This window comes from Mytilus galloprovincialis, chromosome 11 (assembly GCF_965363235.1).
Source record: "Mytilus galloprovincialis chromosome 11, xbMytGall1.hap1.1, whole genome shotgun sequence".
Taxonomy (NCBI): Eukaryota; Metazoa; Mollusca; class Bivalvia; order Mytilida; family Mytilidae; genus Mytilus; species Mytilus galloprovincialis.
Window position 1 is genome coordinate 82612184 of NC_134848.1, and position 144179 is coordinate 82756362.

The window sequence follows — 144179 nt, forward strand, 5'->3', positions numbered from 1 at the left end:
CAAGGAAACACGATTTAGACAATTTTAAATCAAACATTCAAGTTCGAACTAAACGACATCTAATGGACCCAGACCTTATTCTTATTTTAAAGAGAACATTTAAAAACCCTTATCTTATTATCCTGAAAAATATAGCAAATAGTTGCAAGGAAACACGATTTAGACAATTTTAAATCAAACATTCAAGTTTGAACTAAACGACATCTAATGGACTCAGACCTTATTCTTATTTTAGAGAGAACATTTAAAAACCCTTATTTTATTATCCTGAAAAATATAGCAAGTAGTTGCAAGGAAACACTATTTAGACAATTTTAAATCAAACATTCAAGTTTTATTTAATTTAAAAAAAAGACACCTGTTATGATCATTTTAAAAAGATTTATTATATGACGAATAATTTTCTTTTTTTCCAATTAGATATTTGCTTTATTGGCCTAAAGCTATTACAATAACCTTGTTGCTACAGCTTTAACAAACAAGGTACCCCGATATATTAAGGTAGCACTACAGTCAGAATTTTCTGACTCCAACCAACAGTCTTTAAAGATTCATTTCTCCAAAACTACTAAATGGATTTTTAAAATCTTTAACTTTTCTTAATCTGTAGATAAATTTATTTCTGGTATGATGAATCTCAAATTATAGCTCCTTAATTACCAAAAAAGTGGTCTTCCAACTTGGTTGAAAATGGCACATTCAGGTCAAATGGTAGTAAAAATTTGTTTTCATCAAGAAGTATTTTTAACTCAAATTTTGTCGTAAATTCTTATAATGTATTGCTTTTGAAAAGGTTTCTATATATAAAGATCTTCATATCTTAATATAAAGAGTAGAATTCTTTTAAACTGAATTTAATTGTGTGTATGGCTGTGTGTTTGTTTATCCAACATTAGCTAGAGATATAAGGATAAATTTGACATCACTTAAAACATGGTTAACCCCGACGCATTAGATGCGCCTGTCCCAAGTCAGGAGCCTATGGCATATGTTTTAGTCCTGTATGTATTATTTTTTTTAAATTTTAGTTCATTCATATAGATGTTTTGGAGTTAAGTATGACGTCCATTTTGACTGAACTTGTACACATTTATGTTTAGGGACCAGCATAATCCCGCCACCCCATGCACCCATTGCTTGCCTTGTGCTGTTTTCTGACGTTTGGTCGGGTTGCTGTTTCTTTGATACATACCCCATTTCCAGTCTCCATTCTAGATATAAAAAGTAGATGTGGTATGATTGCCAATAGCTCACTTTTCTAACGGAAACAAAAAAATTATGATGTGAACAGTTAGTCACCTTATGGCCTTTAATAATAAGAAAACCGATACCGAAAAGTAAAATATAGAAAACCCTAGCAATTATCACTAGCTGTTTAATATTTCAAAGAGAAACTTACGGCAGGACTAATATCTTAAAAATAAACGAACTTCAATTATGTCAGACGGGAAGGAACGACAACCATTACAATTTTAAAAGGGATCCCATGGAAACAAAAAAAAGTGTTAAAGCTCCTTTTATTTGTATAAAAAGATTAAAGGTTGTTTTGGAATAGACAATTTAAAAGTTGCTCTAATATGCCACACAACAACAGTAGTTTGGTCCACAATGATCTGGTGAGCCAGTGCACCCTCTTGGACCGAACCCATAAGTATGGAAGCCCACTAAACCAGTGGTTTGCATGACATCAGTGGAGTTATATTCGTGTGTGTAAACTTTGTAAGCATCAAAGCAGGCAACTCTGAAATTGAAAAACAACGGTTAAAATATACATGCAATAAAAAAATGAAAAAGTTCATTTGGCTCCGAATAAAAAAAATGGTAATATAATGAAAATCAATTGACCAGTGATGACTGCATAGCATGCAAGAGCTTCTGACCATAACCACAACACTCTAGAATGTAACTGATTATGTGTCTCGATCACTTGTCGTAGCCCCAATCACGTCCACATTTTTCATTTAAGACATGTCTGACCCTTCTTTATCAACATTTCTTACTTGATAGCAACACAAGAGACAAAAACAAGTATCAATACATGTTCAAATATTGTTCAACCCTCCAGAGCTCATGAGTACATATTTATTGTATGCGTTGGTATACCTTAATTCTGTATATTTCCTCTCCTTATATTTTGGGGTCATGTTGATGTCATTTGTAGTTCATCGACTTATTGCCTTTGATTGCACAACAACCCGTTTCAGAATTTAATACATTCACGGTATTTTTTTTTCAAAAGCGTACTCAAAAACGTTTTGATTGGCTAAACACGTTCTTAATATTGTTCATTCAACCAACGATAGAACGTTATTTTCATTTTGGGGTAAGGACATGAAATTACCCACAACCATTTGGATTCTTCATTTCCAAGGTTACATAAAACATGATAGATTGCTTACGTATCTTTCTTATGGTAAATTGTGCCAACTATTGCATCTTTTGCTCCTGTACACATTGCCTTGCAGTCCTTTGTAGTTTTCTCACAATCCCTTCTCAAAACAAACACGTGACCATTTGAATGACTTGCGCAGTAGGCATGGGCTGTTTTGTCAAAGGATGCAAAGTCCAGTCCATTGACACAGCTTACAATGAAGATCACTACAAATGGAAACATATGTCTTCTATTGGACGAATTTATCAAACTATGGATAAAATATGTATGAGAGATTGTGTGAACAGTTTAATAAATAAGTTCATAAAAAGTTAATGTCTCAAGAGGTGTGATAACTTTCATTGCCACATGCCAAGCTTTATAAAACAAATTCCGAGTTCCTTTTTAATAAGATTGCAAGCTTTAAGGTGTCCTGAATCTGTGACACTGTTAAGACATTGCATTGTACAGAGTCCACCAAACTTAATATATTATTAGCCTAGAAACGAATTTTACCAATTAATTTGTCCGCTTATCAATTTTGAAATCATACATTCTTGGCTTTGATGTACCGGTATTCGTCTGTGAGCGTTCCATGTGAAGGTAAATCTAGAGAAGTGCTTCGGACGCATGACATATATAAAGTATTGTTTTTATTTTGTATTAAAATCTAAACGTATTTGAAAAAAAAAAAACAGGTTGCTGCCTTGTTAACTTTTATCACATAGTCCCTTTTATAATTGGGACTTTTTTGATTGATTGATTGTTTACTGCTAATGATGTAATATTTTATCTAAAGTTATGAATAGTCTCTCCAAGTAAGGCTTCTTCTCCAAGTAAGGCTTGTTGTCTAATTGACACTCATATTGCATCTTATAACTATCTTAGTACTTCTTAATTATTAATGTACTCACTCGGAGAAAGCAGATTCGTCGAGTAGTTTAGCTTAATTTTGTGTATGGTGAAATACCATACATCTATAACTAAGATTATGTAATGTTGTGTATGGTGAAATACCGTACATCTATAACTAAGATTATGTTAATTCACATGCTTATTAATTACTTAAAATCCATTTCGTTTCATTTGAACTTTAGTGGATAGTTTGTCTCATTGGCAATCATACCCAATTCAGTGGCGGATCCAAGGGGGGGGGGGGGGGAGGGTCCGGGGGTTGGACCCTTTTTTTATGGCCGATCAATGCATTTGAATGGGAGCATATAGTTGGAACCCCCCTTTACTCTGTGTTGGGAACCCCCCCACCCCCTTTTAAAATGGCTGGATCCGCCACCGCAATTTCCTTGTTTTTATATTACTACGTTTGTATATATATATATATATATATGTTATCATTTAGAAAACCCACAATAACCACAATGTCATTCTGTGCCCTGTAGATCCTTAAAAACAGGTTATGTATTTCACATATTTTACGTTGATTTATTTCACGTGGAAAAGGTCAAGCTTTGATCTTCAACTTTGGCGAACAAGATGTGAAAGTTACGTTTGAAATTTGAAATTGATTTATCTTGTTTACTCATTTAGTTTCTCATGCATTTATGATTTATTTAATTTTTATTGCATATGCAATCAAAATAAAGTAATGAGTTGATTTTTTGTTGAACGAGCGAATGTTATAAGTAAGCACGAAGGAGATAATGTTTGTTTCTTGTTTTTCTTGAGGTCTTGGATTTGTGGGGAGGTGGCTTCTTAGTTCACCGATGAAGGCCCTATTATGACTACTTTGAAGATAAAAAAACAAGTTTATATTTTTTGATGTACATTCAGTGGTTATTTCCTACAATATATTTGTTTATCAATATTGACAAATATACTGAGATACATGAGGGTTTGGATGGGGTTAATGATTAAAGAATAATGCCCTTAAAAAATGAAGATTGGAGAATAAAGGGCAAAAAAATGAAGATTAGAGAAAAAAGGGGTTATTTTTTTAAAGATTAGAGAAAAAAGGGGTGAAAATTAAATGTTTACAGAATAACAGACCCCCCCCATCCAGACCCTCATACATGCAGTTAGGAGCCTTTTCAGTGTTCAGTGGTTGTGGTGTGTTGCTGTGTTCATAGGTGTTTTCGTTTCTCATTTTTATATATACACATGGAAAAAAGTATTGCAACACCAAATTGAAATTCAAATTAGAAAAACACTTTTTATTTTTTTGTTAAATATTTTTTTGAAATAGATTTAGTTAAACATTATTTAAATATCACCTGAGTTTAATCAATAAATATCGACTCTATCAGTTCTTATCTGCACATGCAGCTACTGTACTCGTAAACACTAAAGCAGATGTTTTTATCCTCATTGTTTTCAACGCCTTAAATAACCAAGTTTATTAATATTATGTTATTGACACCTTGTAATTGGTCATCCACAACTCATAACTGCAGCAAGATGGCAGATATCCAGCATGAGGGAAGCAGGTATGTCGCTGTGATAATTGCACGTATTGTTGGTCATCACCATTCCACTATAAGTCGTTTTGAGAATAAAAATCAGGCAAGAGACGATGTTAAAGACCTTCCGAGGTCAAGAAGACCCCCTATAACATCTGCTAGGGAAAATAAAGCATAATAAAGGTTGGTCAGAAGGAAACCCATTGCAAACAATACAATCCTAAAAAGAGAATGATGAACATACAGGAGCCTTTAAACAAGAACTGTTCGAGATCGGCTAATCGCTACTGGTTATCGTGCGATAATACCATTTCGGGGGCCTTTGCCTACGAACAGACACACAGATGCTCATATCCAATATAGTGCAGAGCTCGCCAAAGTTGGAAATTAGCGTCGTGGAGGAAGATCCATTGTTCCAATAGAATTCGGTTTATTCTTCTTGGTCCAATCGTAGCCCGAATTTGAACCATATCGAGCATATATGGGACACTATTGGGCGTAAAGTGCATGAAAGGACACCCCAGTTCAAACAAGTCACGAAATAAACAATACCCTTCGTCAAGAATGGTTGCTGCTAGCTTAGCAACAAATTAGTCGACTTATGGCAGGAATCAGAAGACGTTAAGATGCGGGTATCCGTTTGAATGGAGGCTGCGCATAAAGTACTAATTCTTTGGCGTATAACGATCAACCATGATGTGAACAATCATCTAAAGATTAATTTTGAAATGTCTGACAATGTAAAGTTCGACTACAGTAAAAGTTGTAAAATGCATTTTTTTGTACAAAAAACACTTCATTTTGTTATAAAAATTTTGGTTAGAAAAAACTTTTTTTTTCATACATTTTTAATTCGTTTTAAAGCCAATGTTATCATTAACTACGTTTCAATATTATTTTACAATTTTTTTTATCATATTACATCCAAAATAAGAGACTGAATTTTCAAGTTTTAAAAAATCAAGGTGTTGCAATACTTTTTTCCATGTGTATAGATTATACCGTTGGTTTTCTTGTTTGAAATGTTTTGCATTCGAGTCCTTTTTTTAGCTTGCTGCTCGATGTGAGCCAAGGCTCCGTGATTAAGGCCGTACTTTCATCTATAATTGTTACTTATATGGGGAGTTGTCTCATTGGCACTCATACCACATCTTCTTATTTATAGTACATACATATTTTATTTGTTTCCCTTCTTTGTAAAAAATAATTGAACTTACCCAAAACAAATATGTTCAACAATGTCACAACGAAATTCATTTCAAAATATCACTGTCAAAGTACGCATAAAAGTACGCCTAACTGTGTCGAGGAATTATTTTCTTAAACTGCGCATATACATGTTGTATAGGTTTATTGTAGTTTGATTGGTTAATAGTGCGGCAGTCGCACGCACATGCAGGTAATAAACTGATTCGCTTTAAAAAGGTTATTTAACATTTGTCATGTATTTTGTATTTCTAGTATAGAAGAAATAACTTTCTTATGACAATATACTACAAAAACTTTTATACAATAACATGATTTGGTATAAATCGAAATAGGTAAGTATATAGCGTCATATTGTTTTTAAAACCCTACACGTGTATCATAGACTTTTACTGTCGTAGATTTCCTGCACCTAGGCTACGCATTTAATAGATAAGAGAACTAATGTATCCATCACTTAGGGACTTTCAATTTAGAATTTTCCTCAGAGTTTGTATTTTTGTTGTTTTACTTTTTACATTTGGTAATATTTTGATGTTTGTTTTATTTTGTACTCTAACTGTGTATAACATAAAGAATCCTAACCACATTGTCTTATTTTTACATTTACCATCTCATTAAATCTTCAATTTTTAAATGTTTTTGTATAAAAGTGATGTAGATTTTACTGCACCGTAAAGTATGTTATATAACATATCCTGTTTAAGTGTGTTTGGTAATACATGACATGTGATCTGAGCATCATGACAACTACGCCCTCCTATTATTATTTTATATACTTAATTATTATCTTTCAAATGAAATTTTTAACAGTGTTTCTATAGTGATCCACGGAATCCAAGAAAATTGGTATCCAACTAGACTTGCTACATGTCCCTTCCTAATTATGTTTTTTCTTTTTTTTCAATGTTGCCCCTTTGATAATTTTACTGCTATAACTAGGAGATTACAATTATACTGACATCTGCAGGAAGAAGCCTTTCTCCAAAGGCAATCCGTAGGCTGGCACCTATCAGTAAACATATAAATTAGTAAGAGAGAAATGATAGATAGGGAATTGTAGCAAGTCTAGTATCCAACGAATAATATGATTAATCCACAGTATTTTATTTTACGTCAGATTAGAACACAAAGCAGATTAAAGTCACTATGCGAAAGAAAGTAACACTTTAATTATGACAAAGACAAGACTATATGATAACTTGTATTTTCGTCTGATTTGAGTTCGTAGTTTGAATGAAATCCTATCTATACAAAATTTGTAATTCGTCGGAGATTTGGTGGTAACCACGAAATTCAAGGAAATTGGTATCCAACGAATTATAATCTAATTTTGGATGTAACGCGTCTTCTGATTGACTGACGTTATTTAGTTATCAGACCATAGACATAATTTAGTCATGTGACCGTGACGTCATCAACGTTTTTTCAAGGTTTTCTACGGTTTAAAATGGAATTTAGAATTAAATTATAAGAAATGACTGTAATATTTTTTCTGTCTATTCGAAATAACATAAAAAATGTTGTGCACACTGTTAAATAACCCGCTACGCGCGTTATTCACTGTGCACCAAATTTTTTATGTTATTTCTTCATAGACAGAAAAAATATTACAGTCATTCCTTAAATATGATTAATCCACAATATTTTATTTTACGTCAGATTAGAACACAAAGCAGATTAAAGTCACTATGCGAAAGAACGTAACACTTTAATTATGATAAAGACAGAATATACGATAACTTGTATTTTCGTCTGATTTGAGTTCGTAGTTTGAATGAAATCCTATCTATACAAAATTTGTAATTCGTCGGACATTTGGTGGTAACCACGAAATTCAAGGAAATTGGTATCCAACGAATTATAATCTAATTTTGGATGTAACGCGTCTTCTGATTGACTGACGTTATTTTGTTATCAGACCATAGACATAATTTAGTCATGTGACCGTGACGTCATCAACGTTTTTTCAAGGTTTTCTACGGTTTGAAATGGAATTTAGAATTAAATTATAAGAAATGACTGTAATATTTTTTCTGTCTATTCGAAATAACATAAAAAATGTTGTGCACACTGTTAAATAACCCGCTACGCGCGTTATTCACTGTGCACCAAATTTTTTATGTTATTTCTTCATAGACAGAAAAAATATTACAGTCATTCCTTAAATATGATTAATCCACAATATTTTATTTTACGTCAGATTAGAACACAAAGCAGATTAAAGTCACTATGCGAAAGAACGTAACACTTTAATTATGATAAAGACAGAATATACGATAACTTGTATTTTCGTCTGATTTGAGTTCGTAGTTTGAATGAAATCCTATCTATACAAAATTTGTAATTCGTCGGACATTTGGTGGTAACCACGAAATTCAAGGAAATTGGTATCCAACGAATTATAGTTTAATTTTGGATGTAACGCGTCTTCTGAATGGCTGACGTTATTTTGTTATGAGCCCATAGATATAATTTAGTCATGTGACCGTGACGTCATCAAAGTTTTTTCAAGGTTTTCTACGGTTTAAAATGGAATTTAGAATTAAATTATAAGAAATGACTGTAATATTTTTTTTCTGTCTATTTGAAATAACATAAAAAATGTGGTGCACACTGTTAAATAACCCGCTACGCGCGTTATTCAGTGTGCACCAAATTTTTTATGTTATTTCTTCATAGACAGAAAAAATATTACGGTCATTCCTTAAATAGAATGAATCCACAGTACTTTATTTTATTTTACATCAGGTTAGAACACATAGCAGATTAAAGTCATTATGGGAAGGAAAGTAACAATATATGATTAAGGCAAGAATATATGATAACTTTAATGCATTTGTAATTGAGATTGCCCTTTTCAGACTTTTCAGAAAGCCCAACAGCAGCAGTAGTTTGGTCCACATCTTCTTCCTGGGTAGTCACACCCTGTTCCACCATAGCCATAAATCCTCAAGTTTAATTTCCCTGCATCAGGCTGTGAATTCGATGGATTGTCCCGGAGCTTGCTATGACCTTTAACAATGAGGTACGCATCAAAGCAACTGACACTGAAATTTAAAAATATTTATTTGAATATTTTGAAAAATGTGTTGTTGGAGTTAAAACAGTTGGTGACATTATAAGCAAAAACCCTGCACAGACATGGTCAATCGAATTGAATACAGTGTAATTATATATTGGTGTGCGATTTATAGCATGCACTAACCGATATGTGAATCCACTGAGCGAGTTAGTTTTCCTCATATCGAATTGATGTATTTACCTCGGTTGTTGTGTGTGACCCGGATCTGTGTTCGCTGTATCGATTGATGACTATTGAACATCAGTATTCTACCGTTACCTTTATTGACATAATTGAAAGGAATTCATGAGCGCAATCGGAAAGGTGACCCAAGTATTATTATAAGAAAAATATATATTCCACTTTCAATTGGGAAAGTTCGTTTCATTGATGCATTACAATTCTTTAGTAGTTCACTACCAACTTTCACACAAAGAAGAAGAAAAAAACAACATTTTCAGGTTAAATTATCTTTACTTAATGTTTAAAAAGGAGTTTTGACATAAGACTTTCTGGATTGGATAACGTGTCTGCCTTCTTACACTTAAATATAAATGACAAATAAAGATACTCACCGTCTCTTCTGTTTTCTGATTGAAGCCAGAATTTTATTTTTTGAACCAGCACATATAGCTTTGCAACTTTTTCCTACTTTCGGGCAGTTTCTTGGAACCGCAAACACCCAGCCTTTTCTGCCACTCGCACAGTAAGATTGCGCCATCTCATCAAAGTAGTTGTATGTGAGTTTTCCATCATACTCCTTTAGTAGAATCCTTGAAATTGTAAATGCAATACACCCTTTAAAATATCATGATCAGGTTTTACTGTTATCATTCAAAAACCTCTTTCAATCGAATGAGATTTTCATGTACACTATTATACATCAATGTTGATAGAAGTAAGAATTTGAATTATCTTATATAAATAAAGAAAATGTTTCTATACTATTCCGTGTACCAGATTTATTTTCACAGATATTTTAATTTAAAAATCATACTGAAGTAACAGACACTCTGTAAAAATGCATGAAAATATATATATACTATTGGTGGCCTTATGCTGTTTTCTGATCTTTGGTCAGGTTGGTGTGTCTTTGACTGATGTACCCCTGTTTTAACATTTTGACATATTGTGTATGTTTGTTTTGTTCACGCATCGTTGTCAATATAATGGAATTTGAAGCGTCTGTCACACAGGTGAGAGGTTAAGCTAGCTATAAAACCAGACTCAATCCAGCATTTTCTACATAGGAAAATGCCTGTACAAAGTCAGGAATATGACAGTTGTTGTCCATTCGCTTGATGTGTTTGAGCTTCTGATTTTGCCATTATAAAAGGAACTTTCCTTTTCGAATTTTCCTCGGAGTTCAGTATTTTTGTGATATCAATTAAGAGATAACTGTATTGTATTTGAAGCTTTAAGGACGTCCATCGCTTGTTTTACTGTCGCAAATTTAGTTTGCCTGGCGACGCGTAGCGGAGACAGATAAACGGGTATTCGACAGTAAAACTACCGATGGACGTCCGAAAAGCTTCAAATACAATACAATTATCTCTATTCTAATGCAAAACAAGTTCATAATTAAATTTCAATCATTATTTCAGTGTAAAATCTTCATTAAAGAAAATTCCGCGAAAAGATGTTATCTTCTTTGGTCCCTACACTAGGTGACGCCATAGGTATGCTTCCGGCGTCAAACATAAACACCGGGCGTTTTCTGGCTTCTGTGTCGCTTCAAAATGAATTAAAATTTGATAAAAAGAAGATATTTAGGTGCAACATGTGAGTTTTTTGGCTTATTATTGTAGAAATTACATGTCAATACATCCAGCAATTCAAAATGTCGTCTTCCTTCGTTACAGACAAGGAGATAGAGAATTTTACGCTAGCTGTCATCCAATCAGAACCATTGATACAAAATAATTGCATTAGAATTATTATTTTTTGACACATTCCCATTTCCATTCTCTATTTATACATTAAATATGTCTGAAAATATTCAAAACGAAGAATACAAATATAGAAGGTCATTAAAACAGGAAAGATGTAATGAATATTTATATTGACTACAAATTAGGTTTAAAAACGATACGCAGAATATTACAATTTTACAACATATGAATGTCATCTTTAAAATGCATAAAACATTTACAGCTGAATGTTTGCAAGAAATATTCAATAAATTAATCAATTAGATAAAAAAAATAAAAGGAAAGTGCCACTTAACTAAGGAAATTAGTCTTAAGATGTAAACTTAGGCACCAAAAATTTGACGTACCATATTTTGCTTTTTATTTTTGTCAACTATAAAACATTTTGTCAATTAATCATTATAATTGCCAAACTTCTTCTGCAATACTCTTATACAATAGGTTCGTTTTAATATCTAAAATAAGTCATTCCGCCGCACAAATTATGCTATTGAATAGTATTCACTTATTTTTTGTTGTCATTCAGTCAGATTTTGTTAGATTGGTGAAATGCAAAAAAATAGAATTCAACACAAGTTAGATTGTTTAAATTGTTTCTTAAAATAGTCGTTTTGATCAGGCAATATTCTCAACTTCTTCATTTGTAAGTGAAAAATAGTAAAGCTAATTAGTTATTAAAGGTGTCAGAATTATAATTTGATAAGACAGACGCGCGTTTAGCCAACAAGTATAAAGTTGAAGAGCATAAGAGACCCAAAATTCTAACTGTTGTGCCAAATACGGTTCAACGTAATATATACCTGGGATAAGACAGTCCTTAGTTTTTCGAAAAATCAAAGATTAGTAAACAGGAAATTTATAAATGACCATATAATTGATATTCATGACAACACCGAAGTGCTGATTACTTGGGTGGTGTTACTCTCGGTGACGAAACGTCCATTAGCAGAGGCATCGACCCAGTGTAGTAAATAGTTATCATAGGTAATAGAATTATAATTTAATACGCCAGACGCGCGTTTCGTCTATATAAGACTCATCAGTGACGATCAGATCAAAATAGTTATAAAGCCAAACAAGAACAAAGTTGAAGTACATTAATAGCGACCCGAAATTCCAAAACAGTTGTGCCAAATACGGCTAGAGTCATCTATAACTGGGATAGAAAATCCTTAGTTCTTCAAAAAATCCAAGTTTTGTAAACAGGAAATTTATAAAAATTACCATATAATTGATATTCGTGTCAAGACCGAAGTGCTGACTACTGAGCTGGTGATACCCTCGGGGACTAAACGTCCACCGTGCAGCAGTGGCATCGACCCAGTGGTGTTAATAAGTATCCAAGGTACAAGAATTGAAATGTAGTACGCCAGACGCGCGTTTCGTCCAGAAAAGACTTATTAGTGACGCTCAGATCAAAAAAGTAATAAATCCAAACAAGTGAAAAGTATTTTTGTGGTTTTACTCTTTTATGAAGGGCATTATAGGGACCAAAAATTCAAAACTAATTGTGCCAATTACGGCTCAAGGAAATCTATGTCTGGGATAAGAAAACTCTTAGTTCTTCGAAAAAATCAATATTTGTAAACAGGAAATTTATAAAAATGACCATATAATTGATATTCATGACAACACCGAAGTGCTGACTACTGTGCTGGTGATACCCTAGTGTAATAAACGTCCACCAGCAGTGTCATCGACCCAGTGGTGTTAATAGTTATCAAAGGTACCAGAATTATAATTTAATACGCCAGACGAGTGTTTTCTCTATATAAGACTCATCAGTGACGCTCAGATCAAATTAATTATATAGCCAACCAGGTACAAAGTTGAAGAGCACAGAGGAAAGAGAATATGAATTTTGTTTACATTCAAGTCTCGGTGATTAGCACAGTAAAATCTAGACCAAATTCTTCAGAAATCTATGCGAGAATTGTGTTACATTGCTATACTTACATGAATTTGAATTACGAACTATTTTATATTTAGCCAGGTTTGCGAATAAATTGGCTGAAGATATATCTAATTGGCAATTATCAGTCTGTTGTGAGATACCTTTCGAATATGTTTTATAATGAGGTTTCGGCAAAAATGAATATAATGTAGAATTCAGGTTTTTTTTAGCCTAGTAATAGGATAGGCTTTGCATATATTCATAAAAGCTGCATTATATTCGGTCACGTGAAAAAAAAACCACCTAGGTTTTAAATGTAATATAAAAATCTATAAACTCGTTTATATAAATAATTCACCACCCCAACCACCAACCTACTAGTTGTTTTCTTTTTTAAAATGCCATGAACCAAGTCAGCAATATTGCAGTTGTTATATTCGGTCCGTTTCTATGTATGTTGGCGTTTGTTTTTGTTGCAAATCAGTGTTTCTGTTGTTCTGCTGTTTGTTTGTAACCAACACATTTAGATGATTATATCGTGACTAAATCAACCGATGGATAAAAAAGAAAACACCATAGATCATTAACTAAATATTCATAAAATATCAAATTGCGTCGTTACACATTGCGACGCAACATCGTCTGTGCGCCTATGCATTCATAACCAAATTAAACCATATTATTTAGCATTCAGGTACAGTATTCAACTTACCACCAAAGAATGCACTTAGTAAAGCTATTTGTAAGTAAATTTCTGAATTCAAAACAAATAAATTACAGCCTCACTATCGAAACAACTAGAAATGATGTCGATATGGGCACTGTATTAATTTTTTGGGATAACCTCATCATAGATACAAGGATTGAAATTTTGTTGTATTTACGCCAGACGAGCGTTTCGTCTACTAAAGACTTATCAGTAACGCTCGAATTAAAAAAAGTTAAAAATGCCAAATAAAGTATTATTTGGATATTTAGATGTTAGAAAAATGTTTAAGAACAAAAATATTGAACTTCGAGGAAAGTTCAAAGCGGAAAGTCCCTAATCAAATGGCAAAATCGAAAGCTCAAACACACCAACCAAATGGGCAAAAACTGTCATACTCCTGAATTGTTCTTAATTTGTTTTCTCGCGATCATTTCAATCGAAAATAATTAAATAAAAAATAATGTGATACATTTCGTCAAAACACAGATAACATAAGGTGTTTAAAACAGTGAATGAGTGGAGTATTAGAAGTACAATATTAGAAACATGTAGCAGATAGTCTCTGCTTTTTGTAAGTTCATGAGGTCTTGGTCTTGTCTTCTCATTGCCTGTACCTAGTCAGGAATATGACTGTCATAGAATTATATAATTAACTATAGTTTAAACCAATAAAATTGAGAATGGAAATGGGGAATGTGTCAAAGAGACAACAACCGGACCATAGAAAAAAACAACAGCAAAAGGTCACCAACAGGTCTTCAATGTAGCGAGAAATTCCCGCACCCGGAGGCGTCCCTCAGCTGGCCCCTAAACAAATATATACTAGTTCAGTGATAATGAACGCCATACTAATTTCCAAAATGTACACAAGAAACTAAAATTTAAATAATACAAGACTAACAAAGGCCAGAGGCTCCTGACTTGGGACAGGCGCAAAAATGCGGCGGGGTTAAACATGTTTTTGAGATATCAACCCTCCCCCTATACATCTAGCCCATGTAGAAAAGTAAACGCATAACAATACGTACATTTAAAATGCAGTTCAAGAGAAGTCCGAGTCTGATGTCAGAAGATGTAACCAAAGAAAATAAACAAAATGACAATAATACATAAATAACAACAGACTACTAGCAGTTAACTGACATGCCAGTTCCAGACTTCAATTAAACTGATTGAAAGATTATGATTTCATCATATGAATATCAGGTACAATCCTTCCCGTTAGGGGTTTAGTATCATACCATCATAACATATATGAGAAGAGCATAACCCGTGTTATGCCAATAATTGTTTTTTGAATAAATGTGTTTAGTTTCGATGCAAAGGCCCTATAAGTGAATCAATACTAACGCCAAAATATGCAATCTTTAATGACCTGACTACAGTATCGTAACTATATCCCTTCTTAATTAGTCTATTTAAAGGTTTTGTTAATTTATGAGGTGAATACTGACATTTGTGTGCATTATACAGAATATTTCCATAAAAAATTGGGTGTGAAATACCTGAACGTATAAGAAGTCTGCATGTTGAGCTGTATTTACGAATGATGTCCTTATACCGATGATAAAATTTAGTAAATGTTTTGACTAGTTTGTGATATCGAAAACCCTGGTGTAATAATTTTTCAGTAATACATAAATTTCTCTCGTTAAAATCTAAAACATTGTTACATACACGAGCGAATCGTACAAGTTGAGATATATAAACACCGTAAGATGGTGACAAGGGAACGTCACCATCTAAAAATGGATAATTAACGATAGGAAACTAAAAATCATCTCTTTTATCATAAATTTTAGTATTAAGTTTTCCGTTAGTGATATAGATATCAAGATTGAGGAAAGGGCAGTGGCCATTGTTAGTATTAGCTTTATTTAAAGTAAGTTCAACAGGATAAATGTCTTTAGTATACACACTGAAGTTGTCATTATTGAGAGCCAAAATATCATCTAAATATCTAAAAGTATTATTAAATTTGTTTATGAGATGTTGTTTCGATGGGTCTTTGCTGATTTTTGTCATAAATTGAACCATACACATTTGCATGCCCTAAATGTAATGAAAAAAACCGCTATAATAGTAAAGTTTGACAATATAAGAAAAACAGAAAAACTTAAGAAAAGGGGACAACAGAGAGAAAACAGGTATTCGAAACATCTCTAGTTTTAACCTGACTCAATCTTGACAACTCAAGTAAATGAATAGTTATCAAAGGTACCAGGGTTATAATTTAGTACGCCAGACGCGCGTTTCGTCTACAATAAGACTCATCAGTGACGCTCAAATCAAAAATATTTATAAGCCCAAACAAGTACAAAGTTGAAGAGCATTGAGGATCCAAAATTCCAAAAAGTTGTGCCAAATACGGCTAAGGTAATCTATGCCTGGGATAAGAAAATCCTTAGTTTTTCAAAACGTTTAAAGTTTTGTATACAAGAAATTTATAAAAATGACCACATTGTTGATATTCATGTCAGCACCGAAGTGTTGACTACTGAGCTGGTGATACCCTCGGGGACGAAACGTCCACCAGCAGTGGCATCGACCCAGTGGTGTAAATAGTTATCAAAGGTACCAGGGTTATAATTTAGTATGTGGTTACTAACTTATCACTGGTGTTAAAATGATAACCGTAACTGGAATTACGACGATTCAAATATGGGGACTGCAGAAATTGGTAAAAATTTGTAGTCATTTTTCTCAAACAACCTGGGTGATCTCAGGTGCTCCTGGTCATCAGATTCTGTGAAACAAATATCCCATAACCAGTGTATGTAAAGTGCGGATCCTAAAATGTCATTTTCACTGTATATGCCAGAAATTTCTGATGTAGAATGATAAATAAACAGACGATTTTTTTTTTATTTTTGAAGAAAATGAAGAAAATAAGTTAAAATGTATATGTTAAGAAACACATAATACTAATAAAACAAAGTAAGAGATGCGAACGGGTTTTTTTTCGCGTCTAAAGCCAATTAGCTGTGAAATATATACTAAAATAGGTGAATATTTAGGAAATTTCACGAACAGATCGTGCAGGTGTTTTATAACTAACAGGTAAGATGTTGTTGCAGAAAAAATATTCATTTCAACACAATTATTAAAGTTGTATAACGTAGAATAGGTTTTGTCATTCAGTTTCTTCATATTGAACTGAATTCCACTATGATGCTTTCTTTATGCGAGTCATGTTTACTGTCGAATAATGATACTATTCTTTCATTTTCACTGTAGAGCGAGTCATTAGTATTGTATATGCGGAGTATTTTCACTGTATGATTTTTTTAAGCATGTAAAGCAAGACTTTAGTTAGCGTGCTTGCTTTGTTTTTTTTTTTTTTATTGTACAATCATTATGATAACACCTAATTCAATTCAAATATAATAATTATATAAATACAGGGTAAACTATGCCGATACATATTGTTTAAAGATGTCAATCTTATTTACAAAGTTTGTATAAACAATTATACAAACAAAGCAAGCAAGTAAACCAAAGTTTTGCTTTACATGCATTAGGAAATTAGCTGTAAAGCCTTAATTTAGCCGACTTGCTCAAACAATAGATAAAGTAAGAGACGGATTTGATAAAATTTAACTTACGGAGGAAAGTTTTGGTTTAAAACACTCTAAATAAATTCAATAGAAATATCATTTATTTCAAATGTATTCCATTTAATTTCTTATAAATCGTATAGGGATCTTTATCCTTGTTTTTTTTTATCCATTTCCATATCCTTGGTTTTTTTTCATCCATTACAATGACACTTCACCACTAATTACGTACATCTTGATATAGATTGAATCGTTGGTTTTCCCGTTTAAAAGGTTTTAAAAGGTTTTAAACGGGGGCCCTTTATAACTTGCTGTTCGGTGTCAGCCAAGACTCCATGTTGAAGACCGTATTTTGACGTATAACGGTATACTATTATAAATTGTGACTCGGATGGAGAGTTGTCTCATTGTCACATATGACATCTTATCTATCTATGGCTCAAACCGAAACGAGACGGGACAAAAAAGGATAAAAACACACTTTTTTAATATATTTATAATGGGCTTAATATGGGTCTGAAAAGAGTAGAATAGTGGGTCGCGTTGGGGTATAAGCGTGACGCTGAATTGCCGATTTTTTTGTAAGCGTGACACGTGATAGTCAAATGATTGTGTCGTGAAAACGAGAAATAAAGTATAGCGGGACACGGAAAATTTCAAAAAATGAGAACTGCATAGTATAAGCGGGATACGGGAATCTGACAAAGCAGTAAGCGGGATCAGGTATCAGACCCCCCCCCCCCCCATCCCCAATCTGACCCCAGAATAAGATATTTATTTATCTTCATCATATTGTTACAGTCATGCATTCAATAACACATGTATTCCATGCATGCATTTTTATAAGTTACCGAATTAGCCCACATAGAGGTCCAAAGGGTCTAAGATCATCTGTTCTGTTCAGGTAGATTCCTCCGTTATATATCGGAGCACTCCCATTGGGGATATATGGTTTTAAAATATTTACAGATATTTACAGTGTGGTGTGGTGCTCAAGTTTAAAAAAAACCTTATATACAGGTAAAACTGTGAATTTTAAGAACAATTGTTTAAAATTATGTGCTATTTACATCATTTATGAATTGATTCTACCTAGGTTGGAGTTTATGATTTTAAAAACAGTTTTGATCCCTTTTTATGAGACGTTACTATCATATGTTTATAGATTTAAAAAAAAAAAGGATTTAAATGTGAAAGAGAAATGATAAAATCAAAGGGTAAAAGGTAAAAATAAGTACGGTAGATCAAACAAAACAATAAGAATGGGATTAAATATATGGCAGTATGGTAATAGCTTTTAAGAGATAATGTAACCAATTAAAAATAATCATTATCATCAAACATGAATTGAAGCATGCATGTCGTGTACAATAACCCAAATGTGCATTGTTTGACCTCTGTGGTAGTATCCACTCGCGGATCTAGAAATTTTCATAAGGAGGGACCAATAACTGCCTAAGAGGGGGCCCGCTCCAGTGATTCCATATGAAAGTAACCAAATGTTTTCCCAAAAAGGGGGCAACCCCCTGTCCCCTCTAAATCATCCTCTGGTATCGAGCTGTGCATTACGGATCATTTTTTTTGTATCAAGAGTGCTCTACGTCACGTACCAATGCAAACAAAAAAGTTCGCCCACACACCTTACATTTCATGTTTTAATGACTGTGGATAATTTATGTCACATACCGTTTCACCTTATACAGTTAAAATCATGCAAGCAACAATCGAGTCAAAAACATTTATTCTACCAAAAACTGTCTTTTTCAGAATATGGAAATTGAAGCAGTTGAGGGTACAACTGGGAAAGTTAATCTTTTATAAGCTTTTCTGTCACCATTGCGTTTCAAGATGCATATTTCTCTGTTCGCAAGTGTATGTATTGCGTGGAAGATAACGTCCTCAAATGTACTCGTCTCTATTTTACATAGTCTGCACTTAAACTCCGCCATATTAATCTTTGACTTAAAACAAATACAGAAATATCTTTTAATTTTTTTTTTAAATCAAGGAAAAACGTAATTTGAAGAATACAATATGACATTTTGAGAAGCGTCTTTGTAAAAAGTGTGAAAAGCTATATATTTGCAGTCAGGATCCTACTTCGTCAAAATTATCTCCCCATTACGCCAGTTCATTTTCACAATCGTAAAAATGGAAGCCATTGTAGCGATGACGCGCTACCAATTTTGCTCTTGGAAACCGATAAATTTATCCACATTGCACCAATACGATCCTTATATGTCAGTTATATTTTAAAAGACAAATGACTAATGAGCATCAGTTAATGATATTGTCTGCATTGATTCAACTTAAAACTATTGTCTGATCGGTTGTTAGGTGGAATTTTCGAAAAATCATAAACATTTAAAAAAAAAACTAATTAAATATTTCGTGGAAGGGCAGACTAGATTTTTTTAGTGGTTGAAGACTATAAACCCTAGTTATCACACACAAAAAAATTAGAATTTTTCGAAGATATGCATTTTCATCATCCAACTTGTAAGACTGTCGTCAAGTACTTTCAGTAAAAAAATAGCTATTCGAACACACCTTCCCTGTTTTTGTGACTCATTAGATAGGTATTTCACTTGACCCATATATTTCATCTTTTAGTACTGTTATTTTTTTGTGTTATAAAGTCAACCTGTAGCTTTAATATATAAAAATGATAGAATCTGAAGCGAGACGATGTATGAAATATTCTTACTTTGAACGATATCAAGACAAAATACTCAACTCAAACACGCCCTAACATAAAAAGGTGCACTCGATTTTCTCTTTTCGATACAATTGTTACCTATTTTTTGGAATTTTTTCTTCAGTCACATAATGGAAGGGCAGACACGAAACTTACTGAACTAATAGATTGATATCTTTTCCGTCCGTGGTAATTTTTTCAAAAAAATCGGAGGTTATGCATTTTTGTCATCCAACTTGAAAGATACCCATGTCGTCGACTTGATATCTAATTGTTCTGCTTAACTATGTACTAGATAAATTGAAAACTTATGCAAATGGTGTTTTTGAAATAAAACATCTCGTAATTGAGAAGAAAATTGCAGTTTTGTTTGTTTCTATTAACTTTTTAAAAATTTGTCACTATAGTAAACAATACAGTAAACATTTATCGCCTTCTCTAATAGAGAGCTTCGATTCTTTTGTTCTATTTTAACCTGGTTTCCGACTGTTTGATAAAGAATGAATGAGGAGTTTGTATTTCAATTTGAAAATACATTTATCATAAATTCTAAAGTCATCAACTAAGTTTTTTCATTTGTTTCAAGTGCATTTATCACATAATTCTACAATAAAAATTCCTCGCATCTTCGAAAATTCCACATCAGAAATGACTGCACTAACAGTGATAATTCATCGCATCTATAGTTAAAATGGATCGCTTTCAAAAATCGATATGCTATATTATGTTGCTTTTATAACACTTATTTGAACTTTAATGCTATGTTTGTACATAATATAGACATATCACAATGAAAATATGTAAAAACTTTCCTTCAAATCAATTAATTTGGTATTTTTAAAACGTAAACAAACACAGTTTTCCCATGATCCTTTATTCTACAATAGACATACCCGCATATAACAGTGAAAATGAACTAGCTGGATTCGCACTTTATATACACTGATAACGGTCAACTAACTCGCAATCGCGGCCGTAAATTCGACGGAATGAGTTTACTCTTGCTTTAAGGCTTAATTTTCATATTTAAACATAAAATGTCTAAACAGGCCACTGACGGAGGAAATAACTTAAGACACAAAGTTCGGGTCTGGAGGAATTCAAAGTTACTAAAAGCACTCAAGCATCATTCCTATATATAAACCAATGTTTAACTATGTTAATAATATATGGCTATTTTTGTGGGTACTCCGTTCGCATGAATCCGCGTTATAAAGGGGTATAGTTCATAAATAAATATCATAGGCGGATTCAGGGGGGGGGGGGGGGCTGGAGAAAAAATGGTTGATTATATAGGGAATCACAGAAGCATGACTAGAGCGCGCCCCCTTTTAGGTCAGTCAGCGGACCCCCTTATGAAAAGTGCTGAATCCGCCATTGAGTATAGTAAAAAAAAATATTATTAAATAAAATGAAACTTACTTTTTACTGACTTAGGACGGCTGAATTTTCAAGAAAAGGATAAAAGTCAATATTGTTTTATTTTTTCGTTATTGATTAACATTCGAATCAATGTGTATTTCAGAGAATTTATGACAGGTTTCATTTTCTATTCTTGCAATTCTACATAAAAATATTGGCTACAAGCCCTACCACAAGTGCCAAAAACGCTGTCAAATACAATTATATGGTCATTTTTTAAATTTCTTGTTACAAAGCTTTGATTTTTTCGAAAAACGAAGGATTTTCTTATCCCAGAAATAGATTACCTTAGCCGTATTTGGCACAACGTTTTGGAATTTTGGGTTCTCAATGCTCGTTAACTTTGTACTTGTTTGACTTTATAACTATTTTGACCTGAGCGTCATTGATGAGTCTTATTGCCATTGATATATTATAGTTCGTTTCTGTGTGTATTACATTTAAATGTTGTGTTTCTGTTGTGTCGTTGTTCTCCTCTTATATTTGATGCGTTTTAGTTTTAGTTTGTAATCCGGATTTGTTTTTTTCTCAATCGATTTATGAGTTTCGAACAGCGGTATACTACTATTGCCTTTATTTATGTAGTCTGTCGTATTAAATTATAATCCTGGTACTTTTGATAACTATTCATCTCAGCTTAGTGTACTTAGTGATCTACAATAAATCTTTCTGTCACTTTGAATAGTCCCTTATTATCTATTTAGTTGTGAAAATGAAAGGGCAAAAACCTCTTTAAATATTTAAAATGATAAATGTGTTTGCAATGGTTCTAACCATTTTGGAATCTAATGCCTTCTGCATGTTCTTGGCAATATTCTTAATTCTTATTGTTACTTTTTTTAGCGGATGACTGTAGCGAGCTAGTGCAAGTTTTGTATGTATAGATGGAAAAAATGATTGCTGGTGGTTTTATTAATTTATTTTCTCGAGTAAGGTAGTAGGAATCTGATGTCATGTCCACTTGTTGTTAATGTTACACCCTCGGTATTAAGTATTGCTCTGGTGGTATTGTAACAAGATGGTGTATATATTATGTGGTAGAGCATGATGGTTTTCTTTCTACGTTCTTGTTATTTGACCCATTTCAGGGTCTTCAGCATCTAGCTGGGTTTTCCTTCTGGTGGTTCTGTAGTCACCTGTTACAAAACGTGCTACTCTTTTCTGTACCAGTTCTCACTCTCTGATGTTTTTCTGTGTTATTGGGTCCCAAATGATGCAAACATACTCCATAATTGGTCTTACTAGAGTGGTATAACATTGTGCCTTGATCTTATTAGGACAGGAGCTGATATTTCTTCTCAAGAAAAAATTGATGTTGTTCGCTTTCTTGGTTAGTGTACCTATATGGTAGGTCCATGGTAAGTTGTGGCTGATATTAAGGCTTGGTTACTATACCCATATGGTAGTTCTACGATAAGTTGTGGCTGATATTAAGGCTTGGTTACTGTACCTATATGGTAGGTCCATGGTAAGTTGTGGCTGATATTAAGGTCTAGGTATTTAGCATTATGCACTACTTCTAATGTCTTTCCATGTATAGTGTAGTTTATGGTAATTGGTAATTGGTTTTCTTTTGTTAAGTACCTCGCATTTGTCAGGGTTGAATTGCATAAGCCATGGGTCCTCCCATTTCTATAGATTGTCTAGGTCTTTCTGGAGTAAGAAAACTGAAAAATAAAAATATTTCTTTTAATTTAGCATGTTTAGATGGCAATATCATACATTCTGAAACATAAGTGAAGTTACTTGCATGGTGTAACTATAAGTTTAATATTTGTAGGATCCTTTACTATAGATAATTTAGTTGATCTGTATAAATAGCATCTTCATGCCTAATATATCATGTACTGTAGTACGACGCTAGATTAAAACTGACGTGGAAAGGTAACACCCGGCCACCGAAAGCTTCATTTTTATGAAGATCAGGTGGTCGTGTGGGCTAGTGGGACGGCTACAGTGCAGGCGATTTGGTGTCACAATATCTCAGTAGCATGGGTTCGAATCCCGGCGAGGGAAGATATATATATATATGTACTTTTAATATGCTTTTAATGTGCAAACCATTTTATTTTTATTTATATGTTGATATGAACTCTGGCTGTATATGTTTAATTTATGTGTGCATGACTTAACTATGTATCACGTTTTTTTTTAACCTGTTGCTCTGTCGGTTTTAAAAGCTATTCAGAGCTTATGCCTGTACTTGTAATGCAGATACCGACTCTAAATAAAGCTTATATGTCTTACGCTTAACTACCATGATGAGTGGCTTAATACCAGTATTCAAGCATGCTTTCTGTTTTATGTCTTGTGTTTATCACTTGTAAAATATTACATGCATGACACTGTTATTGTTTATTTATATGTGCTGTATTTTACATAAGTTGGGGAAAAAACCTTTGTATTCTTTATAATTTTAAAATTAAGGTAAAACTCCGTATCATCGGGAGGACGGATGTTTCTAATTAAAGGAGGCTCATATATATCATGATAAAGAAGAAGTTTATCACTTATATATTTTTATATATGTCGGTTAATAAGCTCTATAGAGCTTATGTTTTATTGTGATATGTTTACCCAGGAACATATATATTAATGTTATATTATAGTAGATACATATATACTGTTCCCAGGCTTAGTATAAAGTTATCAAAGGTACCAGGATTATAATTTAGTACGTCAAACGAGCATTTCGTCTACATAAGACTCATCGGTGACGCTCATATCAAAATATTAATAAAGCCAAACAAGTACAAAGTTGAAGAGCATTGAGGATCCAAAAGTTGTGCCAAATACGGCTAAGGTAATCTATGCCTCGGTTAAGAAAATCCTTAGTTTTTCAAAAAATTCAATGTTTTGCAAACAGGAAATTTATAAAAATGACAACGTTATTGATATTCATGTCAACACCGACGTGTAGACCTTTGGGCTTGTGATACCCTCGGGGACGAAACGTCCACCTACCTCCTTCTTCTTCTTCTGTATGTATTATACTTCCATTAAGAAACACCAAGAATATCTTGTAGCACTTTAAACATATATGGGAAGCTTTGTAGCTATAGCACTTTTAAGACTCATTTTGGTCTTGAAAGATATCTTACTATATTACAATCGCCTGAGCAGAGGAGAAATTTCACTCGATTGCGTATTTCTTCTCACAGACTAAGAATTGAACAAGGTCGCTATCAGGGTACTCTCCGACAAGACAGGATATGTCTCAGGTGCACCCCAAATGAAGTTTGATGATGAAAAACATTTTTTATTCTCGTGCACATCTTCTCAAGATAAGAGAAATTGTTTAAATTCCACTATTAACTCACTATTCCCTAACTTTATGCATTTGATTCCTAGCCAAAAACTGATATGGCTTCTTAATGTAGAGAATCTTGATATCTTAATATCTGTCTGAGAGTTAGTTGATGAAGACAAAATATAACTTGAAAGATAAATATTTAAATCAGGCTTTCTGCACTAGGCACGAGGTTGGCATGGTGGGGTATAGGACACATCGTATAAGTTCTATTACCTTTCTGTTTGTGATATTTTTTATCAAACTGCTAATATTTTATCCTTTTCGTAATAAGTGCACTTTGGAATGTCAATTAGCATTGTCCCTTGGTGCCTCTTGAAGTTGTGTCACTTTAAAAAGTACTGACTCCTCTGCACCAGGCACGAGCATGACATACCAGTTATGTGCAACTTCTTACACTATTTTACCATATCATTAGTGTCCTGATACACAGTTTAATATGCACCCACCATGCCATATAGCACCGTCCCTTGGTGCCTCCTGCAGTTCGGCTAGATGTATTCGGCCTACTCACAGTGTTCTTTTTTGTTACTTTCTAGAGGTGTGCCTGAGACGAAGGTCAGTTTTATGTATACTCCTAATAATAATACATGAAGACTGTTGTCTCTTATTTGTGTTTGTGACTATGTATACTGTATTGTTTATTATATTTGTAAAATAATAATATTGTAATGATATTATATCATGCTCCTTGTGCGCCCATTTTATGGAAATAAAGCATCTTCTCTCTTCTATATATGTAAATGCTCTTTTGTTCCGACGTTGGAAAGTTCCGGGCGGAAAGAACTAACTAGCCGAAAAGTTCCGGAGGAACTTATCAACTAGTTTCTTTGTTCCTTCCTCTGGTTTAAAAGTTCCACCGGAACAAACTGACTAGTTGAAAAGTTCCAACGGAACATATTAACTAGTTAGAAAGTACCTTTTTGCCAAATTCGTCAAAACCGGAACTTACAAACTAGCCCAAAAGTTCCAACGGAACTTATCAACCAGTCACAAAGTTCCATTTGGAGATTTGATGCAAAGTAAAAGCGTAACATATTATCTTTGAAAGTTTTCAAAGGGGAAAAAAGATACTAGCCACAAAAGTCAAACGGAACTTATCAACTAGTCACAAAGTTCCTCTTTGTCAAATAAGTCTACAAAGGAACTAACAAACAAGTCAAAATTACCAACAGAACTTATCATCAAGTTAAATAGTCAGACAGCTACATTCAGAGAGTTGGCTAAAAAATGGAAGAACATATCAGAAATGAATTTTTAAAAAACGGAACGCAGAGACTAAAAGACCCTAGCCACAAATGCCTAACGGGACTTATCAAATAGCTACAAAGTTCCTCCTTCATCGACGAATTAGCCCAAATTGGAAATAACAAACTAGCTTAAAAGTTTAAACAGAACTTATCAACTAGTCACAAAGTTCCTCTTTGTCAAATAAGTCTATAAAAGAACTAACATATTTCCATTGTATTTATTCAATATCTTTTTAAATACAATGAGTTATTAAAGCATGGTGGGCACACGTTCACTTTTCAGTAACACATTTTAGTTTTCTTTTGATATACTATGATGTACATATTGTCCAACTAGTTGTTTGTTACGGTGGAACTTTCCAACGAGTTGGTTTTATACCGAGTGTAATGAATAGTTATTATGATATGCTGGAATAAATTGACTATCTGATTTGTTCCGGAACGATGTTACTAGTTGTTTTGTTCCGGCCAGAATTTTTCAACTAGCTACATTGTTCCGGGAATTTTCAACTAGCTACTTTTTTCCGGAACTTTTCAACTGCACTCGGAATAAAACAACTACTAGTCGTTGGAAAGTTCCATCGGAACGAAATAACTAGTTGAAAAGTTCCGCCGGAACAAAGTAACTGGCGGAACATAGTGGCTGTTATATATACACTATATACACCAGGGCCGTAACTAGCCTCTTTTAATAGTGAGGCAAAAAATTATATCCCCGAAAAAAATATTTGGGGAGGAGTCTGGGGACCGCTCAAGGCCCCCAGAAGCTCTGAGAAAAATAACGCAAAATCGCGCATTCTGAGCGTTTCCCGGACTCATTCTTACATAGAAACGCAAACAATTTTTAGCTCTTTTTTCGACAATATTCTGATCTCAAAGGAAAAACATAGATTCTTTGTTATTTAAGACTTTAAGGTTTTGGGGAGAACATTAAAAGACCGATTTGTAGGATAAAGCAAAAAAAAAGTAATTTTCATAATCATTAATACCGGATCTGTCTATCTGTTCTTGTCTTGTATTGTGCTGACGTGATTTTTTTTTAGGACTAGACTTAGATATAGTGACAGTGCAGTCTGAGTAATATACTTTAAGTACTAGTACTGCCTAAGTCTACCCTATAGGGACCATATTGACTTTGTTTTACGGTATTTATGATTTTTCATTATTGAAGTCCCTCCAGCAACTATCAAGATGAAGAACAGGAATAAAAACTTTTACCATTGATCATTTGTTTTTTTCTTCTATACATTGACATTGTATGCGATTAGCTCCCGTGCACGTGTACTTCATATTCCTTTATTGTCTGTCGAAAGGTTTGAACTTCAAACTTCAAGCTATAATTTCGGATATTGCAAGTCACAGACTTTTCAAGCCAGTTCGCATTGGAAAAGATGAAAAAGAGAAAAGATATTTTCTAAATCTTTCCTTTGCCAACAAAGGTCTCGATGGCGTCAACCTTGGCAATATCCTTCATCATAAATTAGTTCAATCGAAAATACCTCCTTATTTTAAAGACCAGTCTGTACCAATAATTTCTTATACCTATACCAAACCTATTGCAACTAAAATTTTTAATTACAAACGCGTTTTGCAGGATCTCGATATTGACGACTTCAAGTCTAAACCTCCTGATTGCACTTGTGCTAGTTCCCAATTCACATATAATCCCGCTGGCCACGTTATTACCGGTGACCTTAACATTGTTAATAACACTTCTCTACGAAACGTGTTATCGAAAGGTCCGAAATATCGTGAGCCTAAATCCATCAATTGGAAATACAACTTTAAAATTTTGATGGATTCAGTCGAGGATTATGCCAGGCAATGGGCTAAGCGCGAGAAGGAAGACGTAGACACTCTATCCGAATGGATAAAGGCAGTGAGGTCCTTAATACAAATCAGAATTAAGAAACTGAATGGGTCCATCAATGCCCATGCTACGTCAATTTTTAAAGACCCAAATGTTGCTAAACACCTATCCGACCTCCATGATAAATATGTTGTTGTCCCCGCAGACAAAGCCCCAAATAACATCGTTTTTGTCTGTAAAAGTCATTACATTAATTGCTTGATAAACGAATTAGGTATAGACAATTCACTTGGAAACTCAACATATACCCTCACGACACTTACCAAAGAGGAAATCCTGGATAATCATAGGTCTGTTCTTTGTTCCTTTGGTATTTCAACCAAAGATGAAGAACTGGATCTTCCATCACTGTATTGGATACCTAAACTACATAAGTGTCCTTACAAACAGCGGTATATTGCTGGGTCTTCCAAGTGCTCCACAAAACCTCTTTCTAAATTATTAACATCCATTTTATCAGCAATCAAAGACGGGCTTCAAAGTTATTGTGAAACTGCCTATTCTAGAGGTGGCGTGAATCAGATGTGGATACTTAAAAATTCCAAAGATCTTTTAGAGTACATACAATCTAACTCTCTTTCATCTTGTAACAGTATTAAAACATTTGACTTCTCTACTCTTTACACAAGTATTCCACATTCCAAACTTAAAGACAAATTAAAAGAGTTGGTATTACTTTGCTTCATAAAAAAGAATGGCCAACGTAGATACAAGTATCTTGTCTTAGGGAGGGATAAATCCTACTTTGTAAAGAATCATTCTGATTCAAACAAAAAATTCTCTGAAACCGATATTATCAAGATGCTTGATTTCTTGATTGACAACATATTTGTTACGTTCGGAGGACGTGTTTTTCAACAGACTGTCGGCATACCAATGGGAACAAACTGTGCCCCTCTACTTGCTGACTTGTTTCTTTATTATTATGAGGCTGACTTCATGCAGGAACTTCTTAGGAAGAAAGATAAGAAGTTAGCAATATCCTTTAACTCTACTTTCCGCTATATAGATGACGTTCTTTCACTAAACAATTCAAAATTTGGTGACTATGTGGAACGCATCTATCCCATCGAATTGGAGATAAAGGATACTACAGATACAGTTAAGTCAGCTTCATATCTTGACTTACATCTAGAAATTGACAATGAGGGTCGGTTGAAGACAAAACTTTACGACAAAAGAGATGATTTCAGCTTTCCAATTGTGAACTTTCCATTTCTAAGTAGCAACATTCCAGCAGCACCTGCATACGGGGTATATATCTCTCAATTGATACGATATTCCCGTGCTTGCATTTCCTATCATGATTTTCTTGATAGAGGGTTACTGCTCACAAGGAAGCTATTAAATCAAGAGTTCCAAATGGTGAAGTTGAAATCATCCCTTCGTAAATTTTACGGACGCCATCACGAGTTGGTTGACCGTTATGGAATAACCATTTCACAAATGATATCGGATATGTTCCTCACGTCGTAACTACAATCCCCTTCCCTTTCATGAATTTGACCTACCGAATTAGACTATTTACCGGATTTGTAATCACATAAGCAACACGACGGGTGCCGCATGTGGAGCAGGATCTGCTTACCCTTCCGGAGCACCTGAGATCACCCCTAGTTTTTGGTGGGGTTCGTGTTGTTTATTCTTTAGTTTTCTATGTTGTGTCATGTGTACTATTGTTTTTCTGTTTGTCTTTTTCATTTTTAGCCATGGCGTTGTCAGTTTGTTTTAGATTTATGAGTTTGACTGTCCCTTTGGTATCTTTCGTCCCTCTTTTTTTGAACACGACTTAATGCAAATTTAAGCCTTGAATGTAAAAGGTTAGGCCAATTAAAATTAATTGATAGATTTTCATCCCCGCCCGCCCCTCTGAAATCGTCCCGCCCCGAATTTTTTTATTTTATAAAATTTACGATTTCCGGATTTCGTTCATTCCCGTTACCGGTAACCGTTAAAATTTCGTTTCATCCTCAAAGCTTCCTGTTTCAAATTTCGGTTTTGTACCTCAAGTAAATCTAACGAAAATGATTAAGTTGACCTTTCCGCTGCTCTATGATGACAACATCATCTTCCGAGAGTAAAGATTGATAACGAGAATGACGTGAAATATTGGTGTTAAGAGAAACACGCTGTTTCCAAGACTGCAAATCGCGGTATGTCACAAATTTCTGTGATTAGAAAACTGCGGACTTTTTTATTTATGCAATGACTTTGTCTCAGGAAATTTAAACTGTAAATGATACCCAAAGTGCAAGATTCGTGGAAACCATTGATACAGAAAACATGACTGGATTATAGATATTGAAATACCAGTACGAACTTGTCAGATTTATGACCGTTTATTGAATTTAAAAAGTCGACTAACATATGCATTTTATTTATGCAAGCCCTTTGATTTTACCCATGGCTGTCTTTTTATGTTGACAAACAGCAAATGTTCCAATACACCCAAAAAGAGTCATTAAACAACAACTTTTTTTTATTATTAAGTTCATGTTTTACATGATAATTATATTTTCATCTTGCATATAAAGTACCAACCCTATTATTTTCAACACTCTCTGAGTTTTCATTTTATTCTGTACTCATAATAATTGTGTTGCATACTAATGCATTTGCTTTATTTTATGGGAATACAAACCATTGTTTAGAAACCCAAATATACTTGGTGTAGGTAGTCTAACTGAAGAGAGTATTTCTCACACGTTTTTGTTGTTAAATTTTTTAAAGCCACAATTAGATATATTTATTTAAGGATTTGAAAAATTATGTAAGATTCCTCATACTTGTGTATATAAAAAGGAAGATGTGGTATGATTGCCAATGAGACAACTCTCCACAAAAGACCAAAATGACACAGACATTAACAACTATAGGTCGCTGTACGGCCTTAACAATACATAATATAAGCTTATTATTACACTTGCATATATGAAAAACTCGTCACAAAACATGCAAAAGGGTTTCATATGAAATAAAATTTAAAAAATAAAATCCTCCCACCCGCCCCATTATTTTCAAAAATTTGGATGAAAATCTACTAATTAATTTTAGTTGGCCTTATATGGCAATACTTTGATGTTTTTTTTAAATTTAAACCATGTCAGCTATCTAGTTTTATCCACAGGCGCTTATGGGTATATGATACAGATACTATTTTTTTAATTTTTTGTGTTGATTAAGATCAGGGCCGTAACTAGCCTCTTTAAATAATGAGGCAAAATATATTCGCTGAGCGTAACGAGTTGAAAATTTTTTGGCGAAGTGTCTTGGGGGCCGCTCAAGGCCCCCAGAAGCTTTGAGTAAAATAACGCAAAATCGTGCATTCTGAGCGTTCCACGGACTCTTTCTTAAATTGAAACGCAAATAATCTTTAGCTATTTTTTCGACAATATTCTGGTCTCAATGGAAAAACATAGATTCATTATAATTTAAGACTTTTAGGTTTTAGGGGCAATATTAAAAGACCGATATGTAGGATAAAGTAAAATTCGTATTTCTCATAATCATTAATACCGGGTCTGTCTGTCTGCTCTTGTCTTGTATTGTGCTGACTTTGATGATTTTTTTTATGACTAGATTTAAATATAGTGACAGTGCAGTATTATACTTTAAGTACTAGTACTGCTTAGTTCGACACTAAGGACCATCTTGACCTTCTTTTACAGTATTAATGATTCTTTTATTATTGAGTACCCTACAGCAACTATCAAGATGAAGAACAGGAATAAAAATTTTGACCATTGATCATTTGTATTTTTTCTCTGCATTTACTTCGTGTGCAATAAGTTCCCCTGTATGTTTATCCCATATTCCTTTATTTTCTGTCTGAACACGACTTAATGCAAGTTTAACCCTTCAATGTAAAAGGTCATATGGCAATACATTGTTGTTGTTTTTTTCAAATGATTTGGTACCGGGAAATCGGTGGTCTTATACTTAATTTAAACCATGTCAGCTATGTATTTTTGTCCACAGGCGCTTGGGTATATGATACATATATATTTTTATTTGTTGTTGTTGATCAAAATAGTCAATTTTCTACATTTATAATACATATGTATCACTTTTGTGCATGTCTCAGAGAAAATACCCAATTTTACAATCCATACTAAGAAAAATTGGGTATTTTCTCTGAGTCGTATAGATCACTCGAAACTAGGTGAGACATGCACAAAAGTGATATATATGCATTATTAATATAGAAAATTGAATATCTTAATCAACGAGAAAAAATATATCTGTATCATATGCCCAAGGCCTGTGGTTTAATATACAAAAAAAGGCAGTTTTGTATTCTTTGATATCAAGTTCAATTATCGATGCAGAAAAGACAATTTTTTTTTGAAATTTCGAGCATGAGGCATTTGCCTCATTTGCCTCAATGTAGTTACGGCCCTGAAGATATTCAATTTTCTATATTTATAATACATATATATCACTTCTGACAGTGCATATCTCACCAAGTTTCGAGTGATTTATACTACTCAGAGAAAATACCCAATTTATCAATCTAAGATTCATACTAAGAAAAATTGGCTATTTTCTCTGAGTCGTGTAAATCACTCGGAACTAGGTGAGACATGCACAGAAGTGATAGATATGTATTATAAATATAGAAAATTGAATATTTTAATCAGCAACAAGAAATACAAAAAAAATATCTGTATCATATACCAAAGCGCCTGTGGTTTCATGTACAAAAAAGGCAGTTTTGTATTCTTTGATATCAAGTTCAATTCTCCATGTAGAAACGACCATTTTTTTCTGTGTCCAGTAGCATCGTATATTAAAATATTTTCTCGCATAATGCCTGGACATCGTTGGACATGCAATATTACACAGTGTGACACGTTTACAAATGAAAATCAACAATCAGACTAGTAATTATGTAGGACAATAAATGAACAAAAGACAAACCCGGGACACAGAAGTAAAAACAATAGACCATCAACTCTAAAAACCAAAAGTAAAATAGAATCATGGATTACGAAAAACATGCAGGGTCGACACCAGAGACTGAAGATAACTTGCTTCTTGCATTTATTTTCCGTGGAAACAATTTGATATGAAAACAATCTTTTGTTTTAGTTTTTTTTTTTTTGAAATTTAAAACATGAGGCCTCATTTGCCTCAATGTAGTTACGGCCCTGTACACAGATTCTCCATAGGTTCTCTCAAGGAAATATGTACATGTATACACGACCTATACTACTCTTTAAAGTCTAAAGCTGTCTTAACACTATAAGTAAAGTTTATAGAAAAAAAGGAGCAGATTACCTGACTTTAAATAAATCTTTTGTGCTTTCAGAAGGTGCTCCGTTAAAGGAGAAAGATGTATAGGAAAATGTGTTACGCATGCTCCAATTAATCTAAACTTCCGGTAAATTTTAGCGTAGTGTCATTTTGTTATGAATCTCAATTTTATAGTCTAAAAGCCTCAGTCAAGATTGAAATCACCTATTTAAGGCCCAGAAAATGACAACACTGTCTCCTTTTACACCACCTATCGTCAAGCGTTTGTTAGGGTGGAAAAAAGGAGACAGTTCTGAAAGGGATGACAAATGGAGTGAAAAGGCCGTCAAAAGTTTGGTGAAAAAACTAAAGAAAACGGGAGGTCTTGATGAATTGGAAAAGGCAATCACCAGACAGGACGAATCAACAAAATGTATAACGATACCAAGGTAAATCAATTCAACATCCTGAATAGTATTCTTTAAATTCGACATTAAAGCCTATAAAACAAATAGTGTATCAAAAGAGACAAATTATCTTGCATAATCTGCTTGACATTTTAAAGCTTTATTTTTTTTGTAACCAAAGTGAACGATTCTTACTAGAAAAATCCATCATCTCCTGTAGTACTTGACAACTTCCCAAGCTTTACCTCGACCAAGGGAGGCAAATCCACCTTATCGCTAATCATTGTCCACTATTACCATGATTACTGCACAGTACAAATGTTGTAGACCTGGAGATATAAAGGTAGTCTAACTAGTTGCATGAGTTGAGTTAAAAGAGCTGTCTTCTTTGGCTCAATTGGTTAGAGTGCTGCCTTTAGATTTCGAGATTAAAGGTACCATCCATGATTTTTCACATCATTGGCACTGTGAGCAATTACTACTTGAACAAACAAGTGTATATAATATACATGCACGTGCCTGGTAGTTTGATATGGTCATAGGATCACTGTGCAATATCTAGGTGGAGCTGGTCAGAAGATTTCTGAGTAGATGTCTAGGGGTTGTACAGTAGTGGGCATGCGAGTTGCTCAGATAGATGGTACTGCAACCTGAGCTATAGAAGAAAAGGGGGAAGACTGTAGAGTGTTATAGATCTGGAGATGTGAAGGTTGAGTTGGGAAGATTTTTGGCTAAAATCGGTTAGAGGAGCCTTTAGATCACAAGATTAAAGGTTCGATTCCCACTGGTACTGGTCATCCATGGATTTTCACATTACAAAGCTTCCCGTAACATTTTGATGACAATAAAATATGTCTCATTTGACATCGGAAAAGTTATTGTTTTATGTCGTCAATAGTTCAATTGTCGCAGAATCTCAAATAACTATGAGGTCTATAGTATTACTCAGTAGCAGGTGTCAGACCATGTTACATGTTCCTTGAAAAAAAGTGATGAAATTTGTATAAGTTGAGCTATCTAAGATAGCAATACACCTGCATGAACATGATGAACAGGGTCAACAGTATAAAATACTGCACACTGCACATTGCAATCAAAATAATTCATTCACCATTTTGTTGTAAGAATTTTATTTTATAGTGATATTAACTGGCTGTTTCTGTATTGCTCCTATTATAGATTCAAGATTACCTGTAATGGACAAGATGCGTGAAGAGTCCAGGGTCAATATAACTGATTGAGAGTCTATAACATGGCCAATACAGAAACAGCCAGTTCATAACACTTTTATTAAACATGTTAAATGATTTAAAAACATTTAATCAAAATAAACTAAGAATCTCATATTACAGTGGAGAAGATACAGAAATTCATATCTGAACTTGGGTTTTTCTGAATTTCACATTCACACCTATGATTTTTTTGTCAACATTGTCAGATGTAATTTCTGATTTCTCGTCCAAGTTCTCAAAGTAATGCTTTTACAATTCATTTTATCTACAACAAATATAAAGTTGCTGGAAAAAATAAATCAGACAGTTGAACTATTCTTGCTCATGAAGTTGCTGCCGTCTATGTTTCTGATGATTGATCAACGGAAATGAAACATTAAAAATAATCAGAAGTTGAAAAGACTGAGAAATATTTCTGTTTGCAGACGTTACAAAATGCTGAATCATCATTTAAACTTTTTTATGATATATTTAGTTCAAAAATATTTTATGCATAACGATATTTCCAATGTTAACTTTTAACTCAGGCAAAGAATGAATTGGGTTTTTCACTCCAATATTCCTGAATGTATTATTTGTTTTCCCCTGCCTACATGTAAGTGATTAAGGGCATTATGATTAAGTTTTACTCTTGTCCGTCTGTACTTATGTTAGTACGTTTACCTCAAAGAAATGTTATGAAACTTATACACAATGTTTTCTTAGGTTTACCACACAATACATATCAAGATTGGAATTGATTAATGTCACTTCTATTGTTCTTGATGCCCCTTTATAAACATAAAAAATTATCGTTTCTGTTCTCTTTCTTTAGTTAACCATAGTTAGATGTTATGGTACTTATACACCAAGCTTATTGCAACATAATACAGATCAAGTTTGCAATTTTTGCCGTTCTTGGGTTATGCCCCTTTATAAACATAAAAGTTGCTGAATTTTTTGTTTCCGTTCTCTTACTTATTAATTAAGTTTGCCTCACTAAAATATTATGAGACTTATAAATACAAAATACTTATTTCCACATACATATATGTAAGTCAGATCAAGTATGAATTTGGGCAAACTCATTTTTCTCTATTCTTCAGTTATGTCCCTTTACAACTTTATATGCTTTGCATTTAGCGGGGGCATCATTTACTCTGGGAACAAATTTATTCATTGTCATTTGTATGATGCAACAATATTATAAACAATTAACATTGATACATAGACATTTTTATTTGTACCCAATTTAAGCAACCAAATTTTTTCCCTGGGCCCCCCTAAATCCGCCTCTGATAATAAGTAAAATCTAACATTTAATCGGTGTAATTTGCGGGGAAATTTTACTTTTTTCTGATATTTTGTCGGGTAAAGAAAATATGAGGCAGTATATTTTCCCAAAGAATTGTAATTAAAAGCTGGACTTTACTTCTTTACGTTGCTCTAACTTGACTTGAATGGTACCAGGATGTCGTAGGTAACCTATCAAAAACATAAAAACTTTGGAGTCAAATGGCAGTAATATGAAAATACATTTGTAGTCTAAAGAGGGGATAAAAATTTTCTATAAAAAATAACCTATTTTTTAACAAGTGAAAATTACAGTTGTCTCCCTTCCATTGTTTGTGGATTATTTTTTTTATTTCATACTTCATCAGTCATGTCACAGTGAGACTTCCATTGAAAGTAAATATGTTTACCATTGTAAACAGTAAGCACACCTTCTATTGTACGATGTCTGTGGTTCATTTGTTCTGGACACGGGGAATAAAAAACATTTGTTCTGGACACAGGGAATAAAAAACGTTTGTTCTGGACACGGGGAATAAAAAACATTTGTTCTGGACACGGGGAATAAAAAACATTTGTTCTGGACATGGGGAATAAAAAACATTTGTTCTGGACACAGGGAATAAAAAACATTTGTTCTGGACACAGGGAATAAAAAACATTTGTTCTGGACACAGGGAATAAAAAATGTATGTAAATTTCAGGTCTGAATGTCTGTGAAAATATACCATTGATTAATTTGATTGAATTTTGACAACACTGTCTAAATGATATACATGTAGGACCATGATCATGATTATGGTTTTTTGAGTTGTAAGTGGGTGTACATGTATGCATGTTTCATACAGAAATGAGAATAATGGCATTTTTGTTTTTGATACAGACTTTAGTAATAAAATTACAAATATGATGAGCACTAACAAAATCACTGCAGAATAAAGGCATTTTTGTTTTTATACGACTGCAAAAATTTTAATTTTTCGTCGTATATTGCTATCACGTTGGCGTCGTCGTCGTTTTGATCCCAACATTTTAGGAATTAGGGGCCAAAAAGGGCCCAAATAAGCATTTTCTTGGTTTTCACACTATAACTTTAGTTTAAGTAAATGGAAATTTATGAAATTTTGACACAAGGTTTATGACCACAAAAGGAAGGTTGGGATTGATTTTGGGAGTTTTGGTTCCAACAGTTTAGGAATTAGGGGCCAAAAAAGTGCCCAAATAAGCATTATTCTTGGTTTTCGCACAATAACTTTAGTATTAGTAAATAGAAATCAATGAAATTTATACACAAGGTTTATGACCACTAAAGGAAGGTTGGGATTGATTTTGGGAGTTGAGGTCCGAACAGTTTAGGAATTAGGGGCCAAAAAGGGGACCAAATAAGCCTTTTTTTTTGGTTTTTGCACCATAACTTTAGTATAAGTAAATAGAAATCTATGAAATTTAAACACAAGGTTTATGACCATAAAAGGAAGGTTGGGATTGATTTTGGGAGTTTTGGTCCCAACAGTTTAGGAATAAGGGGCCCAAAGGTTTCAAAATTAAACTTTGTTTGATTTCATCAAAAATTGAATAATTGGGGTTCTTTGATATGCCGAATCTAACTGTGTATGTAGATTCCTAATTTTTGGTCCCGTTTACAAATTGGTTTACATTAAGGTCCAAAGGGTCCAAAATTAAACTTTGTTTGATTTTGACAAAAATTGAATCCTTGGGGTTCTTTGATATTCTGAATCTAAAAATGTACTTAGATTTTTGATTATTGGCCCAGTTTTCAAGTTGGTCCAAATGGGGGTCCAAAATTAAACTTTGTTTGATTTCATCAAATATTGAATAATTGGGTTTCTTTGATATGCCGATTCTAACTGTGTATGTAGATTCTTAATTTTTGGTCTCGTTTTCAAATTGGTCAACATAAAGGTCCAAAGGGTCCAAAATTAAACTTAGCTTGATTTTAACAAAAATTGAATTCTTGGGCTTCTTTGATATGCTGAATCTAAACATGTACTTAGATTTTTTATTATGGGCCCTGTTTTCAAGTTGGTCCATTAAATCAGGATCCAAAATTATTATATTAAGTATTGTGCAATAGCAAGAAATTTTCAATTGCACAGTATTCAGCAATAGCAAGAAATCTTCAATTGCACAGTATTGTGGAATAGCAAGAAATTTTCAATTACACAGTATTGAGCAATAGCAAGAAATCTTCAATTGCACAGTATTGTGCAATAGCAAATATTTTCAATTGCACAGTATTGCGCAATAGCAAGAAATATCTAATTGCACAATATTGTGCAATAGCAAGAAATTTTCAATTGATTGGAGTTATCTTTCTTTGTCCAGAATAGTAGTTGAATCAACTTAAATCATTGTTTTATACAATATACAATGTATATTTTTACTTTTACTACCAACTGATAAATTAAAACAATCTTTACCATTCAGTGATAACAAGCACTTTTTTTACATTTTAATATTTTATGATGTATTTAAATGAGTAGATATTGCTATTTCTTCAATTTTTTTGAGAGGATTAATATTCAACAGCATAGTGAATTGCTCAAAGGCAAAAAAAATATTTTAAGTTCATTAGACCACATTCATTCTGTGTCAGAAACCTATGCTGTGTCAACTATTTAATCAAAGTCCAAATTTAGAGCTGAATCCAGCTTGAAAGTTGTGTCCATACTTGCCCCAACCGTTCAGGTTTCAACCTCTGCGGTCATATAAAGCTGCGCCCTGCGGAGCATCTGGTTTAAAATGACTTAATCAGCAATATTACGGAATGTTTTCGAGTATAAATGATCTTAAAATATAAGGTAGTAAGATCGAAGGGAAAATGTACAAATTGCTGATAAAGTCTTTTATTAAGATTCTAGAGGAACAATAGAGAATTCAGTCAGCTAGCTACATTGAATGTATATATGTATAGTATGCAAACATAACATGTTTAACCCCGCCACATTTTTGCGCCTGTCCAAAGTCAGGAGCCTCTGGCCTTTGTTAGTCTTGTATTATTTTTAATTTTAGTTTCTTGTGTACAATTTGGAGTTTAGCATGGCGTTCATTATCACTGAACTAGTATATATCTTTGTATATATAAAATACTCCGCCTCTTTTTATAAGCTTTGATTGAATGATTGAGTGGGAGAAATCTCAGCCTCTTTTTATAAGCTTTAATTGAATGATTGAGTAGGGAAAATACTCAGCCTCTTTTTATAAGCTTTAATTGAATGATTGAGTAGGAGAAATACTCCGCCTCTTTTTATACGACCGCAAAAATTGAACATTTTTTTGGTCTTATATAGGTATCACGTTGGCGTCGTCGTCCGAATACTTTTAGTTTTTCGCACTCTAACTTTAGTAAAAATGAATAGAAATCTATGAAATTTTGACACAAGGTTTATGACCACAAAAGAAAGGTTGCAATTGATTTTGGGAGTTTTGGTTCCAACAGTTTAGGAATTAGAGGCCAAAAAAAGGGCCCAAATAAGCATTATTCTTGGTTTTCGCACAATAACTTTAGTATAAGTAAATAGAAATCAATGAAATTTAAACACAAGGTTTATGACCACAAAAGGAAGGTTGGGATTGATTTTGGGAGTTAAGGTCCCAACAGTTTAGGAATTAGGGGCCAAAAAGGGGACCAAATAAGCGTTATTCTTGGTTTTCGCACCATAACTTTAGTATAAGTAAATAGAAATCTATGAAATTTAAACACAAGGTTTATGACCATAAAAGGAAGGGTGGGTTTGATTTTGGGAGTTATCGGTTCCAACAGTTTAGGAATAAGGGGCCCAAAGGGTCCAAAATTGAACTTTGTTTGATTTCATCAAAAATTGAATAATTGGGGTTCTTTGATATGCCGAATCTAACTGTGTATGTAGATTCTTAATTTTTGGTCCCGTTTTCAAATTGGTTTACATTAAGGTCCAAAGGGTCCAAAATTAAACTTAGTTTGATTTTAACAAAAATTGAATCCTTGGGGTTCTTTGATATGCTGAATCTAAATATGTACTTAGATTTTTGATTATTGGCCCAGTTTTCAAGTTGGTCCAAATCGGGGTCCAAAATTAAACTTTGTTTGATTTCATTAAAAATTGAATAATTGGGGTTCTTTGATATGCCAAATCTAACTGTGTATGTAGATTCTTAATTTTTGGTCCTGTTTTCAAATTGGTCTACATTAAAGTCCAAAGGGTCCAAAATTAAACTAAGTTTGATTTTAACAAAAATTGAATTCTTGGGCTTCTTTGATATGCTGAATCTAAACATATACTTAGATTTTTGATTATGGGCCAAGTTTTCAAGTTGGTTCAAATCAGGATCCAAAATTATTATATTAAGTATTGTGCAATAGCAAGAAATTTTCAATTGCACAGTATTCAGCAATAGCAAGAAATCTTCAATTGCACAGTATTGTGCACTAGCAAGAAACTTTCAATTGCACAGTATTGCGCAATAGCAAGAAATCTTCAATTTCACAGTATTGTGCAATAGCAAATATTTTCAATTGCACAGTATTGTGCAATAGCAAGACATTTTAAATTGGAGTTATCTTTCTTTGTCCAGAATAGTAGTTGATTCAACTTAATCATTGTTTTATACAATATACAATGTATATTCACTTTTACTACCAACTGATAAATTAAAACAATCTTTACCATTCAGTGATAACAAGCACTTTATTTTACATTTTAATATTTTATGATGTATTTAAATGAGTAGTTATTGTTGCAAACTCCATTAGAAATTTGTATTAAGATCAGTTTAGGGAAAAGGGAAAGGGGGAAGTGAAATAAAAATGGGGGGGGGGAGGTTAAATTTTTCTCATTTCAGATTTCATAAATAAAAAGAAAATTTCTTCAATTTTTTTGAGAGGATTAATATTCAACAACATAGTGAATTGCTCAAAGGCAAAAAAAATATTTTAAGTTCATTAGACCACATTCATTCTGTGTCAGAAACCTATGCAGTGTCAACTATTTAATCACAATCCAAATTTAGAGCTGAATCCAGCTTGAATGTTGTGTACATACTTGCCCCAACTGTTCAGGGTTCAATCTCTGCAGTTGTATAAAGCTGCGCCCTGCGGAGCATCTGGTTATAGGCTTTAATTGAATGATTGAGTAGGAGAAATCTCCACCTCTTTTTATAAGCTTTAATTGAATGGTTGAGTAGAAGTAAACTGGGTATAATTTTTCCTAATTAATTGTTTGTAGCATATTTCTTGTGCATTTTGTATTTTCTCATCAGCTAGAAATTAAATTTGATTGATATTTGGTACCAACCCTCATACTGGTAATCCATACAATATATATATATAAAACACGTTTTCAGATTGGTCACTAATCTATTTTTGTTTGCATTTTTGATGCATATTGTTTTAAAATGATAATGGTGAATGGGGGTGGTAATTGTGTGCTTTTTCTTAAGGATTCATGAGTATTTAATGATATAAATGAATGATTGGTTAGGGTCTTAAAATTAGCCTGCAGCTGTCTCCCCATGTGTTAAATTATGAAAAATCTCTCTAAATTTTTGCAGCATTTTATCAAACTTTAACGTATTCTGAATCTGAGTGTCTATTTAATCAAATATAACTTCCCAAAAATTAATAAACATGTAATCAGAATCTATTCAAAAATGACTGTTGCTTGGTTTGTAAACTTTACAATGTACAGTATTAAAGTGAAAAAAGATTGCTCAATTTTATTTGTGAATGTGACAGGGTTTTATGAAATGTGACATTTCTAAGCCTATACAAATATCCTCAAACTAATGTTTGTCACTTAAATGTTCAGTCCCTCAAGCTCTATTTAGTGAAAAGGCAATTTTTTATTCTTATGTCTGTTCCTTTTGTTTTAATGTGTTAACTGCTCCATCCATGTTTTCTTTTCTTGACTTGATCCAGCAATCTTACTTCTTTACTTGATCCAACTTTTTGTGTACTATACATATGTGGATATCTATTTTTCTTTTTTTTTTTTTTTTTTCTTTTTGGGCTGCTTGTTTGTTATCTATATCAACCACACTTGTAATAAAATGCATTAGTATTAAAAAAAAACAACATACTATAGATTCTTTATCTACGTATTCTTTAAGAACTTAAATAGTTCTCGTTTAACTTTTTTTTTTTTTATCTCATTGTTTGTATTGTATTATAAAAAAATTATTGATGTTGTAATGTTTATGCCCTTTGGGGCCCATAATTGGAAATAAAAATATCTTGTCTTATCTTATCTTATCTTTTCTAATCCCAAATTAGTAATGTTGGAATATCATCTAGTAATACATCAATGGCATTAAATGACTGTGACTAGTAACATTTAATTCTATCTATGATCTCTCCTCCTATCCAATCCTTTAAACAAGGGAAGGCCCCCTATCAAAGAAAGTATATATAAAATCTATATCTCTCAGTATTTAATTTTGATCCAAATTATTCAATAACTGTTGCAATGCTGTCTGTTAAATGCCTTTGCACAGTAACATTCATATGTATCATGTTATATCTATTTATACCAAATAAAGATTGAAACAAAAAAAAATAACACATTGCCATAAATAAATCGTATGTCACTGATTATATATACACAAAAACTCTTCTGTATAGAGATAAAAAAGTAATCAATAATACATTGTGTTCAGGAGGGCACCTGCTGTAGTGTGAGGTAAATTAAGGTCATTCTCAAAGGTAGGTCAAACTGTCTGGGTCATCTTTGTTATGGGGCCACACACAGGATAACTGTAAACCCCATTTCACATTTTAAGTGGTATAAACATGTTATAATTTTAGACAAATGAAGAAAAAATTAATGTCTGTACAGACAAGTCAATTTGGCTTCAAAATAAAATGTTATGTAGATTTTTGGCAATTGAAGGAAATGTTGATAAGATTTTTGAGATATTTGTTGGATTTGCTCTTCAAGGGAGGCCTCAATATCAAGGTCACAGTGGAGAATATTTCATCAGGTAAAAAGCAGGTAAGTTTTTAGTGCAAGCGTACCTGCTCTAACAAAAAGTCTTTATGTGTATATCAAGGCAGAAGATACAATCAAATCCCCCCTAAAAAAAGTTGTTATTTATATCTACCTATATATTTGCCATTAAAAACTTAAGGACCATACTTGTACAGTAAATGATCTATGATTCTTAAAATAAATATATACATTGTATAAGATATCAATTATCTCTTTACCAATTAATGACCATATCAAGTTATATTAAAGAATGAGACTTGATTGTCAATGTGTTGTAGGTTAACCTTGAAGTCAATTATTAATGATGTATTGATATTTCAATAGTTATCTCCCCTCTATAAAACTAGACTTATTTTTCTACTTTCGGTTTTATTTTTTAACTCCACGATCAACAAAGCAATAGAAATTGTAAAGTTTAGATAATGTTTTGGTCCAGTGGTTTTGTGATGGATTTACTATCAGATTATAGTCTGGCTGAATACATTTTTTTTAATATTTATATAAGTTTGAATTAATTTGTTGACAATTCTTGTCATATTAAGATTTAAGTGTAAAAAATAGATTTGAAACAAAATACCTGTTGGTCAGCAGTCCTATTAAGGGTTTAATGTCACTTAACGTTGTCACAAGGATTAAAATAAAGATAACAGATATTTAATTGGTTCCTTAAGTTAAAAGACAGTATAATGCTGAACATTTCACAATATACATTAGATAAACTTTAAAAAAAATACACACATATATATAACACTGTATATAATATAATCTTGGTGTTGTTTTGTACACTTTTTAGGGTATTCAATATTATATATATATATCCCGCATGACTAAAAAATAAAATATTGTTACATTGATTACTAGTTTAATATGTGTATGATCTGGTCGCACTCTGAGGAGGTGCTATCACAAAGTTACTCATTACTCAATAAAGCATTTCTATAATTTTACATGTCACTTTACTTATATAATAATTCTAGATATCCTAGTGATGTCATTCTCTTGACTGTCTACATGCATTTAAATCTAGCTTATGAGTATATTGATAAATGAAGGAACTTTTCCAGTAATTTAAGTAAGGCTAGAGACTGGCCAGTAGAGTTCGTGGTTAGCCAGTAGGTCTAGAGGCTAACCGGTAGGTCTAGAGGCTGGTCAGTAGGACTGGAGGCTGGTTAGTAGGGCTAGGGACTGGGCAATAGTGACTTAAGGTTGGCCAGCAGAGCTAGAGATTGGCCAATAGGGCTTGAGGCTAGAGACTGGGTAATAGTGGCTTAAGGCTTACTGGTAGCAGAGCTAGAGACTGGACAGTACTAGAGGCTGGTCAGTAGGGCTGGAGGCTGGTCAGTAGGATCAGGGACTGGGCTATACTGTGAAAGTACTTTTATTCGTGGGGTACCAATTTTCGTGGTTTTCGTGGATGACTTTATCCACGAATTTAAGTGTCCAACGAAATAAAACAACCATTGTCCAAATGAAGACATGGAAAGATCCCCATGAAGGTTTGACTACTGATATGGTCTAGAGAATATATTGCATAACCTCGAATCAGAGAATACTTTAATATAACTTTTGATCTTTTAATTCTCATAAAAATATTTTTTTCCGAAGAAAGTCAGATTTTCGATATTGATATGTTAGTATGATAAAGTGTTCATTTTATATCCTCATAATTCTCGTACATATGAGAAATAATAGTTTAATGCTGGGCTTGATTTTGATCAGAATTATTTGACAATTCAAGATACGTTTATAGCATGTGTTTATGATACTGATTTATTTAGGTGACATGTTTATGGCCTAATTAACACCTTTGATGGTCCTTAATCTGTTGATCACTTTATCTTTGGTTAATTAGTGTTTTCACTACGATTTACGGGTCAATGTTTTCTTTGCAATTTCCTTCAATCCAGACTATTTGTAACCTTCGTTCATAAGGCTTTAATTAATTTTTTTTTAGAAAACTGAAATCCACGAATTTAAAAACCCACGAACATGTAAAAATTGCTTAAACCACGAAAATTAATATCCACGAATTAAAGTACTTTCACAGTACTGGCTAAAGTCTTGATAAGCCAGCGGATCTAGAGACTGGCCAATGGGACTACAGACTGGACAGTAGGATAAGAGGCTGGACATTAGGACTAGGGAATGGGCATAGTGGCTAAAGGCTGCCCAGTAGATCTTGAGACTGGCAAATAGGGCTAGAGACTAGGCTGATCATTAGGACTGAGCGATTGTGTCTAAAGGCTGGCCAACAGAGCTAGAGAATTGATTTTAGACAGTAGGACTAGAAACTGGACAGTAGGACTAGGGAATGGGGCTTTGCTCATTATTGAAGGCTGTACGGTGACCTATAGTTGTTCATTTCTATGTCATTTTGGTCTCTTATGGACGGTTGTCTCATTGGCAATCATACCATATCTTCTTTTTATACGACCGCAAAAATTTTAATTTTTTGGTCGCATATTGCTATCACGTTGGCGTCTTCGTCGTCTTGCATCGTCGTCGTCCGAATACTTTTAGTTTTCGCACTCTAACTTTAGTAAAAGTGAATAGAAATCAATGAAATTTTAACACAATTAGGTTTATGACCACAAAAGGAAGGTTGTGATTGATTTTGGGAGTTTTGGTCCCAACATTTTAGGAATTAAGGGCCAAAAAGGGCCCAAATAAGCATTTTCTTGGTTTTCGCACTATAACTTTAGTTTAAGTGAATAGAAATCTATGAAATTTTGACACAAGGTTTATGACCACAAAAGGAAGGTTGGGATTGATTTTGGGAGTTTTGGTTCCAACAGTTTAGGAATTAAGGGCCAAAAAAGGGCCCAAATAAGCATTATTCTTGGTTTTCGCACAATAACTTTAGTATAAGTAAATAGAAATCAATGAAATTTAAACACAAGGTTTATGACCACAAAAGGAAGGTTGGGATTGATTTTGGGAGTTGAGGTCACAACAGTTTAGGAATTGGGGGCCAAAAAGGGCCCAAATAAGCATTATTTTTGGTTTTCGCACCATAACTTTAGTATAAGTAAATAGAAATCTATGAAATTTAAACACAAGGTTTATGACCATAAAAGGAAGGTTGGGTTTGATTTTGGGAGTTTTGGTCCAAACAGTTTAGGAATAAGGGGCCCAAAGGGTCCAAAATTGAACTTTGTTTGATTTCATCAAAAATTGAATAATTGGGGTTCTTTGATATGCCGATTCTAACTATGTATGTAGCTTCCTAATTTTTGGTCCCGTTTTCAAATTGGTCTACATTAAGGTCCAAAGGGTCCAAAATTAAACTTAGTTTGATTTTAACAAAAATTGAATCCTTGGGGTTCTTTGATATGCTGAATCTAAAAATGTACTTAGATTTTTAATTATTGGCCCAGTTTTCAAGTTGGTCCAAATGGGGGTCCAAAATTAAACTTTGTTTGATTTCATCAAAAATTGAATAAATGGGGTTCTTTGATATGCCAAATCTAACTGTGTATGTAGATTCTTAATTTTTGGTCCCGATTTCAAATTGGTCTACATTAAGGTCCAAAGGGTTCAAAATTAAACTAAGTTTGATTTTAACAAAAATTAAATTCTTGGGCTTCTTTGATATGCTTTATCTAAACATGTACTTTGATTTTTGATTATGGCCCAGTTTTCAAGTTCAAGTCCAAATCAGGATTCAATATTATCATATCAAGTATTGTGCAATAGCAAGAAATTTTCAATTGCACAGTATTGCACAATAGCAAGAAATATCTAATTGCACAATATTGTGCAATAGCAATTAATTTTCAATTGGAGTTATCTTTCTTTGTATAGAATAGTAGTTGAATCAACTTTAATCATTGTTTTATACAATATACAATGTATTTTCATTTTTACTACCAACTGATAAATTAAAACAATCTTTACCATTCAGTGATAACAAGCACTTTTTATTACATTTTAATATTGTATGATGTATTTAAATGAGCAGTTATTGTTGCAAACTTCATTAGAAATTTGAATTGAGATCAGTTTTAAATATTTGATTCACTAATAAAATTGGTCCACATTGAGGCCTACAAAGTTTAAAATTAAACATTACTTGATTTCATCAAAAAATTAATTTTTAGAATTCTATAATATCCTGAATATAATCATGTATCTATATTTTGGATATTGAACCATAATAGTTTAATATCCAATTTAAAAATTTTAAATTCTAATTTTCATTCCTTAAACCAAATTCATAATGTGACATAAACCTATGTTGTGTCAACTATTTAATCACAATCCACATTTATAGCTGTATCAAACTTAAAAGTTGTGTCCATACTTGTCCCATCTGTTCAGGGTTCTACATCTGCGGTCGTATAATGCTGCGCCCTGCGAAGCAACTGGTTTATATAGTGGCTAAAGGCTGATCAGTAGAGCTAGAGACTGGTTAATAGGGCTGGAGACTAGACAGTATGGCAAGAGACTGGTCACGGAAACTGGAGACTGGCCAGTATAGGGCTTGAATCTGGTCAGTAGGGCATGTCAGGGTGGTCAGCAGAGGTAGAATCTGGTCAGTTTGGCTAAAGGCTGACCAGTAGGATTAGTTTGAATGAAATAGCTTGCTTAAAACTTTGTTCATTTATTTCTTTGAAAAATATCAAATAGTTTGTCTGTAGAATTTCCATTGTTTATTAAGGAGCTTTAATTCTCTTGGTATGCAGTTTGTCTATAGAATCTTTAATGTTCATGATGTTTAAAGGGAGCTAACTGACTCTTGGTGTACCATATATAATATAATATACAACATATTTAATTACAGATCATTGGACGGCCGATTACAAGTGTCTCATCGTAAAGGTTTACCACACGTGATATATTGTCGTTTATGGCGATGGCCTGATCTTCAGAATCATCAAGAGTTAAGAGCAGTGGATGTATGTGAATATGCCTTCCATTTAAAGAAGGACGAAGTGTGTGTTAATCCATATCATTACACACGTGTAGAAGCTCCAGGTAATTACACATATTATTACACACGTGTAGAAGCTTCAGGTAATTACACATATCATTAAAATTGAGAATGGAAATGGGGAATATGTCAAAGAGACAACAACCCGACTAAAAATCAAACAACAGCCGAAGGCCACCAATGGGTCTTCAACAAACCGAGAAAATCCCACACCTGAAGGTTGTCCTCACATGGCCCCCAAATTAGTTAGGTACTTGATTAGTGAAAATGCATGTCACACATAACTCGAAAACATATAAAGGAACTAAAATAAGAAAAACATACAAGACTAACATACACATAAAATTAAAATTGAGAATGGAAATGGGGAATGTGCCAAAGAGACAACAACCCAACCATAGAAAAAAAACAACAGCAGAAGGTCACCAACAGGTCTTCAATGTAGCGAGAAACTCCCGCACCCGGAGGCGTCCCTCAGCTGGCCCCCAAACAAATATATACTAGTCCAGTGATAATGAACGCCATACTAATTTCCAAATTGTACACAAGAAACTAAAATTAAAATAATGCAAGACTAACAAAGGCCAGAGGCTCCTGACTTGGGACAGGCGAAAAAATGCGGCGGGGTTAAACATGTTTGTGAGATCTCAACCCTCCCCCCATGTATGTATTGTAGACGCTCCAGACAATTACACATGTGACTTTGTCATTACACATGTGACTTTGTCATTACACACATGTAGATGCTTCTGGTAGTTATAAATAAACATATAACAGTAAAAAAAAACATTTACATGAACACTTCATTCACATGTTTGGTGTTTCTAACCTTTATGAGCCTCAATCTGACAAATAAATTCTGTAATAGTTATCCCATGAGGATGCGATGTGCCAGTGAAAGATCACTAGATGGTCGGAGGCCAGAGACACACCAAGTCCAAATGAGATAACTATTTTACATCCCAGCTGTTGTAGATAAGGAAAAAAATTAGCCCTGAATACAATATTTAAATATGATTAAAATTAATAGCAAGTTTGTTTCCTGATAATCTAGTCCTCCTGGTGTGGGGGTACGACCAAAAGCATTAGAATTTTTTCCACAAATTTGATAGTCTTTTTTTGTATAATGATTTCTAAGTTTAATTGCGGAGCTGGGATGTATAATCAATGAAGGCTGTACGGTGACCGTGAATCTATATGCTGAAGGTGTTGGATTCCCACCAAAAGCATTAGAATTTTTTCCACAAATTTGATAGTCTTTTTTGTATAAAGATTTCTAAGTTTAATTGCGGAGCTGGGATGTATAATCAATGAAGGCCGTACGGTGACCTGTAGTTGTTAATGTCTGTGTCATTTTGGTCTCTTGTGGACAGTTGTCTCATTTGCAATCATACTTCTTCTTTTTTTATACTAGTATACAAAGGCTATTATAAACAAAATTGTCTCTCTTTTTATTCACCCTATCTACTAATAAAAATTGCAAAAAAGTTTTAAAATGTATATCATTGTATATCAGCACCATTGGTTTAAAATTTGTAACTAGGGTGAGGTAACTACTAACTTATTAAACCCTGTCACATTCTGTATGTGACTGTCCCATGTCAGTAGGGTGAGGTAACTACTAACATATTAAACCCAGGTCATTGGTTGTATGAATTGTGAGGCATTGATGTACTGCATTATATGGACATATTAAGCTTCTTGTTTTAAACATTGGTTAAAGCAACAGATAGACTTATTCATTTCCGCCATAGAAGTAAGTAATGGACCAATTAATTCATAATCAAAACAGTGAAGACCCATAGTTCCATATCACATTAACAGACCACATTTTACCTGTTGCCTTTGATTGTTTTTTTTTTCAGTCCTGCCACCAGTATTGGTCCCACGTCACAATGATATACCTGACAACTTACCACAACTAGAAAACTATGCCATGACAGTGCCTGAAAATACAGACTTTCCAAGTGGTAACAGTGAAGTCTTTAATATACCTGGTAAGTACACAATACAGCCAATTCTCAAGCCACACCTCTTTTGGGCAGATAATATATAATATTCATAATATTTCATTGTGTTTATGTACTGGTTCCCAGATATGATCTCTGTTTCATCTCCCAACTTAAACATTACTTGGTAATGTTACCAGTATAAAAACCAATGGTAGTGGTGAAAACAGACATCCAGGTTGCACTTTGTAAATACAGCGGTGTCTCAAGCCACACATCTTTTGGGGAGATAATATATGATATTCATAGATATTTTGTTGTGTTTGTGTACCGGTTCCAAGATATGATCTCTATGTTTCATCTCATTGAGACATAGGGTGCAATCAACAGTTTTTTTCTATGATGTCATATTTTGAAGGACCATGCATAAGTGACCCTTAGTGGTGGACTGATTAATAAAGATACTTGTATAAAACTAGATATCACTGGAATCAGAATGCTCTCTTGTTTATAATGAAATAAATTTAAAGTGTACTTTTATCATATTAAAAAAATTCCATCCAAAGAACATGGGGGGAAAAATGCCTAATTTGAACATAAAAAACCTGAAATCAGGTCCTTCATACCCATAAAAACATGATACGTGCACATTTTTCATAATCAAAACTGTATGAAATTTATAGGTTTTTACCAGGCTTTTTAAAAAAATCTTGTTTCAGGGTACGGTCTCCTGCTCCCAAAAGAGCTACAGTGGCTGCAAATAAGTTTTCATTTTTCACTGTCTAAAAAACAGGAGTGTTGTCTCCCCTCAAAACATGTATATTTAATATAATTTTAAAAATTATTTCAATCTTTCAACCTGTTTTAATTGAAAGCTAATTAACTATGTTTTACCATCAAATTACAAATACAAAACACATGATTCTTTTTTACCAATTAAGTAAATATAGGGCAGTTTCCCTCCATGGTTATTTTTAGTCTGGGAATAAACCCTAGTTTTTTATACCAAACTGTTTATAGCACCCACAACTTTGGAATGTTACCAGTATGAAAACAAAATTAGCCTTGCATTCTGAATAGGACTAAAAGTGAAGTTAGGGGTAGTACAGAATTTAGTATATATGTTTAAACTCTTAGAAGTTAAGCATTATATAAATGTTGATAATATTCTGACCACCGCTATATTTTGACATTTGAAAAAAAATAGTAGTGCATGCTAGGATATAATTTTTTTAAAAATTTTATTACAAAAGTGGTATACATTTAGCATATAGCCGTAAAAGAAGGTCATAATTGCATCTTCTATATTTAGTATATGGTCTAAAGACAACAGATAATTTGTAGCTAGGTCAGTTAAATATCCACCTTAGATATTTAATGTTTGAACATCCATTCAACATTTATATAGAGAAGAATACCTTTATACTTAAGCTGTTAAATTGTAAAATTAATATCCTGTATGGAACCCCATTGTAAAAATGTTTTCTCCAATAAATAGGTCTTTATTGACTATAGATTGCAATGGTCAAGTTCAATATGGTCACTTATTTATAAAGAATTATATTCCAAGTTTTACCCTCTATTGAACCCCACAATGTATTATATATATATCTATTTGAAATGTTCTCTAAGGAATAAATCTGTGTTGACTATAGATTGCAATGGTCAAGTTCAGTATGGTCACTTATTTATAAAGAATTATATTCCATGTTTTACCCTCTATTAAACCCCACAATGTATATATAGATCTCTACTGGAAATGTTCTCTAAGGAATAAATCTGTGTTGACCAGATTACAATTGTCTAGTTACATATGGTCAGTAAAAGTAGGACAATCGATTGTCCTGACTGACCTCTAACTTGATAAGGTCATGATATTTATCAATATATATCTCAAGTTAGAAGATGAGAGAAAACAGTAATAGTGTCCACCCACCTGTCTGGTAGTGGTCTGTTATAGTTTTTAGTAATAAAATCATAGTTTTGTGGGGGAGAGGTCAACTAATAGGTTTAACTGATATATTGACATACTCAATAGGTGTTCTGGAATTAATGTTTAAATTTTCAAATGTACTGTAAATTCAGAAATTATTGCTTGCATTTATTATTGTGATTTTGTCATTATAGACTAAAATGCGATTTTAATTTTTACGATTTTCAGAAAAATCCTGTTTAATTCATAAAAAATATTTCAAACTGTGAGTTTAATTATTGCGTTTACAACTCTGTTGCAATTTTCGCAATAATTAAAACCACACATTAGTTTCTAAATATTTGTTCACCCTTGAGGACATATCTAATCAACTTAACAGGTGAACTAATCATGCTCCTTGGAGCCTCAAGTTTCTTGTCTTATTTTCGAAAATGTGATTTTGTCCTTTAAAAAACACGTGACATATGTTTTCCTTTGAGGAAAGAAAGTAAAGCATATAAGTCATGAAAACATAGAAATTTCTTGTCTTATAGAGCTCCTATTTGACAGTTCCCTCGTATAAATCATTGATACACAGCTCTATAAATTAACAGTGATGGTAAATAAATTAAATTGGCTTTTATTTTCAATATCAACATCTTTTGAATATTAGAAGATTTTTATAGGTGATTTGGTTATTCCATTGACCTATGGGTTAGATGAAGTTCAGTTAAAGAAGATTATCTTTTTTCAATATCAATTTTTTTTTAATTTAGAAGATGTTTATGAGTGATTTGTTTATAAACTAGATTGAAACAATGGGTCAATTGACCTATGGATTAGGTGAAGGTCAGTTGAATCAGAATGTTGTTTTTTTTTAATATGAAGATCTGGTTTAAAAAAACGTTGTATCGTCTTGTTTGACCATTACAGATGAACGTAAGATCTTGGTTGTTATTTCATGTATTTATAAAGAATATGGCTGTTGTACATATCACAAAAGTATTTCTACGTTTGAAACAAGTTATTTTTATTTTCTCATTTAACAAGACTTTAGAATTCCATTAGTAAATATGATCATGTTAATACCAGTAATCATTCTTGGTTTATTATTATTAACCCACTGAGATTTTCTAATTAATTGAAAATTCAAATAAGAAATAAAACATGTCCAATAAATTCCAAAAATATTGCTTCCTTGTCAGTAGTGGAAAAAACTTCTCATTAAGACAAAACTCTTTATTGATTTTATCTGATAAAAAGTCAATGGCTTTAAAGATATAAAAACATAGCCAGTCTGTTAAGTTGATTTTATCAGAAAGGGGGTCTACAGTATACTTTCTGGTCATCTTGTCCACTACATGGATAAAAACATTGCGGGTCTTTACGCTGATTTTATCAGAAAGGGGTCCACATTATCTTGTCCACTTTATGGATAAAAACATTGCCTAGATTTAGGAAGATGTGGTTTGAGTGCCAATGAGACAACTCTCCATCCAAGTAACAATTTATAAAAGTAAACCATTATAGGTCAAGGTATGGCCTTCAACATGGAACTTTGGCTCACACCAAACAGCAAGCTATAAAGTGCCCACAAAATTACTAGTGTAAAACCATTCAAATAGGAAAACCAGTGGTCTAGCTATTATCTATTTAAAAACAAGAAACGAGAAACATGTATGAACTACATTACAGACAACCACTACTGTACATCAGATTCCTGACTTAGGACAGGTGCAAACATTTGCCTGTCTGTTTAGTTGATTTTTATCAGAAAGGGGGTCTATATGTACACTATTCATACTGGTCGTCTTGTCAACTCCATTCATAAAAATCATTGGCTGTCTTTTCAGTTGATTTTATCAGAAAGGGGGTCTACACTTTTCATACTGGTTATCTTGTCCACGCCATTGCAGGGGTCTACATTATCCTTACTGCATGGTCATCTTGTCTACTCCATATCAAAGGGTCTATATGATCTCTGCTGGCCATCTTGTCTAGTCCATGGCAGGAGATATACATTATCCCTACTGGTCATCTTGTCCACTCCACAGGGTGTCTACATTATCCCTACTGGTCATTTGTACTCTGTCAAATTCTCCGTTTGTAAACTAATTTTACCTTTAACAAATTTGTTTAACTGCTTTCTGTATACCAATCACCTCATAAGATCAAATTCTCCTTACTTGTATCTCTTTCCAGAATGAGTAGCTTCTACCTGTTTTTACTACTGTGTCAAACTCTCCTTACTTGTATCTCTTCCAGAATTAGTAGCTTCTACCTGTTTTTACTACTGTGTCAAACTCTCCTTACTTGTATCTCTTTCCAGAATGAGTAGCTTCTACATGTTTTTACTACTGTGTCAAACTCTCCTTACTTGTATCTCTTCCAGAATTAGTAGCTTCTACCTGTTTTTACTACTGTGTCAAACTCTCCTTACTTGTATCTCTTTCCAGAATGAGTAGCTTCTACATGTTTTTACTACTGTGTCAAACTCTCCTTACTTGTATCTCTTCCAGAATTAGTAGCTTCTACCTGTTTTTACTACTGTGTCAAACTCTCCTTACTTGTATCTCTTTCCAGAATGAGTAGCTTCTACATGTTTTTACTACTGTGTCAAACTCTCCTTACTTGTATCTCTTTCCAGAATGAGTAGCTTCTACATGTTTTTACTACTGTGTCAAACTCTCCTTACTTGTATCTCTTCCAGAATGAGTAGCTTCTACATGTTTTTACTACTGTGTCAAACTCTCCTTACTTGTATCTCTTCCAGAATGAGTAGCTTCTACATGTTTTTACTACTGTGTCAAACTCTCCTTACTTGTATCTCTTCCAGAATGAGTAGCTTCTACATGTTTTTACTACTGTGTCAAACTCTCCTTACTTGTATCTCTTTCCAGAATGAGTAGCTTCTACATGTTTTTACTACTGTGTCAAACTCTCCTAAACTACTTTATCTTGATCTGTTCAATAGTCCAAACAATGTAATGAAAGTGTTGTAAGTACACTGGCAGGTAACATTTGCTTCAGTCTTAATACAGTGAAACCTGTCTTATCCGACACCTGAGTATTCCACCATCTGGCTATAACCTACACATTTTCATGGTCCAAAATATGCCTATCCTTGTGGAAATAACCTGAGTAATCTGTCACCCTGCTTAATCCGACATTTTGTTCTAGTCCCCCAGTGTGTAGGATTACACAGGTTACACTGTATATATGTCAACATTAAAATGCCTCTGTATCTTTCCGGGTGCAAAATTCTTCCAAAACAAAAACTAATCAAGTAGTGCCAAATTCTCCCAACTACAATATACACATGGACATATATTGATCTGTATATATATAAACAATAGACAAACAAGCTGTCTGCTAGCTGTCACTGTCAGTGTGTACAGTTCAGATGTCTTTTAAAGCACAAATCTGTATAATACTCCGGTAATAAGATTAGTTTATCTGGCTGTGTTTAAAAAAAGTCAAAATTATTCCATTAGCAGATGAAAGTCTGTATTATTCAAGATTCAGTTTAGAGAAAATAACCATAGGCACTTACTAACTGTGAATAAAATTTATATTCTTTGATATCAAAGTATGCGTAATTATAAAGTTTACTCTGGGTATCTATGATGAATTTATTTGGAAATTTTGTGTCTGTGAAGATATCTCCCTAAAATATGCATTTAGTATGGAATTCATTATCACTGAACTAGTATATATATTTGTTAATTTTTAATTTTTACTAACATTTTCCACTGAAACTACTGAGCCAAGTTTATTATAGATAGAAATCATTGTAAGCAGCAAGAATGTTCAGTAAAGTAAGATGTACAAACACATCACCATCACCAAAACACAATTTTGTCATGAATCCATCTGCTTCCTTTGTTAAATATTCACATAGACCAAGGTGAGCGACACAGGCTCTATTGAACCTCTAGTTTTATATAACAATGAAAAGTTGTCTATGACATCATCACCTTGTGAATAGACAATTGGACTTATTGTGAATATTTCAGGCATTGAATTCACGGCAATTCTACGGGAAACATGAGCAAAACATTTATGCGTGTTTATGATGAAAAAGGGAGACCATACTTAAGTGGGAATAAAGTAAACAAAACGTTTGTCATTTTAACTGTTGAACTTATGCATGATTCTATGTCATTCAAAAAGTGCTTGGGGTTTGGGAGTTGAGGCGGCATGTATTCTGCATAAAAGCATAAAGAAAATTTGATCCTTGTTGAATTGTTAAATTAGTGTTTCATTCATAACTACGAAACCTACAATTAACTATAAATCTTCTGTAAGTGTAATCTCTGGCTAAACACAAATCACGGCTTTCTTGGAAAACATTCTTTAGAAGTTCTTAGAAGCTGAGTACAGTGTAACCTGTCTCATCCGACATCTGAGTATTCCAACATCAAGCCAAGTACAGTATGTGTAACCTGTCTAATTCGACACCTGAGTAATCCAACATTCTGCTTTAACAGACACATTTTCATGGTCCCAAAATATGCTAATTTTTGCAAAAAAAATTTTTGAGTATTCTCAGACACCCTGCTTAATATGACATTTTTTTTTCAGGCTCCTCAGTGTGTCAGATATAACACAGGTTACACTGTATTTGTTTTCTTGACAATTTCCATCATATTAAAAAATTTCGCAATATTTCATCCAGACTAAATAAAACCTGTTTTTTTTTCTCTCCCACTTCAATTAATAACATTGAATTCAATTTACATGAGCCCTTGGCAGTCATTTTTTTTTGTCATAACTTGATAATCCATTTAATTGTTAGTTAGTTCTATACAGAAGGTTTTTATAAATTAAATTTTTTTCTGGTCTTGAATCTTGAGAGACGATATTGATTTTTCTTTGTGACTGGAAGTATATAAAAATAATTGTCAACTTCTTATAAAATATATGTCTTTGGTGATTTTTTCATTAAAAGCTTTTGTATAAAGAAATAAGATTTATCTCACATTTAGAATTAGGCCAAGATTTGTTTTTCTTCTCTCTTTTGGCATCAGCTTGTGAGTATTTGCTGATGGTTTTAAATTAAAAAAAAGTAATTTAGAAAATCTCAGAAAATGAAGAAATTTGAATTATTAAAGCAACATCACAAATTTTGCTTTGTTTGCAAAAATGTCTGATATGTAAATCAAAACATGACAAAAAAAAAATCATGATTCTATTTATTAATTATTAGTCTTCTAAAAATAGCATTTTAAAATGTTAATATAAAATATGACTTAGGTTTTATCGAATAACTATGAACAGTCAAACCTGTATATAAAACATTAAATGCAAAATGTCTATGTTGTATTTTTAAGAATAACTATGAACAGTCAAACCTGTATATAAAACATTAAATGCAAAATGTCTATGTTGTATTTTTAAGAATAACTATGAACAGTCAAACCTGTATATAAAACATTAAATTCAAAATGTCTATGTTGTATTTTTAAGAATAACTATGAACAGTCAAACCTGTATATAAAACATTAAATGCAAAATGTCTATGTTGTATTTTTAAGAATAACTATGAACAGTCAAACCTGTATATAAAACATTAAATGCAAAATGTCTATGTTGTATTTTTAAGAATAACTATGAACAGTCAAACCTGCATATACAAGTTTATATAATAAAATATGTCGTAGTTTTAATTATATTTAATAGCTTCAGTCAAACCTGCATATAAAGATTATATAAAAGATGTCTCAGTTTTATGGAATAACTACAGTCAAACCTACATTGTACATATGTGAAACTTTTATATGAAAAAGTGTTGTATTTATTTAATAACTACAGTCAAATCTGTGGATTAAAGTTTATATACGATGTCTCTGATTTATTGAATAAAAACAGTTGACCCTGAATATAAAACTTTATATAAAGATGAAAATGTTTTAAGAAAAAACCCATCAAAACCTGTATATTAAAGTGTATATAAAAGATGACTAAAGTTTCATCATGGAAAAACTACAGTTAAACATGCCTAGGTAATTAATTACCATTTAATTAAAGTGATTTTTAAATGTAATTAATTACATCACAAAGTAATTGAAAAGTAATTCATAATTACATTGGAAAAAGGCAATGTAATTCATTTCTTTCAATTACATGTAAATGAAAATATGCTCAATTGCACATTACATTGAATTACTTTCAAAATTGTTATTAATTACAGCTAATAACAGTCTTCACGCTGAACTGCTAAATCTACATGCCCGCAGCTCAATTTTTGATTTAATTTGTGTTAGATTCTGTTGGCCTGTAGGTCTGATTTTTACAGGCCCGGGAGTAATTTTAACAGCCTGGGCTGCCTGGGCTGCCACTCGGCGTGAAGACTGTAATAACAATTACATTTTTAGCTCACCTGGCCCAAAGGGCCAAGTGAGCTTTTCTCATCACTTGGTGTCTGTTGTTGTCGTCCATTGTCAGTAACTTTAAAAAAATCTTATCCTCTGAAACTCCTTGACCAAATTTAACCATACTTGGCCACAATCATCATTGGGGTATCTAGTTTAATAAATGATGAAAACTATAATTAAATGATAATTAACCAACCAAGATGGTTGACATGGTTAAAAATAGAACATAGTTGTAAAATGTGTATTTTGGCTTCTATTACTGAAACCAAAGCATTTAGAGCAAATCTGTCAAGAACAAAATTGTTCATTAGATCAAAATCTATATATCTGCCCTAGAGTTTTCAGATAAATCAGACAACCTGTTGTTGGGTTGCTGCCCCTGAATTAGTAATTATTTAGGAAATTGACTCTTTAATGAGTTTAATTGCCCATTATAGTCACTTTTTAACAATTTCCATAAATTTTGTAAATTTTTGTAAATTTTTACAAAATTTTTTCCACTGTTACTACTGGGCCAAGTTAATTATAGATAGAGATAATTGTTAGCATCAAGAATGTTCAGTGAAGTAAGATCTACAAACACATCTCCATCACCAAAACACAATTTTGTCATGAATCCATCTGTGTCCTTTGTTTGATTTGCACATAGACCAAGGTCAGTGACACAGGCTCTTTAGATCCTCTAGTTAATTACCCTAGGTCTGCAAAGGCCTGAATAACAAATCAGACTACACTACACAGAAAATATTAAGATTGAGCCACATGTACACAACAAAAAACTGGGGGTGAGCCAGAATAACAAATCAGAATACAAAACAGTACACAGAAAGTTTAAGACTGAGCCAAATGTACTGGAACCTGAATATCAAACCAGACTATAAAGCCAGACTGCAAAGCAGTACTGTACACAGAAAGTTTAAGATTGAACCACATGAAACCAACCAAAATGCAGGGAGTTAACCTGAAAGACAAACCAGTCTTCAAACAGAAAAAATATTGAAGCCATAATGTACCAACAAAAAAACAGTGAATGACCAAGAATAACAACCATTCTACAAAACAATTTACACAAAAAGTTTAAGTTTGAGCCACATGTACCAAACCAAAAACTATGAGACAAAACTGTTTAGGGAGCTACCATTTGATTTTTATGGGGGGGGGGGGGGGGGGGGGGGCTAGGATGAAATTTGAAAAAAATAGGCAGGACAGGAGTTTTGAGTAAAAAAAAGGCAGGATGTGACACTTGCAAAAAAAAAAAAGTCAGGAACAATTTAGGTAAAAAAAAGTCAGGATAAACTAAAAAAAAAAAGGGCAGGACCGATTAGAGTGAAAAATAAAAAGGCAGGACAGAGATTACAGCTAAAAAAAATGCAGGACAAAATTTTTCATCCTAGCCCCCCATAAAAATCAAATGGTAGCTCCCTTACAAAACACTACACAGAAATTCTGTTTAATATAAATTCTCTTTCAAGGGACATATTTTTATTTGGTGTAAGTTTAAGTCAAACAGACAGGCATATTATTTGGTGTAATTACTGTTTGTTAATCTGTATTATATAAGGACTCCATCTATTTTAAGTCAAACAGAGAGAATGCTTTTTGGTGTACATTTTTTTTTAAGTATGTTGACTTCTAATACGTTCAGGTATTTCACATCCAATTTTTTATGGAAATATTCTTTATAAAGCACAAAGGTGTCAGTATTCACCTCAGAAACTTACAAAACCTTTGAATAGACTTATTAAGAAGGGATATAATTACGATACTGTTGTCAAGTCATTAAAGATTGCATATTTTGGCGTTAATATTGAGTCACTGATAAGGTCTTTGCATCGGAACTAAACACATTTATTCTAAAAACAGTTGTTGGCATGACACGGGTTATGTTCTTCTCATATATGTTATGATGGTATGTTACTAAACCCCTAACGGGAAGGATTGTGCCTGATGTTCATATGATGAAATCATAATCTTTTAGTCAGTTTAATTGAAGTCTGGAGCTGGCATGTCAGTTAACTGCTAGTAGTCTGTTGTTATTTATGTATTATTGTCATTTTGTTTATTTTCTTTGGTTACATCTTCTGACATCAGACTCGGACTTCTCTTGAACTGAATTTTAATGTGCGTATTGTTATGCGTTTACTTTTCTACATTGGTTAGAGGTATAGGGGGAGGGTTGAGATCTCACAAACATGTTTAACCCCGCCGCATTTTTGCGCCTGTCCCAAGTCAGGAGCCTCTGGCCTTTGTTAGTCTTGTATTATTTTAATTTAAGTTTCTTGTGTACAATTTGGAAATTAGTATGGCGTTCATTATCACTGGACTAGTACATATATGTTTAGGGGCCAGCTGAAGGACGCCTCCGGGTGCGGGAATTTCTCGCTACATTGAAGACCTGTTGGTGACCCTCTGCTGTTGTTTTTTATTTGGTCGGGTTGTTGTCTCTTTGACACATTCCCCATTTCCATTCTCAATTTTATTAATATTAGGATGCTCCCCATCATTTCAGACAACAGACAGAATATTAGTTGGTGTACTACTTGTGTGTTATAAGTCTGTATTTTATTAAGGCTTTCCCTTTTTAAGTCTATCATCAGTATTGTATTGTATATATATACTGTTTGTTCTCCTTTTAAGACTACAGACAATACTTATATAAATGTCAATTTTGTATGACCCTCCCCCCCTTTTAGACTACAGACAATACTTGTATAAATGTCTGTTTTGTATGAACCCCCCCCCTCCTTTTAAGACTACAGACAATACTTGTATAAATGTCTGTTTTGTATGAACCCCCCCTCCTTTTAAGACTACAGACAATACTTGTATAAATGTCTATTTTGTATGAACTCCCCCCTCCTTTTAAGACTACAGACAATACTTGTATAAATGTCTGTTTTGTATGAACCCCCCCCTCCTTTTAAGACTACAGACAATACTTGTATAAATGTCTGTTTTGTATGAACCCCCCCTCCTTTTAAGACTACAGACAATACTTGTATAAATGTCTGTTTTGTATGAACCCCCCTTTTAGACTACAGACAATACTTGTATAAATGTCTGTTTGTATGAACCCCCCTTTTAGACTACAGACAATACTTGTATAAATGTCTGTTTGTATGAACCCCCCTTTTAGACTACAGACAATACTTGTATAAATGTCTGTTTTGTATGAACCCCCCTTTTAGGCTACAGACAATACTGGTATAAATGTCTGTTTTGTATGAACCCCCCTTTTAGACTACAGACAATGCTGGTATAAATGTCTGTTTTGTATGAACCCCCTCTTTTAGACTACAGACAATACTTGTATAAATGTCTGTTTTGTATGAACCCCCCTTTTAGACTACAGACAATGCTGGTATAAATGTCTGTTTTGTATGAACCCCCCTTTTAGACTAAAGACAATACTTGTATAAATGTCTGTTTTGTATGAACCCCCCTTTTAGACTACAGACAATACTTGTATAAATGTCTGTTTTGTATGAACCCCCCTTTTAGACTACAGACAATACTTGTATAAATGTCTGTTTTGTATGAACCCCCCTTTTAGACTACAGACAATACTTGTATAAATGTCTGTTTTGTATGAACCCCCCTTTTAGACTACAGACAATACTTGTATAAATGTCTGTTTTGTATGAACCCCCCTTTTAGACTAAAGACAATACTTGTATAAATGTCTGTTTTGTATGAACCCCCCTTTTAGGCTACAGACAATACTTGTATAAATGTATGTTTTGTATGAACCCCCCTTTTAGACTACAGACAATACTTGTATAAATGTCTGTTTTGTATGAACCCCCCTTTTAGACTACAGACAATACTGGTATAAATGTCTGTTTTGTATGAACCCCCCTTTTAGACTACAGACAATACTGGTATAAATGTCTGTTTTGTATGAACCCCCCTTTTAGACTACAGACAATACTTGTATAAATGTATGTTTTGTATGAACCCCCCCCTCCTTTTAAGACTACAGACAATACTTGTATAAATGTCTGTTTTGTATGAACCCCCCTTTTAGACTAAAGACAATACTTGTATAAATGTCTGTTTTGTATGAACCCCCCTTTTAGACTAAAGACAATACTTGTATAAATGTCTGTTTTGTATGAACCCCCCTTTTAGACTACAGACAATACTTGTATAAATGTCTGTTTTGTATGAACCCCCCTTTTAGACTACAGACAATACTTGTATAAATGTATGTTTTGTATGAACCCCCTCTTTTAGACTACAGACAATACTTGTATAAATGTCTGTTTTGTATGACCCCCCCCTCCTTTTAAGACTACAGACAATACTTGTATAAATGTCTGTTTTGTATGAACCCCCCTTTTAGACTAAAGACAATACTTGTATAAATGTCTGTTTTGTATGAACCCCCCTTTTAGACTAAAGACAATACTTGTATAAATGTCTGTTTTGTATGAACCCCCCTTTTAGACTACAGACAATACTTGTATAAATGTCTGTTTTGTATGAACCCCCTCTTTTAGACTACAGACAATACTTGTATAAATGTCTGTTTTGTATGAACCCCCCTTTTAGACTACAGACAATGCTGGTATAAATGTCTGTTTTGTATGAACCCCCCTTTTAGACTAAAGACAATACTTGTTTAAATGTCTGTTTTGTATGAACCCCCCTTTTAGACTACAGACAATACTTGTATAAATGTCTGTTTTGTATGAACCCCCCTTTTAGACTACAGACAATACTTGTATAAATGTCTGTTTTGTATGAACCCCCCTTTTAGACTACAGACAATACTGGTATAAATGTCTGTTTTGTATGAACCCCCCTTTTTAGACTACAGACAATACTGGTATAAATGTCTGTTTTGTATGAACCCCCCTTTTAGACTACAGACAATACTTGTATAAATGTCTGTTTTGTATGAACCCCCCTTTTAGACTACAGACAATACTGGTATAAATGTCTGTTTTGTATGAACCCCCCTTTTAGACTACAGACAATGCTGGTATAAATGTCTGTTTTGTATGAACCCCCCTTTTAGACTACAGACAATACTTGTATAAATGTCTGTTTGTATGAACTCCCCTTTTAGACTACAGACAATACTTGTATAAATGTCTGTTTTGTATGAACCCCCTCTTTTAGACTACAGACAATACTTGTATAAATGTCTGATTTGTATGAACCCCCCTTTTAGACTACAGACAATACTTGTATAAATGTCTGTTTGTATGAACCCCCCTTTTAGACTACAGACAATACTTGTATAAATGTCTGTTTTGTATGAACCCCCTCTTTTAGACTACAGACAATGCTGGTATAAATGTCTGTTTTGTATTAAGACTTCCCCTCTAAGTCAATAGACAGTATATATACATAGAATTTTTTCTGTATAACGATTTCAGTCTAAATATAGCAATGTAGATATAGATTTTTTTCTACAGTTTGTTGTTATATAAGACTCTGAGTGATTGCCAGCACAGAAAACCAGATTAAAACATTCAAATGACCTCTCACAAAGTCGTTTGGTCAAATCGGTAAAAAAAAAATTATCGATGTAAATCTTAATGTAGTGATGGCCATCCACCGTAATTTGGGTGGAATAAACCGTGTGGATAGTATTAATCTGCCATCATTTTGTGTGGATTCAAGTAAAGCAATGCCACTTTGTGAGCATGTCTGTTCGAGCACAAGCGGTAGGTTAATGTTTTCGTACTGCGTTAAAAAATAAGGGGCCCACTTGGGAGGAGGAAGTTTGGAATTTAAAACGTGGATATTTAATATAATGATGCCATATTTTGTACATGGATGTTTTGAGTCTGCTGGTGGTAAGATAAATTCATTTGTCTTAATATGTTTTATTTAAATGACCAATGAAGATAATACTTAATATGTAGATTTTCAAGCTTGTTTAAGTGATATGATTTGTAATTCTTCTAAAAAACTATTGATTTGTTGATTTAGAAGGTTTTATCAGCTGATAAAGTTAAAAATGGAACCTGTCCACTGAAAAACAATCGGTGAACAAGATGGTATGTAACTCACTGCTGTTGTTTCTCAATAAATTGTCACAGGATGGGCATAAAACATGTTCTAGTATTGTAAAAATATACTTGACTTCGTTATTATATATATATGACTTTATAATTTTAATCTATTTAACGTGCTGCATATATGATAATTGATTGATGTTAAGAGTAAAATATGGTACAATATAACAAAACTGCGGCTGTTTGCATAGAAATTTACCCAGGATGGGTTTATAAAATGTCCTAGGTATTATATTTATGTACTATTAAAAATGTAAAATTTTAATCTTCTTTTAATCTGCTGCCTATTGAATAATTCATTGATGTTAAAAGTAAAATATGGTACAATAGATTTATAAAACAAAACTGCCGCTGTTTGCCAAGAAATTTGAAACATGTTCTAGTATTATATATTTACTGTTAAAAATATATGATTTTAATCTAATTTTAATGTGCTGCATATTTAATAATTTATTGACATTAAAAGTAAAAATGCATATATGGTACAATATATTTTAGAAATCAAAACTGCTGCTGTTTTATAAGAAACTAGCACAGAATGAGTTAACATGAACCATTATTATATATTTATACTTCACTAAATAATTTTAATATAATTTGACTATTGAATAATTCATTGGCGTTAAAATTAAAAAATGGTACAATATAAATAAGAATTCAAACTTCTGCTGTTTTCCAAGAAATTAACTTAGAGAATAAGTTAACATGAAGAAGTATGCCTTTTATAGCTGACTATGTGGTATGAGCTTTGCTCATTAATGAAGGCTATATTGTGACCTTCAGTTGTTAATTTCTGTGTCATTTTAGTCTCTTGAGAAGAGTTGTCTCATTGGCAATCATACCACATCTTTTTTTTACTAGATAATTTTAATCTATTTGACATAGATGCCAACCATTACGATTTTTCCGTAGTTTTTCCGATTTTGCGATAAAAACTACGCTATTACGGTCAAAGTCGAATAGTTACGGATTCCCAATCATCGCCGTTCAATTTTGTAAAACGTGGATTTTTATCATTACTTTTCCGTCCTGGTCCGGTATTTAGAAAACGCCACTGTAATGCTTCCGGTTTCTCGGGAGTTATCAACATATTGTTGTGAACTAACTGACTTCCGAAGAGGAAAACTTGCATTTTATGAAGTAGCTTTACCTACCCCTTTCTCTACTTCTCCTTGACAAAACGAAAATGTACGAGTCGAGAACATCTGAACAATTTATGAATAGAATACATAATACAAACAACATGTTGAACGACAAATTTAAGTGCACATCATTTTGCAACCACTCGTCAGTAATTTTTATTGGTAAATGCAAGTTTATGAATGATTACTGAAAACTTTTCAAAAATACGGAAAAATTGATAGTTTGTTACTATTTGTGTCAAAAGGGGTTGGCATCTATGATTTGAACTTTCTGCCTTATTAAATAATTCATGCACTTTAAAAGTAAAAGTGGGACAATATATAAGAATTCAACTGCTGCTGTTTTTTCAAAAATTTACCCAAAATAGGATAACACAGAAATGGGTAAACATGTTATAATATTATATATACTTTAAGTGATGATTGCTAGAGTCCATTAATTTTATTCTTTAAACTTTCATATTTCGTTATAGATATTTCATAGATATTAAAAGTAACAATGGTGCAATATATAACATTGTATAAGAAATCTAATTAGTGCGGCTGTTTTCAAGAATTTTAAGCAAACCGATTGGCTAACACAGGAACGGGAAAACATGTTCAAGTATAATAAATGTTTTAATTAATGTACTGTAAATTCAAAAATAATTACGTGCATTTATTATTGCAATTTCGTCATTTTAGACTTAAATGCAATTTTAATTTTTACGATTTGGAAACAATCCTGCTTAATTCAAATAAAATATTTAAAAATGAGAGTTTACATTATTGCGTTTACAACTCTGTCGCAATTCTCACAATAATAAAAACCTCGCAAAAATTTCAGAATTTACAGTATGCTAGAGTCCCATAATTTTTAGACTTCATTACTTTGATATTAATAATTTATAAATGTTAAAAGTCAAATCTCTTGCTGTTTCTAAAGATATTTAAATGTAAGCAAGGTCTTTAAGAATCACAAAAAAATATTCTATGAAATAGCTGCATTTTTGATAATTCATGAATGTTAAAAAGACGCTGATTAAGGGTTTTACAATATATACATTTATATATGAAATAAAAACTGTTGTTTCTCAACAAAAAAAATATACTTAGCCATGTTACATGCAGGTTTCACATAATATTAATGTTTAAACTTGCATACTTTGATATTAATAATTCATAGACATTAAAAAGTCTTAAACTTGCTGCTGTTTTAGAAATTTTGTAATTTTTGTAAAAACAAAAAAAATGTTTATATATGCTTAATTGTGTATTGATAATTCATGGAGGTTTGAAAAGTGCAGATTTTATTAAATGCCACTTTTAAAATGTCATAAATGTGTGTGTGGGGGAGGAGATTAGTGGGGGTGTATAAAACCTGCAAATATGTTCAGATTAATAGATCAGCATAGATTTTAGATCAAATAATTATTCGACTATAATCACAATACACCCTTATTTCTGACGAGACAAACAAGACAAGAGATTAACGTAGACTTAAATTCACTCTGATCAGTGTTAACAAGGAGAGACAAAAAACTTTGACCTCTAAGATTACAGTAAAAAATAATATAAGAAAAAAAATAAATATTTCTTGAAATTCTACTTCTATTTAATGTGGTTTCATTAATATTATTCTATTTAATGTGGTTTCATTAATATTATTCTATTTAATGTGGTTTCATTAACATTATTCTATTTAATGTGGTTTCATTAATATTATTCTATTTAATGTGGTTTCATTAATGTTATTCGTTGAATACCAATTTTTGTGGGTTTCATCGATACAGGTTAACCACGAATATAAATATTCAACGAATTACAGATTTTCTAAATGCTTGCTTAATTGTATGCAGAGATTGGCAAAACCACAAAATCTAATAACAATGAAAATGCAAGTTTTCATCAATCCAGAAAAGCTGACACCCACGAAAATAAATAAATTCACAGTATACATAATATACTGTATAGCAGGTTATTTTCGAAGAATCGATTTTTGAATAAAATTGATATCTTTAACAATTATTAAATAATTTCTTTAAAGAAATATTATTCTAAACTTGATAGATTTATTTGTTATAAAAAAACTTTACATAGCTTTGTTAACCACTTATCAAGACTCAAAGCATCATTATTGCCAAACATAATTCATTTGAAAAGGTCATCATGAATCGACTTCATGTACACAGAAATATTTGCCACTGGTTTTTACTCGAAAAACGATTCACTCATAAATGCATTACTAAAAAAAAAGTGTGAGGTAAGGGACGACATCAAAAGATCAATGTAAGATAAAAAACTTAATTCAAATAGTTTGGGGGTGGGGGGGTTGAACGGCTGCAAGATTTGGTTATCCGACATTGATTTTTACATATATCCATATGGGTCAATCAATTTTTCCCAAATTAAGTTAAGAGGGGGGTGGGGGGGGTCAGTGAAAAAACTATGTGAATTAAGTTTTTTATCCTTCATTGAACTTTTGATGTCGTCCCTAAATTGTATTGCTTGTCTAGTATCTCAGATCCTTTAAAACACACGTAGAAATAAAAAAAAAATCATTACCCCCTCCCTTTGTCAAATACTCCTTGGACATGCATGAAATGTGGAGAAGAAATACCATTTCAAAGAAACAGAAAAGATTGAAATGTAGTGATCCTTAACAAAGCAATCTTGTTACTTCATCTGTAAGAACGCTGCTGCAGCCTACTTTTCTAATGCGTAAAGGAGACATCTTTAGTTTAAACTACTACAAATCATCAAAAAGGCTTTTTTAAAGAAGCAACCACTTAACTTCAGAAAAGGGGGGGTTGGGGGTATATGTTTTTTCTGAGCGAGTCAGTATTTTTTTGTTGCACAAACATTTTTATTCAGTTTTTTTTCGATGCTACAGCAATCAAATAATTTTTGTTCAATATTTTACACTATAATGTATGGAGAAACTCTGGATTCAGAATATTTTTTTATCATAGGTATTACCAAAATATATATTCTTTTTTATCAAATAGGGGATCAGACTATTTTTCAAGGAAATCCCAACTTTTCGAATTCAGATGGTCGTTCAAAACTGCTAGAAAAGTTGCTCAAAATTTTGCATTCGGTTGTACGTATTGAACATTTAAATGACATATAGTTTACAAGTGTGAACAAATCTTACGTACATGTAAATAAACAAGGTGTATTGATGTGAACAAATTTAATGTGAAACCAGTGTACATTACATTAAACTAATTGTAAACGTGTTTACTACACATTGTGTTTGGTTTGAACAGGGCCTAAGATTCCTTAATGTTATACATTTAATTAACAGATATTGATTCAATTTGACCTTCATTAAAAGTCAATATCCTAGTACTGACATCAAGAAAAGTAACAAAACACTTATTTTGCCTGGGTGCTGATTTCCAACCTATTAGTTTGCATACGTGAATTTTGCTGCTGAAAAGGGGTTATTCTCCTTGAAGGAATGATAAAAATACAGTAATATCTTAATTATTTAATTAGTGATTGCTACAGTATGTATTATGATGATACAAATTATTGAACTGAGTGTCATAAAATCATATCTTAAATAGAATTGCAAAATTAATTATTGAATTCACAAAAGTTATTTTTGCACATAAGTAATTTTATATTCTTATTTCAGTAAAGTTCATGATAGATTATACAGGTTCCTTGATGAAATAATATGAAATTATATTAGCATATGATGAAATTTGAAAAAAAAGGAAGGACAGGAATTTGGAGTACACATGGCAAAAAAAAGATAGAGTGACAATTTATATGGATGTAAAATAAGTCAGGATAAAGTAATACTAAAAAAGCAGAACTGAATTGAGTGAAAAATAACAAGGCAGGACAAAGATTAAAACGTAAAAAAAAAATGCAGGACACAATTTTTCATCCTAGCCCCCCTCCCCCTAATAATCATATGGTAGCCAGTTAAGCCTTCATTATTCATTATACAAACAATTAGACAGTTGGTTTTCCCTTTTGAATGATTTTACACTAGTAATTTTTGGGCCCTTTATAACTTGTTGTTCGGGCTGAGCCAAGGCTCCGTGTTGAAGGCAGTGCATTGACCTATAATGGTTTACTTTTATAAATTGTTACTTGGATGGAGAGTTGTCTCATTGGCACTCATACCACATCTTCCTATATCTATTGGATGGAGAGTTGTCTCATTGGTACTCATACCACATCTTCCTATATCTATTGGATGGAGAGTTGTCTCATTGGCACTCATACCACATCTTCCTATATCTATTGGATGGAGAGTTGTCTCATTGGCACTCATACCACATCTTCCTATATCTATTTGATGGAGAGTTGTCTCATTGGCACTCATACCACATCTTCCTATATCTATTGGATGGAGAGTTGTCTCATTGGCACTCATACTACATCTTCCTATATCTATTGGATGGAGAGTTGTCTCATTGGCACTCATACCACATCTTCTTATATCTATTTGATGGAGAGTTGTCTCATTGGCACTCATACCACATCTTCCTATATCTATTGGATGGAGAGTTGTCTCATTGGTACTCATATCACATCTTCCTATATCTATTGGATGGAGAGTTGTCTCATTGGCACTCATACCACATCTTCCTATATCTAATAACATCAACTACTTATAGATTATGTATGTTGCACTGTGAACATGATTATTGTTACTTCCTTGTATTGAAGAAGAAGAAGAAATCAATTTACTTTTACTTTTAACTATTGACATCTGTTGTATACAAGACTGTTGAATGTGAAAATCAGGGTGTTTTTATTATTGGAAAAAGTAACAATTTGATAGCTAATGTTTCTTGTAAACTGAAATTTAAACTTTTTGTAGTCTCAGAATTTTTTGAAATCCCAATTATAATCTCTTTTTTTTTTACTTTGTTTTTCTGAAATTTCAAAAATTTCTGAAATTTCAATAATAAAAGCACAAACTATTTCTTGATTAATTTCACAGTATGTGGAAACAATATTTTGAAAAAAATAGGACTTTTACCTGTTTAATGAAGAAAACATTACTATTCTCTGACAGGCAAAGAAACTTGTTCACCTACCACTGACAGGTCAACAGGTCGTTCACCTGTATCTCTGCAGGTCAACAGGTTCTCCCATCTCTGTCAGGTAAACAGGTTGTTCACCCTCTCTGACAGGTTAACAGGTTGTTCATCCCTCTCTGACAAGTGAACAGGTTGTTGACCCCTCTCAGACAGGTAAACAGATTGTTCACCCCTCTCTGACAGATGAACAGGTTATTCACCCTCTCTGACAGGTGAACAGGTTGTTAATCCATATCTGACAGGTGAACAGGTTGTTCTCCTATCTCTGACAGGTCAACAGGTTGTTCACCCATCTCTGACAGGTCAACAGGTTGTTAACCCCCTCTGTCAGGTCAGCAGGTTGTTCACCCCTGTCTGACAGGTCACTAGGTTGTTCACCCCTCTCTGACATGTCAACAGGATGTTCACTTATCTCTGACAGGTCAACAGATTGTTCACCCATCACTGACAGGTCAACAGGTTGTTCACAAAACTCTTACAGGTTGACAAGTTGTTTACCCATCTGTGACAGGTCAACAGATTGTTCACCCCTCTCTTACAGGTCAACAGGTTGTTAATCCATCTCTTACAGGTCAACAGGTTGTTCACCGATCTCTGACAGGTCAACAAGTTGTTCACCAATCTGACAGGTCAACAGGTTGTTCACCCATCTCTGACAGGTCAACAGGTTGTTTTCCCCTCTCTGACAGGTTAACAGGTTGTTTACCCATCTCTGACAGGTCAACAGTTTGTTCACCCATCTCTGACAAGTCAACAGATTGTTAATCCATCTCTGACATGTTAACAGGTTGATTACCCATCTCTGACAGGTCAACAGGTTGTTTGCCCCTCTCTTACAGGTCAACAGGTTGTTCACCCATCTCTGTCAAGGCAACAGGTTGTTAATCCATATCTGACAGGTAAACAGGTTGTTCACCCATCGTTGACAGGTCAACAGGTTGTTTATCCATTTCCGACAGGTCAACAGGCTGTTCACTCATCTCTGACAGGTCAACAGGCTGTTCACTCATCTCTGACAGGTCAACAGGTTGTTCACCCATCTCTTGCATGTCAACAGGTTGTTCACCAATCTCTGACAGGTTAACAGGTTGTTCACCCATCGTTGACACTGTTGCAGGTTGTTCACAAGTTAATAGATATTTAAAACCAAAGAAATTTTAAAATTGTCCCAAAAAGAAATGCATTTTATAGCAATGAACATAAGACAGATATCAGTTTACAAAATCAATGTTAATGATCATTAATATGATGTTATGAATAAAAGATAGTCTAGTGCCAGGATTTGATAAAATTACCAATGATATATTTGGCTTTCTGCATATTTTAAGGATATTCAATAGTTTTTCTTCAAACTATTTCATAGTCCATATGCTGTTTTAGGGTTTTAAGTGGTTAAGTGATCAAAGTAGGTCATATGATATATCGCTATTCTGTAAAACCTGCAGAAGGCACATCCTTTTGATTCCGAATTTTTATAGACTTGCATTGCCATTTTACCTTCCTTAAAGATCTGGTTCTCTCATACACTTCAGCTTCATGAATAAACACTGGCTGTCACCATGTACCCAATAGTGCTTGTGGCATAAAACAGTAATAATTAAACTATAATCATTATATTATACTTCACTGTTTGACATTTGACCCTAGATGAGAAATAATTGTGTTTAGGACATGCAGGTCAGGAACTAATTATTATCAAAGCCCAATAAAGTGTGTCCTTCTGATTTGACATCTATTGGGTTTTTGTGTGTCACTGTCCCCCAAAAAGGCATTAGTAGGGTCTCGTAAGTTGGTGTAGCCCAAAATCAGCATCAGTAGTGTCTTTTAAGTTAGTTTAGCCCAAAAAAGGCATCAGTAGGGTCTTATAACTTAAAGTTAAGCCCAAAAAAAGCATCAGTAAGGTCTTATAAGTTATATAGTTTAGCCCAAAAAAGGCATCAGTGCCGCTAAGAGTCTTTTAGGTTAGTTTAGCCCCAAAAAGGCATCAGTATAGAGTCTTATAAGTTAGTTAAGCCCCAAAAAGGCATCAGTAAGGTCTTATAAGTTAGTTTAGCCCAAAAAAGGCATCAGTAGGGTCTTATAAGTTAGTTTAGCCAAAAAAAGGCATCAGTAGGGTCTTAATAAGTTTGTTTAGCCCAAATAAGGCATCAGTACGGTCTTATAAGTTGGTGTAGCCCATAAAAGGCATCAGTAGGGTTTTTTAAGTTCAGGTGAAGTAGGGACGTTATATTAACATACAAAGCAATGATTTAGCGTATGGGAATATTAAGCAGGACCTTGAAAGGATATGTAGCCTGTAAACTGCAATTGAAGGGCATACGATACAGTTTTGATCCTGTATTTACAATTTGATGAAAATTTGCATATAGGCTATTTTTTACCCGATTAAATCAAATATGTATTAAAAAATATACCTTCATGTGCTACTTTTTGAGTAAAATGAGGTCAATTTGGTATATTTGCTCAAAATTTGGATTTGTAGCCGTATTTTCCTTTTCGAAAGCATGAGGCATAACTTTTGTGTTTTTAAAGATAAACACATATTGTTTTTTGTTAAATAATTTGTAATTTCTTTATTTTATAAGTAACTCAAAAATTTATACATTTTTTATTCAGAAATAACTCATATTTATCAAATGTTCATGAATGTAGAAGAAAACATCATTTTTTGCTGTATATTTATCAAATTAAAAAAAAATTGCACTATTTATATGTTTTCATGAAAATTGGCAAACATAATCTTCTTATGTAATCAGTTATTCAATCAGATGCACTTTTCTTGTCATTTCCAGTTTAAACTGGTTTTGATAAAGAAAATATAGTAATATCTATAAATATATAGATACATTGATTATATAAAAAAAACATTTATAACACAGGTCAGTGTGTTGAATGATTTAGCCATTTAAGACCATTCATTTAGTAGTCACTGACCACTACTGACCTGATGATATTGATTTCCAATAGCATTAGTCATCCATTATTAATCAGGACAGGTCATTATAGGAAGTAAACCACTAAATCATGGCCCAATTGATAATCTACTTAAAGGAAGTACACCACTAAATCATGGCCCAATTGATAATCTACTTAAAGGAAGTAAACCACTAAATCATGGCCCAATTGATAATCTACTTAAAGGAAGTACACCACTAAATCATGGTCCCATTGCTATCTATGTTAAATTCCTTTTAGTGTTAAGCATGCAAAGCTCTGGTGCATAAAGTTCAAATAAGGTGATAATCATTGCATGTCAAAGCAATGCCTTATAGTGTATGAGGGGAATAGGACATTTATTAGGACTCCGGGATCGGGTTTTTTCAAGTTCAGGATTTTGGAATTGTCTTTTTCGGGATCCAGATTTTTATGCCCCACCTACGATAGTAGAGGGGCATTATGTTTTCTGGTCTGTGCCTCCGTTCGTCCGTCCGTCCGTCTGTGTCTCTGTTCGTCCGTCCGGTTAAAGTTTTTGGTCGAGGTAGTTTTTGATGAAGCTGAAGTCCAATCAACTTGAAACTTAATACACATGTTCCCCATGATATGATCTTTCTAATTTTAATGCCAAATTATAGTTTTGACCCCAATTTCATGGTCCACTGAACATAGAAAATGATAGTGCAAAGTTCAGGTTAAAGTTTTTGGTCAAGGTAGTTTTTGATGAAGTTAAAGTTACATCAACTTGAAACTTAGTACACATGTTCCCTATGATATGATCTTTCTAATTTTAATTCCAAATTAAAGTTTTGACCCCAATTTCACGGTCCACTGAACATAGAAAATGATAGTGGGAGTGGGGCATCCGTGTACTATGGACACATCTTTTTTTTTCAAATTTTAGGATGTTGGGATCTAAATTTCTTCAAATTCCAGACCTCGGGATTTGATGTTTTTAAGCCCGGATTTCGGGATCAGGACTCCTTCAACCCCCTTGTGTATTGTACCAAATGAAGCAACATACCTGTTATTGTACATAAGAAAGAACTGGTTCTCAGAACTTCAGAAAGAACTGGTTCTCAGAACTTCAGAAAGAACTGGTTCCCAGAACTATTGATGTATGGACACACATGTATTCATATGTGACGAGCAGTCAAAATGTACCCTCATATAAACTCTTTTTAAACAATTTATGCAGTTTTTTTTATCCTTCATTTTATTGTCACAAAAACCTTCCTGTCTGAAAATTAAATTTGTGTCTAACTGAAAGTGAAATAGATTAGGGATATTGTCAGCTAGTTGACATGTTCTGATTTCGAAGGTAACGAGCAAGAACAGCCACAGCATATTAAAAAAATCACAAAAATCAATTTTCTTTACAGTGCTATGTATGAGTGATGTATTTTTATATTAACTTAAAAAATGTTAGAAGGTTATCAGGGAAATATAATGAGATCTTTAACCTCTCAACTAATAAATATTAGAAAAAAAATAAAAGAATAAAAGAGCAGTAAAAAGAAAATTTTACACTTTTGAAAATAAATCAAAAGTACCCAGTGGCAGATCTTAGGGGGGTCATGGTTCCAGGGGGTTGAAAAATCAATGCATTTGAATGGGGACATATAGTTGGAACCCTCCTTTGTCCTGAGGGTCATACTGACTTGTTCATATACCACTGTGTACATACATGTAAACAATTTCTTTACAAATGTTTTATTCCAGTTAGTTGTTGGAATTTCAATTTAGAAATATTTCAAACAAATATCCTCTAATCCGTTTTATTTGAGGCAAAAATTGCTTTAAATGTCAGAAAGAATTCTTCTAAATAAATTTCTGCATATGGAAATTGATTTTCTTGATAAATGTCTTTGATTTTTTCAACAATATCTATATCTCCAGTGAAACAGAGCTAACAGGTGCATTTTGGGTTAAAATCATTAAAAACTAATGCATTATGGGTAGATTTTAAAGTTCTTAAAGCAAAAGCTGGTAAAAAAAAAGGAAATTTTTGCAAGTGTTTTTATAATATGAAGGATGAGACTGCTTGAGTATTGCAAACATAAGATAAGGCATTCTGATATCTGATACGTATATATCTGAATGAAGCTTTTCCTTCAATTGCAATAATTAAACACATAGTTTTGTTAGCTTCAAAAATAGCAATAAAAATCGCACACATTACATAGTTTCTGAATTTACAGTGAGTTATATAGGTTCTTAGCCGGTAAACAAATAATCTTAAAAAATGATCAATCAAAGCTTTTTTTTTGTTAACATTCTTTAAAAAATAAATGATTAGGAAAATCTTTCAGAAACAAATTTGAAACTTTTATTGTCAATGACATTAGTAACATGTTTTAGTTAAGAAAATGATGTAAATTAGGAAAAATTTAATTTTTCCAGGTAGGCTGCTAAATTTTAGGTGGGAAATTATGCATCATCAAACATTTTATATTTTATTTTGGCTTCACCTAACAATGTCTGTTATTAGCCATTTTTTTCTCCATAGTCAGAAATAAGGATATGTTTGATGCCAGTATACATGGCATTGATTTTATTGTATAATCCATAAGTTCTGCAAACATTTTTATGAAATTGAAAAGTCATAACATCATTAGAAATTATGAAGAAATTTGTTTTCACTTTATTATTTAGAAAAGGCAATGTGCTACAGCCAATCAGAAAATGCATAACACCAAGAGTCTATTGTATATGACCAATATGTCATGCTCTAGATTCGACAGCATTTTAACAAAATGTGAGTGAATTAAAGAGGTTTTCAAAGATCTTTTTGCCATTAATATCAAATTTATACAAGTCAATACATATATATCAAGCTTGCATTGAAACATGATGTAACTAAACATAGTTGTTACTTTTGTACTTTTATCAGTACATGTATGTCAAAGATATTTTACAATACTAAATTATAATTTACTATCAATTAAAGAGGCTCGCAGTACAAAATTTTCAGCAAAAAATCAAACATTTGTTTTTTCATTACAAATTTTATTTATAACACTATAGGGTTATTGCATGCATATTAGGGAATAATGTCCCAAGTAGAATTTTATATTGCACAAGCTTGCATAGAGTTGTATCCACAATATTATATAAAGGTGATATTAAAAATAGCTTTCTTGCATTTTTCTAAATTACAAGTAAGAATTTAATAAATAAATTAAACAAGTTTAAAAAAGGTTATATAAACTTTGTTTAATGAAAACTGCATAATTGTTATTTCTGGTGGTGATCTAGTCAAATATTTATGTTGATTAAAAAAAAAATAATTTAATAACTTTTTATTTTATGAAGTATTACGTTCATTATCTTCCATGGATAATGCGCGTGCCATTGGACATGTTGGAGTCTGGCAGCAATCTAAAAAAAATTGTTTAAACTTTAAAATATGTCTAAACTTGAACATCTGCAAAAAGTATAACTTATGTTATTTCCCTCTAAAAAAGTGTTTCTTCAGTTTACTTAGAATTCCAATTTGCATAATGTTATTATAAATAGAATATAGAGTTTAATTAACAAGGAAATTGATCAACTAACTAACTAACTAATTTTATATGACAGCAAAATTTTTGTGATCATATATTGCTAAGTCGTCGTCATTGTCTTCCAAAGACACTTGGTTTTGGATAACTTTAGTATAAGTGGATAGAAATCTTTTTTCTTATAAAGATTTCTAAAATTAATAAGAAAATTTCTTCAAAAAAGGGTTGGGTGGGAGGTATAAAAAATTAGGAAAAGGGGGGGGGGGGGTCAATACTCAACAGCTTAATGTATTGCACAAAATCCAAAAAAGGGGGAGGGTAAAAAAACATTTTTTTTTGAGGGAGTGGGAGTCAATCTCCAACAGCATGGTATATTGCAAAAAATTGAATATAAATTAAAATCATATAATCAATTCTAATAATTTCATTGACTACAGTTATTCTAGGTCAGAAACCTATTAAGTGTCAAATATTTAATTAAAATCCAAATTCAGACCTGTATTAAGCGTGAATATTGTGTCCATTTTTGCCCCAACTGTTCAGGGTTGTACCTCTGCAGTTGTACCCAGCTACAACTGGCAAAGCAATTTATTTCTTAGATATGTATTGTATGCAGTTCTTGATGATTGTTTTTCTTTTGTTGTAATTTTAGTATTTGATTAATTTTATATGAAGCACAATTTTTGCCTCTAGATCCAAATTGTTGTCAAATTTAATCAATTAATTATCTCTGTTTGGGTTGCACACACTATTTTTGTCAATATTATCGAATTAAAGTCTACTAGTACGGTTATGGAAGTACACCCCTTATTTGTGGTCCCGTTGCTTTTTATGTTAAATTCCTCCATTTCAAGCAGGCACACCTCTTTTGTCTTAAGTTCAAATATTTAATGTGGCAATCATTGCATGTCAAAGCAACACTTTATGGTGTCTTGTTGTACTGAAAAAATCAACATACCTTTAATGGCATGTAAGAAAGAACCGGTTCCTGGAACCTCAGATGTACCAAAACAGGTACCTCTGATCTGACAAACAGACAAAATGTACCCTCTTTTTAAAATTTGGTGCAGTATTTTTAATATTCAAAACTATAAGTCCAAAAGTGTTCTACAATGATCACCAGTCCTTCAGCTTTCATTTGATCCCAGGAATACCTAAATATTCCACTTATTTTGAAAGTTACACTCATGGGTAGGAACTATTTTGTGTAAAATATATACTTCTTGAGTATGTGCTTTCTGGCCGGGCCCGAGTTTAAGTGGTGTTACACCTCATACTAATGAGAGATTTAGCAATCTTTAAAATATGGTTTGACCCATTATTTTCTTTGGAGAATGCTTGTATCAAGTGAATGACATTTATTTTCCAATAATTCTATTGGTTTATATAGTGCAGCAGACTCATTGGATTTGTTAGGCTAGCAGTTATAATCAATTTCTACATTTGCACTTTTACCTTGGAGTTCAGTATTTTTGATATTTTATTTTTCACAAGAAATTAAAAGCATTTTTATAGAGATTTGAATAAGACAGCAGTGAAAGGAAAGAATATTTGTTTTTAAAGAAGATATTAGATTTTTTTACGTGGGTCATGTGGGGTTAAATATTTGTAGAAAATCATTAAAAAAATAAAAGAGATATTGAAAATCATTGATTAAATTATTATCTGCATGTTAATGAATAAATAGAAAGCCAATTAATTGTAAGAAATTAGAAGATTTTTTTCCACTTTTAAATAAAAGAATGAAATTTGGGATATAGTTTGTGAGGCTACAAACCTAATATTAAGACATCACATATAACCAAGACAGCAATACAAATGTATGTTATCAAAAGTTCACACAAATCGCCTAAATATATATTATAAATCTTAAGAAAAGATTGATGTGGAATAAAAAGATTAATATAAAATGTCCAATGTCATTAAATCATAATTGACTAGAAGTACAATACTATAATGTCCGATGTTATTAAATCATGTTTGACCAGAAGTACAATACTATAATGTTTGATGTGATTCAATAATGTTCTGTGTTAGACCAAAAGTACTTAAATTGATTCTATATATAGACTGTCAGCACAAAGATGGAATTAGCAGTTGTCATTCAAAACACTTTGTCCTATAAGCTCAGCCTGGATCAATAAAAAATCACTGGTCATTAGGAAAAGTTATTTATAGAAAGAAATAAAGTGTTATTTATCGTTCTACAGTGGTGGACAAACTGGTTTAATACAGGTTACAAATGGCTTCCTGGCTGATATATAGAATAATGGCTTGACTGATCACATACAGATCCATAGGGGCTCTCCATGTGATGGCGTTTAACCAATCATAATGTCGCTACTGTCAAAAGGTGTAACAAATATTATGTGATCATGTGAACTGTTTTGTTTTGAATGCACACACATGTGTTAAATTTGTTTCATGGCCTTGTTCTGTGTTGTGCTCCTTAGTCTGGTTGTTGTCTCTTTGATACATTCCTTTTTCCCATTTTTGTCGAGCCTGCAACTTTTGTTGCAGAAAGCTCGACATAGGGATAGTGATCCGGCGGCGGCGGCGGTGTTAGCTCACTTCTTAAAAGCTTTATATTTTAGAAGGTAGAAGACCTGAATGCTTCATACTTTGTATATAGATGCTTCATGTTACGAAGTTTCCATCAGTCACATGTCCAATGTCCTTGACCTCATTTTCATGGTTCAGTGACCACTTGAAAAAAAAGTTCAAATTTTTTGTAATGTTGAATTCTCTCTTATTATAAGTAATAGGATAATTATATTTAATATGTGCGTACCTTGCAAGGTCCTCATGTCTGTCAGACAGTTTTCACTTGACCTCGACCTCATTTCATGGATCAGTGAACAAGGTTAAGTTTTGGTGGTCAAGTCCATATCTCAGATACTATAAGCAATAGGGCTAGTATATTCGGTGTATGGGAGGACTGTAAGGTGTACATGTCCAACTGGCAGGTGTCATGTGACCTTGACCTCATTTTCATGGTTCAGTGGTCAAAGTTAAGTTTGTGAGTTTCAGTCTTTTTATCTAATACTGTATGCCATAGGTCAACTATATTTGGTGTATGGAAATATTTTATGATCTTTATGTCAGTTGCGCAGGTTTTATTTGACCGTGACCTCATTTTCATGGTTCATTGCACAGTGTTAAGTTTTTGTGTTTTGGTCTATTTTTCTTAAACTATAAGTAATGGGTCAACAATATATGTTGTATAGAAGCATTGTTAGCTGTACATGTCTGCCTGGCTTGGTTCATCTGACCTTGACCTCATTTTCAAGGTTCATTGGTCTTTGTTTAGTTATCTTGGTTAATGTTAAGTTTATGTGACAGTTGTAATAAAGCTTACCTTTATACTTAGGACTATCAACATAATATCAATGATAAGAAGGCGAGACATTTCAGTGTGTGCACTCTTGTCTATTTTTTTAAGTGCTGGTTTAGATCCTTACATGTCTTGTTTTAGATCTATATGTGTCATTTGTGTGTTGTTTTAAATCCATACATGTGTTGTTTTAGATCCATACTAATGTGTTGTTTTAAAAACATACTTGTATTGTTTTAAATACACACTTGTGTTGTTTTAAATAAATACTTGTGTTGTTTTAAATCCATACATGTGTTGTTTTAAATACATACTTGTGTTGTTTTAAATCCACCCATGTGTTGTTTTAGATCCATACTTATGTTGTTTAAGATCCATACTTGTGTTGTTTTAGATACATACATGTGTTGTTTAAGATCCATACTTCTGTTGTTTTAGATCCATACTTGTGTTGTTTAAGATCCATACTTGTGTTGTTTTAGATCCATACTTGTGTTGTTTTAAATCCATACATGTGTTGTTTTAGATCCATACTTGTGTTGTTTTAAAAACAAACTTGTATTGTTTTATTATTAAATACATACTTGTGTTGTTTTAAATACATACTTGTATTGTTTTAAATCCATACATGTGTTGTTTTAAATACATACTTGTGTTGTTTTAAATCCATCCATGTGTTGTTTTAGATCCATACTTGTGTTGTTTAAGATCCATAATTAGATCCATACTTGTGTTGTTTTAGATCCATAATTAGATCCATACTTGTGTTGTTTAAGATCCATACTTGTGTTGTTTTAGATCCATACTTGTGTTGTTTTAAAAACATACTTGTATTGTTTTAAATACATACTTGTGTTGTTTTAAATACATACTTGTGTTGTTTTAAATCCATACATGTGTTGTTTTAAATACATACTTGTGTTGTTTTAAATCCATCCATGTGTTGTTTTAGATCCATACTTATGTTGTTTAAGATCAATACTTGTGTTGTTTTAGATCCATACTTGTGTTGTTTTAAATACATACTTGTGTTGTTTTAGATCCATACTTGTGTTGTTTTAAATACATACTTGTGTTGTTTTAGATCCATACTTGTGTTGTTTAAGATCCATACTTGTGTTGTTTTAGATCCATACTTGTGTTGTTTTAAATCCATCCATATGTTGTTTTAGATCCATACTTGTGTTGTTTAAGATCCATAATTAGATCCATACTTGTGTTGTTTAAGATCCATACTTGTGTTGTTTTAGATCCATAATTAGATCCATACTTGTGTTGTTTAAGATCCATACTTGTGTTGTTTTAGATCCATACTTGTGTTGTTTTAAATCCATACATGTGTTGTTTTAGATCCATACTTGTGTTGTTTTAAAAACATACTTGTATTGTTTTAAATACATACTTGTGTTGTTTTAAATCCATACTTGTGTTGTTTTAAATCCATACATGTGTTGTTTTAAATACATACTTGTGTTGTTTTAAATCCATCCATGTGTTGTTTTAGATCCATACTTGTGTTGTTTTAAATACATACTTGTGTTGTTTTAGATACATACTTGTGTTGTTTTAGATACATACTTGTGTTGTTTTAGATCCATACTTGTGTTGTTTTAGATCCATACTTGTGTTGTTTTAAATCCATACATGTGTTGTTTGAGATCCATACTTGTGTTGTTTTAAATACATACTTGCGTTGTTTTAAATCCATCCATGTGTTGTTTAAGATACATACTTGTGTTGTTTAAGATCCTAACTTGTGTTGTTTTAGATACATGTATGTGTTGTTTTAGATCCATACTTGTGTTGTTTTAGATCCATACTTGTGTTGTTTAAGATCCATACTTAGATCCATACTTGTGTTGTTTTAGATCCATACTTGTGTTGTTTAAGATCCATACTTGTGTTGTTTTAGATACATACTTGTGTTGTCTAAGATATTAAGATGATAATGTGTTTGTTGTTTATTTCAGATACCCCTCCTCCTGGGTACATGAGTGAGGATGGTGACAACACAGACACACAGGGCATGGGTAGGTATACTTAACAGGTGATGTGAAGTGTACATCAGTTAGACAGCAACCCAACAACAAATAGTCATCTAAGATAAACATCAGAAGCATGTCAATCAGCTAGATAGCAACAACTGACTGTAAATGATTATACTAGAATTTTTATGCCCCACTTGGGGGCATTATGTTTTTGGTCTGTTCATCCGTTTGTTCAACTTTAGGTTAAAGTTTTTAGTCAAGGACAGTGGGTAGTTTTTGATGAAGTTTAAGACCAATCAACTTGAAACTTAGTTCATATGTTCTTGATGATATGATCTTTTGAATTTTAATTTTAATGCCAAATGAGATTTTTGACCCGACTTTCACTGTCCGTTGAATATAGAAAATGATTGTGTGAGTGGAGCTTTTACTGTATTATAGCTGCAGGTGTACATGTACATATTTTATGCTTCACATTAAACCTCTGATTTTATATCTCCAAAACAGTTCAGTTTAACCTACACAACTTTGATCCCCATCTCAGCCCAACTTACCATGTGATATAAGATGTTTAATAACTCAAATGTTACCACAATTTTTCATGTTAAATGAGGTCAGAAAGACTTATACGGAAAAGGAAATACTGGAAATCGTGACTTTTCTATTTTAAAAAATGTTCAACCTTTCTCCAAGGAATCATCAATGAGAAGATTTTTTTTATAACCTAATTTATTTCTATAGTCAGAGAAAGATTGTTCCCAGAGGTCATTAACTTCTTGGAAAATATTGGTTAATTTTTGCTGAGTGGTTCCCTTGAAAACATTCAAAAAATGCTTTATTTATACTCAGAAGGTTCATTTAATCTTTGAAGTACACAATAATAAAATTAATAAAATATTTGGTTTTCATCAATAACAGAAAGAATATTTTTATGTACGTGACAAGACGTGGTATATCTTTTGATAAATTTGGTAAGATTAATGTTTAGAAGCTTGTTCCAGAAGTTTGATTCAAATCTGATTCAGAAATACTGAATCAGACTTTTTTATATGTGATATATTTATTAAATTATACTCAGGATAGCCATGACGTTGTATAACCCAATATTAGTAATTAGGGAGTTTAAGATTAATTGTGCAGGGATATTTTCGTAACAACATGGTAGCCTTGACCTTTACCTTTCAGAGCTTTATCTGATATTTGGTTTAAAATTGATATTTTTGATTGATATTGAGTCGATTTTAAAAAAATTATAAAAGGGCTGATAGTTATTTACCATTAAAAAATTTGTGTCAATATTTTTTTTTACAGTTTTAAGTCTGGCTAGCTGCCTAAAAAGGAGCTTTTTTGTAATAATTACGATCAACTTCAAATCTGCCAAGCAGTCACCTTCTGTGTAATAATACATTGATACAACCTATCAGAACATCATATATTAATTTCCCTTCTTTCTTAAGGGAGCTGGCTTCTCAGTTTCAAAGTAATTAACTTTTCAAAACACTAGCATATATTGAAAGGGGATAAATATATAAAAATATATAGGTCACCGTGCTTGTTTTCGAGATATTAGCCATTGAAATTTTGGTGGGAAAATGTTCTCTCTTGAGTTTTCATAGCTTTATCATTGACAAGTTTAAGTCTTCAAAAACTATTAAAAAGTAATAAAAATTTTATAAGACTTTAACAGGCAGCTTATCATTAATCATGTAAAAGAATTATAAAAAGAAAAATGAGGGTCACCGGGCAAATTTTGTTAAGGCATTCAAATGGATAAAACCAGAGGATTCCGAAAATCTGACCAAATTTCCAAAACATGAGAAATGAGCTTAATTTGCAGTTTCTTCACAAAAGCCTGATTTGATATTGAATCAAGAGCTTTATAATTTGAGTTGATTAAGAGATATAAACATGTTCCATGTAAAAAAAAGGATGTGGTATGATTGCAAAAGACCCCCTCTCTACCAGAAACCAAACAATGTAGAAGTTTGCTATTATATTTCATTGTAGGGTCTTCAACAATGAGCTAAACAACATACCAAGCTGTAACTCACCCTGACATGAAAAGTGTAAAACAATTCAAACAAGAAAGCTGCTAAAGGCCTTATTTATGTAACTCGCCCTGATATGAAAAGTGTAAAACAATTCAAACAAGAAAGCTGCGAAAGGCTTTATTTATGTACAAAACCAGATATGTCAGGAGCCTGTAATTCAGTGGTTGTAGTTTGCTACATTACAGGCTATTATCTGAAGTTCAAGACAGTTTTTTCCACTGATGATACTTTGAATTTTTATTGTACTTAGTGACCATGGATACTGTGGATTCATGAATATTCATTGGATACTAATGTTTGTGGATTTCATGGTTACTAGGGAAACCTCATGGTTACTAGGGGAACCACATGGTTACTAGGGGAACCACAAATTTAAATCTTAAACCATATACAAGTTGTCTTAAAGAATGGATGCAAACTTTGCACAAACATTAAAATTAGATATCTACAAAAATGCAAGATCCAAACAAAAAATTGGTACCAACTAAAATAAATGAATCCACAGTATTGCTTAGGAAATGTAATTTATATGAATATGTTTTTTTTTTTGTAAGAAATTGTATTGATTTGTTTGTAAAATGTTGTTATTATGTTTTCTAGATGGCGTGGATGTTTCTCCGAGTTCTCCTCTTGGTAAGTTTGCCATGTAAACACAAACACATATTCTTACATTAAGGGAACTTCATAGATATAAGAGGATGTGGTATGAGTGGCAATGAGACAACTCTCTCATCCAAGTCATCAATTATCGAAGAAAAACCATTATAAGTCAAAATCCAGTCTTCACTAAAGTAAACATGAGCATGGCCTTGTTTCCAAATTAAAAGAAGACCATAATATTAGAATATTATTTAGGTACACAGGTTTATACTGTAAACAAGCTAATTGTCACAAGTGATTGATTGATTTTTGCAACTGTATGGAATAAAAAAATAGCTCAAAAATAAATCTTAAATTTTGTGAATAAGTTGCACTTTCATCTTCTTTTATATCAATGCCTCAATGAAATTACATCGCTGAAATAAATCACCATGAAATAAAAAAAATATGGCTTAACCCAAAATTCAGTTTTTGTTTATGGTATTTTGAATTAAATTAATGTATCAATGATAGTTTTCCAGGTAAACTAAACTTACAATGGGTTGATAGCTCCTCTATTTATAGATAATTGTTCTCATCTCAACAAGATTGATTTTTGTCGAGCCTGCAACTTTTGTTGCAGAAAGCTCGACATAGGGATAGTGATCCGGCGGCGTTAGCTAACTTCTTAAAAGCTTTATATTTTAGAAGGTAGAAGACCTGGATGCTTCATACTTTGTATATAGATGCCTCATGTTACGAACTTTCCGTCAGTCACATGTCCAATGTCCTTGACCTCATTTTCATGGTTCAGTGACTACTTGAAACAAAAGTTAAGATTTTTTGTAATGTTAAATTCTCTCTTATTATAAGTAATTGGATAACTATATTTGGTATGTGCGTACCTTGCAAGGTCCTCATGTCCATCAGACAGTTTTCACTTGACCTCGACCTCATTTCATGGATCAGTGAACAAGGTTAAGTTTTGGTGGTCAAGTCCATATCTCAGATACTATAAGCAATAGGTTTAGTATATTAGGTGTATGGAAGGACTGTAAGGTGTACATGTCCAACTGGCAGGTGTCATCTGACCTTGACCTCATTTTCATGGTTCAGTGGTTATAGTTAAGTTTTTGTGTTTTGGTCTGTTTTTCTTATACTATATGCAATAGGTCTACTATATTTGGTGTATGGAATGATTGTAAGGTGTACATGTCTAGCTGACAGGTGACATCTGACCTTGACCTCATTTTCATGGTTCAGTGGTCAAAGTTAAGTTTTTGAGTTTTGGTCTATTTTTCTAATACTTTATGCATTAGTCAACTATATTTGGTGTATGGAAATATTTTATGATTTATATGTCTGTTACGCAGGTTTTTATTTGACCTTGACCTCATTTTCACGGTCCATTGCTAAGTGTTAAGTGTTTGTGTTTTGGTCTGTTTTTCTTAATTTATAAGCAATAAGTCAACTATATTTGTTGTATTGAAGAATTGTTAGCTGTACATGTCTGCCTGGCATGGTTCATCTGACCTTGACCTCATTTTATGGTTCATTGATCAATGTTTCGTTTTCTTTGGTCAATGTTGAGTTTATGTGACAGTTGTAATAAAGCTTTATATTTAGGTCTATCAACATAATATCAATGATTAGTAAAGAAGGCTAGACATTTTAGCGTGTGCACTCTTGTTTTGTTTTAGCTGAGTGCCAATGAGACAACTCTCTCATCCAAGTCGCAATTTGTAAAAGTTAACCATTACAGGTTGAAGTAGGGTCTTTGACACAGAGTCTTTGCTCACACTGAACAGCAACCTATTAAGTACCCTAAAATGATATGTGTTAAACTATTTAAACAGGGAAACCAAGTCTAATTTGTTTAAAAAACAAGAAACTAAAAACACTTATGAACCACATCAACAAACAATAACTACTAAAAATCAGATTGTATTGTCTGTTAATTTTCCAGTGTCAGTTTCCATCAGTGTGGGTCTCATTGGGGTCTAAGTGTGCCAATTTTTTGTAAGGGTGACATGCGAAAATCAAATTATTGTGCCGTGAAAAGGGGAAATGAAGTCTAGGGGGACACGGGAAATTACAAAGAAATGAGACTTGCTTACATACATAGTATAAGAGGGATACAGGAATCTGACAAAACAGTAAGTGGGATCCGGGATCAGAACCCACCCAATGAGACCCCCATCACTCATTTGGTACTTTTGTTATTTATAGATGCAGAACCAGTCACTTACAAGGAGCCAGCATTTTGGTGTTCCATTGCGTATTATGAACTAAATAATCGTGTTGGGGAGACATTTCATGCTTCAATGCCCTCTTTGACGGTAGATGGATTCACTGATCCGTCAAACTCGGAGAGATTCTGTCTTGGTCTGTTGTCTAACATCAACAGGACGCAACAAGTAGAAATGACAAGGAGACATATTGGTATATTATACAGTCAAACTTTGTTTTCAATGATTATACAGTCAAACCTTCATTACATTGATTAGATATTTAAACCTTTCTTATTTTACATTTATACAATTACACCTTGTCTTTTACAATGAAGCCCTGCTTTACTTCAAAATTGCATCAATTATATAGTTAAACCCTTCCAAACCTTAAACTCACCCTAATTATACATTTATCCCAGCATTAATTCGATTTACATTTATTATACATTTGAAACTCTGTTTTTCCTAAATTTTACATCAATAATACAGTTGAACCCTACCAAACCTCAAATTTAAGTGATTTTAAGTTAAATTCTGTTGCCCCAAAAATTTAAAGAAAAATTATGTTTAATATTGATATTCTGTTTAAACTGCCATTGTTATTGAATTACTTATCCACTGTCTAAACTAAAATCAAAAAGTGTTTAAATGTTAAAACTGTTTTTAATGTTATATGTATTTCTAGGTAAAGGTGTGAGGCTATATTACATAGGAGGAGAGGTGTTTGCTGAGTGTCTGAGTGAAAGTGCTGTTTTTGTACAAAGTCCTAATTGTAACCAAAGATATGGTTGGCATCCTGCTACAGTATGTAAAATACCACCAGGTGAGTTGTCTACCCCTTAAAATTAATGTGTAAGTTGTCTCCCCTTATAGTATATAAAATGCCACCAGGTGAGTTGTCTACCCTTTCTTTTTATGTCTAAGTTGTCTACCATTTACAGTATGTAAAATACCACCAGGTGAGTTATCTACCCCTTAAAATTAATGTGTAAGTTGTCTCCCCTTATAATATATAAAATACCACCAGGTGAGTTGTCTACCCCTTAAAATTAATGTGTAAGTTGTCTCCTCTTATAGTATATAAAATACCACCAGGTGAGTTGTCTACCCCTTAAAATTAATGTGTAAGTTGTCTCCCCTTATAGTATATAAAATACCACCAGGTGAGTTGTCTTCGCCTTAAAGTAAATGTGTAAGTTGTCTCCTCCTTACAGACTGAATATTCCATGAAGTGACATTTGAACAGACTTTTATTCTGAAATTCAAACTCCTAGAGATGGTTTCAAATGGGTTATTTTCAGGCAGCATATTTGTGTCATCCTAATACATCTAGTTTAAACCTATGATAACTCATAACATCCATAAACAGCATGTAAAAAGGTCTTTTATAAAATAATTCAAGAAAGTTAGTGCAGGGGAGATAACCCCAAAATTCAATTTTTGCTAATTTTAAATCTGACTTTTTTCTTTTTTTCAGGATGTAATTTAAAGATTTTTAACAACCAAGAATTTGCTGCATTACTTGCCCAGTCTGTCAATCAAGGATTTGAATCTGTTTATCAACTAACTCGCATGTGTACTATTCGTATGAGTTTTGTCAAAGGATGGGGAGCTGAATATAGGTAAAACTAATGTTAGATGCGTAAATAGTGAGTTATTTAAAGATACTGTGAATTGAGAAATTATTGCAATTTTTGTCTTTTTAGACTAAAATGCAATTGTAAATTTTGCAGTATTGAGAAAATCCGGTTTAATTCATATAAAAATTTCAAAAGAGAGTTTGAATTATTTGGATTATAACCCTGTCACATTTTTCGTAACAATAAAAAAACATGGCAATAATTTCTGACTTTACTGTATATAGTTGTGGTTTGATTACTCATGAGACAAGTATCCACCAGAGATTCAGTGTGGATGTATTAAAGCAACTACATACATTAAGACCACTGTAATCACTAGCCAGTCAACACTGAGGTTGTAAATTTGAACCCCGCTCATGCGGTTGCACTCGACTCCACTCCAATCTTAAATGACTAGGATTGTCAGTTTTCCTATCGAAGGTCGGTGGTTTTCTCCGAGAACTCCTGCTTTATCCACCAATAAAAAATGACCACCATGAAACGCCAAAATGTGGTGCTTAAAAGTGGCATTATAACACCAAACATCATTAGGACCATAAAAGGTTTGGTCCATTTGGTGCACACAAAGACCCCAAAAGATCTACTTTTAGCAATCCCTTTAATCATAGTCATATGAAGTAGACATGCATCTCAAACCTTTGTAAGAATTTAAATCTGAAGGTTGGTCAAAGAGATAGATTTTGTAGTACAGTTATCCATCTCCTTTTTACAATGCAGCCTCCACCACAGACATAGAAATGGAAAACTTTATTTTAATTTGGCATAGTATAAAACATATGAAACATTTCCTCTTTTTTTACCAAACATAAAAATGTCTTCGAAACAAATAAAGCAAAGCTTCATGTACACATAAAACATACAACTGAATAAGGCTATGAAACAACCATGATTTGTAGCAAAAATTGAGATAGCATTGTCTGACAATAACAATCAGCAGATCTTCACTGAATGTTCAAGACTACATCTTTTACACTGATTGCTGTACTGTAAAGTCAGAAATTATTATGTGCATTTATTTTTGCGATTTTTGAAAATGGAAAAAAATGGGAGATTAATTATTGCGATGTCAGGAAAATCTTCATACAGATATACGAGTCAGATATAAGAATGTGAGTTCTGATTGCGATACTTACTCAGACGCATTATTGGCATTACTGTAGATTATTATAATGTTTGATACGAATTTTCAAAGGTACAGTTGAACCACAAAATTAAAAGTTCAAAGAAAGACAAATTTCCTTAAGGTTTATATGCAGACTTTGGCAAAGCAAAGAAATTAAATATCCATAAACATGTAAGTTATCCTTCATCCACGAAAAATTGGTACCCATGAAAATAAGGCCACGGTTTTTTAATTTGTTGAGTTTACGGATTTTCCCCATGAAAAAGTTGAGTCGGTCAGTTGGAAAAAAAAAGAAAAAAAAGTATCTTTCAAGACAGAAAAATATGCAAAATAAATATATATTTCACCTTTCTAACAATATGTTTGTTTTGCTATTTTGTCATCATTTCTTAAATTTTAGTTTGATGAAATATTCTTGCTCAGCTGTCATAAATATGGCATAACATTGTCTTATAATTTCCAGTAAAAAAGAGGGGTATGCACGGACAAAGACGAAATTAATCATCATTTCACAGACAAGAAAAACAAATTCGCGTAGCTCTTAATCGATTCCAGAAAACTTGTTGAGTAATGATCTTCAAGCACGAAAACTAATAAAGAAAAAAAAATGTAAAAAACGTCTTACGAAAATAAGTTTCAACACACGTGTCAAAAACGTAATAGACTCGTCCACTGGAAAAACGGGAATATTGGGCTAATCTTGTGTCATGCATTCCCGTTTTTTATCCAAATGGACGATATTTTTTTTATTATTTATGAAACAAGAAAATTCTAAGTGATTTGTTAATATCCAGAACTTTTACTTGGTGCCTTCCACCTGTCCACATTTGGACAAGTCTATTTCTATGAGATTATGCATCTTACGGACTGATGACAAATAAGGGAAACGAACTTATTGTGTAATTGGTTTTAAACACAGATTTTGTTCCGCAAAATTATTTGCGCAAATGACATTTCAAGGTCAGTTATAATTGATTTGTCTATTTTTAGAAACGTAATCTGGAAGTTTTATTTTTTCACAACAGAAAGTGTTATCAATTTTGTTAGTGATTAATGCATTTCATTTCATAAAAAAAGAAGATTTTAATTATTTTTCAGGGATAATGTATTTGTTAGGGTCGGCGGAAATAAAAAAGCCTGAAAAGTCAATTTTATTTTTATTCTGGAAATCGGCAAAATCGGGTCGGCGATCCGTAAACAAACAAATTAAAAAATCCTGGCCTCAGTGAATCCACAGTAATAAAAACCTTGCATACAATGTTTAATGGCGTCATTATTTTGCAGACGGCAAACTGTGACCAGTACGCCATGTTGGATAGAGATCCATCTGATCTATAAATATACAATGTTTAATGGCTTTATTATTTTGCAGACGCCAAACTGTGACCAGTACGCCATGTTGGATAGAGATCCATCTGATCTATAAATATACAATGTTTAATGGCTTTATTATTTTGCAGACGCCAAACTGTGACCAGTACGCCATGTTGGATAGAGACCCATCTGATCTATAAATATACAATGTTTAATGGCTTTATTATTTTGCAGACGCCAAACTGTGACCAGTACGCCATGTTGGATAGAGATCCATCTGAATGGGCCACTACAATGGCTGGACAGGGTGTTGTGTCAGATGGGGTCACCGGGACTGCCATGTTCTAGTATGTCATAGGTCGGAAAGTCAAAAGGTCAAAATAGTCATCAAATGAACTGAAAAGTGGCATTGTTATGTTGAATTGTTATTGACAAAGTCATGATAAAGGTTTTAATTGAACTCTTTTGTAATGGAGATAGAAAAGTTGTTAACTGCTCTCTATAGATGGAGGTAGAAAAGTTAGAATAGTCATGTGCTTTGTATGTGTTAACCCCCTGTATTTTATTGTATATCATGTGGCTGATCATTTTATATATACATTATACATCATTATGATTTCTCATTGTTAAAAGAGAAAACTTGGAACCCTGGCTTAATTTATACTGTTTATAAATTTCTTAGTCATTTTGGATGAAATTGTTGTTGAAAAAAAACGTTTGGAATAGAGGAATAAATTTGTTGTCTGAATTTTACTATGCACTTAAATTATGAAACTTATCAAACTGACAATAAGAACCTAAATTAATTTAATATGAATATGGATTAAACATAAAAATAATAGTTCAAAATATCATTATTGTACTTAAACTTCTGGTAAAGTTTCGTCGAAATCTTTCACATAATGAGGAATTTAAATATATAAGATGATCATTTGGCTGATTTCAATACTTCAGTAAGTGGGAGGTTATAAGAACAGCTAAAACTCCAGATTTCATATGACTGAACCACCACTTCAGTAAATAGGAGGTTATGAGAAGAGCAAGGGTTCCATGGTTTTACTTAATAGCTAATTAGTATGTTCATAGATTGCATGTTTTTAACTTGTGTAAATTAAGATATTTTAAAACAGAAATTTATTGTCAGTTTTTATAATGTTTTTTTTTTAATTTCAAGCTGTGATGAGTGAAGTGAGATAATAAGATACAGATGTAGACAGAATTGTTTATTTTCTAGAAAGTACTGATTTTTTTCACTTGAAAGTTGCAATTTCTTATATTGTGATTAAATGTATAGTGGTATATATCTTCCAATGTTAAACTGTCAATGTCTTTTAAACTTAAATTGATGTTGTAAATTGACCACCAACAAAAGATTTACTCCTCAGGCCAGTCTGCTTCTCTTAAAATGAATATTTTACTTCATTTCAAGCTTGATGCAAGAATAGAACAGTAATATGTATAATTACAAAAAAGAAAAACAAATAGCCTTGAATGATATATTAATTTTGTTCATGATAAAATATTGACATTTATACCAATGGAAAACAATTGATGTAGTTTCATATTAAGTATAGGGATTATTATATGAAATTAAGTATAGAGATCAAGATTGGATTACTATGAGGTGATTTTACCTAGGGTCAAAAGATAATGCTATGAAAGCAATATAAATTAACAAGGAGCTCCAATACCAAATCTTATAATCAGATTTGTCGCTCTCATGTAAACCCTAAAATTGGATAGAACACCAATAGGTCTGTTGCTAACAAAACTTTTGGTAAATTCAGGATTTATTGCCCACCTGCCAACTTTTCAAAATGCCCATGGGGGTTTTGCATGCAAGATGGCTGTCATAGTCTTAAAAAACCGTCAAGGGGGCCTTCAAATACATTTCAATGTTGTTTTTTTGGCTTCTTCATACTTTTATTACCCTAAAGTCGTTGTAAAATTATTTGTTTTGTTTAAAATTGTGGACAAAATTGCTCTTTCAAAATTTCAATTTGGGAGCCTCCATGGGGGAATCCCCTGGAAATAGTGACAGTTGGCAGGTATGTTATTGGATGCATTTATTATTGCAATTTCTACATTAAAGACCAAAATTAAAGAATAACTTTTGTGATAACAGTAAAAGCTGTATAAAAAATGTGCAGCAGATTTTTGAATGGCAATTCTCATCTATATTGCAAGCCTCAGCCAGTCACATTACTATTGAAAATCTTGCAAGTATTTCTGAATTTACAGTAGCTACCTATCAATTATCAGAGCACTTAAAACTCCGGGTTTCATGTGCCAAGAAAATCAAATAAACAGAGGGTAGTTAAAACTATTTGAACCCATTGGCTGTTTGGTTGATTTGTTTAAAGAGCTTTCTAAACAACATTACTTGGTGTTCAATTCAATTCTGCTTTGGTGAAAAACCTCTGTTCTGTTTCATTCTGACTTTGAGAGATGCAAAGTCTGACTTTGTCCTGAACATGCACGATATACTTGCCACTGGACATTAAACAACCAAAATTCAATCAAATTTTGGCTGATATATTATTTTTACAACTAAGAAATGATTTTTTGATAGCTCTTAAAAAATCAAAAGGCTATCTGATACTGAGAAGAGAATTGATTTACACGTGACATGAGTGGTTTCTGGTGTAAGACATCTATTTTTAGAATGTTTTACACATGAGTGATTTCTGGTGTAAGACATTTATTTATAGAATTACACATGAGTGATTTCTGGTATAAGACATCTATTTATAGAATGTTGTGTGATGCTGTAAATATTATAATGCCAAAACTAAGGGGAGTAACTCTGACATGTAAAGTGCCTCAGGATGTTATAATGATACCGGTGACCAAAAGAGTTACTTCCCCTTCTATAGTAGCTTGTACATTGCTTCTCTATATTACAAATATTTCTTTCAAAAATCAGGTAAATATTTTTTAGTTGAAAGCTTTTTCAAAGTAGTTGCTTAATGTTGATTTTGCTAAAATAATTTAAAATGTATGGTAAATTTATTTTTGCCTTATATTAAACTTAGATCACATTGAATGATACTTAACAGGAACACCCACTTCTGCAAACTGATTTAACTTAGATAGGACCTTTTAATGTTAGTCTTTTTCATCGCATTGAATGTCTTAAGATAAAGATCTTATGGATAGAAACATAATAGCATTAATAGGGATTTTTATTTCTGATTTTGTTAAAATATCCCTTTTCAAATACAATATAACGTCAAGACCTTAAGTATGAGGAGTGATATGTATAACTAGTAGCTTTCTCAACCTGTTTCACACATTACAATGGTGCTTTATAATCATTAAGACTCATTGATTTTAAATCCTGTGTTACTATTACAAGGTAAACCGTATTTCATTTTACAACTTCTTTATTTGGACAAAGAAAGCCTTTGAAATACATTTATCACTTCCATACCAAATTAGGGGTAATAAAACAAGCATATATATATTATCTATGTTTATCTTCCTTGTCATCAGCACAATGTGTGTAAAATTATATAAACAAAAATAAAGGTAGTAGAAAATAAAATGTTTGTAACTGTGACCTACATTTCATGCCTCAAAGATTTATGTGTATGATTTTTGACTAAATGAATATAACAAATCATGATTGACCATAAAAGATAATATAACAAATAGAATCTGATTTGTGTTTCAGTTAAACATAAGGTTGAACTGTAACTGTAGAGAACACTCAATACATAATTAGTTATTTGTTTTATTCTCCACAATTCGTGTGTTATATGTAATGTCTTTATGTCATATAAATCAAGAATCTTTAAATGATTCAGTGATACAGGGAAACCTGTTTAAACTGAACCTCATCAAGACTTAAGATTCCGTATGAATTTGGGTGATGTTCGGTTTTATCGGGTTCACAATGCAAACAATTCGATTTTACAGTGTTTAAGAACGTGTTTGGTTTATACAGGTTTTGGGTTTATGCAGGATTCAGTTCAGACAGGTTTCACTGTACTTCTACTTGTTCCCAATCAGTTAAATCAGAAAGAATTAGATTCTGTTTTCTTTTTTATTAGCCCACAGAACTGATTTTGTGGTTTAAGTTATATTTTTACATTTATACCGTAGTAACAAATTTAAGTCAAAAAAATTGGCAGATCCAGGGGTAGGGTTCCGGGGTTGAAACCACCCTTTTTTTGATGATCAATGCATTTGAATGGGGACATATAGTTGGACCCCCCTTTTAAAAATGGGTTGATCCACCCCTTAGAAAGTAAATCTGATATAAGAGGATAAAATTATAATCATTAAACTTTATTTAGTTTTGTAGATCTGTTGCTCTGAACATATTTATTAGAAGAATCATTAATGTTTGGTTTGCTAATATATTTATATACTATATTGAGATAGGTAGGATGGCTAATTACTATGCCCCACTTCAGTAGGTGGGAGGTTTTAAAAAGAATCATTAATGTTTGGTTTGCTAAATATTTATATATTATAATGAAATGGGTAGGCTGGCCAATTACTTTGCCCCACTTCAGTAGGTGGGAAGTTATAAGAAGGGCTTAGACTCCAGACTTCCTGAGAAAATACATGCCATATCCTAAAATTCATGTGAAAATAACATGTCAATTCAGGCATCCAGCATAGTAAATCTCGGGATATAGGAATCAAACGGCTCAATCTCAAATATAATACCCTTTAAATAAACACATCATAGATACCAGGACTAAATTAAGTATATACGCCAGACGTGCGTTTCGTCTACAAAGACTCATCGGTGACGCTCGAATCCAAAAAAGTTAAAAAGGCCAAATAAAGTACGAAGTTGAAGAGCATTGAGGACCAAAATTCCTAAAAGTTTTGCAGCTAAGGTAATATGCCTGCGGTAGAAAATCAAAGGTCCTTCACCACTTCTCTATTCCAACGCCATAAGGAATAAATTTTAATTTCAAAGGTAAAATCCAAATACAAAAGTCTAGGTATAACAAACAAGTGAATTGTGTCTGCCATTCAAACATTACAAGATAAAAAGAAGATAGGTACTCATAAATGGTACTTGTAGCCATTCAAACATTACAAGATAAAAAGAAGATAGGTACTCATAAATGGTATTTGTAAGTAGACTTATTTTAATGACATTATGGCTTTCAGAAGGAAACTGCAATATTATAAAATCAGTTTAGATATGTATTGTTTCTTGGAATGACAAACAAAAGATGACATTTTAAATATATATTTCTGGTCTAACAATTTAAGAAGCAAACAGTATTAATGAATACATAATTATTAAAACAACATTAGCTTTGTTAAGTTACTCCACTTTCTCATATGTAAATCAGTATTGAAAATTAGAATATGATCAATATAATGTAGAAAAATAATGGTGAATGATTCTGTTACCATGGAGTTGACCTTCATAAAATGTGATGACCTTTATTACTGTTACTTTAGTCACATGTGCTATCTTTGTACATTGTTTACAGTTTTATGGCAAATAAATGTACCTGTGCTATATTGTTTTACATTATTTATGTGTATATATGTTTACATTTAGCAGCTGATGCATGGAAGTTTTCTCCATCTCTGTCATCCTCAACCATTTAAAACTGATCATCTCAAAATGATTAATTTTGGTGAAAGTGGCATTAAACACCAATCAATAAATCATAAGAGCAGGCGATGATCATATGCTTTAACAGCTTGGAACTTTAATAACTTAATAAATCATGAGAGCAGGCTATGATCATATGCTTTAACACCTTGGAACTTTAATAACTTAATAAATCATGAGAGCAGGCTATGATCATATGCTTTAACAGCTTGCAACTTTAATAACTTAATAAATCATGAGAGCAGGCTATGATCATATGCTTTAACACCTTGGAACTTTAATAACTTAATAAATCATGAGAGCAGGCTATGATCATATGCTTTAACAGCTTGGAACTTTAATAACTTAATAAATCATGAGAGCAGGCTATGATCATATGCTTTAACACCTTGGAACTTTAATAACTTAATAAATCATGAGAGCAGGCTATGATCATATGCTTTAACAGCTTGGAACTTTAATAACTTAATAAATCATGAGAGCAGGCTATGATCATATGCTTTAACAGCTTGGAACTTTAATAACTTAATAAATCATGAGAGCGGGCTATGATCATATACTTTAACAGCTTGGAACTTTAATAACTTTAAGAAGTGTTCAGTCCTCACGTTTCTCATGGCATTCTGTTTGCCTTCAATATGATTATTATTTTTTTATACGACCGCAAAAATTTTAATTTTTTGGTCGTATATTGCTATCACGTTGGCGTCGTCGTCGTCGTCTGCGTCGTCGTCGTCGTCGTCGTCCGAATACTTTTAGTTTTCGCACTCTAACTTTAGTAAAAGTGAATAGAAATCAATGAAATTTTAACACAAGGTTTATGACCACAAAAGGAAGGTTGGGATTGATTTTGGGAGTTTTGGTCCCAACATTTTAGGAATTAGGGGCCAAAAAGGGCCCAAATAAGCATTTTCTTGGTTTTCGCACTATAACTTTAGTTTAAGTGAATAGAAATCTATGAAATTTTGACACAAGGTCTATGACCACAAAAGGAAGGTTGGGATTGATTTTGGGAGTTTTGGTTCCAACAGTTTAGGAATTAAGGGCCAAAAAAGTGCCCAAATAAGCATTATTCTTGGTTTTCGCACAATAACTTTAGTATAAGTAAAGAAAAATCAATGAAATTTTAACACAAGGTTTATGACCACAAAAGGAAGGTTGGGATTGATTTTGGGAGTTTTGGTCCCAACATTTTAGGAATTAGGGGCCAAAAAGGGCCCAAATAAGCATTTTCTTGGTTTTCGCACTATAACTTTAGTTTAAGTGAATAGAAATCTATGAAATTTTGACACAAGGTCTATGACCACAAAAGGAAGGTTGGGATTGATTTTGGGAGATTTGGTTCCAACAGTTTAGGAATTAAGGGCCAAAAAAGGGCCCAAATAAGCATTATTCTTGGTTTTCGCACAATAACTTTAGTATAAGTAAAGAGAAATCAATGAAATTTTAACACAAGGTTTATGACCACAAAAGGAAGGTTGGGATTGATTTTTGGAGTTGAGGTCACAACAGTTTATGAATTAGGGGCCAAAAAGGAGCCCAAATAAGCATTATTTTTGGTTTTTGCACCATAACTTTAGTATAAGTAAATAGAAATCTATGAAATTTAAACACAAGGTTTATGACCATAAAAGGAAGGTTGGGTTTGATTTTGGGAGTTTTGGTCCTAACAGTTTAGGAATAAGGGGCCCAAAGGGTCCAAAATTGAACTTTGTGTGATTTCATCAAAAATTGAATAATTGGGGTTCTTTGATATGCCGAATCTAACTATGTATGTAGATTCTTAATTTTTGGTCCAGTTTTCAAATTGGTCTACATTAAGGTCCAAAGGGTCCAAAATTAAACTTAGTTTGATTTTAACAAAAATTGAATCCTTGGGGTTCTTTGATATGCTGAATTTAAAAATGTACTTAGATTTTTAATTATTGGCCTAGTTTTCAAGTTGGTCCAAATGGGGGTCCAAAATTAAACTTTGTTTGATTTCATCAAAAATTGAATAAATGGGTTCTTTGATATGCCAAATCTAACTGTGTATGTAGATTCTTAATTTTTGGTCCAGTTTTCAAATGGTCTACATTAAGGTCCAAAGGGTCCAAAATTAAACTAAGTTTGATTTTAACAAAAATTAAATTCTTGGGCTTATTTGATATGCTTTATCTAAATATGTACTTTGATTTTTGATTATGGGCCCAGTTTTCAAGTTGGTCCAAATCAGGATTCCATATCAAGTATTGTGCAATAGCAAGAAATTTTCAATTGCACAGTATTGCACAATAGCAAGAAATATCTAATTGCACAATATTGTGCAATAGCAATTAATTTTCAATTGGAGTTATCTTTCTTTGTATAGAATAGTAGTTGATAATATATGTTGGAAATTTGCCAATATAAAATGTTGCTGATGAAGCTTTTTTTCCTTATCTTATCTAAAATGTTTTTAGATAATGTATGTTGGACATTTGCCAGACATGACTATGATGTCATTTTCTATTTTTATTTGCCAATAACTTTATGTAAATAACTTCATTGGAAATTTGCCAATATAAAATGTTGCTGATGAAGTTTTTTTTATTGTTTTATACAATAAACAATGTATATTCACTTTTACTACCAACCAATCTTTACCATTCAGTGATAACAAGCACTTTATTTTACATTTTAATATTTTATGATGTATTTAAAAGAGTAGTTATTGTTGCAAACTCCATTAGAAATTTGAATTGATATCAGTTTTGGAAAAAGGGAAATGGGGATGTGAAAAAAAGGGGGGGGGTTTAAATTTTTCTCATTTCAGATTTCATAAATAAAAAGAAAATTTCTTCAAACATTTTTTTGAGAGGATTAATATTCAACAGCATAGTGAATTGCTCAAAGGCAAAAAAAACCTTTTAAGTTCATTAGACCACATTCATTCTGTGTCAGAAACCTATGCTGTGTCAACTATTTAATTTTAGATTTAAAAGGTTTGAAGAAGAAATCTTTAATTGATTTGTAAAATCTTGACATTTGTTTTGTGTAAAAAAAACCATGTAATGTCAAAATTTGATCACAATCCAAATTCAGAGCTGTATCACGCTTGAATGTTTTGTCCATACTTGCCCCAACTGTTCAGGGTTCGACCTCTGCGGTCGTATAAAGCTGCGCCCTGCGGAGCACCTGGTTTTTTTTTGGGGGGGAGGGGGGGGGGAGGAGTAAGTATTACACAATTTGTCGTATATCTTATTTGTTCGATATTTTGTACATTCATCAGGCCGTTTTCTTGCTTGAATTTTCATTTGTCATATCGGGGCCTCTTATAGCTTAATATGCAGTATAGATATAGGAAGATGTGGTATGAGTACCAATAAGACAACTCTCAATCCAAGTCACAATTTATAAAAGTAAAGTATAGGTCAATGTACGGTCATCAACACAGAGCATGGGTCACACCAAACAGCACACTATAAGTTGTTTTGTTGGAGACTGTATTGGTGACCTGTAGCTGTTAAATTCTATGTCCGTTGGTATAAGGTACAGATTTGTATGATTGGCCATCATACCACATCTTATTTCTATAGTAGAACTGAATGATCACCTCTTTATTTGTATTATATTAGCTTTTGATTTTGTTATTTGATTAGGGACTTTCCTTTTTGAATTTGCTTGGATTTCAGTACTTTTATGATTTTAATTTTTTCTCTTCTCTAGCATCTTCTTGGTGCAAGTTATATTTCCTCTGATTGTAATAACAAGGATTTATATTGAGTTTTAATTAAATTTGTTGGGTTGTTTTTGACAGAACAAATTACACAGTAAGTAAACTATTAATGAATTTGAAGGTCTAAAAACGTTCTAAAACATTTTTGTTTAAATATCTTCCATTACCACGTTCTCGTTCGTTAAGCAGGAACAGTTCTGACTTGCACTATTTTACTGTGTCAGGTTTTGACAAATTTAACAAAATCTTTCCATTTAGAAATTATATTCAAAAAAACATTTCTAAACTAAACATATATCGGATTTGTTTTGATCATTTTAATTCTGAGATTCAGATCTAGAACATCTTTATGTGTCCGTGTTGCGGTTTACAATTTTGTTATTGACTCTTTATTTTTTAGCTTGTCTGAATTCTCAAACATAGCAAATCTCTTCATACACAAATCCATCGTAATCGGACTGTCATCCGAAAACAACTATTTTTCTGTACCTGGTTCACCTCCTCCTTGTGTGTTGTATTGACTGTAGTGTGATCCAGAATACCAAATTCGTCGTCTGAGATTTCGGCAAAAAGTAAATATATTTTTCCTAAAACCATAATAAAAAAAATTTAAAAAAAAACGCGTAACTTTTGGAGTGCCTCATTCTAATAATTGGTAGTTATCAAAGGTTCCAGAATTATAATTTAGAAGTCAGACGCGCGTTTCGTCTACATAAGGCTCATCAGTGACGCTCACATCAAAATAGTTATATAGCCAAACAAGTACAAAGTTGAAGAGCATTGAGGATCCAAAATTCGAAAAAGTTGTGCCAAGTACAGCTAAGGTAATCTATTCCTTGGATAAGACAATCCTTAGTTTTTCGAAAAATACTAAGTTTTGTAACAGGAAATTTATAAAAATGACCATATAATTGATATTCATGTCAACACCGAAGTGTTGACTACTGGGCTGGTGATACCCTCGGGGACGTAACGTCCACCAGCAGTGGTGTAAATAGTTATCAAAGGTACCAGGATTATAATTTAATACGCCAGACGCGCATTTCGTCTACATAAGATTCATCAGTGACGCGCGCACATCAAAATAGTTACAAAGCCAAACAAGTACAAAGTTGAATAAATAAAATTTGTTATTCATATTATACATGGAAGCGTATTCGCACCACCACAACTTGTTTTATATATTTCTTCCTAAGTTTGTAAACTATTGTGTTACAATACAAACCTTTGTGTTATTACTCAAACTTTTTGATTTTTGTTATTTGTAAAATTTTGTATATTTCATAATAAATTATTTTTTTTACATTAATTATATGAGCTTCGTCGTATAGAACTCGACCTTATGCAAACAAAAATCAATACTTCTGTTAACCTATTTTTTGTTAAAGAATTTCTACGGAAAGTCTATAATTGTTCTAAAAGTAGGTTTTCATAAGAAGACAACCCTTTAAAACGAACCAAAATGGATCTTTTGTATCATAATTATTCCAAAATCGATCAAAGTCTTATATATGTATATGTTTACATTTTTTATCTGACGCAACTCAATTATATTGTGAAAAGAAGCGTTTTGCAACTATCGGCATTTGTATGTCCGTCTGCCAGTAACATTTGGTTGTGATTTAGTTATTAAGTAAAATAACATGGATTCAAGGCCAAGTCATTATCATAAGGTCTTACACTTGCTTTGGAAGTAAATGTATATATGATATATAGATAAATATATAAAATATTATAATGATTGATTTTGTACACATACATACCTATATTTGGTAAAATAATAAAGTAAACTAATCGCGGCACTGGTAACAATCACTACATCAATATCTGCATCGATAAATGTGCTCTTACTTAGTGCTGGGCCTACAAGACAAAGTTTGGCAAAGATCAAAACTTGAGACACGATTTTTAGATACTTATCGATAAAAACTGGGTTAAAGTGATGGCAAAAAGCAAAAAAGGCATCAAATATTTAGATACTGCTTAATATATATGTGAATATAATGGTTACTTATTAGAGATGCTTTGGTTTTGCTAATCTTTTAAAACATTACATATTAGGGTGTCCGTTGTATTCAAAGGAGCAAACTTAAGTTCGATTGTATGATTGTGGCAATAGTCGTACCATTCTTTTTTATATTTAATTATATAACAGCTTGCTTGTGCAAACCCCTGCTTGTTGGTATTTTGTTAAATCTAAAAAGCGGGAAAATAGTCACTTAATTTTTGAGCCAGTGGATACAAAAGAGGTACAAACACGAAGTATTAAAGAAATTCTAATAAAATGTGCACAATTGTTGGTAGCAGACTTGTGATATATAGATTTAGATTTTGCTCAATGCCTTTATAATTTGATGATTTTATTGTCGAGCCTGCAACTTTTGTTGCAGAAAGCTCGACATAGGGATAGTGATCCGGCGGCGGCGGCGGCGGCGGCGTTAGCTTACTTCTTAAAAGCTTTATATTTTAGAAGGTGGAAGACCTGGATGCTTCATTCTTTGTATATAGATGCCTCATGTTACGAAGTTTCCGTCAGTCACAAGTCCGATGTCCTTGACCTCATTTTCATGGTTCAGTGACCACTTGAAAAAAAAGTTCAGATTTTTTGTAATGTTGAATTCTCTCTTATTATAAGTAATAGGATAACTATATTTGATATGTGCGTACCTTGCAAGGTCCTCATGTCTGTCAGACAGTTTCACTTGACCTCGACCTCATTTCATGGATCAGTGGACAAGGTTAAGTTTTGGTGGTCAAGTCCATATCTCAGATACTATAAGCAATAGGGCTAGTATATTCGGTGTATGGAAGGACTGTAAGGTGTACATGTCCAACTGGCAGGTGTCAACTGACCTTGACCTCATTTTCATGGTTCAGTGGCTATAGTTAAATTTTTGTGTTTTGGTCTGTTTTTCTCATACTCTATGCAATAGGTCTACTATATTTGTTGTATGGAATGATTGTAAGGTGTACATGTCTAGCGGGCAGATGTCATGTGACCTTGACCTCATTTTCATGGTTCAGTGGTCAAAGTTAAGTTTTTAAGTTTTGGTCTTTTTATCTAATACTATATGCCATAGGTCAACTATATTTGGTGTATGGAAATATTTTATGATCTATATGTCAGTCGAGCAGGTTTTATTTGACCGTGACCTCATTTTCAGGGTTCATTGCACAGTGTTAAGTTTTTGTGTTTTAGTCTTTTCTTAAACTATAGGTAATAGGTCAACTATATATGTTGTATAGAAGCATTGTTAGCTGTACATGTCTGCCTGGCATGGTTTATCTGACCTTGACCTCATTTTCAAGGTTCATTGGTCTTTGTTTAGTTATCTTGGCTAACGTTAAGTTTATGTGACAGTTGTAATAAAGGTTAGCTTTATACTTAGGACTATCAACAAAATATCAATGATTAGTACAGAAGGCGAGACATTTCAGCGTGTGCACTCTTGTAGTGTCCATGTTTGGTATTAGCGTTTTAACTTGGCAATTGAGTATGTTCTCCTACATGAATATAGCAGTAAGGATAAGGCTCTTTCTTACAAAGCATAAACCAATGTACTTTAATGGGGACAATACTTCGAGTCCCGACTGTTGGTTTATATGATATTTAACAACGTAACTTTCATTTTAAAAAGATGAGATTAGTTTTATGAAATTCAAAAACACACTTCTGTACTTTTTCGTACTGAATGACTCATAATATATCCTTGTAGTCTAGGTCTACTGTTTCTTACTCTTAAGCTAAGTAAAATCACAAACATACTGAACTCCGAAGATCAAAGCTTTCTTTATACTGTGACTACACAGATCTTTCTCTATAAGTTGTTGGAGGTGAGGGCTGAGGAGGGATTACAGAAAAAACTACAAATCGATTGCGTTTTGTAGAGGGATACAAATATAATTGGTAGAAATAATCAACAAGTTTATAAAAATCTGACTTTTTCGTTTTTGTTTTTGTTTTGTTTTTGTTTTCCCTGTCAAATAAGTAGTAAAAAGTAAAATAAAAAAAATACTGAACTCTAAGGAAAGTTCAAAATGGAAAGTCCCTCATCAAATGGCAAAATCAATAGCTCAAACACATCAAACGAATGGACAACACCAATATAGATTGTGTCTAAATAATTATAAAATTCCACTAAAATACATGGGCACGCACCTGTTGTTGATGTCATTGAGGCTGTTGTGGTAAGGGTTGTATATAGCGTTGATGATAGGGTAGTATTCGCTGCTGTTGATTTCTTAGTCCCTGCAGTCATGTTGGCTTCCGTTTATTAATGTGTTTCAGACAGGCACCATCATGATAATGAAATATGTGTGAGCCACTCATAAAATATATTACAGAAAAAGTTATAATACAAAATACTAGTATTAATTTTATATGAATATAACGAAATTGAAAATACCTGACATATATATATTGCTTCCACAAAATATGCATAACAATCACAAACAGTAGTTTCTAAGATAAATATATATAAATACACAAAAAAGACAGATTTGTTTTCGTTCTTGGTCCAAATGTAGTTAAAATCGTATTATTTTCAATATTACACTAAAATGTGTTTTCAAGCTATAGGTAGTGAACAATTGACACATATCGTTAAGACAATACAGGGAAAAGGCATTTCTATCTAAATAGGAGAAAAACTTAATGATAGAATTTAAACAAATATATGAGAGTATAGCTCTTGCAAAACAGAACAATCTACTGATCAATCGTTGTTGTTGTTGGTTTTGGTTGACTGAGTTACTACGAAATATATATATGTAGAGAGACGAGAAAAAAAAACACATAACAGAAGGTACATGTACAAAAAAAAGCAAATGAAAGTCCCTTATGATCAATCGTTAATGAATTGAATTATAAGAGTTATCTCCCTTAAATAAATCTCTATTAAAAAAAAAGTTACCAATCAACAAGAATTCTGTATTTATATAAAAGAAAAAGAAAACGGTCGTAATAATAAAATATTATCTTTATTGAAATGAGATCTTTAAAAACGTATTGTATTTCTGCATCAACATTTGCTTCCATTTTTTTAATATAAATTCTACAACCATTTTGTATGCTTTTTTTAGACCTACAATTGTGGAGTTGATACAGTTTCAACAGAAAATAAATATCAACGTAATTGAACGCCAGCGAATTTCAAAGTTTGTTAATGTTTGTTAATTTTCTAACGATAAATAGCAAACGCCAGTCAATCAAAACTTGGTCCGACAAACTCTAAACCTACGCATCCTGTTTTGATGATTACAAGATTAAAATATGTATAAAAAGAAAAATCACAAAAATACTGAACTTAGAGGAAAAATCAATTCGGAAAGTCCATAATCACATGGCAAAATCAAATAACAAAACGCATCAAAAACAAATGGACAAGAACTGTCATATTCCTGACTTGGTACAGGCATTTTCAAATGTAGAAAATGGTGGATTAAACCTGGTTTTATAGCGCTAACCCTCTCACTTTGATGACAGTCTCATCAAATTCCGTTATATTTACATTGATGCGTTAACTACACAGACACAATATATAAAATAGTCAAAATATGGGTACATCAGTCATCATCGTATAACAATTTTAAAAGGAACAATTTAACAGAACACAAAATAGATTCAAATGTCAATAACAATTCGTATATATATCTAAGCGCCTAAGATTTCAGAATAATACATTATTTTTAATTTGCCCAATAGTTTTTCTAAACTCACCTTTAATCCATCCTTTTAGTTGAAGAGACCAACTTTGCACTTTATTCAGTTTATATTATTTACACAAATAGACATACATGTATGATAACTTATGTCTGACTATTTGTAAACAAGACTATTATATTTGGGTATTCGCATACTAAGTATATATTATCCTTCTCACACTGGACTTTGAATTGTTTACAAATGATTTATCTATAATAAATATCAGTATATTTATAGATGTGACCCTTATTAATAAACTCATCATTAAGTGCTTTTTGTTGTTTTAATCAATGTCTTTCAAACCAATATGCAACTTTGCTAATCAAACTTATTACTTCAAATTGCGATTCAAGTGTAGAAACAGGATTTTGAAAAAAAAGGTTAAGTATGTGACGAGGAGGGGGAGGGCGCTAGTTAGCGAACGTTTGGACTTATGCTTGTAAAAAGTATATGTATTTATCATATATGTATCTCCTGAAAAGGGCGGGTAGCGGCACCCTGCTCCTCCTAAAAACGCCAAAAGGCACACACGCATAACTTCAGAGCTTTATTTTACCATATATCGAATAAAGATCCTGGCTCAATGAGCCATGAGTCTGCCAATAAGCTACTAAGCACGGATTTCAATCTACATATACCAACTAAAACCACTGAACTATTGACTCTCGACTTGGGACAGGCACTTACAGAATGTGGAGGGGTCCAACATGTTTGTGAGCGTTCAACCCTTACCAAACATTGGACTGTGATGTAACAGCACACCATAAGAACAAACTATTATAGTTGGTTGAAAAAGACAAATGTCCACTTGTGTTAATATGTCTTTTGATTGAGTAAGGCCATGCATTTCAACTGATGTTCTATAGTGTGTCTTTCTATGTTGTGATGATACACTATTATTGCAGATGAGGGTAACGGTTTGGTACAATCAAAACATTTATACCCGCTGCAATTGTTTGCACCTGTTCTAAGTCAGGAATATGATGTTCAGTAGTTGTCGTTTGTTGATTTGGTTTATAAGTGATTATCGTTTCTCTTTTTTTTATATAGATTAGACCATTTGTTTTCCCTTTTGAATGGTTTTACACTAGTAATTTTTGGGGGCCCTTTATATCTTGCTGTTCGGTGTGAGCCAACGTTCTGTGTTGAAGACCGCACGTTGACCTATAATGGTTTACTGTTGTAAACTGGGACTTGGATGGAGAGATGTCTCATTGACACTTATACCACATCCTCGTATAACTATTAACCAAGAGGTCGATACAATACAGAAACACATCCAACTTAAACACAGACCGGACGTTGCAGAGAAATTACACATCCTGAAAAAAAATAAAAAAACCCCAACCAAACACGAAGTACAGATATGAAAGTACTCTCAGTTACCGACAGCTAGTTGAAAGCAAATAACAACTAATAAAAAAGTACCAAAGACTAAAATATTAATCGGTGCACGAAACCTATATTGCATATAAGTCGAAATATTGTGTTCAGTGAGGACAAGTAAAAAATAACCATGAATCAATGATTTATACTATATTTCTTACTTGATAGTAAAGTTCATTTTATTTCATTAATCATGCAACAATGATTATCATATGATTGGAAACGTTAAAACTGCATAAACTCCTGATTAATGGGACACCTTTTCAAAGTTCACCATGTCAATAACCCTTACCATACACGTAGGGTCGAACCATATGCCGGAGTATATACGGTCCAGATACTCATAAGGTCCATAACAAATATAAAATGTTCATTTTCTAAGGAAAACACATTTCCTTTGAACATTTTTGCTAATATTTGGAATGTTATCTTAAATGCATATATCCTCTGAGGCACCGTTTAAGTCCACAGTTCATGTAAAGTTCACAACCCTCTAAATTCCCGAAATTTACCTAATTCCACAAACTTTCCGCTAAAGTCCAAAATATGAATTCCACTAAAATCAACAAAAACACCGTCAATAACAAGTTCCACTCAAGTCCACAAAGACACCGTTAGTGTCCACATAGTTTATTTATTATTATAAAATAATCGATTCGTTTTTTCGCGGTAGTACAATAAAAAGCATGGACTTTAGTTCTTGGTAGGTATTTTTTTTTATCTATGTATAAATGAAAAGCACATTTATACCACAAGGGGTTTAAGGCATATAAAACAGTAAATGAAATAACAAAAACACCGAACTCCGCGGAAAATTAAAAACGGAAAGTCCCTGATTAAATGGCATCATCAAAAATCAAACACACCAAGCAAATTTTATATTTTGTTTTTCAAATATTTTTAAGAATGTATTTGGGTTTTTTTTCTTCATGTTTTGTTGTTTTAGCTTTACTATTCAAGAACATTTTACTTATTTTAGTAGTTGATTTTAATATATCAAGGAATATATTTTCAAAGCTATCTTTTAGTGTTTTATTAATAATTTTTTGAATGAACACTTCTCTTGTTTATAGCTGATTTTCCTGTATTTTATTTATAGGTTAGACAATACTTGGTCATGTTTTATGAAGATTTAAGCCCAAGGCGAAATCTTCAGAAAACCTGACCAAGCATTGTCTGACCAATTTAGAGCATATTCACACATTCGAGTGACCTTACAAAATTATCCTTTCCCATTGTAATATTCAAACCTAAATAAGAGTTCACTTTTTATAATGAACTAAATGTCAAACATAGGTATTCATTTTAATGGATGGAATGAAAAAGCTTGGACATAGTTTGTGGGTCCGAATTGTGGATAAATTGTTTTCTTCTACTTCAGGTAAAATTTAATACTTATATATCTTGAGATTTTTTTATGTTATATAAATCCCCTTTTTGAAATTTTACTTTTTTTTTCTGTGTATAAATATTTGAATTCAGACCATTCAACATTAAATGCTTACTTTTTATTGATAAATTAACATGTATTGTGTTTCTCCGAAAAAAATCTATGCTTTATATATATATATCAGCAGTCCGGCATTGTTTTCTTGAAAGAAAAACAAAATCCCTCAAATGTCAGGTTTATAAATTAAATAAGTATTATTTTACATACATCCTTACCCAAATTGTTTTTGTTTATTCTATATATAACAGGCTATTGTTTGAACTTGGAATTATTTTTAATTATGGAATTTGCATAGTTTCTTGTGTTTAACATTTTTGATAAATTCCATGTTTATTTGGTATTATAATCTTCTTGTGGTTAATAACACTTTCCATACAATGTATTTTGGTTAGATAGTGTTGTGCGCGGCACAGTACATTCTATTGAAAATATACTATTTTCTTTGTAATAGAAAGTGTTGTGCGCAGCACAGATTATTTCAGTACAGAATAAACATGGAATTTATTAAAAATTTCAATATCAAGAAATCAAGCAAATTCCATAATTGAAAATAATTCCAAGTTCAAATAATAGTCTGTTATATGTGTACCGTTAGAAAATGTACGAAAATTGGCAAAATTCAAAACGTTTTGATTTAATCTTTGCTCTTTCATCTTTATTTAGTAGGCACTTTTCCCATGGAAAATGCCCCAAGGGATTGTTCACTTCGTTAGTGCATATATTAAGAGTTCACTTTCAAAATTAATTGACAATGAAAAGTCATTCATGTATAGTATTTCATAGTGCATGGAAAACCATATACTATGAAAATTAGAGGGGGAAAACTGACTTTTCATTGGACGAGAAGGGGTGATTATGTTCTAAGTATGTCTTACACTTTTATGCGGCCAAGCTTAGCGAAAGGTAGTGCAACGTAATCAGTCAAACAAACTTTATAGATTAACTTGTAAAGGAACGATCGTTTTCATTGGCTAATTCAAACCTTCGCCCTCACCCCTGCGAAAATAGAACATGCGTACTATAAGTTGAATGGACTGATCAGTATTCACGTAGCCGGTCAAGGTTGTTATAACCTCCATCGTAGTATTCACGTACATTATTGTTCTTGATTATCCCATAGCAATTCTAACTTTTCAATTATACATGCATGTGAATGTAAAATTCATTGAATTTATAATTTTGTGCACTAGTAAAATTTTAAACTTTAAAATTTTAAAGTCATAAGAAACCTCAAATCAAAAAAAAATATACATCTGTTTTTTTAAAACTAGATTGATAGTTTTCATTATATAACTAATGTACATATACTTTTTTCTGAGGAACATTCTTTAATTTGTCCACATTTAGAAGAAGCAATTCGTCGACATATGTTCCGTATGCATAGTGACCTGAGCGTCACCCTCCTCGTAAAAATTCCAGTGGTCGCAATACGCATGGATCTGTCATAAAAATAAACAATTCTCTGATTGTACATGTTAAACACGTGCTGAATACCCATGTTTTTTGTTATTTGTTTACTATAAGGTGACAATCGGTACTCTTCGGCTTTAAAACACGGCATTTGATGAACAGCCATATTTTATTTAATCATAACAGACATAGAGAAAAAAAATGACGATTATACGTTATATTTGCGTAAAAAATGAGAAAATAGTGTACAAAGGACTAAGTTTATGATATATACATGCATTGGTAAAAGAGTTGGATAAACATTTTTTTTCTCCACTTACTCGTTTCAAATGACTTTAAGGTTTCAAATTTAAATCAACTGTCTCCTTTCAGTTGTTTCTGGATTAAGAGATCTACCATTTTATTTTAATGGGAGGGTGGACTTTGATGAAACAGTTAGTTCTTTTTTCTAAGTTGTATTTTCCTGTCTTTTTATTTTTAGTCTCTTTGGTCCTACCGTTTTAGTTTTTATTAGTTTGTCCGTTTTTTTTTTGTTTTTATTTTACATAAATCGTAATTCGGCCTTTTTGCCAAGTTGCTCATCCTGCCTTTTTATATCTTTCGCAAGTTTTAGGTATTCGACTAAGAATAATATGATTTTTTTTGTAATTCAGTTTACTTAATTTTGAGAAAAATCCCGAAATTCTAAGAAAATTCAGAACATGTAACCAACCATACTTTGTTTAGAGATCAATATACTTTATAAACTCCTGCGATATACTTAATGAATTTTATACTTAACTGTTTTGCTTGGTTGAAATTCGAACGTATATTGTATATTTGTAAATATCTAAATAGTTACAGAGAAAAACGATCAGTTTTTAAAAGCGTGTTTATTCTTTAAATGTATTGATAAAAATGTTGACCCCTTCTAGTAAACGCATTCAGTCATACTTATTAATAATTTCTTAATATTTTGTTTATCAGTTTATCTTACATGTATGATTTCGTATTTCATTTTAAATACGCATGCATACTTTACGTTACTTTGGCGGATAGTTCAACAATGTTATCCATATCACTTTCTTACGGTATTAAATCAAAGGAGAGGTTTGTAGACAATTTAAATCGAAAACAGTACATTAATATTGTTCCTTATTAACTACGATAAGTTATTTTTTTAGTTCCACACATACAAAAGAAAAAATCTTCGTCGATGTAACATTTCAATCCTTTTTACACCAAACTGCCTTCACTGAATTCATTTGAATTTCGTGGTGATCATGATAGTACATTGCATACTACGTCTTCATTCACGTGCACAAATGATAAGATTATTGTTTTTTTTTGTTTCTATATTTCGGGGACAAATTGCTCCGTTTATGATACGTAAATTCTTTAACCAAACGCTTAGCTCCTGTTTAACTTTCTGTATCTTCGTTTTATAACATGAAAACACTAAAAGAGGAATATGCAACCCATCATAACTTTTTGTAATTATTATAATGGATCAGCATTATAAGATCCTTATCAATGTATAAGTAACTACGATATTGAAAGAAATTAAAAGTGGTTACTTACTCATGTATAAAAGCGGCACATGTATTTTATTTTATCCTTATATGTTTCATAATGCGGTACATTGTGTACACCGGCGATAATTATGTTGCTGCAGTATAATATTTCGACACAACAATTTGAAATACACATAACATTTATTTAATTCTTTTGACCAAAGATTTGTAAAAATATACATTGTCAAATCCTTGTTTTTACGTTCGTAGTTACATAGTAAATTCCATAGTTAGTCACCTGTGTCAATTCACGTGCAAACTACAAATGTCGTTGTATTTGAATCTTTCGGCCAATGAAATGAGACGTTACAAGTTGTTTGTTTGTTATACGCCAGAATGTTATCAATGAACTATCAAACGCTAAAGTTGACTGCATTTCAGTGTATTTATTTGTATTGGCTATATTTTTTACAAACATGTATGAGAACAATGAAAATTTACTATTTGTGCTAAGCCATTGAGATAAACAGAAGGCATCCTCTAAAAAAATGGTTGTTTTCATAACTGGATATTGTTACTAAGACAATAACAATCAAAACCAAGGAGTAAACAAAGACTGGGTATTTCAATGAATGTACTTTTAGAATGACATAAAGGATACTGGGCTTGTTCTGCTCTAGCAGCTATATTGGAAGAGTGTTTACTAAGTTGCAAATTTGAAATGTGTCTTCTCTATCAGTTTAGATTACATGTTTGATAAATGAAAAAAAAAAATGCAGCATCTGGAGAAGATTTTGTTGCAATAATTCGATCTTTGTATTGTGATGATCAGATCAGTGAATCAAACAGACCAATTTAGATAACATTTCTGAAAATTATCATAACATACGCAAGCATTATTCTGTGTCTATTTAAAACTTTATGATACAAATTTTGATGTCCTAACAAATTAACTTGAACCAAGAATGTGTCCCAAGCACACGGATGCCCCATCCGCATTATCATTTTCTTTGTTCAGTGGACCGTGAAAATGGGATAAAATCTTTAAATTGGCATTAAATTTGAAAGATCATATCATAGGGAACATGTTTACTAAGTTTCAAGTTGATCGGACTTTAACTTCATCAAAAACTACCTCGACCAAAATCTTTAACCAAAACTTTAACCTGAAACGGTACGGACGGACGCACAGACCAGAAATCATAATGCCCATAAATGGGGCTTGACAAATATACTAATTAGCTTGAATTGATGGTCAAAAGTTCCTTAAACAAATTATTCGAATATTTATATTTTGGAGTGCTTGTCATCAAAAACACTTAACACAGTTATGTCTAACAACAGTCAACATTGTATTATAATCATAATCACTATTAAATCAAACAAATATGTCAACAAAGAAAAACATAAAAGCATAAACTAGTAGACAGGGATAAACAAATTTACCATTGCAAAATTACACAATGACGGGATGTGTTTGTATCAAGCCACGTCAAATAAATATTGCCAAAAATAAAACAAACAGTTAGAGTAATAACTTATAAAGACAAATAAAAGAATACTATAATACGTCCATAAGATATTAACATGATTAAACAGCATCAGATCATAGAATCTACATCTGAAGACCATAGTTTATCATTTTTGAAGTTGATAAGAATATTTATAAACAAGGTCTTGGTATCTTTCAGTGAACTTTTTTAGAAGAGGACAAGACCTTTTTTTTTTTAAATATACCTGGTTTACAACTTTCTACTTAAACACTAGTAACGTTTTACAATGTCTGAGTTGCAGCTGCAAGCTATTGAATACCGAAAGAGTTGAGAAATATTTACCCAGTTGCAGGTAAAGTTGGTATATTGCTACCAAGGTGGGTTGGAGAAATTTATAGTTTCAGAATTAAGATCATATCGTTTGTCATAGATTCTAGTACTGAAATTACCGATCGTGTCAAATTCGAGGTATAAGTCTGAAAATAATGCAGAGGAAGCCGTGTCTGTTGTTTGTTTAATTTCTTGTTCTGGGAGATATATTAATGGTACCCAATCGGAAAAGTTTTGATTACTAATGGAAAGCACATAATCAATATATCTGAATGTGAAATTAAATGATCTGGCTTCTTTGATCATCTTGTTTTTTGACAAATGTCTGAAGGAACTCCAATTCATACGAAAATGAGATGAGGTCGACAAGGATATGTGCACAGTTCCTTCCCATAGGAAGACCAACAATTTGTTGAAATCTCCAGCATACTGATCACTTGTTCCTGTGTGTAGCTTTTTTCACAGTTATATCTGTGTCAACGTTTATATCAGCTTTGCTCAATCAATGAACAACATTTGTTTGTATATCTGTTTGCAATTGAATCTACTCTCTACAAAACGTGATGTAGAAACATGGTGCTGATAGTATGACTTTGTAAAGGCAAACAATGTGGGAATTTGGAATAAAACCAGATAATGGTTAAAGTGATAAAGCATCTTGTAGGTATTTAGTAACACCATCATAGGACGAACTACCAGAAGTTCCCACAATTCCCCTCTTTGGATTAATGGTTACTTGAAGCAGAACCGATACCGTAACAATGGGTGCTTGCAAATATAAGGAAGCCAAGGTTAATAAGTACCTGGATACGTGTCAGTTTTATTATAAAATGCAAAACGTTATCCTGTGTTATATCGTAGAAAGGTCAGAACAAAAATGAATTTCAAAGTTTAGTAATCATTATTGTTATTTTCGTTGAAACTCAAATCATCACATGACGCATCGACTGGGCATATTGTCATCTTCGATGATTTAAAAGAATACCATGCTCCTCTCCACGTTTTCCAAACAATTCCTTTGTAAACATTGGAATTTTGGTCTTCTCGGAGATATTCTCCATTCAGGTTACAGAGACTACATACTGAAATCAGGCTTGACTTCTTCCCATTGAACCACCATCCTCCCTGCCACGCACCAGAGCTTAAACAAGAAGAAGTAGGCCTTTGATCGTTGTCCTTGTCACTCGTCGAAAACATCATGTTGTTATTATTATACATGGCATCACCTGAAATTAAAACAGTATTTTCAACCAAGGACATATAATCAGCAGTCTACTAGTCCTTGTATGTACCAACTAACTATCAATTTATGACTTTGCAAATAATATCAACAACAATAAGAAGAACATCAACAACAAGCATAAATTTTGTACTGGTTACTCCAATATAATTAATTCGTCATAGATACCAGTATTGAAATTATGTACGTTCGACGCATGTTTCGTCTGCAAAAGACATATTAGTGACGTTCGAATCATACAAGCTAAAATGGACAACCGTTAAGTGCAAAAATGAAGAACGTCATTACGGAACAGCAGTGTGTACTTTTGGAAGTGTCCTTGTTACAAGCCTTATTTAATAATGTGCACATTAACGGTTTGAAAATAGAGCAATTGGATGATTGTACTTTAAATAAAACACGATTCATGGCGAAGCAGGAGCCGGTGAACCTTTTTGGAGCATTAGCGTACGCGTTTTGACAAAACTCGTATTTTCTTAAATAATGTTCAGTATTTTGAGAATTTGGCTTACATGGCACATCTCTTTGTAATTTCTGTTTAATTTCTTAACAACTCTGTCGTAGACTTTCAAGCGTCTTTTTGATATACATTTCATATTTGGGGATATTTTTTTAATTGGGTTCTTATAGAAATGACGTAAATTCCACAGTTCCTTTTATTGCTAAACCTCTCGAGTATGAACACGTGGTTAAATATATTATTACACATAACATTAAAGTATGCATACCAAGATTCCCAGTATAATCGTCAATTGTAAGTTTAAAGTTGGAATCTTCATTACCAACTCTGAACTGTCCGTAGTCAGCATGTTTTAGCTTTCCATCAAATGTCTCAAGTTCTACACGTAGCTTGTAGTTTTTTGATGACGTCAGTTGATTGATTTTACTGTTTCCTACAAATGTTTAGTAAGTAAAAGTCTGACTCAGTAAAGAATTGGAAGGACTTTTGTTTTGACATTAGTAAAGTCGTTTGATCTACTAACCATAATGCCATAAGTGACAATTGTGTGTATTTGCATGGCGAGTGATGCACGGAAAGAAGGCGACACTTATCCTGACGAAGCTCCCGGTCTTGCTCATTTGGTTATTCGGGTTTTTCTTTCTATCTTTATTTGTATATTCGTTAAGAATTCATGAGATTTAAACCCTAAAAATATACTGTTGTCTCCTTATTTTCCAACTGACTTCTTTTAAAAATAACTAAGATCCGGGTAAATTTGAGATTCACAATATGTAAAGACGTCTGTCATTGTTCATTTCCGCCATGATATTGTCCTCTTTGATGATTTTTTTATTATGGCGGGTTGCTGTATCATTGACTTTTTCAAAATCTCCGTTATATCATGTTCTTTTCAAGTTGAGTATTATCATATTATGATAGATTGGTACGAATAATTTTATTGAAAGATGACCTTGGTATAATGCTTTTGATCCAGACGAGTTTTAAAAGTTAAAATCGTTGATAAATGTTTCTTGGATTGTAAAAACTGTCAGAAACCAAAGAAACACGAAACAATGCCAATGAAGGGAATAATCTGAAACAATACACGTGAAACCAATATGTGGATCTTTATGAGTCTTTTCTGATTGTTTCGGTTGGTTGACGTCAAATTGGCGTACTAGTATACCTCAATGAAGTTAAGTGTACTTTTAATTATGTTTATATTAAACTAAATGTTGATTACCAAGCCAGTGTTCTGCTGTAAGGCTACCGAAACCCTGTTTGTAATCATCCCAGAGTAGATTGAAGTTGGTGGCACCATTCGTTCGCCTTTGTATTACCTATAAGATGATAAAACGTTCTATTGTTTTAAAAAGTAAAATCACAAAAATACTAAACTCTAAGGAAAATTCAAAATGGTCTTTTGAGGATTTCAAAATTTCAAAATTTTGGATTTATTTTTACAATTATTGACTCACACGACTTGTTTTTAAGTTGACCGTCATTGTATAAAGTAACAAAATAAAGTTCGTATGGTTTGACATCAAAATCAGAAACAACTCTCCACTAGCACCTAAATGAAGTTTTCTTTACAAAATTAAACAATACTTGTCATATAAAGTTATTATAAATAAAGTTTTGATATATCGATGAACAAGTAAACAATAATTACAGTCCATCCACTCCTATCAATGTTCATTTCACAGTTAACATCAAACTTGTAGACTGTTGTGTACACTCCAGAAGGGCAATGTCTTGGTAGGTCTCCACAATCTACAACGCCTTTATTTGCTAAAGGAAAGAAAACAAGTCACTCTATATACTATCATGTATCATTCAGGATCCTCGATTGTTTCATCGTAATCGACATCACTCTGATGGTGTTAGTTCAACGTTGTGCTAGTTAAAGTAATTTATTGACCAGAAAGACGTAAAGCTTTTGAGCTTGTTTTTTCATTTCGTTTTCATTTAATTAGTTCCTATTTTGACATTGGAAACTATGCTAATTTAAATTTCTATAGTCTTGTTGTTGTTAATGACTAGTTTACATAAGTTACCATTCTTCTTGATATGCTTCGTTTATTATTGCACTTCTCAGGATGTTCTTGAAAACCTTGTATTAACTTCATATGTCCTGCGCTTTATTTTTTGAAGTTGTTGGGTTGGTGATCAAATGAACAAGTACGATGTTACAGAATAATTACTTAAAAAAGAAGATTAGAATCCATGCCCAGAGCAAATGTGACGAGCAAATTGATTGGCTGACCATACAATTACAATGTACTTTTGTAAACATAGTATTACAATGTATTAACCATAGTATTACAATGTATTAACCATAGTATAATAATGTATTGACCATAGTATAACAATGTATTAACCATAGTATTACAATGTATTAACCATAGTATGATAACGTATTAACTAGAGTATTACAATGTATTAACCACAGTATTACAATGTATTAACCATATTATTACAATGTATTAATCATAGTATTACAATGTATATCTGTGACAATACCTTGACAATGTATTTCTGTGATAATACAATCAATATGTATTTCTGTACCCATATTATGACAATGTCATTATGTAACCATACTATTGAAATTTATTTCTGTGAGAATACTATTACAATGTATTTCTGTGAAAATACTATGACAATGCATTTCTGTGACAATACTATGACAATGTATTTCTGTGACAATACTATTACAATGCATTTCTGTGACAATACTATGACAAAGTATTTCTGTGACAATACTGTGATAATGTTTTTCGGAGACAGTACTATGACAATGTATTTCTGTGACAATACTATGATAATGTTTTCGGAGACAGTGCTATGACAATGTATAAGTCGTTTATTGAAAATGTCTAAATTTAAACAGAACATAAATAAAACACGACTTACGAATGCAGCAAAATAGAGATGTCCATGTACTATCCATCTCACAAACTAAGAAAGGACGTCCTCTCATGTTGTAACCATCGTCACATTTGTATTTATTTCCTATCCCTATATCACGGTGCATACCAAACTTATCTGTACTGGTCGCGTTAGATATCAGAGGTTTCCCAGCACAATCTATGGAGTATATATGAATCAAGAGATATATCAATAAATCTTATTTTAAACAACAAAACCAATCTTAAAGGTAAGAAAATCAATAGTGGCGGAGTTCCCTTTTTAATTGGCGTGTAAAAAAGATGTGATTTTATCTTTTGGCATAACAGTATAAAATACTTCAGGAAAATCACTTTTTTGTCTGATTTAAGTTCCAAAAATACACTATTTGTATTAAACATAATTTTGAAATCAGTTTTTTGTGTAGGAAACACTGTTTTGTTCTTGCTCATCTCTCCTTTGTTAATGTAATACAACCTATCCAACACTTATAATTATATTTTTGTTCTATAAAAGAGGGACGAAAGATATCAAAGGGACAGCCATACTCATAAATCGAAAATAAACTGACAACGCCAGGGCTAAAAATGAAAAAGACAAACAGACAAACAACAGTACACATGACACAACATAGAAAACTAAAGAATAAGCAACACGAACCCCACCAAAAACTACGGGTGATCTCAGGTGCTCCGGAAGGGTAAGCAGATCTCGTCCACATGTGGCAACCGTCGTGTTGCTCATGTTATATCAAATCCGGTAAATAGTCTAATTCGGTAGGTCACACTCATGAAAGGGAAGGGGATTGTAGTTACGATGTAAGGAACATATCCGATATCATCTGTGAAACGGTTATTCATTAAGGGTCAACCAACTCGTGATGGCGTCCGCAAAATTTTTATTTGTGAAAAGAAAGACACCAACATGAAAAATATTTAGATAAAAAATTAGAAGGAAATTCTTATGTGCTTTCACAAAATTATCATTATTATTTTTTTTCATATAACTGCTTTTATATTTCAAAATTTACATATTCAATAAAAATTTATAGATTATCGTTGGTCATCTCAACTAGATTGCATTAGATTATGAATGTAAAAGAGCGAGAAGCGGAATTAGCTAATAAAAGTTAAAAAGGAAAGCTGAATAAACAAAAGGTTACCTAACATCGAGTGAACAGATACAAGTCACAGAACTTACATGACTGTATACATATTGGTTGCCCAGTATCGTCCAGTTTACAATGTTTTCCAGCATCACATGTTTTATCTTTACAATGTCCTGCAAGATCCTGTCAACAAACAACACATAAGGATAATGCCGATATCAATTTACAATCCAAAATTTTCTGGGTGGTTTTAGTTAATATATCCACAGAACTAGACATTAAAGAAACAACAGACACGGCTTCCTCTGGCTCATTTCTAGACTTATATCTCGAATTTGACATACATGGTCAATTCAGTATCATAATGTATGACAAATGAGTCGATTTTAATTTTCAAATTATTAATTTCCACCACTATAGCAGCAATATACGAACTTCACCTGCATATGTGAATCAAAATATCAAATGAAAAGTCAAATATATATCTAATTAAATCTGAAGTTTTTAAAGGCGCATATCTGGGTTAAACTCCACAAGAAACCCAAGAACTCATTTGTTGACCATAGTCAACCATGTTAGGATAGCCGACAATTTTGAAAAGGAATACAAAAATATATTTGTTAATGATGATTATGGGTAATTTATTAACTAACCTTAGACCACGTGGTAATGTCGCTATACAAACACCCGGTTTCTTTAATTAATGCTTCAGTTGACCGTCCAACTACGTCACAAAGTGGCCAAGCCTTCCTGTAGTTTATACCAATACATTGTGACGTCACCAAACATTCCTTGACGCATTCAAGCAGACTTTTCCCGCGCAATTGACGTAAAATATTCTCCTTCCGGCATTTCCCATGTTGCAGGTTTCCTATTGTTTTAATGTTTGGTCTTTTACATTCTTTGTCGTCTTTGAAACATAAATCATCTAACAGTTCACAGTCAATGTGGTATATCCAGATAAGTATTAATCCTAAAATTATCCGGCGTCTGTCCATTTTTCAATGTTGTATGTAACAAAACATGCACAATTAGTGCTCTAAAATGTTTTTCAAAATTACAAAATTATTGATTTCTTTTTTAAATTATAATTTTTCTTGTTTCTTCTACAATAACACGAAGTATCAAGCACCATCTATTGAAAGTCACATATTTCATAAACATATCATTCTTCGTTCTTTGCAATGTTAGTATACTGCTTGATTCTTCGAATTCATATCATTCTGACTTTGGTTTTGGTTTGTAACCCGTATGTATTTTTTCCAATCGATTTAAGACTTTTAAACACCGGTATTTATACTTGTGTGACCTTTATTTTTCAAATAAACGCATCTGAAAAATTAGAAAAGAACTTTGATCTGTACTTTTCACTGTTTTCATACGTAACTAAACTAAATCGTTATTACATTTTGATGAACAATTTACAAGTTATACAGCTTGATTGCATTTCATTAAATAATTTACATGTTAAATATTGATGTATCATTAAAATGATGAAATTTAACCACCACGGGAGTTTAAAATCTCGTTTTACAAATTATTAAACATTTAACAAATTGTTATCATATCGTTGAAAAGTACAAATGTATTTCATATTCTGGTATTATATCAGAAACATTGATAATTCATATCCAAACAGGATACTTGAAATTCAACAAAACATTCAATTAGTTTCTTTATCGATACTTCGGAAAAATGAGCTAAATTTTAACATCTGTGTGTGCATATCTTTTCCGTTTAGCATTCAACTGTTTTTTTATTGCATTCATTTTCAACATTCATCTTTCGATTTCAACATTCGAGCTCAAACTCATCAAACGAAGGGGTGACAACACAAGTGTGGATTATCAAGCAGAAAAAAGAAGGATGCAGTTTGATTGGCTGATTATTGTTTGTTTGCAATCAGTATAACAAATATTTTATGCTTTGTCAAAAATAGAAAAAAAATGATTATACATGAAATGGGTACACGCGGTAAATGATTGATCGGATAAGGGGCAAGACGTTTGCATTACATAAGGCATAAGAATGTATGTACCCATTCAGGAATAATGCAAATTAACAGATGCTTCACAGCAAATCATCCCTCTCTACTGCATTGGTTTCACCATAAAAGTCGTTTGGTTGTGAAGTTATGAGTATCTTCATCGTCACTGCACCAAAGACAATACTCAAGTCTTTATAATCGTATGAATTAAGATGACAGTAGTTAACTCGATGTTCAAATAAAAATGTACAACGGAACCAAATGAAATAACAAATACGTGCCAAGTAAAGTACTTCATGGGACTTTAAAATCCAGGAGAACGGATTTTTGATAACCAAAGCTCTGTATATCTACATTTTAAATTGCTAAATTTTTTTACCATAAAATCCATGTTTCCAAGGGGCATACGATGGATGCCCGGCGTTTCTATATCACCCGCAATGCGAAACAAAAAAGGACTGTCGTAACTGGATACAGTAGTTGAATCTATTTAAATAAACTCATCATAGATACCAGGACTAAAATGTGTATATAATATTCCTTTTGTTAAACCAAAACTCGAGTTTAATACTTTGCTCATACGTTGTGCAGTTTACACCACGTTCCCATGTTAAATGTAAAACTTGGATGCTCGCAAACAAATGGTCATGTTTTTCTCTGAGTGTTAATGACGTCTTTACACTAAATCCAGTGGATGTTGGATGTTGGATGTGTTATGATTGATATTTTAGTCTTTGTCGTAGATACATATTTTTTTTTCTATTAGTAGTTATTGGCTTTGGAATAGCTGTCAGTAACTGTGAGTACTCTCAGATCTGTAGAATAGTTATCAAAGGTACATGGATTATAATTTAGTATATAGAAATGTCTTTCTTTTTTTTTAAATGTATAAGAACCCGTCCACGTCCACTTTGTGTTTTTGTAAGTTGTATTTCTATTTGTATCCATCTGATGAGCATTTTTCAAATTATTTTTATAGTTTGTTTTTATGTTGTACTGTTACACCTCTTTCCTAAGTAAAGGAATGGTTTGGTGATCACAAACGTGTTTTACACCGCCACATTCTTTATGTGGCTGCTTCAATGTAGGAGCATGTAGTTCAGTCGTGGTGTAGTTGATTCATGTCCGGCATACTTGTGTGTCTTAAGTTGTTAGTTATAAATTGGGCCGTTAGACTTCTCAATAAAATTGTTTTGTAACCCGGATTTCTTTTTTTCTCAATCGATTTATGAATTTCGAATAGCGTTATACTACTGTTGCCTTTATTTTTCTTATTTTTCATGTCGGGGCCTATTATAGCCGACCATACGGTATGGGGTTTTCTCATTGTTGTAAATAAAGGCAACAGTAGTATACCTATGTTCAAAACTCATAAATCGATAGACAAAAACAAATCCGGGTAAGCCGTACTGTTGTCTATAATTGGTTTACATCCACTTCATTCGGACTTTGGTGGATAGTTGTCTCTCATTGGCAATCATACACCATCTCCTTATTTTTTTTTTATATAATATCAGATCTGTTCTTGTACTGTTATGACACAGTTAATTGTCACATTCAGTAAAGACCCGTCTAGATTCGTTTTAATTGGTCAATTCAATTATACTAGCCTATATCCTGGTGATAGATTTTCGTTAAATAATAAAGAATTCTCTAAATATGTTGACGAAATTCACCAAAAAGGAACTTACTTTAAATAAATCAAATAGTAACAGAAATAACTGCCTCATTCTAGATTTAGATATTTCAGTTTGACACGAGAAACTCTACATAAAAAATACAAAGATTCTTTTTCCCCTATTGTTAATTTTCCTTTTTTAGATGGTGATATTCATTCCGATTATATATCACCGAACAAGGTATATTAGATTGAAATACCAATACCCCAACGTTATATAGAAAATATTGATTTAATAGCGACAAAAGTTTGTTTAACGACTCCCCAGGATTTCATGACTATACTGATAGCAGAGGTTGAATTTCTTATCAATTCTGTTTAATATTAAAATTGGCCAATGAAGAACTTTATAAATACCAATGAAAGTCATGTGTGTGTATATTGTATATAGCTTTGATATGACTGAGTGTTATTATAAATCGAAATGTAGCTGAAATTTGAAGTACTGTAGTTTTATTTTTGTTTCGTGGTTACCGATTTTTGTGGATTAAGGAAAACTTGTTTTTCATGGATATTTAGTTTGTGGTTTTGCCAAAAGCTGCACGATATCCTATTAAAAATGTGTCATTAGTTAAACTTTTAATTTCATGGTTCACCTGTACCCGTGAATTTCACAAAAAATGTCATCCAACGAATAAATATGAATCCACAGTAATGTTTGATAAATATACCGTATAGCGGGTTAATTTCGCGGGCTGTAAAATTTCGCTTATTTTCGCGGATAGAAAAAAAATTGCCAAAATAAATTCCGCCAAATTTATACAGTATGCTGTATTTACTGTTTTGTGTGGGAAGAAATCGCTTTCAACATGTAGCTTTCAAAATGACAACGCGTATTTGATTTGTATATTGATTTTGCAGTGATAAAACATAAAAAAAATCAACTATGATATCATGACTTCGTTTAGGAGTTTGATTCAAAATAATGGTAGGTATTTTTCAGCAACTACATTCATTTATATTTAAAAACACTAGTAGCTACAGCACTCCACATATATAAACTAAACACTATTTCAAAGTACACAATAAACAACCTTATTTAATAGAATTGATAATTTGTTTGTTTTTGTTCTTCAGACTAACACTACATATCAAATAATATATAACTGAAATAAATAAACAACATAGTGTTCCGAAATTGACTTCATTATAAACACTTCACAGAATGATCAAAATAGACATTTTGTGTAACTCAACTTTTCACATCAAATTGAACACATACGCCTTGTCAGAAGACTCTGCAACTAGCAACTGCTTCTTTGATTCACTATAATGAAGTGAAAAAGGTTTTATAAGGCCATCACTTGCCGACAATATTTCTTTATATTGTTGCCCGTCAGAAGAGATTGCTACAACATTTTTTGAACTAGTTCCTACGACGTACAAATTACCAATCTCATCAACATCAATTCCGTGAGGATTCGCCAGGACGCCATTTTTTTGGAATGTCCATAGTATGTTACCTTGTAGATTATAACATGTAACTGTGTTTTTTCTCCAATTTGTGAGATATATTTTGTCCTTAAATGTTGCAATGTAAGAGTCACTGGCCGTTTCATTTCGGACTATGTCAGTTATAGACTCGTTTAACGGGTTGATCTCGTATATTCCCCATTTATGCCCGACATAGATTAATCGGTTTTCATTAAGTGCTATTCCGTAATTGGACGAAGGCAGAGCAATACATTTCTTGATTTGGGTAGTCTCAATGTCTATAATGGTAATACAACTTATCCTGTGACTATCAGACGTAACAGCCAATGTATTATCTGCATTGTTATGCAATATATCAAACCCGTAGTGCGGCATCTTCACTTGAAAGTCTTCTAATCCTTTGGTATTGAACACTTTTACTGTATTTTTAAAGTCAGAAAATGCCATCCTTCCATCCGACATCATGCAACAACCGTAAACAACATTTAACTGAGTTTTAATGGTCTTGTGTATCTTCAGCTTCATATGTTCAATGGATCTTGATTGAACTGTTGATACCATCATTTGGGCTTGTTTGACTTTCTTCTTTTTAAGAACGATATCTCAAAGTTTTGCCTCAATATGTACTTCTCCAAAACTTTTGATATCGGACATGAAAGTCTGAATAGTTCGGTTTAGTTTATATGCTAGAGAATGCTGCTTTAATTCCTCACCCTGAAGTAACGAGTTCAAGAATTTATTGTTAAAGACGTCTTCTTCAATTGGCTTCACTGAAAGGAACATCTGAAGGTTTGTTGCATGCTGTTTGATGTTGATAATATGTTTCTGGCATTCTTCTATTTCTTTTTCTTTCTCTCCTAATGATGACAATAACTGACAAATTTTCGATTTTTCCCTTTTCTCTGCCGCATAGAGTTCTTTCATTAAATATTCTAATAGCTTATCGAGATAGATGTTACAGTAATTAAGTACAAAAAAAAGCTACTTCCGGTTTACATTAGGTCGCTTTCAGTTGGCTTTTTAAGGAGGAGATGCAGTCACAAGGGAAACAGTGTTCGGGGAGATAACTCCTACAAAGAAAAGTATACGGTTAAGCACGGTAAATGTCAAAGGCTCATAAACTGTTCAATATCATATACCTAACATCTAAGCCACATCTTGCGGAACAAAATTTATACACAAGAAATAAAAGTGGCGAAAGAAGAAAAAAAAATAATAATCAGAACAAATACAATAAGTCTTTCCGCAGAATAGTCGAAAGACCTAGTTAAGAAATAATTCTTTCATGCCATGCTCTATGGTCATTTGAACGTTCCTGATGCTTCGGACGCATAAAACTATTAAACCTGTTGTTTTTAATTTTTTACAGCAGTGGGTCGGTACCTCTGCTGATGGACTATCAGTCCCCGAGGGTATCATCATTCTTTGGTAGTCAGTACTTTGGTACTGACATGATTTATAACAAAACTTTTAAAACTTGTCCGTTTATTAATTTATAAATTATATAGAAACTTAGGTTTCAAGTCCCTCGTGCAAAGTTAACCTTAGATAGATTTGGCTATTTTTTACGGGTTTTTTTTTTGTCAAATAGCTGTTCGACTGTTTCGATACATACACATCCTTGGCTTTCAAATGTTTGGCTTTGAGCGTTCCTGATGAAGGTAAATCTAGACAAGCGCTTCGAACGCAAGAAATTATTAAACATATTTTAACATGGGTAGGCATTCAATGATATTTGTCAGGGACAAAAAATAAATGTCCACCAAAATCAAAAAAATCTTTCCGACATAAATCAAATATATTTAACTTTAATAAATATATCTAGTAAAAAAACAGCTTTTGATGTTCGCCTTTCTTTATCAGGTTATGAAGACTATGTCGAACAAATTAAGTTGAAATTATAACTTCTACGAATGTCACATAATAAGGGCATAGAAATGAGAAAAAATACAAAATTTCAGAGATTATAAAAAGAATTATAATCTTGGAAATTTCGAATTAAGTCTAAAACTTTCAAGAAACTAATACATGGCGGGAATTTTCAAAGTACATGCAAAGTTGTTTATATTTCTTAAAAACAAGTAATTTAGCAGCAATTGTTTTTCTATTTCTAGTTCTGGCCTTTGACCTACAATGTATTCCTATAAATAAGTTAACAGACTAGTATCCACTTATAATTTGCCTTTATTCTATAAGTGTGCTTTAAGTGTGTTTTAAGTGAGTTTTGTTTTAAACCTTCTCACCTAGTGATTTTTATTTCCTTATATAGAGAAATATTATGCTAATAAAGCCATCGTCTCAAACTTTATATGTTTTGTATGGGATTGCGGTTTTAATAATCTTGTTGTGTTTTTAGTATAAAAAAAATAAAAAGTAAAATCACAAATATACTGAACTCCGAGGAAAATTCAAAATTGAAAGTCCCTAATCAGATGTCAAAATCAAAAGCTCAAACACACCTATTGAATGGATAACAAATGTCATATTCCTGACTTGGTACAGGCATTTTCTTACGTAGAAAATGGTGGATGGAACCTGGTTTTATAGCTAGCTAATCATCTCACTTGAATGACAGTCGCATCAAATTTCTTTATATTGACCACGATGCGTGAACAAAACAAACAGACATAATAGGTATAACTGTCAATAATACAGCAGTCAACATTGCACTATAATCCAAATCACTACAAACCATACAAACATGTAACAAAGAAGCAACATATTAGTAAAAATTAAAGACAATAATACACAAATTTACCATAGTACAATAACACAATGAGTACATAGCCACGTCATATACATTGTATTTAACGAAGAAACATATAAAGGCATATAGACAAAGCACATAGCAAAAATAAAAGACAAGCAACAAACAACTTTTCGAAGTAATACCAAAAGGCATATGAACAAAGCACAGTAGAAAAATAAAAGACAAGAATATAATTAACAATAATGATAGAATGTCCAAGTAGTGAAGAACAAGAAGGCATATATCAAATGTAACAACCTCATTCATTGCGCTCTTATTCTTAAATTTATTTATGTATGATAAATGTACCAACAAACGACTGCAAGATTTTACGCACGGGGACCGCATGACCAGATCAACACTGATGGCTCTAACGTTGAATCGCGTGTATGACGTCAAAATGTAAACGTCACACAGGTAGAATAATAAAAGTGTCGTTTACATGGTTTACAATGTGTTTTTCTGCGATCTTGTTTACAGTTGTGTCTACACCTCAGTGACAACCATTGTCTTGGGTCAATTTCGAAATACTCTTTGGGGTTATCTTTTGTCACTATATACAAGTCTTTTGAATACTTGGTCAGTCACTTTATCTTCTTCAACATAGTACACATTTTCATCTCTAGATCAAACTATATATAACTTTTCCGAGTAGTTTTTCTTATTCTGCTCTGATATGCCTCATAAGCAGTCTCGGATTCACGGGTAGAGGGGTCTGGGAATTGGAACCCTTTTTTTATGATCAATGTTTTTGAATGGGGACATGGTTGGAATTCCCCCATGATTTGACGAATGATGCTTTTAAAAGGGGATACATGGTAGGGTTTACTCTTCTGTCCTGGGTTGGAACCCTGTTTTCAAACATGACAGGAACCGTGTCGAATTAGTGGCATTTAGATATATTTTTTATCGAGAATATAATTTAAAAAGTTTTCTTTACTCCACAGCATTGGATGTTTACACTTCTTATTTATTACTTTATCAATATAATTAATGTTTTAATAATGATCAATAATGTACTTGAATAATAACTTGAAACTCTCACTAATGACAGAGCTCAATATTAAGATAACTTGCATAACCAGAACAAATTTTGCAGACGAGGAACATCTTTTAATAAAATTAACGGTACCAATTTTGTTGCACCAGATGCGCATTTCGACAATACATGTCTCTTCAGTGATGCTCGTGGCCAAATAATTTGAAATCCAAAGCTTATATAAAAGATGAAGAGCTATAATCCAAAAGGTCCAAAAAGTATAGCCAAATCCGTGAAAGGAATCAGAGCTTTGCATGAGGGAGATACATTCCTTAATTTATAATAATTTCCATCATTTTGTAACAGCAAATTTTAATAACACAAAAAATCCGCATTTTCATGCCAGTACCGAAGTACTGGCTATTCGGTACTGGCTACTGAGCTGGTGATACCCTCGGGGACTAATAGTCCACCAGCAGAGGCATCGACCCAGTGGTAGTAATGAAATTAACGGTACAAATTTGTTGCACCAGATGCGCATTTCGACAATACATGTCTCTTCAGTGATGCTCGTGGCCAAAATATTTGAAATCCAAAGCTTATATAAAAGATGAAGATCTATAATCCAAAAGGTCCAAAAAGTATAGCCAAATCCGTGAAAGGAATCAGAGCTTTGCATGAGGGAGATACATTCCTTAATTTATAATAATTTCCATCATTTTGTAACAGCAAATTTTTTAACAGGTAAGGAAAAAGTCGCGCAAACCCTGTAAATTCTTGAAATTATTTTATATAGATGGAACAAATACATGAAATAATATCGAAAATACCTTTGAAAAACGTTTCAAGAATATATTTCCTGTGAAATTTATATGCCACCGGAACCTTTATTTCACAGGAACAAATTTTACCTCACAGCTGTAAGTGTAGAAGTCGATCTCAAAGAATAATAAAGTTGACCATCAATATACTGATACAAAATGTAATTATAGAGAGCATTTTAAAAAGTGACGAATGAGAATAATTATAATTCTAACATGACGTCCTTCAAACGCTTTGAGTACACACCCGTGGTAAAATATGAATATATTGCATGGGCTGTTCCGATCGTACTCCCACGTCATATGCTTTTTTATGAATGAGCTTACCGACGTCATAGAACGATAACGTCAGAATATAAGCATTTTACGGGAAAATACACGCTTGTGAAAGCGAAAATCATCACAACAAGGAAACGTAAACAAACGATGCAAAAATGTGCTATATAAGCCATTAATTGTATCCATATAAAACAAAAAAGTAAAGTTACAATTTACAATCATCAAAACCTATCTAAATACGTTATTGTAAATAGTTTAAGCATGTCATTTATTAAATTTGCTCTGTTCTTTTACGACAATTTAAAAGTGCGTTTATTTATGGGAACGGCAAATAATGCCTTCACCTAGGGCGCTTCGATCCAAAAGAATTGCCGTATTTGTCCTATTAGAATCGAAATAATTAATGGGGGCTTGAATATATCGTGATTTTACCACGGGTTGTCCCTTTATGCCGATATTTTACCCCTCGCTATCGCTCAGGGGTAAAATATTTTGCATAAGGGACCGTTCAATATTTATCAGATGGATGGGCCGGTGCAAAATGGGGCGGGGCAAGCACTTTTTTTGTGGAAATATTTGGATGGGCGAGAACTTTTTTTAATATATATAGTGGATGGGCTAGAACTTATTTTATTTAAAAAAAATTTGCTTTCAATTTTATCGGTGTGGAGGAAATTCCTTTTGCAGGCACAAAAAACATAAGGGACATGGTCTCAACAATAATTTTCAGTTTAGGCCAAATCCAGATAGTCATCTTTAAATTTTTTTATAACTTTTTCAAATCAACATGGATTTTCATAAAACTCTACAATTATTTCATTTATATATTGATCTTATAGAATACCAGTTTGTTTGGTAGTTTGGTGAATTGCTGTCATTCTATGGATTTAATGAATAGGTTAAAAAAAGCTAAAATTTTCAGTTTTGGCTAAATCCAGATAGTCATCTTTAATTTTTTTCATAACTTTTTCAAATCAACTGGCATTTTCATAAAACTCTACAATTATTTCATTTATATATTGATCTTACAGAATACTAGGTTGTTTGGTAGTTTGGTGAATTGCTGTCATTCTATGGATTTAATAGAAAGGTTAAAAAAGCTAAAATTTTCAGTCTCTAGGCTAAATCCAGAAAGTCATCTTTAATTTTTTTCATAACTTTTTCAAATTAACATGGATTTCCATAAAACTCTATAGTTATTTCATTTATATATTGATCTTACAGAATACCAGGTTGTTTGGTAGTTTGGTGAATTGGTGTCATTCTTATGGATTTGATAAAAAGGTTATAAAAAGCTTAAATTTTCAGTTTAGGCCAAATCATTGGATAGTCATCAGGCCAGTAGCCAGGAATTTCCAAAAGGGGGTTCGTTGGACTCATGAACTCGACTTTAACAGTCACGATTTGAACAAAACGTTGACTTTCACAGTGCTTATTTGATTTCAAGGGGGGGGGGGGCGGTTCGTCCGAACCCCCCCCTGTCTACGGGTATGGTCATCTTTAAACTTTTTTATAACTTTTTCAAATCAATTTAGATCTTCATATAACTCTACAGCTATCTCATTTATATATTAATCTTACAGAATGCCAGGTTGTTTGGTGTTTTACTGTCAAATGTTCGGATTTAATTAATAGGTGAAAAAGGGTGCATCAAAGTCAAAAATATGTCTGCCTAAATTGCTTAAAAAGACCATAATTTCTTTTTTGAAAGATTAGATAAAGGGACATTGGTATTTGAACTATATTTAACATGCTGTGTTATTAAGACAATAATTAGTAATTCAGCATATAATATTTTTACTAGTCCAAGAGTTATTGTCCCTTAGTTTAAATTATTTCCTTTATTTTAAATCAATATTGTATCTGAGGCTGCAAATATAAAATCAAATATATACATGTATATTCATGCTGGTTTTAAAAACAATAAAATGTATGGTTCTGATACACACGTAAATATTTATATATAAATGGAATTAACTAGCACATTTTAAATTTTGTATTTAATACACCAAAGTCTATTCTTTGATTTCAAGACATAAACCTGCAAACTTTCAAATAGAAAAAGAACTTTAATATTTTTTGATTGTTTTAAGCTTTAGAGGGGCAAGGACTTTTTTTATAGATTTTTTTAGATGGGCAAGGACTTCTTTTCAGAATTTAAAAGGATGGGCATTAACTTTTTTAATGAATCAATATTAAGAATGCACCGGCCCATCCATCTGATAAATATTGAACGGTCCCTAAAGGGCCAACCCGTGGTAAAATCACGATATATTCAAGCCCCCATGAATTATTTCTTAATTTTACATGAGAAAACTGAGTTGTCGCTCTTTAGTCACACAGCACTTCGGTGTTGACATGAATATCAATTATGTGGTCATTTTTATAAATTTCCTGTTTGCAAAACTTTGAATTTTTCGAAAAACCAAGGATTTTCTTGTCCCAGGAATAGATTACCTTAGCCGTATTTGGCCAAACGTTTTGGAATTTTGGATCCTCAATGCTCTTCAACTTTGTACTTGTTTGACTTTATAACTATTTTGATATGAGCGTCACTGATGAGTCTTATGTAGACGAGACGCGCGTCTGGCGTACTAAATTATAATCCTTGCACTTTTGATAACTATTTAGTCACACTAATATTATTTTAAAAAAATAACATCTTGTTAAATGAAAAGATAAACAAAACAAGATTGGGGAGATTGTCACACATCGTGATTGCCAAACGTTGTTCCTCCACAAAACTACGACTAAGCAGATAGTCAAACGGTGTACTATCGTAAAAGTAAGAAGATTTTCAAACGATGTGGCATCGTAGATTTAAGAGTGAGGAGATTGCAAACCGTTTTGCCATGGTAAAATTAAGGATTTAAGAGTGAGGAGATAGCCAAACGGTGTGCTAACGTAAAAGTAAAAGTAAGAAGATTTTCAAACGATGTGGCATCGTAGATTTAAGAGTGAGGAGATTGCAAACCGTTTTGCCATGGTAAAATTAAGGATTTAAGAGTGAGGAGATAGCCAAACGGTGTGCTAACGTAAAAGTAAAAGTAAGAAGATTTTCAAACGATGTGGCATCGTAGATTTAAGAGTGAGGAGATTGCAAACCGTTTTGCCATGGTAAAATTAAGGATTTAAGAGTGAGGAGATAGCCAAACGGTGTGCTAACGTAAAAGTAAAAGTAAGGAGATTTCCAAACGTTGTGTCATCGTAAATTTAAGAGTGAGGAGATAGCCACACGGATTGCAAAAACGTTGTTCCATCTTAAAATTAAGGGTTAAGTAAATCGTCAAACGTTGTGCCATCGTAGAACTGAATGTAAGGAGGGTCTTGTTCTTTTTGGCAGCTTGGCAATCCGGTTGGCGGGTTTACAAACATTTCCCCAATCTTGTACCAGCTTTAGATGTTGTGCCATCGTAGACAATCGATGTTGTAAATGGAATATACTTTTGATTCATTAAAACAGTACAAACTTCAATTTCCTTAAAAAAAACATTAAATACTAGTTTTATTCATACCCATGAAATAAGTAGATTTTAACATTGCAAGGGGATCAAATCTTCCTTACGGACAAGAAACTTTTTTCATTTTATACATGTTATACTTTTTCTGTTTTTTTGCTTCAACCCTGCCGATCACATTCTTTTCTAAAATGCAGGCTCCGTATGGTATCAATAGTTCTGCTTGAACATTTACAATTGCAATAATTTGAAATGTACGTTCTAAATTTGACAATAATGCAGTTTTAAAAAAGTATAATCAAAATTTTTAAACATCAATCAAAAGACGTTGACTTTTTGTAATACGTGGATATTTAATACTAGTATGCACCCTGTGACGTTATAATATAATAAGTGAAGTTTACAAGCGACTATAATGTCACACTGCACTTTTTGACATTCTTTTATAAATGTTGAGGTCTGATATCGATTAATATCCCCTCCATAACACGCAATATAACAGTATAACTGTGTTAGGTATACAATGGACAATACACAATATACATACGGTGTTTGTTTATATAAATAAATCATTTAATGAGATTTGGATTTTTGTCATTAAACCTATAGTCTTTTAAACATTACCATATAAAAAAAATAATGACGTGTGGTATGATGCCAATAAAGCGTACTAGTTTAGCTCACAGTTTGAGTAGAATCAACGATTCAGACATTTTCAAAAATATTTTAATGTCAAACGATTTAGTGAGAGAAGAGAGAGAATATTGTGGTTATACAATTATACAATAAGCCTACTTAACATTTTTCCTGAAGGTTTATAATCAATTGTATTCATACCAATAATAGTTCGATGATTATTCAGTTTTTTCTCTGTTCACCTTTAAAGAATTTTTTTTACAATGCTTAAAATAATATTGGTGTTGTTACTCCAATATTTACGTTGTCGTTTTAACGCCTGATTTAACCGTGTAAATCAACGATCAACATATTTTAGTCATTCCTCATCTAAATCCTCAATAATAACACGTAACAATAATACAAATAATGTTAATTTTACAATTAGACAATAATTATAACACAATTCAAACTATCATAGTTGTGATTATCATACCAAGACTTCTATTATACTACAAAACATCTAATTGTCCTCTTTTGTTATTTTATCTCTCATTTATCGAGGTTCTTTGGCCTTCAATGTGTGAAAAACTATTTAAATGTGAAGAAATGAAAGAAAAGAGATTTTGGACGATTGAAGGATTCCATTATCATGGCCGTTATCTGTACGGGATGGATGCACCTATTATAGGGTGATTTGTCCCGTGTTCTGTTTGTAATAGATGACTTCACCTTTTCTTATCTACTCTTTGTTCCATTATGTTGAGAAATATCTGCCCTTAAAATATAAATCATAACTAATATATATGTTTTATTTGAAATTTCACGTCTTTTTTTATATATACAGCATGATTGTTATAATTATAAAAAATATTTTCAACCACACTTGCATTGTAGGGGTATATTCAATATCTACTTTGAAGTCTATGAATAATGTTTTTGTTTATTTTAATTTTTATTTTCAAATGTTATACCTTATATTACATAATTCGACTGTTATAATATTTTATACTTCTTATGTGCTTATGTTATATATTTCGAATGTTCTTATGTTATATATTTATAATGTTCTTATGTTATATATTTCTAATGTTCTTGTGTTATATATCTCTAATGTTCTTATGTTATATATTTATAATGTTCTTATGTTATATATTTCTGAAGTTCTTGTGTTATATATCTCTAATGTTCTTATGTTATATATTTATAATGTTCTTATGTTATATATTTCTGAAGTTCTTGTGTTATATATCTCTAATGTTCTTATGTTATATATTTCTAATGTTCTTATGTTATATATTTCTAATGTTCTTATGTTATATATTTCTAATGTTGTTATGTTTTATATTTCTGAAGTCCTTATGTTATATATTTATAATGTTCTTATGTTATATATTTCTAATGTTCTTATGTTTTATATTTCTGAAGTCCTTATGTTATATATGTCTAATGTTCTTATGTTATATATTTCTAATGTTCTTATGTTCTTTATGAAACATGGTTATAAATTGGATATCGAACATTTTCCATCAGGAACAAAAACTGAACTGTGTCTCCTTACATTCGAGAAACTTTATTCAATTGAGTAGTAAGTATCGATCATTCAATGACAATATCAAATGAATTCGAACTTTGCAATCATACCACATCTCCTTATTTTATTATATAGTGTTTCATATTTCTTGAGATATTTATCTTCAACTGACAAACTCTGCAAAAAAAAAAAAAAAATATAATAATATTTAAAATCTCCTTGACACTCTCATTTCTATAGTTGATATCTGCATTTTTGTAATATCAGTAATAGGCTAATTAATGCACCATGACAAATATTCAATAAACGTTTTAAAAGCCTTTGTTTTACGGAGTGAATGGAAAAGTAAAGTTTGGCGTCTAACAGATATACAGCAACCTTATCTCTCAGATAACCTAATTCGGAAATAATACTTTTTTTGTAATTTTATAGGTAACGCGTACCACGTGGTACATAAGGACAGCATATACATGTCTTTGATTCCATTGTCTTAAAATTCAAATTTAAATATTTTCTTTACTTACATTTGTATGGTGGTACGTAGAAGTAAATATTTGACCCCATTTGATGAAAATTACGATGACCGTCATGGACAAATTAACAACGATTACTCTGACTTTTAATAAGAAATAAATTGCTTAGACATTGTTTGTCTTTTTTATGTATAAAAACAGGAACAATTAGCAAGACATTATATTGGAAATACAATGTTGTATCCCTCCCCTTATCTTTAATGTAAACAAAATGTTTTTCTGTTTTTATTCACTGCCATTCGGACTATTTTCTTGAAGAAGTTCAGAATGATGTAATCTATTTACAAAAACCAAAACAACATATCAGCCTCACTGATGGTTGGAAATTACGTATACTGCGCTGACAAATTTGGCACTATCGTATATTCAGCGGATGATAAAAGAAGATAGGGTATAGGTATGTTCATTGTTGCTCCTATTCTGGTCTTACTAAAGCACCTGTTGCAGCACATATAATCAAATGATTATAATTGATATTGATCAATTGATATAAGGATACGTGGTATGAGTGCCAAGGAGACAACTCTCCATCCAGGTCACAATTCGTAAAATTAAACCATTATAGGTCAAGGTACGGCCTTCAACACGGAGCCTTGGCTCACACCAAACAGCAAGCTATAAAGAGCCCCAACAAGGACTAGTTCAAAACCATTCAAACGGTGAAAACCAGCAGACTAATCTTTATAAAAAACGAGAAAGGAGAAACATTTATGAACCTCTTCAACAAACGACAACCACTGAACATCAAGTTCCTGACTTATATGTAATGCATTCTTACGTATAAAAATAAGAGTGGTATACTTGCCAATGAGACAGTTCTACACAAGAGACCAAATTACACAGAAATTAACAAGTAGAGATCACTATGAGGACTTCAACAACGGACAAAGCCCATACCGCACATTCAGCTGTAAAAAGAAAATGTGGTATGATTGCAACAACATCCTATTTTTTACTAGTATTGAAATGCAATGAAACAGTTAATAATAATGCTATGACATGAAGTTTCCCCTTGATATATGTACAAAATGGCCCATCTCTATATTATTAATTTCTTTTGCTGTTATGATACAATGCAGTTTGAAAAATTCGTAATTCACATTTCATGGCTACAGAAGGGGTCATATACCTTAAGATAGTGTCATACGAAATAATTTATTGAGTCTAGTTCGCGATGATGAACGAACTTTATAAAATAAAGTTCGGTTACAGATTAAGTCATCTAGAATTCTCGTATGTTCTCGTTTGTTCTCATATGTTCTCGTTTTAAAATGTCAAGCTTTCTAATAACATTATAACGTATTGAATATTGACATATATACTAGTTGCCTTTCGATAATCATCTTGACGTATTTTCGTTTTTCTTTATTTTCTATTGTATCAATTTAATAAATCTCTACCTTTTCACTAAAGTGACGATATGAATTGTAAAAGTGTTTATTGACAATTTACATGCACTTGCATATCCTATTAAAACATTTGGGTGGACCCGGATTTGCGCAGACAGCTATTAATAAAGTCTGTATATATATAAAGCAGTTTAACATCTATAGAATAATGGAGGCGATGTCACGATTAACTAAAATATGATCTTCAATTTTCTATCAGATAGGGGGGATAATTATAAAACATCAATACACTATAACAAAGACAGAGAAAGTAAAGTTTTGTATCTGATGTCGGCCTGTTAACTGTAAATGTAAAAGGTCAAGTAATTTAAATTTTACTTAATACTTTAATTGATATTTATTATAGTTTATTAATAAAAATCGGTCGTCTAAACTCTTGTCAGATTTTGACATTTTTAGCTACAATTTCGTTTTTCTTTTTATCAAATTTAAAGTAAAAATAAAGATCTGACCTTGTTTTTGATTAAATCAGAAAAGAAATAAAAAATACTTTAATTATATACTGTTAATAATTGGTGAAATATTTGACTAAATCTTATTATCCATTCTGTCTTTCGAAGGTCATTTGAGGTCATTTAAAGTAGTTTTATAAAATCCAAATTAAAACTTGATTTGTCATTTGAAAGCATTATGACTGGACAAATTCTACAAAATGTAAATACAAGGTCAGTCTAATTGATCATTTAACAGAAAGTTACTAAAATATTCGACAAAGGCAATAAACCACAAATATCTTATATTTAAATAAATTTCAGTTTTTCTTTTAAATTATTTCGAAGAGCTGATATTTTTATTGTGGAATTTCCAAAAAAATCCTCTGCGACCTTTGAAATTGTGTCATCTTATTGAAATAAAAAGTTTTATCATGTTATCAAAATATAGATAATATACTTTTTATACTTTTGAAAAACCAGAATATACATATATAATATTTAACCTTGAACGAAAGTTATTTTTAGTGCATTTGCACCATAAAAAATCAAGTCCATGAAGTTTAAAGGAGCTACTGTATGGAGTCTCTTTGATAAGCATGACAGAAGGTAACTATGCATTGATCAAACAGGAATTTTACTGGGACTTAGAATTTACTTCGACTCATCCGAGTTTTCGACACATTCGAGTTCGATACAGCTAGGTTCGACTGAAGTTTTATAAAATCGAAATTGGACTGTGATTTTTCACTATAGAAAGAAACATGACTGGACAATTCTATACATTATTGAAATATTGGTCAACCATATTATACACAACGTATGAATAGAACCAAACTATTTGACAAATTTATTAACCACAAATATTTCTGTCTTTGAATACTACCAGTTTTATTTTCATTAATATGAATACTGATCGAGTTCTTTATATTTTGGTTCTGAATTTTCCTGAAAAAACATGATACGCTTCCTTATCGTCATCCTTAATATTGAAATGAAATTAAAGTTTGAATACATTGAAATGGTATCTGATAAAATCATCAGTATACGAATACAATCTTAAAAGCATGTGTTTGGTGGTTTTTCTAGATCAAAGTTTTATAAGAACTTCACAGATCTTTCCCTGTTACTGTTTGTTTTTGTTTTTGTTGTTGTTTTTTTAGGTGTGAGGGGTGAAGAGGGACTGTAAAAAATAAACAAAAAATCCTAACCAAACATATACAAATGTATTGCGTTTTGTAGAGGGATAGAAAAATAATTGGTAGCTACTAGCAATAATCAAACAAGTTACCATTTCGAATTAAAAAATTTTGACAAATGAAAGACAAGTCTCAAGAAGAACAGCCATTCCAAAGAAGCCACTATACAAGCTACAAGCAGTAAAAAGAACGGCTAAGTTATCCGTCAGACAACCCTACCGTAACCGGATCACGGCAACGGTCCAGTGATTTTATCACCCGTGGATAGGCTCGAGTATAGATGTTATCAATCTAAGCTGTACTTTTCACTTTTATCATGAAAGTTACACTTACAATATAAACATTCAATTTAAAGTTTTTATGGGTATTTATGATAAGTTAATCCCATTTATACAACTCCGACAATACCGACAAGAAAATTCACTTACAAAAGTCAAAACCAAGATAAGATTTAGAATTATATATTTATGTCCTAACAAATATCGGCGCCGCGAGCCTTTCTCGTTTATAAACCACATTTGATTTGTCTTGTCAACTCCATTGCAATAGTGAAGAATGGATGTTTGACTTTAAATTCCTTCTATTACGAGGTGAAAAGTTTGGATAGGTAAACTTATTGACCTTTTTATTATGGGATTAATGGCCGATCTTTCAATTAGCGGTTGTGCTTTTTAAAAATGAATCAAAACAATATTTAAACCTCCTTCAATCCTGGGGACATTAAAGGATCAAGCAAACAAGCAAACAAATTGAGTGAATTTTAAGTAAAATATTGCACGGTACACGGTATGTATGGGTGAGTGTTACAAGCAAACAAAATAAGTTAACTTATAGTAAAAGCTTGCACGGTACGCGGTATGTATGGGTGAGTGTTCCAACAGGCAGCAAGAGAGTAAAGATCTAATCTAAGTATAGCATATGTCAAGAAGATTGGAAAATATCACGATATGTTAGAATTTTAGAATTTTCGACTTCGATATTATCAGTTTTTGTCTTTTTGAATTTGCAAAGGAGTTTGGTATTTTGTTATACTTCTTAAGAACATTCTTCTGTTTGACAATAAGATTAATGGGGAAAGTAACTTTTCAAAGGGCACCTGTTATAATACCGATAGTACCACTTAAACACGAAAGTCATAGTTAGAAATACTACAGTATACATTTTCAGGTCGTTAAACACGAGTGTCATAGCCAGAATGACTTTACGGGTTTACTCTTATATGTTGTGATCGTCAGGCACGAATGTCCTAGCTAGAATGGCGTTACAGGAAATACTCTTATATTTACTGGTCGTCATAGAAATCTATTTCTTTTGACAGCTTTGTCAAACACCAAAAATTGATAACATATCAAAAATCCTACATATATAATTTCCTAAACATAAGAAGTTTTTCATATAGTTGTATATATTGCGTATAAGAATGACTAAAAAACCTGGTCACGGACAATTCAACTTAAATATTGTGTATTACGCACCGAAGCTGAAGTAGCCTGCATAATCTTAAGAAAGTATCAAACAGACTGAGGCTTGCATCAAGCAAGTAATAGACACAGAACAGCTTCCGAATTGAAAGAGAGAGAAAAAAAAACCAAATAATTCGCGGTCTTTGCTTCTAGTTATTAAGCATACTAAACTGAAAAAGAACAAAATAAGTCCATGATTAAGGAATAAGATCGCCACTCCATGCTCATGGTATATATTAAAAATTGTTTTCTATGGATGTTTAACGGTGCTTTTAAAAATTAGTTTTGACATGGTGTAAAATTCAAGTTATACGAATTATCAACCTATTTTCCTCATATTTATGTAGTCTAACAATATTTACGTTTCTCGATATATCGGAAATTGTTTTTCCTGATGTCATTTAAAATTTACCATGAAGTCACACTGTGACGAATGGTCAGATCTAATAACCTTTGTTGTGTTGACAGTTGGTCATTATTTGTCACCTTTGTGAACGAGCACCTGTTTAATTTATTATTACAAAACCTGTAATCAATGACATGCTATAGATTTGTATAGAGTTTACTTTTGATGTTTGTGCTGACATTGTTCTGGGTATATTTCCCGGGGTTTATGAACATTGTCCTACAATACGTTAGACCATTATATCTTAATAACAGGCTTTTTGGTTGCTTCCCACCTTTGCTTAACATTCAAGGAAACAAAAATCGACTCAATATCGCAAACTTAATACCTAATGTGTCTATCAATTAGATATTGATCTTAATTTTTATACTTTTAAAACAAATATTTCATTCTACTATTGATCTAAGTTATGATTCGTGTGTTTCAAAATTTTCGTGGATTTCGTGGGTAAAGGTAAGCCGCAAAGTAAGGTGTTTAATGAAGTACAAACTATCTATAAATTGGTATGCAGATTTTTTTTTATCTAAACCAAGAAAACAGATATCCGCAAAAATGCCTTCTTTTGTCAAGCCATGAAATTGGTATGCGTAAATATTAATGAATCCATTATGTGGTATAATTTCCAATAAGCCATCTTCCCATCCAAATATCTTAAATCGTACGCGTACGGCCGTGGATATTGTGTTTGCTGTAAGAGAGGGACAAAAGATACCAAAGGGACAGTCAAACTCATAAATCGAAAATAAACTGACGACGCCATGACTAAAAATGAAAAAAAGACAAATAGAGAAACAATAGTACACATGAGACAACATAGAATACTGAAGAATAAGCAACACGAACCACACTGTAAATATATCGTTACTTGTATGAATATGATCATGGTTTAAAATTAAAAGAAAAAGTTTCTGTGTATAGTTAGAACAATATTGGACGTAACAACGTCAATGAGTTCTTTAGCTGAAAATATTCATTTTAACTGTTGATCGGTTATTTTGTGAGTAAAACTTAAACCTGATATTCCAAATAATTTAGTATGTGTCCCAAAATAGTTGCTTAAAAGTTATTTTCTCTTGTCCTTCAAAAGTGAAAATCCGGGTTCGTATTTCTTTCGCTTTTTCCTGTTCTAGTTCCTTTCAATTTTGCACATAAATCTGAAGGATTTAAATAATGAAAAGGAAAATTGGATGATTTAAGTAAACATAAGATATTTGAAACTTAATGAACACTTCCTTTTTCGTGACATAATTTCATGCAACTGCAGAAAAAAAATTAAAATTCCCCATTACATGTAATATCAGCAATGAATAAATTTTGTTTGATCATGTACTATACAATACAATTTGCTTTATTATAAACACTCCGTCACATTAAAATGTGAAACAAGAGACAAATACATACAAAATACAATGAGCTCATACATTCATAGAAAGAAATAAAACAAATCTGAAATCAAATATATTAATATAAATTACTATATATACTTTATCAATATTTCGATTTGAGCGTCACTGATGAGTCTTATGTAGACGAAACGCGCGTCTGGCGTACTAAGTTATAATCCTGGTACTATTATAATATTTTTGTTAACTTTGAAACGAATAGGCCTTAAGGTACTAAGGTATATTGCATAGTATTTCCTTGGTTAATTTAAAACGCCCGTCACAGTAGCACTTTGGTATAAACAGATGTTTAGGGACAGAAATTTTTCTATAATATTGCTGCAAATATCTCCACGAGAGACCAAATGACAGAGAAATTAACAGCTATAGGTCACCGCACGGCCTTTAACATTGAGAAAAGCCCATACTCTACCGCATAGTTTGCTCGCATATTCAGATGCTCATATATTAACATATATATATTACAGACTTCGTATTAAATTTTTAAGGAAGCGTATCTATAATATCAAAATGGAGAAAAACGCGAATTGTTTGCGGCCCTAAATCATATAATCCGGTTCCAAATTTCTGACAATCGTTTGCGTAGATGACAAAAAATGAGTGCAGGGTTTAAAAACTTGTAAAACAACGAGCAAAGCCGATACCGCATAGTCAGCTAAAAAAGGCCCGAAATTACAAAGTAAAACAATTCAAACGACAAAACTAACGGCCTAATTCATATACCTAAAATGAATGGAAAATAAATATGTAACACATCAACAAACGAAAACTACTGAATTACAGGCTCCTGACTTGGGACAGGCACATACATACAGAATGTGGCAGGGTTAAACATGTCAGCGAAATCTTAACCCTCCCCTAACCTGGGACAGTGGTATAACAGTACAATATAAGAAAGAAGTATAAAATCAGTTAAAAAATCAGATGGATAAAAATACAAGTTCACGTAGACGGGTAACAGTTACATTAATCTAAAACTCAGTCAACTTGCTCGTCTATCTTTATAAAACTTATTATGATTATTATTCAAATGGCATTATGTCTCTCAAGCTCAAGTTCGTATATCAAGATAAAACATATGAAAGTGGACTGATCTTACGGTCACCACCCTACATCATCGCCCATATCAATATTATAACCTCTGATTTGATCGATCATATCTTAACAATTACTATTCAAATTGTCAAAATTTTCTTTACAAATGAAAATAACAGTAGTTGAAAATGTCAAAATATACAATCCGAATAATATTTAAATGTAAGTTTGTAACTTTGATGATATGAAAACGAGGTTACACGATACTCTTCTTTGTCATTCGATTCTTTTTAATTTGAAGTGAAATGGTAATTCAGTATACTTCTGCAAACAGTGATGTCATCCATATTGACCTTAAATATGTCACATTGTCAAATACATTATAGACTATTTAACGGAAAGTGGATAGCAGACGACTATAAGGGAGCAACTATTTAACTTTAAATGATGGAAAGTGGCCAGCAGACGACTATAAGGGAGCACCTATTTAACTTCAAATGATGGAAAGTGGCCAGCAGACGGCAATAAGTGGGCAACTATTTAACTTTAAAGGAAGGGGAAGTATAGGTTTTTTTTCTGAGTCAGGTTCCCCCCTCCCCCCGTCAAATTGAAAATCAGAATATTTTTTTAAGGAAAAAACATACCCTACCCCCTGAACACTTGAAGTTAAATGGTAGTTCCCTAATGAAATGTATAGTTGACGTAAATAAAACATCGACCCAAAGAATAATTTTCAGTGGTAACACATGACATGCTTAACGGTTCTTATAGGTAATGGTCTTTCAAATATTTGGCTTTGAGCGTTCCTGGTGTAAAGTTAAAGAAAGGTGCTTTTTGCTCATAAATCTATTAAGTGTGATTATCATTTTTTTCTAGTAAACTCCGTTTTCATTATTTCTACATTCTTTTTTCTAAATCGTTTATTTTTATTACTGGATCGATGTTTTATTCAAATTGGATTTTGTCCGAATTTCAGTTATGTGAAAGTTTTGTAAAATCTGGTTTGCGGGTTTTACAGAACTTTGATAAATAAACATCACATGGAACCGTCATACAAGTCAAGTCTACGAATATTAGTTTCGTTGATTACCAAAAAGTATGACGGCTATAATAGTATATTAGTTGCGAACTGACTAAAATTCTTTAGAACAATGTGACGTCAGTACTGCAACGAGACACTTGACTAATAATTCGGCGTTTATGTTAACAAATTTGGGCTCTTAGATTAATTGATGCGTGTTTGCTGCTGTGTCATACAAACAGTCCTTCAAAAAATAAGAAGATTGATGCAAAATTAATATTCAGTTAATTGATCATATTACGACATTAAAATCTCATTTACGTCATCTATTTAATTTTTTTTCCATATTTAAAGTAAATCGTCCTTTTTGTAAATTTTAAAGATTTGAATGGATTTTTTTACAAATGTATATAAACTTTTCTCACGAATGAAGCGAAAAAATATGGAAAAATTGACGATTTCTGATAAAATAACTGTATAGGTAAAAGGCGTGTCTCTTTAATTATGTCAATACCTTACACTTGTGTGAACTTGTTCAATAGTTTTATAAAAGCCAATAAAATTC

At 32.4% G+C, this 144179-nt stretch overlaps 2 protein-coding genes and 2 long non-coding RNA genes across 6 annotated transcripts; 1 reads left to right on the forward strand and 3 right to left on the reverse strand.

The window, feature by feature from the left end:
- Positions 1–1500: 1500 nt before the first annotated feature.
- On the reverse strand, positions 1501–6142 carry LOC143052903 (uncharacterized). Its single transcript, XR_012971287.1, has 3 exons — positions 6003–6142; positions 2400–2598; positions 1501–1741 (listed from the first exon to the last, which is right to left on the reverse strand). It is a non-coding gene; the product is annotated as an uncharacterized LOC143052903 (long non-coding RNA).
- A 26914-nt stretch (positions 6143–33056) lies between these two features.
- LOC143052905 (mothers against decapentaplegic homolog 3-like) lies at positions 33057–96418 on the forward strand. 3 transcript variants are annotated; one of them, XR_012971288.1, is made up of 10 exons: positions 33059–33380; positions 47612–47805; positions 49627–49758; positions 81966–82025; positions 84635–84667; positions 86843–87055; positions 87530–87667; positions 88322–88466; positions 91156–95945; positions 96002–96418. XR_012971288.1 is itself a non-coding variant. In XM_076226065.1 (9 exons), exons 1-9 carry the CDS (start codon positions 33175–33177, stop codon positions 91119–91121), a joined length of 1263 nt encoding a protein of 420 aa, XP_076082180.1. In that variant the 5' UTR covers positions 33057–33174; the 3' UTR covers positions 91122–91137. The 3 variants fall into 3 exon arrangements, 2 of the variants coding, with proteins under 2 accessions (XP_076082180.1, XP_076082181.1); XM_076226065.1 differs by lacking the exons at positions 91156–95945; positions 96002–96418 and adding an exon at positions 90980–91137 and having other exon boundaries at positions 33057–33380; XM_076226066.1 differs by having other exon boundaries at positions 91156–96418.
- Positions 96419–100461: 4043 nt separating this feature from the next.
- Positions 100462–106060, reverse strand: LOC143052907 (uncharacterized). The gene is made up of 4 exons (XR_012971289.1): positions 105934–106060; positions 104374–104539; positions 101978–102077; positions 100462–100801 (listed from the first exon to the last, which is right to left on the reverse strand). It is a non-coding gene; the product is annotated as an uncharacterized LOC143052907 (long non-coding RNA).
- An 8212-nt stretch (positions 106061–114272) lies between these two features.
- Positions 114273–120529, reverse strand: LOC143051442 (uncharacterized). The gene is made up of 7 exons (XM_076224333.1): positions 119834–120529; positions 119273–119363; positions 118079–118252; positions 116835–116953; positions 116406–116502; positions 115449–115613; positions 114273–114706 (listed from the first exon to the last, which is right to left on the reverse strand). Exons 1-7 carry the CDS (start codon positions 120176–120178, stop codon positions 114372–114374), a joined length of 1326 nt encoding a protein of 441 aa, XP_076080448.1. The 5' UTR covers positions 120179–120529; the 3' UTR covers positions 114273–114371.
- Between the last annotated feature and the right edge of the window lie 23650 nt (positions 120530–144179).

Excerpts from the sequence above, each read along its gene's own strand:
- LOC143052905 (XM_076226065.1), top strand. The coding sequence starts at position 33,175 with ATGACAACACTGTCTCCTTTTACACCACCTATCGTCAAGCGTTTGTTA. Across the intron at positions 33,381-47,611 it reads AAATGTATAACGATACCAAG|ATCATTGGACGGCCGATTAC; the intron begins GTAAATCAATTC and ends ATTTAATTACAG. Across the intron at positions 49,759-81,965 it reads TGAAGTCTTTAATATACCTG|ATACCCCTCCTCCTGGGTAC; the intron begins GTAAGTACACAA and ends TGTTTATTTCAG.
- LOC143051442 (XM_076224333.1), bottom strand. The coding sequence starts at position 120,178 with ATGGACAGACGCCGGATAATTTTAGGATTAATACTTATCTGGATATAC. Across the intron at positions 118,253-119,272 it reads ACCAATATGTATACAGTCAT|ATTGTGCTGGGAAACCTCTG; the intron begins GTAAGTTCTGTG and ends TATACTCCATAG. Across the intron at positions 116,503-116,834 it reads TTGATAGGAGTGGATGGACT|GTAATACAAAGGCGAACGAA; the intron begins GTAATTATTGTT and ends ATCATCTTATAG.